This window comes from Clupea harengus, chromosome 14 (genome assembly GCF_900700415.2).
Source record: "Clupea harengus chromosome 14, Ch_v2.0.2, whole genome shotgun sequence".
NCBI lineage: Eukaryota > Metazoa > Chordata > Actinopteri > Clupeiformes > Clupeidae > Clupea > Clupea harengus.
This window is the reverse complement of record NC_045165.1, coordinates 29134460-29278638: the sequence shown is the minus strand read 5'-3', so window position 1 is coordinate 29278638 and position 144179 is coordinate 29134460. Positions and strand designations below refer to the sequence as shown.

At 40.7% G+C, this 144179-nt stretch overlaps 5 protein-coding genes, 1 long non-coding RNA gene and 3 pseudogenes across 8 annotated transcripts; 5 read left to right on the top strand and 4 right to left on the bottom strand.

Annotated features, from left to right (window-relative positions):
- The first annotated feature begins 8743 nt into the window (after positions 1-8743).
- Positions 8744-17441, top strand: LOC105900068. The gene is made up of 4 exons (XR_004165169.2): positions 8744-9305; positions 9485-9547; positions 9747-9818; positions 17039-17441. It is a non-coding gene; the product is annotated as an uncharacterized LOC105900068 (long non-coding RNA).
- Positions 17442-30565: 13124 nt separating this feature from the next.
- Positions 30566-34625, bottom strand: LOC116223617 (annotated as a pseudogene).
- A 3128-nt stretch (positions 34626-37753) lies between these two features.
- On the top strand, positions 37754-41101 carry LOC116223616 (annotated as a pseudogene).
- A 3576-nt stretch (positions 41102-44677) lies between these two features.
- On the bottom strand, positions 44678-59867 carry erg28 (ergosterol biosynthesis 28 homolog). 2 transcript variants are annotated; one of them, XM_031580649.2, is made up of 5 exons: positions 59629-59867; positions 56633-56791; positions 50947-51037; positions 50726-50844; positions 44678-45318 (listed from the first exon to the last, which is right to left on the bottom strand). In XM_031580649.2, the coding sequence occupies exons 2-5, from the start codon at positions 56763-56765 to the stop codon at positions 45233-45235; spliced, it is 429 nt and encodes a 142-aa protein (XP_031436509.1). In that variant the 5' UTR covers positions 56766-56791; positions 59629-59867; the 3' UTR covers positions 44678-45232. The 2 variants fall into 2 exon arrangements, with proteins under 2 accessions (XP_031436509.1, XP_012669732.1); XM_012814278.3 differs by having other exon boundaries at positions 59624-59863.
- Positions 54861-55791, top strand: LOC116223544 (annotated as a pseudogene).
- A 5003-nt stretch (positions 59868-64870) lies between the features above and the next one.
- Positions 64871-72021, top strand: LOC105888537 (syndecan-1). The gene is made up of 5 exons (XM_012814274.3): positions 64871-65236; positions 66655-66739; positions 66865-67535; positions 69871-69979; positions 70125-72021. Exons 1-5 carry the CDS (start codon positions 65174-65176, stop codon positions 70289-70291), a joined length of 1095 nt encoding a protein of 364 aa, XP_012669728.2. The 5' UTR covers positions 64871-65173; the 3' UTR covers positions 70292-72021.
- Positions 72022-85211: 13190 nt separating this feature from the next.
- Positions 85212-87025, top strand: LOC105888539 (rho-related GTP-binding protein RhoB). Its single transcript, XM_012814276.3, has one exon. The coding sequence runs from the start codon at positions 85422-85424 to the stop codon at positions 86010-86012; it is 591 nt and encodes a 196-aa protein (XP_012669730.1). The 5' UTR covers positions 85212-85421; the 3' UTR covers positions 86013-87025.
- A 4999-nt stretch (positions 87026-92024) lies between these two features.
- Positions 92025-106721, bottom strand: zmp:0000001267 (b(0,+)-type amino acid transporter 1). Of its 2 annotated transcripts, XM_031580729.2 has the most exons (7): positions 106641-106721; positions 103442-104142; positions 102818-102951; positions 101930-102059; positions 99967-100091; positions 94719-94806; positions 92025-92600 (listed from the first exon to the last, which is right to left on the bottom strand). In XM_031580729.2, exons 2-7 carry the CDS (start codon positions 104138-104140, stop codon positions 92370-92372), a joined length of 1407 nt encoding a protein of 468 aa, XP_031436589.1. In that variant the 5' UTR covers positions 104141-104142; positions 106641-106721; the 3' UTR covers positions 92025-92369. The 2 variants fall into 2 exon arrangements, with proteins under 2 accessions (XP_031436589.1, XP_012669727.2); XM_012814273.2 differs by lacking the exon at positions 106641-106721 and having other exon boundaries at positions 103442-104231.
- A 6495-nt stretch (positions 106722-113216) lies between these two features.
- gnmt (glycine N-methyltransferase) lies at positions 113217-123509 on the bottom strand. Its single transcript, XM_012814281.3, has 6 exons — positions 123180-123509; positions 119945-120072; positions 119530-119643; positions 117516-117658; positions 116008-116120; positions 113217-115567 (listed from the first exon to the last, which is right to left on the bottom strand). Exons 1-6 carry the CDS (start codon positions 123383-123385, stop codon positions 115396-115398), a joined length of 876 nt encoding a protein of 291 aa, XP_012669735.1. The 5' UTR covers positions 123386-123509; the 3' UTR covers positions 113217-115395.
- Between the last annotated feature and the right edge of the window lie 20670 nt (positions 123510-144179).

The following is a 144179-nucleotide window of genomic DNA, read 5'->3' as shown; positions in this document are numbered from 1 at the left end:
AGACCTAAATTTAAATTTGCATCATTTGAAGTCCTCGTACTTCATCTTATGCATCCAAACTCAAAAGCCACTCAGCCGGTCACTCTTGTGACACTATATAGACCACCAGGCCCCTACACTGAATTTTTATCTGAATTTTCCGACTTCCTATCCGCCCTAGTTGTAAACTCTGATAAAATCCTCATAGTGGGAGATTTTAATATCCACATGGATAATGAAAATAATAGCCTTACAATTGCATTCCAATCACTAATAGACTCTATCGGGTTCTCCCAACATGTAAACACACCAACTCACCACCATTAGATTAGATTAGATTAGATTCAACTTTATTGTCATTGCACAGAGTACAGGTACTGAGGCAACGAAATGCAGTTAGCATCTAACCAGAAGTGCAAAGTAGAAGAGTGCAGAGTATGTGCAAATGGTAATATAAATATAGATAAATATGGTATATACAGTATGACATAAGATATAAGTGGTATGAGCAGTAAGAACATGAGCAGCAATAAAGGTGATAAGTGCAGATGTGATATAGATATATGTAAAGTGCAGGTGAAGTACAGGTGAAGGTGGCAGTAGAGGTTATAAAGTTATAAATGAGGTAGGAGACATGATAAGATATAAGTACGATGAATATGGATGACAACAATTTAACATAAATAGATATATACAATGAACAATTTAGTGCAAATGTTCAGTGGCTGGAGGTAGGTGTGTGGCAGTCAAGCCAGGGTAGAGAGGGGAATACAGGAAGGAGTGTGAGGGGGTAGCCAGGGGGAACTATCACCGTGGTGCAGAGTTCAACAGGGTGACAGCCGCAGGGAAGAAGCTGTTCCTGAGCCTGCTGGTCCGGGAACGGAGGGCCCTGTAGCGCCTCCCTGAGGGGAGGAGGGCAAACAGTCTGTGGTTGGGATGGGAGCTGTCCTTCTCGATGCTGCGCGCCTTCCGCAGACATCTCTTGCGCTGGACAGCATCGATGGTGGGGAGTGGGGAGCCAGTGATGCGTTGGGCAGTTTTCACTACCCTCTGGAGTGTTTTGCGGTCCGCAACAGAGCAGCTGCCAAACCAGACTGAGATGCAGTTGGTGAGGATGCTCTCAATGGTGCAGCGGTAGAAGTTCACCAGAATCTGAGGAGACAGATGGGCCTTCTTCAATCTCCTCAGGAAGAAGAGACGCTGGTGAGCCTTCTTAACTATGGTTGAGGTGTTGAGGGTCCAAGAGAGGTCCTCGGAGATGTGGACACCCAGGAATTTAAAGCTGGCGACACGCTCCACCTCCGTCCCGTTGATACAGATCGGGGTGTGTGCGCCACCTTTGGTCCTCCTGAAGTCCACAATGAGCTCCTTGGTCTTCTTGGTGTTGAGTGCCAGGTTGTTATTGGCACACCACTCTGCCAGGTGCTGAACCTCCTCCCTGTAGGCCGACTCATCGTTGTTGCTGATGAGGCCAATCACCGTTGTGTCGTCTGCAAACTTTACAATGGTATTAGAACCATGTACAGCTGTGCAGTCGTGGGTGAAGAGGGAGTAGAGGAGAGGGCTCAGCACACAGCCCTGTGGGACACCAGTGTTCAGGATGAGGGTTGAGGAGGTGTTGTTGTCTAACCTGACAGACTGGGGTCTGTTGGTTAGGAAGTCCAGGATCCAGTTTCTGAGGGAGGTGTTGATGCCTAGATCACTGAGTTTAGTGATCAGTTTGGAGGGGATTATGGTGTTAAATGCAGAGCTGAAGTCTATGAACAACAGTCTCGCATATGTGTTACTGTTGTCCAGATGGGAAAGGGCGGAGTGTAGTGCCGTGGAGATGGCATCCTCCGTGCTCGTGTTCTGGCGGTAGGCGAATTGGAGGGGGTCCAGTGTGGGTGGTAGGCATGTTTTAAGATGAGCCAGGACCAGCCTCTCGAAGCACTTCATGATGGTTGAAGTGAGTGCAACTGGGCGAAAGTCATTAAGGCTCGCTGCTTTGGAGTGTTTTGGCACCGGCACGATGGAGGTGGTCTTGAAGCACGTGGGGACAGCTGCTTGGGCCAGTGACAGGTTGAATAAGTCAGTCAAGACCTCAGTCAGCTGCCCAGCACAGGCCCTGAGCACCCGTCCAGGGATGCCATCAGGGCCAGCAGCCTTTCGTGCATTAGTCCTGCTCAGTGCAGCACACACGTCAGTGGAGGAGAGTGTGAGGGGCTGGTTGTCTGTAGTGAGTGCAGCCTTGATGGCCGCCTGCTGGTTGTCCCTATCAAATCGTGCATAAAAGCTGTTAAGCTCATCAGGGAGTGATGCTTCGCCGGTTTGGGGGGAGGTGTTGGTGGGTTTATAGTCCGTTATGGCCTGGATGCCTTGCCACATGCGTCGGGGGTCAGAGTTGTTATTGAAGTGCTCTTCAATCTTGAGTTTGTAGCTGTGCTTGGCCTTTTTGATGCCCCTCTTCAGGTCGGCCCTGGATGAACTGTAGGCCTGGGTGTCACCTGATCTGAAAGCAATATCGCGTGCCTTCAGCAAAAGGCGGACCTCCCTGTTCATCCATGGCTTCTGATTAGGGAAAGTGGTGATTTGTTTGAGGGTGGTGACACTGTTGATGTTGGTGTTGATAAAGTCCAGTACAGATGAGGCATAGACGTTGATGTCCGTGTGGGAGTCCAGTGTGGCCTGGGTGGCAAACACACTCCAGTCTGTGTGTCCAAACCGGTGCTGTAGTGCAGAGTCTGCTCCCTCTGGCCACACTTTAACTGTCCTCACTGTGGGTTTCACACGTTTGATGAGTGGTGTGTATTTCGGGAGAAGAAACAAAGAGAGGTGGTCAGACTGACCTAGGTGGGGGAGGGGGACAGCTTTGTAAGCATCAGCCATGTTAGTATAGACATGGTCCAAAGTCTTGTCTCCTCTCGTGGGACAGGAGACATGCTGGTGAAATTTGGGGAGTACAGCCTTCAGGTTGGAGTGATTAAAGTCACCCGCAACAATAAAGGCTGCCTCCGGATGTAAAGTTTGTTGCTTGCTAATGGCAGCATGCAATTCCTTCATTGCCAGCTTAGCGTTAGCATCCGGGGGGATATAAGCTGCAGTCACAGCAGTTGATGTAAACTCTCTAGGCAGATAGAACGGTCATAATCACACCATTGACCTTGTATTAACACATGGCCTAGAAATTGACCGCCCTCTAGTTCTACCTCAAAATACTGCCCTTTCAGATCACCACCTAATTACATTCAACATGAAATTAGATCTCCGTCCAACAACGGAATTAACCTACTTCTACAGCCGCTGTCTATCCGACAGGACTACAGCAGAATTCATATCAAAACTACCAGTCGCTCTTGCCACAGCTCCTACCACTGGCAAAGTAAATGACGTACGCACACCCCCACCCCATATCGACCTACTAACGGATGGCGTCATACATGCGCTCCACTCAACCCTTGACGCTGTTGCGCCACTAAAAAAGAGAATAAGAAAACTGAAAAGACTGGCCCCATGGTACACTGATCAGACTCGTGCACTTAAACAAACCACACGAAAACTAGAAAAAAAATGGTACTCCACCAAACTTGAGGTATTCCACCTGGCATGGAAGGATAGTCTTCTAAGCTATAAACGAGTACTTTCTGAGGCAAAATCGACTTACTATTCTTCATTGATTGACAATAATAAAAACAACCCAAAGTTCCTATTTAACACCATTTCTAGGCTAACAAAAAACCACAATACAATCGAACATTCTGTTCCCATAAGCTTTAGTGGTAATGATTTCATGACCTTTTTCAATAACAAAATTCTAACAATAAGAGAACAAATTCATAGTCTCCTCCTTACACCTCTTCCAAAATGCCCTATGGCTATGGCAACACCCCCTAAACCTGGTGCTCTCCTTGAATCCTTCGCACCCATTGACCTCCCTGAACTAAACTCCCTGATCCTCTCATCTAAATCATCGACGTGCCTACTAGACCCTATCCCCACAAAACTTCTTAAACATGCACTATCATTATTAAGTGATACATTACTTAATGTAATGAATAATTCACTAATTTCCGGATACGTCCCGAAATCATTTAAAATAGCAGCGATCAAACCATCTCTCAAAAAACCTAACCTTGATCTTGATAATCTAGCTAACTATAGACCCATATCTAACCTCCCCTTCTTGTCAAAAATACTTGAAAAAATAGTAGCTAAGCAACTTACTTCCTTTCTACACCAAAACAAAATCGAAGAAACCCTCCAATCTGGCTTTAGAGCCCACCACAGCACTGAAACGGCCTTAGTCAAAGTCCTGAATGACCTACTAATCGCATCCGATCATGGGTGCACCTCAATACTAGTTCTCCTAGACCTTAGTGCCGCCTTCGACACTATAGATCACCATATCCTATTACAGAGACTTGAACATCATGTTGGCATCAAAGGCTGTGCCTTATCCTGGTTTAGATCTTACCTCTCTGATCGCCATCAATTCGTTCACGTCCACGAGAAGTCATCCAATCACACTAGAGTAAGCTACGGTGTTCCCCAAGGCTCTGTCCTCGGACCACTGCTCTTTTCCCTTTACATGCTACCCTTAGGTGCTGTCATAAGGAACCATGGCATTAACTTCCACTGCTATGCTGATGACACCCAACTCTACCTATCCATGAAACCTGATGAAATTGTACATTTACCCAAGATAGAAACTTGCCTGCAAGATGTAAAATCTTGGATGGCTAACAACTTCCTGCTCCTCAATTCTGATAAAACTGAGGTTATGCTTGTAGGCCCCGATCAATTGAGAATGACACTATCTAGCCATCTATCCACACTCGATGGCATCCCAACACCCAATACTAGCATCAAAAACCTTGGTGTAACTATCAACCATGACCTCCTATTTGACTCACACATAAAACAGATCTCAAAGACATCATTTACGCAATATTGCCAAAATTAGAAAAGTCCTATCCCTCCAAGATGCAGAAAAACTAATCCACGCATTTATTACTTCCCGACTAGATTACTGCAATGCTCTCCTGTCCGGATGCAGCATCAACTCAATAAAGAGCCTCCAACTTATACAGAACGCTGCTGCCCGTACACTCACCAGAACTAAAAAATATGAGCACATCTCACCTGTACTTGCCTCTCTGCATTGGCTCCCTGTCAAAAGTAGAATTGATTTCAAAGTACTCCTGCTAACATACAAAGCCCTAAATGACCTGGCTCCAAACTACCTTAAGGAACTAGTTGTCCCCTACTGCCCTCTAAGACCGCTCCGTTCCCAGAGTGCAGGCCTTCTCGTAGTTCCAAGAATATCAAAAACCACAGTAGGAGGCAGAGCCTTTAGCTACCGAGCCCCCTTTCTCTGGAACAATCTCCCTGCCTCCATTCGAGATGCAGACACCCTACCGAAATTCAAATCGAGACTAAAGACATTCCTCTTCAGTACATCCTATAGCCATAAGTAATTGCGTCAACTAAGCCTAACCTAAATACGTAGCACATACACACGTAGGGTACACACCCGCTCTGCCCCTGATCGTCTTGGGTGGGCCTAGGGGCTGAGCAGGGGGGAGAGACAACAAGGCCAATCCCGGCATGGAGGTTGCCCTGCCCATTCTGGTGGCGCGCCTCTCATCTCTCACTCCTGTGATGCTTTTCCATAGGGCCACTTGGTGGATCCCCCACCAAGTCAACGGGAAGGTAAATACAAGGTAAATTACAAGGTAAAACAGTTCACCAAACTGTTAGGAAAGGCAAATTAGCCACAGATTAGCCAACCGAAAATTGAATTTTGCCCGAAATAGCAACCGCTAGCAGACTCAAAAAACATATGCAACTAAATATTTTACCCTATTACATAAACCAAACAAATCTAAACAGATGTAATACCCCCCCAATCAACTAAACTGGACTAAAATAAAAAATAAAAAATATATACTAAATAATATTCCCTTACACCTAGCCAGGCAGCCTCTCTCCCTCTCTCTCTTGCTCTCTCCCTCTCCCTCTCCCTCTCCCTCTCCTCTCATATCACATTGCTAATGCTTATAATAATACTGATAAAATGGCCATATTGCCTACTGTAAATCTACTACCCAAAGGTATCTCCTTATCTGTTTCTGAAATAAATGTCTACTAACAAAAATGTTCTCTCTCCCTTGTAGCATGTTCCAATTGCTGATGGAAGTGGAAACATTGCTCCTCACCCCCACTACTCCTCAACTACGCATATGGACAGCCAAACTCTACCCACTCACTCTGTTCTTTTTCTTTCTCTCCTAATCCAGACTATCTTCGCTATGGGACGCTGCTGTAGTCTCTCCACCCGGTCTACCCGTAGAAACCCTCGGCCAATTGCACCCACCGCCACCGCACTGCCGTACACTTACCCTACCTCATACCCTATGCTAGCATTTATATACAATATATATTATTGCCACCATCAACCTGTTTCTCTGCTCCTACTCCCCTTACCCCTGTAACAGTAAACCTTTGAGCACAGTGTATACCCACTAAACTGGTCTTGTTTGTATCATGTATTTACCACTGGATGTCTGTATATATATTATGTACATCTACCAAATGCAGGCTATGTACAACACCTGTTGTTTCCCTTCCCCTTCTGCCACACAACCCTCCCCCTTCCCCATCTCCACCCGGCCGACCTCAAGCAGATGGGTTCCCCCTTATGTGCCGTGGTTCTGCTTAAGGTTCCTTCCTGACTAACAGGGAGTTTTTTCTTGCCCGTGTTGCCATTGTGCTTGCACTAAGGGGGTTTCAGGCTCTGGGCTCTGTAAAGCGCCTAGAGACAATTGTATTGTTATGGCGCTATATAAATAAAATTGAATTGAATTGAATTGAACCACACCTCCCTGCTCCATCACACTGACTGAGGAGCTCAGAGGTCCAAACCCTGTTCATACTTGGACATGCTAGCTGACTGCAGGAGGGCAGGTTCAGACTTCTGTCTACCACACCATCACAGTGAAAGGTTAGAGATGATACGATGAGTTTGATATTAAATTACTGTTGTTTGCATGATAAACTGAACCTGATTTTTTAAGTTGTCTTAAATCAATCAATCAATCAATTCAATTTTATATAGCGCTTCTCTATATACCCGAAGTCGCTTTACAGAGTCCAGAGTCCAGTAGTCATACACACACAGTCATACCGGTGGTGGTAAGCTACCTCAGTAGCCACAGCTGCCCTGGGGCAGACTGACAGAAGCGTGGCTGCCAACGGCCCCTCCGACCACCACCACCAACATTCATTCATATTCATACAATGCAATGCATGTCTTTATGATGGTGGGGGAAACCGGAGTACCCGGAGTAAACCCACGCAGGCACGGGGAGAACATGCAAACTCCACACAGAAAGGACCTGGAACGACCTGGAAGGACCGGGATGCGAACCCAGGGCCTTCTTGCTGTGAGGCGACAGTGCTAACCACTGAGCCACCGTGCTGCCCATAAAGTAACACTATGCAACAATTTGACACTTTTTGAGGTATGGTTTTATAGGCAACTAGTTTTGGTACCATCCTCAAATTCATTTTGATAGCATATGGTCATGTGAAGAACTGATCAACACCTGTGTCTTACTCACTAGCCATCCAGGATATGCACTATGTAGTTTTGTGTTTCCTGGCTGGAACACCTTCCAAAAATGAAGAAAAGCTTTCACAGCATGACATTGCCATCTATACTACCAAATGGCAATCTATCAGTGTCAACTGGGCTGTTGGTGGTGTTTGCAAGGTTTTTGCATGCCTTTTAGGTAGTTAGCCTGCTAGTTTTAGAACAGAACTCCTTATTGCTGCTTTAAGTAGCCGATGTTCTCTGCATAACTACTGCTCAGTTTTCATGAAGTGAATTTGTGTCTGTTTATACCAGGCTACTTATGCTCATCATCCTAAAGACACCCGGTGTTTAAAGCCCACTCTCCCTGATGACATTCATGTCCTGAATGTGAAACTATTTTAAAGGAATGCATGATCTTCTTCCATGTGAAATTGTCTTGTAGTTTTTTGACTGTCTTGCATTGAATGCCACTGCTTTGCATTTTGCATTGAGTTGTGTAGTACACCCTACAACGGTTATTCAGATTCACACTGTTTTATCAATAGGAGTGAATCTAATTATTGTGATGAGTTACATTTGTACATTGTTTACTCAAACAGGTGTTCAACCCACAACTTCCTCTACCTTTGTATTGAAATCCTCTCCCAGAATGAATACTTTCACCACTGCTTCCTCAAACTCAGGCCCATCAGGTACAGCATGAAGACCATGATCCCATCAGTCTCTAAAAATGATGCTACAATTGCTACTGCTTCAAATTATGCAATGTGCTACTCAGTTGTAAAAGTAATTATTTTTTTGAGCTGTGTTTGATCCAAAATACCTCAAGGCTACACTAACACAAGAAGAGTCATAAGCTTAGTGGACACTAACTGGCATGGTGTCTCTTGACAGAATAGGTCTCTGTGCTGACATATTTATCACAGTCTTATGACAGATGGTTTAAGTAAAATTGTTTAATACAGGTGATATCTTTTTTTATCCAGCAACAAAGTCCTCTCCTCCACCGACTGACTCAGAAACAGGTAGAGCAGGAAGACCATGATATCCTCAGTTTAAATAATGATGCTACTGTTCATCAAACCTTTGTGTTTATTGTTTACTGTGCTACACACTTCTCTGTTCACAGTATTCACCTGCACATTCATTCAACACACACTTCAATCCAAAGTGATTTACTGTAAACACTTTTGGAATTGTCTTCAGTTATTTACATGTTATGCCATGATAGCAGTAAATCAGGAATCTGAGCTCCGGACAAGTGTAGCACCTCTTGTTGAGCTGCTTGATGCAATTTCAATGTGAAAGTCCCCTTTAGGGATTGAATGTATTTTTGGTCTCAAACATTCAAAGTATGAACAGAACTAAAGCTCTTTCTCCTTCCCTCCCTCCTTCTCCCCATCACTCTCTCTCCCTCCCTCCTTCTCCAGATCACTTTCTCTCTCTCTCTCTCTCTCTCTCTCTCTGAATCTCTATCCCTCCCTGTGTTCTATCCTTTCCTTCCCTCAGTTTCCTCAGATGTTCCTCTGGTTGCTGTAGTTGTTGTCTCTGTCAGTCTGTTGGCTGCTGCATTGATGATAATTGTGATGATATGAAAGAAAAGGACAAGTGAGTGTGTAACATGCAACACTATGAACAACTAGCACCTTTATGGTGACAATAACTTTATGGTGACAATACTATAGTTCCAAATTCATCATTTAATCTTGTTCATATTTCAGATGCTGGAGGAGAGCCAAGAGACAAATCAGTAAGTAAAAATGTATTTTCACAGAAGCTGTCGTTCTACAGGGTTTTATATATTTCACATTTATATACGACACTGGTTTTACATATCACATAATTATATCAAATTATATCATATTGTAGAGAGAAGTAAACTCTATATGAAATCACATAGAAGATAATCTGACACATTGTTTTTCACAGACTCAAAGCAGGAGCAGTGCCATAGTCACGCAGTCTGTTCAGCCACCAAACTCCTCAGCTAATGTAAGATAAGGATGTATTCTCATGATATACGTCCATCTGAGGCCAAGAACTGATGTAGGATTCACATCTGGATAACTTTCAGTCGTAATCATGGTAGTAGAACAGAGGAATAGTCTGAACACAATACTGAGGTTTACTATTCTTCACTATTTCCCACCTTTACTCCAAACTAATAAAAACGAGTCTCTCTTCTATACAGATGGAGGAAGGAGCTGACCTGCACTATGCAGCCTTTCAGCACCTCAACCCAACCCAAGCTGGGCCTTCTGCAGTGAGTCACTGGTCATCATGTGATAGGTGAAAATTCACCCTAGTTACCTCAGGACTCCGGAGCTGCATATAAGTATATTTATTAGACAGACAACAATTGCAATCGGGCTCACTCCCAGCACAAGGCTGAAAGTGAAGCAATGATAAACACATCGCACAAGGTTTATATAGACAGAAGTTGAGCGTTCAGCAGGGATAATCACGTGGTGGATTTCTCACGTCCGAGGCAAGGATGGAAGTTTTGCAAGGTCGGAAGAAGCACAGTTCGACCCTTCTTATCACTTCTGGTCTAAACATGCTCTTGTACATATGCAGACTAAGTGGCACCTAATAATCTTAGTTACACACACGCAGAAAAGCCATGTTCCTGCTTTCATAAGCACATGATTCATACAAGGAATATATTAATACAAAGCACTTGATTATTATATTCTTAAGTCATTAACAGTGTTTGGAAATTATCTCCATCAGTCCCTCCTTTTATCCGTTTCAATGGATAATTCAAAATCACCATCAAAATCACAAATCATCTTTCTTAATTCGTCAATTATCAATTTCAATGGATAACCTCAAAATCATCACTCTGAGCTTCATCACATGGATTTTCGGAACAGAGATCATTACTGAGCATTATTTCATCTCATCATAAGTCAATCATCATATTTCACATCACACATTTGTATACTTTGCATTTGTAGGCCAACATAGTGGGTGTCGAGTGTGAGTGTGTGTGTGTGTGTGTGTGTGTGTGTCATTAGCTCGCCTAGGCTTCAGATAACATTCAAACAAGGCCTCTTTGCTCTGTCCTTGAAGGCCCTGTTCCCCATCAGGTATTCTGTTGGACAACTTTTTGCATCTTTTGTAGGATCAGATCTAAGTCTTTCCCATCTCGGGTGTTATCAGGGACATATGTGCAACATTGGTCAGTACCAAGCATGACACAAATGCCTCCATTCATGGCAGTGAGAATTTCAAGCACGGTTGTTTTTTGCCGCGTTAACCTGGAGTTGGCGTGTAGTTCTTCTCTGATCTTTTGTAGTCTGTCTGTGGTCAGGTTCTGGAACTTCATCTCAGCGTAGTAAAGGAAGTTAATCCAATCTGTGTGTGCTCCGATGACGCACCAGGGGCAGAGGGTAGATGCCAGGCCATTGGCTGCTGGGTTCAAGGCTTTGTAGTGGTCTGGAATGCCTCAGGGAATGCCCAGGCCATCGGACCAGATCCCGCTGTCATCCCCTGCTTCTCTCCTCCCTTGTACGGAATGCATTGGAACGTTCCTCAGGTACTGGTGAGTCTTGGACCTGGGGGAAATCTGAAAAGGTTGTACCAACATTGTTCTAGCACAAGGCCCAGACCAACCCACAGGTAGTGTAGCTCTTAATTCACCATCCCCACTTATCAGCTATGGCTATATCCTGTACTTCAAGAAGTCTGCCATTCAAACACATCTCCGCTATTCTACATTCAGTGGAAGTATTTAACTGTATTTCTCTCCCATTATCTATCACATGTGTAATGGTTTTACATTGTGTCCAGTGTCCTAGGTGTGGATCGTTCTTTTCCCCAGGTTTTAAATAGCATTCAAACAGAGCATCTTTTCTAATAATGTGTGGAGGTGGGGCAACATTGTCTGGCATGTAGGGTCAGTTAAAATGTGAACAGTCATACTGTATAGCTGCATCATTAAACGCCCTATTTCCCATCATCAGCAAACATTCTGTAGAACACATTGGCTGTTGTATGTAGTTACATTGGGCAGGAAGATATGAACATTCTTTTCTACGACACGAGGTGTCCGATAGATGGCACATCTCACACGTGCACTTGATAGCTAAGAGTAAGTTGACCATGTTTCTTCCAGGCTTCAGTTTCTCTAAATTCTTTGTCGCAGTGATCTATGTCATAAGGTACAGGGGTCGCCAGGAGTGGTTTGGTCGGCACCCTGGGCCCTGCACAGACTAAACAGACTAAACTAACTTGTGGTACTTGCGTTCTGACGGTCTGATTTACCCATTTCCATCACGGATGATCTTTAGCCAGGCCCCATCGTGGATATTCGTCCAGGGCCTGTGTTTGCTGTATCATTCATAAGTATGTTACTAGAACAACAATGTAAAATCCTACAGTCGTTGCTAAGAGTCCCTCACATCCTCTGGCCCACTTTCCGTAACCTCCTATGACCTTGCAGAGGAAGAGACCTATTACTCCACAATTTCCACTAGGTTCTAATCCCCCAGGAGAGTACTGTATCTTCTGCCAGCGGTTGAGACGAATAGAATCTAAACATCTAAACCCCTTTGTAGGCTGGTCTTCTGTCACAGTGGGCACACCCTGGAAACAGCAAAGAAAGATGATCTTTATTCCTCTGCCTCAGCCGTGTGCAGGCTTACCCGTTTGCATTGAGCCAGAAGTATCCACGTGACTCTATCAGCTATTTTGACTGCGGTAGGTGTTGACAGTAGCACTTGTTATGGTCTGTCCCACTTGGGCGAATGGCAGTGTTTTCTTTTGAGGCTGTTGATTAGGACCCAATCTCCTGGTCCAACCTTGAATTCAGCCTCACAGTGTTCCTGTGTAGGGGAGAGAAGTCTGAGAGCATTTAGTTTCGACATCATCTTTGCCATATATTCTGCAAATGTATATTCAATCTCTTTGTCTGTTTCAGCAAATAGTTTGAGAGTTTAGGCAGTGTAGATTCTTCCATACATCATTTCAAACAGTGATAACAACATGCATGCTTAATTTCACTAATTTCACTCTTGGATTCTCAAATTGCTTTCAATAGGTCGGTTCATTCTTTTCTACCAGTCCGGCTGACTGGGGGTTGTATGAACAGTGATTGTCTATGGCTAGACAATATTTCTTTCTTTCGTTGGGATTTAACCCAATAAAATCAATAATGAATGATTAAACATCTTTCTCATGAAATATAAATAAGAAGTACAAATATATGCTTACTATCCCCACTTATTGAGGCATGTTTTCACCATGGCTCAATATTGCAGCATATCTTTTAATATTGTGAGATCTAATTCTTCAATTGTGTATGTGTCAGATGGTTGTTGTAGTGCGGCCTGGTTAGTGGCCTTGTCTGCTTTGTGGTTTCCCAATGAAACCGGGTCTTTGCATGTGTGCGCAATCAGTTCAATTAGTTCCGCTGCTTGTGCAGAATAGTGTGGAAGTATTGGCTATGCGTTCAAGGTTTATTTGCGTGAACCATCAACAAACAATAGTTAAATCAGCTTCTGGAAAAGGCATATTGTGAAAGAAATATGCTATATAATTATTATCATGATGTGTTTGTAGTTTGATATTAGTCTCAGAGGTTCCTTTGTTCTGATGAGAGGAATTCTATCTGTGAGAACAGAGATGTTAAACTCAGACCTGTCATTTGATGTTTAGGGTAGGACTGAATTAGGAGACCATGTGTTTATGTGAACTCATTCTGGACTGTTGTGTTAAAGTCTGGGTTTGGGGGTCTTAGGTAAACATTCTTATCTTTGGAACCCAGGACGGGATGGTACAAGATGGGAGTGTCATGTCTTTGTTCTGTGATATTGTCTCTGCATAAAGTCTGTTTCTTTTTACCAGGGAAGGCAGTGATGGGTTGAACAGCGTTCTGAAAGCACTCCATTCCTCTTTGGAGGAGTGTAGGTTGAAGAAGCGGTCTAACACCATTCACTCCTCTCTGACAGAGTAAAAGTCAATTATTTATTATATTCTTGGTTGTGTGACTCTTAATTCTGAGGTTAATTACAGTCCTTAAAAGGGTGAAATAAATCCCTAACACATATCTTGTAGGTCAGCTCTGGCTGCCATAGTTTTTATCTGTCCTCTGCCGTAAGTAAAAGTGTAACTGGGTTAAATGTCACGCAGCGCTCAATATTGATATGAGGCTGAGTGAGCAAAAAAAAATTAAATAAATAAAAATAAGCATGTGGAACTTTCAGTGTAAGTGTCTGTTTAGTACAATAGGAGCAGAGGCCTGCACCGCCAAGGCTGCAGCCACTACTGCTTGTAAACATTCAGACATTGCTTGGGCTACTGGATCTAGCCGTGTTGCCTAGTATGCCACTGGTATCAACTTTAAGTCCCCACTTATGCATTAACACAGATGTTATATAACCTTTTTTTTTTAGTCTACAGTTTGTATGAATGGCTTTGTCATGTCATGGATGTGCTAGGACAGCAGAACTGACCAACAGTTGTTTTATCTGTTCAAATGCCTGCTTTACATTTTCAGGCCTTTTAATAATATCTCCTGCTGACCTGGGCTGAGAATATAGTAAACTCTGCAACATTTGTGTTTCTAACTCGTGGTTAGGAATCCATTATCGCAGAAGTTAGTCAATCTCAGAAAATACATAATTTATTTCTTTGTCTGTGGCTGAGGTGCTTTTTAAGATAGCTTTACTTTAGTGGACCATAGCTGCTAATGTTGTGGCCTTGTTTCTGCTAAAAATCCTAACAACGCCAGGGTATGTTGTTTACAGGTCTTCTTATCTGGAGGAACAGCACTAGATGTTCAACAACAATTGACTGTCCCTCGAACTGTAGCTAAGTTTGAGCTCATGGCTTGTGAGAATACAGTCTTTTGAGCCAGCACTCAGCCCCCACCCATCCTGTCTTAGTCCAATGTATCAGTCTAGGTTAATGTAGTTAGTGTGACAGGCTTACATTTCTCTTAAAATCTTTTTTGGGCTAAACAGTTATTATATACATAATAATATTTTGGGACATCATTGTTTAATTTATTCTAAAACCCATGTATTGTTGGAACAATTCTAATGCCCAACCCACATCACATCTCTTCCTAATAAGTTTGTAGGGCATGTTTTTGAAACATAATCTGTATTTTGAAATATCTCTCCTGTTTCAAACTCTGCTTTTAGATGTCTCTTTCTTCTTACAACCTTACTGTTCTGGGCATCTAATTCTCTGATTACTGCTCAGCAGGCACCAAAGTCACATAAAACAAAACAAAAAATCATTGGCTTTCTTGCCACCATTAACGTTAGCTTTGCTCTGTTTGGTGCAACCAATAATGTAAAAACATTTTCAAATCAGTGTTACAATTTTCTTCTTGTTGTAGACATTTTAAACCACCTCTTATTGCTATTATCATGTGCGTCTTCTGCTTTTGACGCACTTTTTCCCATTTGTAAGTTATTTTATGTATTTCTCTTAATACCTCTAATAATAACTGCTCTTGAAACCTTTTAAATTACCTTTATCTTATTCTTCACACTAGGGTTAGTTATGTTTCTATTTTCAGACTCTCATAGTTTGTTCTTGAGATCGCAATGCTGAGTCAACCCGAGCCCGACCAGAGGTCCTCCGTCTCTCTCGTTTTGTGAGGAGGTTGAGGCCAGGGGATTTCCCTGGGGTGATCAGTCCCCTACTGGTTCCGGGTCAAGGCATCTCAGTAATGCGAAATCAGTCCTTTAATTACATAAATTATGACTATAATTATCTGTGTTTTACCCATTGTAAAAAGTTTGTCTCAATCCCACAGAAAAATAACACAGGAGTATCTCTGACTCTTGCAAATTCTTTATCTCTTAAGCAGACTGGAGATAGCTCTTTTAATTCGTCTCCCTCAGGAATATATCTATTCGTAACGTACTATACCCCTCTAACTGAGCTATAACTGAGTTTCTCAATGTTTGTGTTTTGTCTCTTAAGGAGACCGGAATATACCTCAGCATCCAGGAGTATCTCTAACTCTAGCAAATTCTTTCAGGAATATATCTAAAACAGTTAGTATCAACCCCACAGCAAAACACCAGGTAAAGGGGAATGGATAGACCTTTAAAAGACTTCTCCGGAGTCGTCTAGAAATAGGTCTAGAGAGTTTGTACAGGCTTCCAGTGGCCAAGGGGATATATCTCTCATTTACCCCGAAGAGTTTGTACAGGCTTCCAGTGGCCAAGGGGATATATCTCTCATTTACCCCGAAGAGTTTGCGGAGGACCCCCTACCACGCAGGTTTATCGCTCATTTACAACCGAAGAGTTTGCGGAGGACCCCCTACCACGCAGGTTTATCTCTCATTTACAACCGAAGAGTTTGCGGAGGACCCCCTACCACGCAGGTTTATCTCTCATTTACAACCGAAGAGTTTGCGGAGGACCCCCTACCACGCAGGTTTATCTCTCATTTACAACCGAAGAGTTTGCGGAGGACCCCCTACCACGCAGGTTTATCTCTCATTTACAACCAAAGAGTTTGCGGAGGACCCCCTACCACGCAGGTTTATCTCTCATTTACAACCTTTTAACACAGCTAGCAAATTCGTTCAACACACGAGGCAAGCAGGAATATCTCTAACAACTTTGTAACCTTAAAGAATTCCTTCTCTACCCCGCGGAGAACAGGCAACACAGCCCCACTCGAAGACACGTGTACACAAAACCGAAACAAACAATAAACCAACAATATACTACCGTGCACTTACAACAAACAAACAATATACTCACAAACAGCTCGGAGTCCACACCCTACAGTCCAATTCTTTTCCTTCACTCTCGGCTCTCCCCGCTGGCAGGCCCTGGCCTCCTTCCAATTCAAGTTGGAGGTCTTTAGAAAAACAGAGTCTCATACTCCTCCGTATGGTTCAGGTCCTGATGATTAGCCCAGCGTGGAGAGCCGTTGAGGTTGTTGGAATCCCGGACGAGCCCCCAAATATGATAGGTGAAAATTCACCCTAGTTACCTCAGGACTCCGGAGCTGCATATAAGTATATTTATTAGACAGACAACAATTGCAATCGGGCTCACTCCCAGCACAAGGCTGAAAGTGAAGCAATGATAAACACATCGCACAAGGTTTATATAGACAGAAGTTGAGCGTTCAGCAGGGATAATCACGTGGTGGATTTCTCACGTCCGAGGCAAGGATGGAAGTTTTGCAAGGTCGGAAGAAGCACAGTTCGACCCTTCTTATCACTTCTGGTCTAAACATGCTCTTGTACATATGCAGACTAAGTGGCACCTAATAATCTTAGTTACACACACGCAGAAAAGCCATGTTCCTGCTTTCATAAGCACATGATTCATACAAGGAATATATTAATACAAAGCACTTGATTATTATATTCTTAAGTCATTAACAGTGTTTGGAAATTATCTCCATCATCATGTTTGGTCATCTTCTTGTTTATGCTCCTCAGTGTGGGATGATACCTTTGTTTGTTTGTTTGTTTGTTTGTTTGTTTGTTTCCAGAAGCAGTCTGAGGACACCGTGACCTACAGCACCCTCATGCAGTTATCTGGTGGTCAAGACCAGAACAGCAGCAGACCTGCTGGCAGACCAGCGGACCCCAATACTATGTATGCTACTGTTCAGAAGAATAACAAGATACAGAATTAACAGTTGTATGAATACGCATACACGTACACAAGCACGCAAACACACATACTTAAACACACACAAACAGACACACACAGACATACACACACACATGTATGCAGTCATAAAAGCACCCAGTGAGACTGTATGCTTATTCTACAGTTGCTTGTGGTTGCATGTAGTTGTATGAAAGCTCTCTCACAGCTCTTGCTCTGGTTAGCACTCCTGACCCTTTTAGACTGGGGGTGTGAAATGTGTGCCTATTTTTCTTCCACAAACACACACACACACACACACACACACACACACACACACACACACACACACACACATCAGCCACATGTACCCAAAGTGTCACTGATAAGGCTAGCTCCTTATAGATGCTCATCAATGACAGAAAACAGACAGTACATACCAGATAACTGTCAAACAGTGTAGTATTATTTAGGAGACATCATAACATATCAGAAAGGTATTGTGTCTGTTAAGTTCCTGTGAGTTTTACTTTGCTTATTTGTAGCTCCTACTGTAAGTTCTGAGTTTTTAGTTCTCTATTGTTTCATATACTTTTTGTAGATCAACCGTAACATGAACACACACATATACAGTATATATATATATATAAATGTTTGGTTTTAGAGTGTTTAAATCAAATTTGCCATGGTACATGTATTTTGCTCCGCTTTAAACAATTTTGGAATAAAGCCATTTCTTAAGGAACTATATTATTCTTTGTGTCATATTCTCATAATTCTTATAATGTCATGCAATGACTGTCTTGCTTAGTGTCAAGCACAGTTAACCTGGACTCTTATGTGTCCTTTTTTCACTTAAGAATATAGGTCCCTGTTTTCCTTAGAAAAGGTGTTGTTGTTTCAATGGTTGATTTTATATATATATATATATATATATATATATATATATTTTAACCATCAAAACAACAACAAAGGCATACAGCTGGATACCCTTATAGACATAGCAGATTACAACATAAGTGGCAGACGAATGGTGACACAATACGCTTCACAGAAGGAAAAATGTGTGTGTGTGGGGGGGGGTTACAAACACGTAAAGATTAATTTATAAAAGTGGTTAGATTATAGTGTTTTCTGATATATTTACAGCACTGTGTGTGTTTAGGTAGTCTGAAAGATTAGAATGTGGGTAGGCTTAAATTCTCAATTAACAACCACTTCCCTAAAACTGATAGGCCTATTAAATATTGTAATTCATGGGTTTCCCCTTGCTGACCTTATTTTTGTTGATAACAGTATGCTTTTCCATCAGTTAAAATGATAAGTCAGTAGGTCAAGTAGTATTTGCCCTTTTACAGTTTGTAGTCTAATTTATACATTCTCTTAACCATTTAGATTGAAGAATGGCTCATGTTAAACTCTGAATCATGATAGCTGAAAATGACTTCAGGAAACTGGATCTCTTAAGGATGCCAGAGGATGTTGAGGACCTTCATCAGACGTAGACTTTAAGGACTTTGTGAATTTGACATCTATAAATGATGTTAAAGACAGAAGCACTATCAAGTTAGTGTACTTGATGTTAAAGACAGAAGCACTATCAAGTTAGTGTACTTGCCAAGTTGTCTGAATTCTTCAACTTCAGAGTCAGGAGGATCCTCAGTGGAAGGCCCATGTTCTCCTTGCATTGCACCCACCTCATTCTCTCCTGGAGGAGCATCAGACGACACTGTAATCCTACCAAGAACTGAATCCTTAATCTGAAGCATTAAGAGCACATCCATGGCCACGAGAATTTCCTATTCCTCGTTTACCGTATGATGTTGAAGTACAACTACAGCGTGGAAATCTGGCCTTCTTTGAAACAGGCACGGTTTTAAAGGTGTCAGAGCAAAGATGTTGAAAACGTTCTCACACATAAGAAAAATGATCATACAGGAAGATTCAGTGGTTGGAGACAACAGCTACGCCCTTAAACTCCGCGAGCAAGGTTTACAACCATATACATTTACATGCTGTTGTAGTTATGCCTGAGCTGTCTTATTTGCATATATGCTCTGATTGGCTGCCTTACAGGTTAGAGCAGAGGTCTTCAACCGGGGGTCCGCGGAGGTACTGCAGGGGGTCCGCCAAATTATTTCATCTGAAGCATTTTTTCCGTCTTCCAAAAATTTAAAACGTCCAAAAGACTACATAAACATAAACAGAACGTAAAAAATGCTTTCTATTCCTTAAAAATAATATCCTACATAGGCTATCCATGAGTCTTCACGCGATAATTTGATCATAATGGTAACATATGCACTTTTAGCTACTGATAGGTGAAAATTCACCCTAGTTACCTCAGGACTCCGGAGCTGCATATGAGTACATTTATTAGACAAACAACAATTGCAATTGGGCTCACTCACAAAACAAGTATGAAAGTGAAGCCCTGATAAACACATCGCACAAGGTTTATATAGACAGAAGTTTAGCGTTCAGCGAGATAACCACGTGGTGGATTTCTGATATCCGAGGCAAGGATGGAAGTTTTGCAAGGTCGGAAGAAGCACAGTTCGAACCTTCTTATCACTTCTGATCTAAACATGCTCTTGTACATGTGCAGACTAAGTGGCACCTAATATTCTAAGTTACACACACGCAGAAACACAGTGTGCGTGTTTTGCCCTTCCGTGCTATCAAACGAAACTATGAAACCATCAAAGCTGCAACGACACTCAAAGGCAACCCATGCTCACTTGAAAGAAAATAAACATTTAATATTTCCCGTTTAAAATCTTTTGAGGGCCAGCAGACCTTGATGAGACAATCAGCCAAAGTGTGCGAGCTAGCTTTAAAAGCCTCTTATCAAGTTGCATTACGTGAGGCTCAGACCAAACAGCCATACGTAATTGCGGAAAGTTTAATATTGCCAACAACTAGTGATATGTGCAAAACAATGTTTGGGAAGGATGAGTACGTAAAAAAAACTGAAAAACATCCCAAATGCCCGCCCTATTGATGAATTGGCAGCTGATGTGAGGGCACTACTAGTCGCAAAACTCCCGAAGGCAGATTATTTTGCACTACAATTAGACAAATCCACCGATGTGTCAAACGACGCTCAGCTTTTAGCTTTTTTGTGATTTGTCGACCAAAATGTCAAACGTCAGATCTCACTAGGTATGAGATATTTCATCCATACTTAAGCTTCTCAAGCTACTAATGTATTTGTCCCTCCCTAATTGAATACAGAGTGATGGCTAACTGTAAGGGAGAACAAATTTCAATAATAAACAGAATAAATTGAAACGAGTTGTGTGTCACAGATGATTTGTAATTCTGTTCAAAAATGTGTAGGGGAGTGTGTGTGTGTGTGACTGACACTTAGTTCCAAATAAATTATATGAATATCAGGCCCAAATTTGGGGCGGTGGGGGTCCCTGCTCAGTGTCTCTCTCAGCCAAGGGGTCCTTGGGCTGAAAAAGGTTGAAGACCCCTGGGTTAGAGCACACACACACCCCTCCCCCCTCTATTTCCTTCGGCTGAAGTGAGGAGTTTCAATCAGTGTTAACGAATTTCTTAGACACAGCGCATCTGACTTTTTGATCGGAAAAGGTAGGTTGAAATGATTTGTTCGTTACATTATGTAAACATTAGGTGCTATTATGTGTAGGTCGCCATGTAGACTGCTATCATTCATGGAAGTTAGCAAACTCAGCTAAATCAAGGTAAATTAGGTTTAATTCATAGTTTCGTATTGCAGTGCACCTTATGCCTGCCCGCAGTGAAAGTACTGTCGTTATCCAAGTACTCCCCATCAAATTTAACGAAACATTTACAGATAAGTCCAACACTGCTAATGTCTCTAAGATATCTAGTTAGCTACGGTTAAAGTTGGTTAGCTAACCTGTTATGACTGTTGTCTTCATTTGCACATTTGGCAGTGAGGTAATCCAAAAGTAAGGGAAAGTTATCAAGTTTAAATATTAAAATTACTTTAATATTGTGATGCTTGGATTAGGTTACTGAATACAATGTTTGACAGGTAAATAGTAATTGTAACGGAATACATTTTTAAAGTAACCATCCCAACCCTGGTTAACCAGCTCCGGTAAGTCAAGACTTAATTTAAACTTTCGATCGCGGTAAATTGCGTTCAGAATATAATCAAAGTGCTTATTTAGCTAGCCTGCTGTCATTCATGTAATTTGGCAACTCGGCTAAATCAAGTTTGAATTTAAACTTTAGATCGCGGTTAAATCACGTAAAAAATATGATAAAAATACTTGCGTATCTAGCCTGCTGCCATTAACAAACTCAGGTAAGTGTGTTTAATTTAAACTGTCGATCATGGGAAAGAAAACACGTGGCTGCTGTCATTTTTGTAGACAACTAGGGTGACTTTTCATTCATTAACTTCGCAACAGCAAGACGTAGTTAGATGGTTGGGCACACTTCCATTCATTGCCATGACAAAAGACATGATCTGTGTGACATCTGTGTGTAAACTATCAGACTAATGTGTACTGCACTTGGCAATCATAACAACTCTACAGGGAATGCATACAGTTAATATGTATTATAGCAGTGTAATACCAGTGTCATCTCTAAGTTAAGTATTAACTCATCAGTTCCATCATTTTCACAAATTTTTAAATGCATTATGTATGGTATTTATATTCTATACTTTATAAAAATAAATTCTATACTTTTACTTGACTACTTTTTTTTTTTTTGAAAATAACTTCTGCACCTGTATTTAGGTTTGAGCCCTCTGAGCTCACCCTGCAGCCTTCAGTTGAGGCGTTCTTCCGCCAGCAGGGGCCATCGCCTGCGTGGAAGCTGAAGACGCCTGACAGGGTGCGCGAGGAGGCGAGGGCTCGGGTGAGCCAGATGGGAGGCGAACCCACAAATCCCCAGGAGGTGCTGGCCGAGAGCGAGCTCCAGTTCGGCCAGTACAGGGGTCTGACGTTCCGGTGGCTGCTGGGGAACGACGTGGGTTACGCGTGTGGGGTCATCGCGTCCCACGAGAGAGAGAGTGGGGACACCACCCAGACGCCCCTCATGGAGCATAAGGATGCCCTCACCTCCTACGCCAGGCTGTTCCCGCCGATGGTGGCAGCCATCGCCAGGCGTAAGATGTCTGAGGGCTCCAAGTCTGTGAGGGGCCTGGACAGCACTGTGGTGGGGTTTGGGGCACATGCCCATGTGTCCTTCAAGTCCCTGTACGAGGCAAAGGAGACAGAGAGTCGAACGTAAGTTTTGCCGTGACTGTGTATGTGTGTCAGCCACTGTAATGTGATCTTTGCAATTAATCTTTTGTTTTTCGCACTGTCTGTTATTTCTATAGCTATGTGCGGTGGGTCAGGAACAGTGTTGGGAGTAACTGATTACAAAGTAACCGATTACTGTAATCAGATTACTTTATCCAGTAACTCAGTAATGTAAAGGATTACCTTTGAGTTTTCGGTAATCCGATTACAGTTACTGACCGAATAAAAAAGCAGTTACTTAAGTTACTTTTTACGTGCCTATCTGCTCCCTTTCATTCGATTGATATGCTCATGCGCGGCCGTGACCCCATATTCACCTCAGTTTCCATGGTGTTACTTTGTAAACCGTTGGTGGGAACTGCGGTGAATGTGGGGTCACGCGAGTAGAAGGCTAATAAACATGATGGCAGGCGATAAGAGTGACCACGGATGTTTTGGATGTTTTCTTTTTGTATCTGTGAAAGAAAAAAATATTACAGTTAAATGTAAGCTGTGCCCTGGAGACAAGCGCCTCTCAACTGCACTTGACTCAACAAGCAACATCTACAAACATCTGTTTCGCCAACACGAACAGGTGAAACTTGTAGCGAGAGATGGCCATGTCTCGGCCTCGACTGAAGGACAGACTGCCCCAACTCCTCTGAAACAAGCTAAACATTAAGATTAGGTTGCAACTGCACCACGAAGCCAGAGCTGGCACTTAAGTTATTGTTTGTGTAACCCTGTTAAATTGTATTCATTAAAATATAAATATAAGTTAGAATAAATAAGTTAATTATATAATAAATAGCATTTAAGGTTTAAAAAGTTAATTGATTAAAATGTTAATTATTTGCTGTGCTGCTTTTACTATGTCAAGCGCTGGGCCTAAGGCTTTCCATCAGTCTCTGCCTTTTCTTTTTGGGAGAGCAGTCACACTCCTCCACCATGGGTGATGCTTGACCCAGCCACGATTGTCAGCCACGATTTAGCCTGTTTTGTAATTTGTGTGTATTTTACATTTTTGTAATTTCATATTTGAAAATTAAATGACAGTCTAGATAATTGACTCTGTTTGATATGTCACTAATCCTATAGTGTACTGGTGCATTACAAAATTGCTTGTTATATTCACGTTTCTATTAATTTGGCTTGGGTGCAATGGTTGGGACATTATGGTAAAAATAGATTGCTATGTACAGTCTGCTTTTTAACCCTTCCTGTTTATGTCATCGGGTCAAGATGTGCCTAGAGTGCTGGTATAGGATCAGATTGTCTTGTGTCTATTCAAAGATGCAAAACTGATCCTAGATCAGCACTTCTATGATTCAGGTAAGGGATGATCTTTTTTTTGTTTTTGGAAAGTAACTGAAAGTAATCAGTAATCCGATTACTTTATAGAGCAAGCAATCAGTAAAGTAATCTGATTACAATTTAGAGAACGTAATCAGTAACTTTACCTGATTACTTTTATTAAGTAACTTGCCCAACAATGGTCAGGAAGCAGAAGGTGCGAGCAGGGTGCAAGATGCATAACTTGCAGAAGTATGTGCTGGCTCGGGATGCAGGGAGGAAGGTTGAGCCAGTTCATCGTCTCCCACATCCAGGTAAATGCTATATCCACACACAGCTATCTGCAATGTTTATGTACTTGTGAAAATGTATGTATGCATGCTGTTCTGTGTGTGAGCAGGCGCTGCTGCATATTTGGACCCTGCTGGTCCATCTGATACTGACCTGCTTGCCACTGCAGTGGAGGTTGACTCTTGTTGTGAGTGCACGTTATTACGGAAACAAAATTATACAATGTATAATGACTAGTTAACACTAAGGTCCTGTCCCAATACTACCAATTCACCCTAGCACTTCAATGAAGTACCCTTCACTGGGGTGTGCCCCTTCACAACGGAGTGGGAAGTGTCAAGGGATTGAAATCTTTAACTGCAAAATGGGACACCACTCGATGCGTCACTGTAGGCTACGTTTGCCAAAAACTCAAGGCAAACAGTGTTCCTATGTTTGCAAATTTGAACACACGTCAGGTTCAGGTTTTGGCAAACATATTTACCCACGTCATAATAAAATAGCGTTTTTTACATCCTAACGTTAATGTTACTCAGCTACTCTCAGCAGCATAGACAGACGTTCATTTGTGAAATAGCTATTTTTTTCTAACAATCATATTCTACTCAACTGTAAGGAATATTATTTTGCATAATGATCAGCTAGATATCCCGATGTGTTTCACATTTTTTTTTTAATATAGTTATTTGCGAAGATATACTACATTTGTAAACTTATTTTTCTGCACTGGCAGCCATCTTTCTTCAAAATGTTTGGAGTCAGTCGGTTACCAAGGTGTTCGCAAGGCATCCTGGGAAATGTGATCTTTCCCTTCAGCCGTAGTCTGCCTCTGATCGCACTCCGTTTGAAGGGGTTGTTTGAAGGGTTGAACAACACTTCCCCTTCGGTCTAAAAGAATTGGGACACCCTACCCCTTCACGCGAACGCGCAAACGAAGGGGAAGGGCGAAGTGCTAGGGTGAAGTGGTAGTATTGGGACGGAGCCTTAACATTGTTTCTTTAAACAATGGGCTTCTAAGCTCAAATTCAAGTACATTTGTCTTGATTCTGACTTTGACTAAGCGGTTTTGTACTTGCCAGTGGTGATGAAACTAGTTCCAAGCACTAACTTGCTCAGAACCAGTAATAAAATCTCAGTAACAAGTTATAGTACCTTATTAAGATACACCAGCTCTCTTCCTGTCTCTCTCTACTGTCCTATCTCAGTAAAGGCAAAAAAGCCAAAAAAAAATAAAGCTTTAAAAAAAACAAAAAAGCTGAATTCAAGCAAATTGTCCTAGATATTGAGAACATTATTCTTACAGTATCTAGGCAAATGTACTTGTTTTTAGTGTAGCTTTACTGAATTTAAGGTAAATTGCCTAACATATAGCCTTATTTCAAGATGATGGTGCTAGCATTTGCTGAATATAAGCACATTTTCCAACATATTGAGAAAATAATTCTTATATATTTTGGGCATCTAGGCAAATGTACTTTTTTTAAGTGTAGCTGTACTGATTTCAAGATAAATTGCCTAACATATAGCCTAATTTCAAGATGATGGTGCTATCATTTGCTGAATATAAGCACATTTTTCTACATTTTGAGAAAATAATTCTTATTTTTTTTTGTATTTAGGCAAATGCACTTGTTTTTAGAGTAGCTTTACTGATTTCAAGATAAATTGCCTAGCATATAGCCTCATTTCAAGATTATGGTGCTATCATTTGCTGAATATAAGCACATTTTTCTAGCCTGACGATGTCATACTCAGAATATGAGTCTGATACCACTCCATTGGGCTGTGATTATGGGGCGTGTTTCAACTGAACCAGGAGAAAAAATGCCTCTTCGCTCAATTGGTTACCTACAACCAATCAGAACAACGTAGTATGTGACCAGGGCCAGCTGATAAATTAAACTTTTACCGGATCCCGTAGGAAGGAAGGCAAAAACATCTTTTCGATTGACAAATGCCTTGATCGCGTTTCTTACATTTACATTTACATTTAGTCATTTAGCAGACGCTTTTGTCCAAAGCGACGTACAAGGGAGAGAACAGTCAAGCTAAGAGCAATAAAAACGCATGGTGTAACAATAAATACTACTTTACATGAGAATTAGAAAAACAACAACCTAGAAAAGAGGAAAAAGAAGTGCAGGAATGTAACTGCTGAAGTGCAAGTTAAGCGCTAGTCAGGTGCCAGTTAGGAGGGGAGGTGCTCTCTGAAGAGTTGGGTCTTCAAAAGCTTCTTGAAGGTAGAGAGGGACGCCCCTGCTCTGGTAGTACTAGGCAGTTCGTTCCACCAACGTGGAACTACAAATGAAAATAGTCTGGATTGCCGTGCTTGCACGGACGGCAGTGCCAAACGACGCTCACTAGACGAGCGCAGCGTCCTGGGTGTAACATTTGCCCTTACAAGAGCATTTAGGTAGGTGGGAGCAGAACCAGTAAGCACTCTGTAGGCAAGCATAAGTGACTTGAACTTAATGCGAGCAGCTACTGGCAGCCAGTGGAGCTCGATGAGTAGCGGGGTGACGTGTGCCCTTTTCGGTTGGTTGAACACCAGACGCGCCGCCGCGTTCTGGATCATCTGTAGTGGTTTCACCACGCAAGCCGGCAGGCCCGTTAGGAGGGCGTTGCAGTAGTCAAGGCGGGAGCTCACCAAGGTTTGCACCAGCAGCTGGGTGGCATACTGGGTTAGGTACGGCCTGATTTTGCGGATGTTGTATAGCGCAAAGCGGCACGACCTGGAGACAGAGGCGATGTGGGCCGTGAAGGTCAGTTGGTCATCAATAATGACCCCGAGGTTTCTTGCTGTTTTGGATGGAGCAAGAGATAAAGAGTCAGTATTGATCTTGATGTTGTGGTGGATGACCTGTTTGGCTGGGAAGACCATCAGTTCCGTTTTGGCCAGGTTCAGCTGAAGGTGGTGATTTTTCATCCATGTGGATATATCAGCGAGACAGTCCGAAATCCGCGTCGAGACCGTGGTGTCCTCAGGAGGGAAAGACAGAAACAGTTGAGTATCATCGGCATAACAGTGGTTTCTCTGTTCCTCTGTTTCTCTGTTCCTCTTTCAAAATGAATGCACTGCCAATGTCTAAATGGACTCGAATCTATACATTTTAGCTCTCCAGCGGCAGCCATGTTTGTTGAAAACGAATTCAACCCGTGTGTTGCTGACGTAGTTGATTACGTTACTGTTGATCATCTGTCCATCATAGTATAAAGCCCGCCTTGACAATTTGATTGGTCAGACCATTTCTGTTCGCAGATAATTTCTCCCTAATGGAGCGACCCCAGACCGAACTTCCCGACTTCAAATGTTGTGGGCGGGGCTAAGTTCGGTCTGGTATCCAGGCTAGCATTTTTCTACATTTTGAGAAAATAATTCTTCATTTTTTTTGTATTTAGGCAAATGCACTTTTTTTAAGTGTAGCTGTACTGATTAAGATAAATTGCCTAACATATAGCCTCATTTCAAGATGATGGTGCTATCATTTGCTGAATATAAGCACATTTTTCTACATTTCAAGAAAATAATTTACATTTTTTTGTATTTAGGCAAATGCACTTGATTTTAGTGCAGCTGTACTGATTTCAAGGTAAATTGCCTAGCATATAGCCTCTTTTCAAGATGATGGTGCTAGCATCTGCTGAATTTAAGCACCTTTTTCTACATATTGAGAAAATAATTCTTAAATATTTTGGGTATATAGGCAAATGTACTTGTTTTAGTGTAGCTGTACTGATTTCAAGATAAATTGCCTAGCATGTAGACTTATTTCAAGATGATGGTGCTAGCATTTGCTGAATATAAGCACATTTTCCTACATAGAGAAAATTATTCTGAAATATTTTGGTATATAGGCAAATGTACTTGTTTTTGGTGTAGCTGTACTGATTTCAAGATACATTGCCTAGCATGTAGCCTCATTTTAAGATGATGGTGCTAGCATTTGCTGAATATAAGCACGTTTTCCTACATATTGAGAAAATTATTCTTAAATATTTTGACAAATGTACTTGTTTTTAGTCTGGCCACACTAGTTTTAAGATATAGTTGGGTTTTTTGAGGCTAGATATTTTTACTTGTTTTACAAACTCTTGGTAAGTAAAATCTTCCTGTTCTGTTGGCAGATAATTTAGCTTATTCTAGGTGATATGCCCTTTTTTTCTTGTTTTTGAAGGCTGATTTTTTGCAGTGCACAAAGGTACACAGAGTACCGAATAGAACCAAACACACTGTCTGGGGACAAGTTTTATGTCTTGTCATCATTGCCCATGAGAGCAAAGACCTCAGATCACATTACACAGACCAGAGGCCACACGGTTTATCTAACACCAACATGTGTTTTTGTTTCCCTTTCAATATGAGCAAGGCCTTGAGGCCACACCTAAGACTGGATGCCTCCTTGCAGACTCACGGAATGTATCAGACTATACACCTCTCCTGCACTTTCTGTTATACAGCAGAACTGTTATGTGGACAAAATAAACATTCGATGGCCTAGAATATCTATTATGTGGACAGAATGACTTTTCTCTATAAAAATGAATGAATTGTATCCGCATAGTGAGAAGTGCATTCAGCCTTTTGTCGACAAAAGGAAAATAGCAATAGCCAACTCATCGCACAATGTTCCATGGTCACAATGATAACGTGTTTGTGTTTTTTTCATGGACAAAGGACATTACAGTGTTACATGGTTTCTTAATAAATTAATGCATTTGATAGCACAGAATATGTTCTGTCTACGAAATAAGGTCTGTTCCAGGTGGTGCCCCATATTCATTCGGTTTAAAGGGACTGCTCTAGCACACTAACTACCTAAAAGGCATGCAAAAACCTTGCAAACACCACCAGCAGCCCAGTTGACACTGATAAAAGCTTACCAACACACTAACTGGTGTCTTTTGCAGTATGGCAATGTCATGCTGTGAAAGCTTTTCTTCCATTTTTGCAAGGTGTTCCAGCAGAACTACATAGCTCATATCCTGGATGGCTAGTGGGAAAGACACAGGTTTGTATATGTCCTTCACATAAGCATATGCTATGGTAACAGGAGCTATAAGGGGGAACCCCACAGCCCTGTTTAAGTAGCCAACTACGCCACCCTGGGAATTGCACCCAGAGAATATTTAAACTAAATGTTCTAATAGGCACATCAGCCCTTGAGAACAGGTTCGAAACACACACACCACACAAGAATCGTGAATTCCACAATATGTTATTTATTATAAAGATATGTAATTATGAGGTGTATGCTTATAGAGGAAGGGATGGACCTAGACGGACTGAGAGGTTAGTCAAAGTAGAAAAGGCATTTATCTAATAATCAATAAAAGGGCTTAAACAATCAGCACCCTGAGGTTCAGGGCTGACAAACACGCTAGGGAAGGGAATTAAATGGAAACAAACTATAGCAGGCAGAGACTTACCTTAGAGGGGCGGCAGGCTAACTGGGAAGTGTGCTTCAGGACTCACACCACCCTTGTGAAGGCAAACACGGCACAGCACACGAAAAGTGACCAGAGTGACACAGCAACCACACAGCAACCAATGATCACACGTGAATATGCACTGACGGGCCTCCACCACCAGGTGACTAGCCCCCCTCCAGGATAGCACAATGCCTGCTCATACAAACAAAAGGGGATGAAGAAATTATGAAAGCACCAGTCGACCCCAGCTGTAGGGCAAACACACATATACAGGGAAACTACAGGCAAGTTAAATTCCCCTCTCACAGGATACCTGAAGTACTAAAAGAACTATACACATGCAAACGATATAAACAGAACACAGGAATAAACGCGTGCTGTGCACGACTATGCCCAGGTACTGAAATAAAACACGGACCGCAAAACAACTCGTATAAACCAAAACAAAAGAACGACAAGACAAGACAAGACAAGACAGCAGCTCGTGTGGTGACTCCAGCCCTCCACCAGGCCGGGTTGTGTCTGCAGAACACAAATCATAATTAAAAACCAACGGAGGTAAAATGATGCCAAAAGGAAGTGTGATAACGTAGTTTCCATTAAATGAGGATTCAATCCAGATGATCATGTTCAGTATTTAATATAAGAACTCGCAGAGGTTGTAGATAACGTACATCACTCAGGTTAGGTATCTGCTTAATCTACTGTCAATGTCTTGACCTCCAGGGTTAACTGTACCTCCTGATGGAGTGGGGTGGTATTGCAATAGTATCTATATGAACCAGATAATCACGATACCACATTCCTCCCCCCTTAAGAGTAAACTACTCTGGTGAGCTTCAACATTAACTGTTACCTTAACTGCTCACTATATACTATAGACAGTAACATTCTGACAAACCATCCTGTATGCTTTAACTATCAAAATAATCTACATAAAATCATAACACTATTGACTATCTTAAAATAGTGTTCAGATGTAAACTTTTAACTGAGAAGAATAATTAGCCTATACATCAATGGCAATGTTTACAGGTGTTGTGCATTGTTTTGTTTTTTTACAAACATCAGAAAACAATAACTAGGAAGGTGGGTGGACTACCATCCTTCCAGTGAGTCCCAGAGCGCATTCTTGCTCTTGCTTAAGGGAGCTCACTCCTATTTCACAAAGTCTCTCAGGAACGCAGTCTCCTAGACATCAGCATTTCAGCTGGAGACAAGCCAGTTGTACTTTGGGGTGTAATCCTGTAATTGAACAGAAATCTTGCTATTTTTGTTTCCAAAGTATCTCCTTTTGTTTTCTTAATTCCTTGTTTGAACGTTTGCACGGCTCTTTCGGCTAGGCCATTTGATGCCGGGTGAAAGGGTGCAGATGTTATGTGCTGTATACCATTCTGTTTCAGAAATGATTCGAACTCTTGGCTTGTGAAGCATGTGCCATTGTCTGATACTATTGTCTGAGGCAGGCCATGTGTGCTAAAGCACTGTCTGAGTTTTTCAATGGTGACTTGGCTTGTTGCATTACTTGTTGGATACACATCAAGCCATTTTGAATGTGCATCGATAACGATAAGAAACATCCTGCCTAAGTGAGGGCCGGCATAATCAACATGCAATCTACTCCAGGGTGTCTCTGGCCACTCCCAGGGATGGAGAGGAGCTGCAGCTGGAGCCTTTCTGTTTTCCTGGCATGTGTGGCAGGACTGTACTTCTCTTTCTATGTCAGCATCCATACCTGGCCACCACATGTATGAACGTGCCAAGCCCTTCATCCTGGAGATGCCTGGGTGTGTGTAGTGTAGATGTTTTAAAAGGGTGGCCCTCCCCTTCTTTGGAACAACCACTCTCGCTCCCCAGAGCACACATCCATCTCTGACACTGAGTTCAAGCCTTCTCTGGCTGTAGGCCTTGAACATTGAAGCCACCTCTTTTGGCCAGCCATTCAAACACCACAACAGCACTTGTGATAATATTTCATCTTTCGCAGTCCACTGCTTCACTTGGGCTGTTGTGATTGGTGGGTCTTCCACCACATCCAGCATGAGGACCTGTCCTGTGTCATCCTCCTCTTCAGTGTGTGGCAGTGGTAGCCTGCTCAATGCGTCTGCGTTTGCGTGGTCTTTGCCTGGCTTGTACACCATATTGTATTCGTACGCTCTCAGAAGTATTGCCCACCGTTGCACTCTTGGTGACCCCATCTGTGGCACCGGCTTCTTTTCATGGAAAAGCGAGATCAATGGCTTGTGATCAGTGCTGATCGTGAATCTTCGTCCATAGATATACTTGTGAAATCGCTTGATTCCGAATATGATGGCTAACCCCTCCTTGTCGAGCTGTGAGTAACGCTTTTCAGCTGGTGTCAATGTGCGTGACATGAAGCCTATGGGCTTTTCACTTCCGTCTTCCATGATGTGTGACAGCACGGCGCCGACTCCGTACGGTGAGGCGTCGCATGCCAGCACAAGTTCTTTGTCTGCTGAATAGTGAGCCAGGACTTTTGCTGATTTCAGCAGCTGTTTAGACAAACAAAACGCATCTTCTTGTTCTTTCTTCCAAGTCCACTGAATGTCTTTTCTTAACAATCTGTGTAATGGTGCTAGGCGTGTGGCGAGATTAGGAAGGAACTTGTTATAGTAGTTTAAAAGGCCAAGATATGCTTTCAGCTCAGTCACTGTGGTTGGAGGTGGAGCTTCCTCGATGGCTGTTACCTTGCTTTGCACTGGGTGCAGGCCTTCAGCATCAATCTTGTGACCCAAGTACTCAACCTGGTCTTGCAAGAATGCACACTTGCTTCTGCGCAGTCGCAGTCCTGCCTCTTTCAGTCGTCTGAGTACCTCATCCAGCGTGCTCAGATGCTCTACAGTGTCTCTTCCAGTCAGTAAAATGTCGTCAAGGTAAACAGCTACTCTGGGCAGGCCTTGTAACAAACTCTCCATTGTTCTCTGAAATATGGCTGGAGCAGATGAGACTCCGAACGGGAGCCTATTGTAGGTGAAAAGGCCTCTGTGTGTGTTTATCGTTAGGTATTTCTTGGAGTCATCCTCCATCACGATCTGCTGATAGGCGTGGCTTAAATCAAGTTTGGAGAACCGTGTCCCTCTTGCCAGTGTATTGAACAGGTCTTCTACACGAGGAATAGGGTATTGCTCTAGTGAGGAGGCGCTGTTTACTGTTAGTTTGTAATCGCCACATATTCTAATGGAGCCGTCCGGCTTCAACACAGGAACAATTGGTGCCGCCCACTCAGCGTACTTGACAGGTGTTATGATGCCCTCTTTCAGGAGCCTATCTATCTCCTCTTCTACTTTCGCCCTCATGGCATACGGAACTGAGCGGGGCCTATAGAACTTTGGACGGGCCTCCGCAGACACACGGATTGTTGCCTTCATGCCTTTTAACATGCCTAGTTCTTTTTTGAAAACATCCTCATGCTTTGACAGTACTTCCTGTAGCTCATGTGCATCTGTTTTTACATGTTTGATTTCATCCCACTTGAGCTTCAAAGCCTCCAGCCAGCCTCTACCTAACAAGCTAGGTCCAGTGCCCTTCACCACCACTAGGGGCAATGTCTTCATTTGCTGAGCATAGTTCACTTTTACTTCAGAAACTCCCACTACTTTGATTTTCTCTCCAGTGTATGACTTCAGAGACATTTTACTTTCATTAATTTGGGGCGTTTATTTTCTTCCCACATCTCATTGAATTTCTTTTCATTCATAATGCTCACACTGCATCCTGTGTCTATTTCAAAGTTTACTTTCTTTTTATTCACTTCCATGTTGACTTCGAATGGTTTAATTCTCTGCATGGAAGTTTCTGTATTCAGGCATGCCAGTGTGAATGCTTCTTCGTCATCAGAGCTATCGTCATCATTTTGTCTCTCACACACGTTGTGTGACCTGTGTGGACGGGGTTGAGGGCGTGCGCGCCGCTCTGCTCTGTGTGCTTTGGTTTCACTGGGACGGGCATCATCTTTACTTTTATTCCTACAAGCCTTAGCGATGTGCCCTACTCTCCCACAAAAATGACACTTGGCATCTTTAAATTTACATTCGGCTGCACTGTGCCTTCCGTGACAACGATAACAATCTCTCTCTTTGTTTCTCCATTCTCCTCTTGTCTCTTTTCCCTCCGTTTTCATGCTGTTACATGCTACGGCCGCCTTTTGTAGGTCTTGGGCATTTTTACTTGCAGTTTCTGCAGCTACTGCTATCTTAAATGCTTTTTCAAACGTCAGGTCTATTTCGGAGAGCAGACGTCTTTGAATCCGGTCGTCATTCATACCGCACACAAGACGATCTCTTAACCTTTGCTCCAGTGTAGTGCCAAAGTTACAGTCATGAGCTAGTCGTCTGAGCTCCGCTACATATGCACTCACAGATTCCGTAGGCTGACGTGAACGCGAGTCAAACACATATCTCTGCACCATCTCGCTTGGTTTAGGATTGAAGTGCTCTTTCATTACTTGTGTTAACTGATCGAATGTTTTCGAAGATGGCTTATCTGGACTCACCAGGTTTCTCATGAGCTTGTACGTTGCTGGACCGACCACACTGATTAGGATAGCCCTCTGTTTCTCTCCATCATCGATCCCATTAGCTTCAAAAAACTGATCGAGAACCTCGCAGTACTCTTCCCAAGTCTGCTCTTTTGCATCAAAAGTTGACAGGGTGCCTATCATCATCGTAGTCATCTTTCCGTTTTGCTCGTTACCTCCAGTCCAATAGCACTTTGCACGTTCCTACCGTCTGCCACCTGCGGTCATCCCGACGCATCCGACTTTAATCAGGCACTTTTCTCCTCCATCCAGTATCCTCGTCGCCAATATGTGATAACGTAGTTTCCATTAAATGAGGATTCAATCCAGATGATCATGTTCAGTATTTAATATAAGAACTCGCAGAGGTTGTAGATAACGTACATCACTCAGGTTAGGTATCTGCTTAATCTACTGTCAATGTCTTGACCTCCAGGGTTAACTGTACCTCCTGATGGAGTGGGGTGGTATTGCAATAGTATCTATATGAACCAGATAATCACGATACCACAGGAAGATTTCAATAAAATACACACGTTACTCGGAGACACTGGCTGCCGCGGGAACATGCGTCCTCACTAAACAAACATGACACTGATATAAATATAATTATAAAAATTCAACGACCAGGTCTGCTAATCCATTCAAGAACAGAGCATACCTGGAACTAGAGTGAACAACAGTTCTCGAGGTCAGCGAAGGAGAAGAGGATCACAACACCAGGCTACAATAAAGGACGAAGTTAGTCCACAGTGTGATATAAAATATACGCAACTGGCTTAGAGGCGAAGAAAACCTACCGCGGGAGGAACAGAAAGCCACTCTTTTTTAACCATTAAAAAGTTTGACAAGTATAACTGGCAGATTTATGTGTACAACAATCCCATGAGATCGCAAGGTTCATCCAACAACATCAACTTAATGTAGTGGTCCACCTTTTACCATGTAAGCATTTCGGCCTTCTTGTGTTTCAGTACAAAGTCCCACTATGAAGATTGATGTTGATGTAGTGCAGCGACTCATCCTTCCGTGTTGTCTAGTGCTTCAGAATTGTGAGAGGCAACGTACTTTAGCCGGAAACCACCCGGAGTGACAGAGACTAGCAAGAGTGAGTGAGATCCAAATTGTGAAATCTTTTATAGGCATATGTATATATATATATATATATATATATACACACACACACACACACACACACACACACACACACACACACACACGTGTGAAGGATTCATTTGTCATCATAGAATAATCCTGGAAGGTCCTGCCTAGAAGCTGCTAAGGGCCCTAGAATTCTTCTGGAACATTCTGAACCACCATCTTTGGATGAAGAGCTCTCTGTGCAAAAGGCCGCCATGGCCACGCCGGCACCCTGCATGGAGCCCATGGTGGTTGGGTACACCTGCGGGTAAAGCCCCTGAAGGCCGCCATCTGCTGAGGTAGCTGTTGCTGCAGAGGGAGGAGAGTGGGAAGATGTGTGGCATCTGCTGGAAAACCTGCCTCGCCAGCGCCATCAGGTGGAAGTAGTAACTGGACACGTGGCCGCCGCCGCCGCCGCCGCCACCGCCACCGCCACCACCACCACCACCACCTCTGCTGCCACCACCACAGCTGCCACGGCCCATAAGCTGTTGCTGCTGTGGATGAGGAGGGCCGTGCTGCTGTTGCGGTGGGGGTAGTGGGTGTTGTTGATGCTAGTCGAGGCTGTTGCCACCACAGGTGCTGCTGTTGATGTACGAGGTGCTGTCACTCTGTGCCATGCTGTGCGTTAGGGCGGGGCTCGGGCTTGGGGCAGGTCCGGGGGTGTGGGTGGCGACCACCGCCGGCACCTGATTGGTTGAGGCATTCTGTGGACTCACCACAGCACCGGCCCCTATGCTAGGCATAATGGAGGAGGGGATGGGGAGGCTGTAAGATGGCGGCAGGCCCGAGGGGAGGCCCATGCACGGGGGCTTGGCGTGGGGGTCGGGGGAGAGGGGCATGGAGCCAATGGGGATGGACTCGGGGGTGCCGGGGTAAGCCGGCTGGAGGGGCGACGTGTACCTGGCGGGGGCGGCTGGGTTGATGCTGATGGCACCCACGGGGGTTGATGGGACACCGGGGCCCCCGAGCCGCTCTCGGATCCCGCTTAGCCATGTGTCATGGTGAAAAGAAATAAGGTGGCGGAGGTGAGCTGCAACATTCATTTCATTTTACGATGATTTCCTCAATAACATAGCGCAACTGTGGCATAAAGGAGAGTCAAACTGGAGATATGGCGATGGCGTACTCATTGAACATCGGCAGACAACATGCAACTGCCTCACACCAGTTTTTCTAATAGCAAGGGTAACCACACAACCATAAAACGGAAACAAACCCTCTTTCTCGATGTATGGACTCTTTAAAAACGTGTCCAGACTCAGAGAGATTTGTTTCGACATATTTTTCATGGAACGTTTGCATGGGTTTGTAGTATGAAGCAACAGTTTCTCATGAACACACCCTAACGTAATCGGCTGTCCACGGGGCACGTTCCAGCTGGGTGTGGCAGCGTGGGTTTGGTTGGGTTTCAGTGTCCTTTGAATTGAGAAATATCTTTCCAAAGAATTGTTTAAAAAAAAATGCTTTCCAAAGAACAGGTTTCACACAGCCTGTGTTAGAGAGCACTCTGTTCTCAGGCAACTTACCTAAGGAATCAAGAAAATAATTTTTGTCTGAATTTTAGGTATGTGTTTTTTTATTACCAAGACAAAATGAATTGATTAATTATAACTTATAACTTTCAGAGTTTAGAACCAACAAACTATATTGGTTCTTCCAATCAGTTTTGAGCTGATTAGGTGGTTAGGCCAAGACTAGTTCTGATTGCAGTTGACCTGGTAATGTTCAAAAAGGTGCTTAACTGCAGGTCTGTTCTCATAAAGGCATAAAGAATAATGCAATGTGATAATGGTGTGAAAATGTAAGGTTACACACCAAAGCTATATTAAGTAAAACTGTGGTAACCCTTGGCAAATCCAGAGGGCAGACCAGTGGCGTAACGTAGTTACGACGGGCCCAGGTGCAGGCTATTATGACAGGCTCTAGTCAGTGGCGTAAGGCAGTGGTTCCCAAACATTTTACAGTCCCGTACCCCTTCAGGCATTAAATCTCCAGCTACGTACCCCCCTGTTTTTTTTTCATGTTTGTAACCGTCGCCGCCACTCCCCCTCCCCCCGTGCACATATTCAGCCTATAACACTTGAAACTGTCATGGTAGGTCACTAACCTATCTGCAGCTATTTTTGCCAGTGTAATTATTTCGCTGAATATGGGTGTACATCTGTATTTTTGGCAATACGACTTTTCGGCTATTCAGACTATTTAGATTGACATAAATATGTGGGCCCAGGCTACGGGTCCCCAAGACCCTGGGGCCCAGGTGCGCCGCACCTGCTGCACCCCCTATAGTTACGCCCCTGGGGCAGACTCTGTACATCTAGTAGTTCTCAGGAAATGTCTGAGTTGCATTAGCCAACCTGTTCCATGAAATAGGGGATAGGCTGAGCATGCAGTGGAATATAAATTTGGGAAGTGAGGTGAGAATGACATTCACATTTCTGCGTTGGTGGTAAAAAATCACTTGATACCAGAAGCAAAATAAATTTTAACGGTAAGTTCTACTGACTTTCTTAAGTGTTAAAGAGCTTTTCAATGGGGAATTATCTATGATTGCTACAATTTAGCCTTGGTTATGTGTGGTGCTCACAACTTTTTTGGTGTATGGCCATTAGAATGACACGGTGAGATGAAATACAGTTTTGACTCCTATGACTCCTTTATCCCATTCCATATAGGTCAGACAATGGAGTCACTGGCAGCAGCAAACGCAAACTTCTCTCTTGAACTTTTCAAGAAAATCACGGAGATCACGGAGGCCAAGAACACCGGCAATGTGTTCTACTCACCACTCAGCATCTCTTCTGCGTTGGCCATGGTCTGTCTCGGAGCCAAGGGAAATACTGGAGCTTCTTGAGGTGAGTTCACAATGCACACAGTTCAGTGAAGCCATGGATAGCTTCACTCAGGGCAACTGCATTCAGTGCATGATGTACAGTGGCGGTTCTAGACCATTTTTACTAGGGGGGCCAAGGAGGGGCCAGTGTTTAACCAGAGGGGCACATCAAAATTGTAAGATTTTTTTTAACCAATAGTAGCTAGGTAGTCATATATAATAATATATAGTAATAATATAATAATAATAAAGCACCACACCTGGCAGACTACAGTGTTTGGGTGCGCCACTTTAATTTACCCGTGTATAGAACGTTGCGTCACAATAGTTCCGCTTTTGGCACTCGGATGTAAAATCATAATAAATTCATAATTTTGTATTTAGTCAGCACGGGGTGGCCACAGGGGTGGCCAGGGACATGTCTACGGGGGCACGGGCCACCCCAGGCCTCCGTGTAGAACCGCCACTGATGATGTAGATGATAAGTGAGCACAGAATATAGTAACAGAACACTTATTAATAATACTTTTACCTTTTTTGTAGGTTAATGTTACCTGGCCTATACGTATAGTCAATGACGATTACCCGTATACAGAAGCCACGTTTTAAAAAATATTTTATTAAACGGAGACAATTCGTTCGGATAGTGTGTTTTGCTTTTAACTGAGCAAAATGATGCTGGCAGACATGAATGCGTGAAGAAGCTTAAATGCTTCCTTTCCTTATCTTCTTTAGTATAGGGTACACTGGAGCATCGTTTATGAATGGAAAATAGATAGTATCGCCCCAATTCCTTGCGACAGCAACAAACAATCGATCAACAACCGATCAACGTGACCCAAGCCAATAACATCCACCTTCGCATAATTAGTAGCCTAGTATATGTGCAGTCGGATTCTCTTTGCACCGGGGTTATCTTTGCCAAAGTCCTTATGAATTGTACTTCACATCTTTCCTTGATCTCATGACGTTTTCAAGGAAAAGTGTAGGAAAAGACGATAGAAAGATCCATACGACCTTTAGTTTTATCGGCACAATATAACTGAACACTTATCAATAATCCTTTTTTCATTTTCTCTAAAGACCCTGAACCTTAACAAAGTTGAGGGTGATGTCCATGTTGGCTTCAACAAGCTCTTCGCTGAACTCAACAAAGACGGAGCCCCATATGCACTGAGTCTGGCCAATCGCCTCTATGGAGAGAAGACCTACAAGTTTGTTGAGGTAAGACCATCTGCTTCACACAGACAGCACAGTCACTGGCATGTTGCATGAAATGTAACATTGATCGACACTTTTCCATGCCAGTAAAGGAAGCAGGAATCTGGGTGTGTTAGTGCCAGAAAATGATGGCCTCTATAGTTCTGATCTGACTTTGATCAAGCCATCATTCCTTGTTTTTTTTCCTCCCATTCTTCAGAAATTCATTGATGACACTAAGACACTCTACCTTGCCGAGTTGGAGGCTGTTGACTTCATCTCAAATGCAGAGGCGGCCCGAGTAAAAATCAACAAATGGGTGGAGAAAAAGACACAAGGTAATCATCAATCAGTGCTGAAACCCAAACAGCATAACCTTACATACAAAACACCTCTTTTTGTACCTTTCTGTCACTGCCGTAAAAATGAAACAGCTGTTCTTATTAGTTTTCGTATTGATCCATCTATATTGTAGAGAAAATCAAGGACCTGTTGGCTGAAGGGGATGTGGATGATGAAACAAGACTTGTGCTGGTAAACGCCATCTACTTCAAAGGCAACTGGGAGAAGCAGTTCAACAGTGACCACACCACTGAAGTACAATTTAAGATCAACAAGGTAATGGTTGTCAAAAACAGTTGATAATGAACTCCCCTCCCATGTGCTTGTGTGTATTAAGTCATTGTGTCTGTTTGCAGAATGAAAGTAAGCCTGTGCAAATGATGCATCAGACGGCTACGTTCCCCTTGACCTACGTCCCCGATGCCGACTGCCAGATTCTGGAACTCCCCTATGTGGGCAAAGACATGAGCATGCTCGTTATGCTCCCAAACAACATGGTGGACAACACCACTGGACTGGAGAAGGTAAAACAGTGACGTGCACAGTAATGCTAGATGGGTTGGTGCAAAGTATCTAACATAGAACTGAATGAAAATTAGATGAAATATCTCTAACCTATTATCAGCCTAACCTAACCTATTAGAGGTTATAGTTTATGTACGTAAGTGTTTTTGTCAACTACAAAACTAATATTTGAATGTTCAAACTTGAAAAAGTAAGCATATAGTCCTTTTCGTCAGCTGTGCTAGCTATGTAACAGAGGGTCCAACCTGGATTATTAGAGATTCAGACATTCAGATACCCAGTCCTTGCTCTGATATATAACCTCTCTCTTTGCCACTCCCTAAGCTGGAGCAGATGCTCACGTATGACAAACTTGTGGAGTGGACCAGGCCTGACATGATGCACACCGTGGAGGTCAAGGTGGGTCTCCCCAGGTTCAAGCTGGAAGAGACCTATGATCTCAAGAAGATCCTGGTCAGCATGGGCATGGTGGATGCCTTTAGCCCCCAGTGTGACTTCTCCGGCATGTCCTGCGACGACTTGGTTCTGACCAAGGTCGCGCACAAGTCCTTTGTGGAAGTGAACGAGAAGGGCACTGTGGCAGGCGGCTCTAAAGGTGCCGTCATTGGGAATCGCTCTGCTCTGATACCAAAAATGTTCATGGCGGACCACCCCTTCCTCTTCTTCATCCGACACAACCCCACACAAAGCATCCTCTTCTATGGCCGCTACAGCTCCCCTTAAGCTGAGGCTAGAGTGGTAAAGAAGTCTACATAGAAAGATGTCTCAGGAATGTCTGAAGAGATCCTGTGTCCTAACTAGCTACCTGTAACCTAAAGTCTTACTATAAATTTGAATTTTTCTTCTCATTTGAAAATAGTCTTATACTGGGTGCTTTAAGAATGTTATTCTACCTAACTGTATGAACCTGGGAGAGGCAGTTGTAACACGAGCACTTCTTGCAGCCAAAGATATTTAAACAATCCATATGTGGTTATTGACTTGTTATACCATGTCACATGTCAAATAAATATACTGGAAATATAGTGCCATTGTCTCAGTATTTGTGCTTTAAGGGGAAAAACTAATGATGTTTTAACACATATTGCCTCATAAAGCCTCAGCACTAGAGACACTCGTTTAATAATGGTTCATTTGACCAGCAAATACGGTCCAGCAATATAACTCACACTCCAATAGAATCAGTCAGATGCAGCAAAAAGTATTGCAAGAGACTGCTTATTTAGACAAACAAATAATAAGCTGAGAATTGTCCCTGTAATTCACCAGTGCTGGTTAGGTCTAACAGTTTGCTTCTGAGGTATATATACTGTGTGTATATATATATATATATATATATACACACAGTGCCCTCCACAATTATTGGCACCTTTAGTGAATATGGGCTAAACAGGCTATGAAGAAATGTGTCTTTGCTGTTTATCCTCTTGGTCTTTCTCTCAAAATATTCAGAAAAATCTTACCTTTTCATTGAAGGAAAATTATTGAAGGAAAAGAAAAATGTTGACATTAAATAAACATTATTCTCCAAAACAGGTGTGCCACAATTATTGGCACCCCTTAATTTAATGTTTTGAGCAGCCTCCCTTTGCCAAGATAACAGCTTCTCCTATAATGCGTGATGAGGTTGGTGAACACATGGCAAGAGATCTGAGACCATTCCTACATACAGTATCTCTCCAGATCCTTCAGATTCTTAGGTCAACGCTTTTTTGTTTGACATTAAATACAACATTTTTCTCCAAAACATGGGTGCCACAATTATTGGCACCCCTAGAAAATATTATAATTAAAATGTAACTGAAGTATATTACCAGTCATGTTTTACATTTTTAAGTTCACCTGTTTGATTAGGAACTCATGGTAGTGGTCAACCATGACTTCCTGTTTCACTGGGGTATAAATATAAGGTGACACAGGCCAAATACCCTTTCATCAAGTCATTCATCAAGATGGGAAAGACAAAAGAACACAGTGTCAAAGTGCGGCAAAAGTTGTTGAGCTGCAGAAATCCTGAAAAGGATATAAGAAAATATCTTAACAGTTGAAAATACCCATTTCCACAATCAGGGCAATAGTTAACAAGTTCAAAGCGACAGGAGATGTAAGGAATCAGCCTGGAAGAGGACCTATCTGTAAATTGACCCCACGCAGGATGGTTTGACTGGCAAAAGAATCTCCAAGGGTCACAGCTGGAGAATTGCAGAGGTAAATTGAGTCCTGGGGTCAGAAAGTCTCCAGAACTACCATCAGACGCCACCTCCATCACCACAAGTTGTTTTGGAGGGTTGCTAGAAAAAAGCCTCTGCTGTCAATCAACAACAAACTAAAGCGCCTACAGTTTGTCAAATGTAAGTCAGACTTTCAATGGGACCGAGTTATATGGTCAGATGAAACCAAAATAAAGCTTTTTGGCAACAAACATCAAAGGTGGGTTTGGCGTAGACAGAAAGATAGCCATACAGAAAAGCACCTCATACCCACTGTGAAGTATGGTGGCGGAGCTTTGATGTTGTGGGGCTGTTTTTATTGCAAAGGCCCTCGACATCTTGTTAGGTTACATTGTATCATGGACTCCATAAAATACCAGCAGATATTAAATGAAAACCTAACAGCCCCCTCCAGTAAGCTTAAAATGGGCCGTGGTTGGACCTTCCAGCAGATCAATGACCTGAAGCACACCTCAAAATCACAGTCCCCCGACCTAAACCCCATAGAAAATCTGTGGGAAGAGCTGAAGCCGAGTATACAAGCGTTGACCTAAGAATCTGAAGGATCTGGAGAGATACTGTATGTAGGAATGGTCTCAGATCTCTTGCCATGTGTTCACCAACCTCATCACGCATTATAGGAGAAGCTGTTATCTTGGCAAAGGGAGGCTGCTCAAAACATTAAATTAAGGGCTGCCAATAATTGTGGCACACTTGTTTTGGAGAATAATGTTTATTTAATGTCAACATTTTTCTTTTCTTTCAATAATTTTACTTCAATGAAAAGGTAAGATTTTTTTGAATATTTTGAGTGAAAGACCAAGAGGATAAACAGCAAAGACATATTTTTTCATAGCCTGTTTTGGTCACATTCACTAAGGGTGCTGTCATGGTAAAAAGTGACCGGGTGCCAAAAAGAGCCCGGGTGATGTAATATTGGCTTTCGAACGACTCTTGAGTGACAGTTGCTATACCAACGTTAGCATTACGTCACCCGGGCTCTTTTTGGAAGTCAGACTACCTGAATAACGCGATTTACCCCAGAGCATCTCGCATTATACTTCGCTACCTGAGACCAGCTTGCCTGTATTTTACCTGCAATAAACCATGTGCTTGATGTTTGACTGTGTTAGGAAAGTTGTTGACTCACAAGTTTATTATAGTGTCAAAGTAAGTACATTTCAACCGGTTACATCGCCGCTAGCATCTCGTTAGCGATTAGCAATTCCTCCATTAGCTGGGGCACATTATTTTGCTTAGTGTATAGCTAGCAAGCTAGTATGAACTCTCCCAAGTTTTTCTAAATAGGCCTATATCAACAAATAATGGTAGATCTTAAATGATTTAAGATGTTAGCAAATGAACTGGCTGGCTTGCTAAAAAGGTAGATGAACAAGCACCGTATAGTATTTAGGATGTTAGCAAATTAACTTGCTGGCTTGCTTAAAAGGTAGATGAACAAGCACCATATATTATTTAAGATGTTATTAAATTAACTGGCTAGCTTGCTTAAAAGGTATATGAACAAGCACCGTAACGTATATTATTTAAGATGTGAGCAAATTAACTGGCTGGCCTGCTAAAAAGGTAGATGAACAAGCACCGTATATTATTTAAGATGTTAGCAAACTAACTGGCTGGCTTGCTAAAACGGTAGATAAACAAGCACCGTATATCAGTATATTTTCTCCTTTTTATAAAAACGAATTTCTACTCTAAACAATTTCAATTGAAATGCAAATGATGATGTAAACGGCTGAAATGGAACACTTTATTTACCGGGTAAAAATGTGTTTAGCCACAATATATAGCGATTCAAAAAGTAGTATTGACTGCAAATGTTGATGTACAGGATACCGGCAGGTGTAGCTAAAACGGAATACTTAATAGTTTTAGGGACAATATTAAGTGACTAACAAGTAGCTGATGGCTTTCGAACGACTCTTGAGACTGACCAAAAAGTGCCCGGGTTACGTAGTGTCCGGGTTACGTAATGCTAAGCGTTGGTATAGCAACTGTCACTCAAGAGTCGTTCGAAAGCCAATATTACATCACCCGGGCTCTTTTTGGCACCCGGTCACTTTTTGCCATGACAGCGCCAATAATTGTGGAGGGCACTGTAAAGTAGTTAAAGTGCGATCACTAGTTAAAGTAGTTAAAGTGCGATCACTAGTTAAATTGATTGCGATCACTAGTTAAACTTCGTGGGTAAATCTCAACCACATACAGAACTTGATAGTGATCTGCAAGGAAAAGTGGGTGAAAATTCCTAAATAAGTCTTTCCTGTTCAGAGGGATAGCTTTGAGAACATCATTTGAGTTAAAAAAAATACTTCTAAATTAAATATTGAAATGCAGGAGATGGTTAATAAGTAAATAAACAATATATTGCAAAAACTGGTGAGATGTTGAGCCTCTCAATGTGCATGTGCCGCCATCTTGGTCTACTGATGAGTAAAGGGGGGAGATCTCTTATCAAAATAGATGCACACAGTTGTCCAATCAATATATCTTTTATTTAAAAACAATTAGGAAAGTGCACTGGAGAACCAAAGCAATGTTTCAGGGGAGGGGGTAAAAGGTAATGATATCACAAATCATCATCATGAGGCTTTTTGCACCTCATCAGCAGCTAGAATAAGACTATTACAGGACCACTACCTTCTTAACAGGAAATAAAGGACAGCTTGATTTATTTAGGACAGGAATGAATCCCAGGAATCTGCACAGTAGACAACATATTGTAGGACACAAGGAGAAAATGTTTTAATTATAATCTCATCAGATACTTTTACTTCAGTCTTTTATCTAGTCTGCAGAGTACAAAACCAATTTGTTTACAGCAGACAACATCGATTGGAAGGTTTAACCATCAGAATAAGAACCAAATCCTGGGATTTGTGCAAGGATCATTTCTATCATTTCTAAGGCAAAAATAACTACCATCTTGTTATTGTTTTTGCGACCGCAAAGCCAAAGACCAACACTGCTTGGCCAGTCCATCAAACTTTTGTGGTTTTAATTCAGCGTTACAGCTGGAGCAGCTGTGATCTCATTTCCTCTTCTTCTGGCCAGCTGTGGTCTCCTGGGACTCGGTGATGCACTGAAAGCCTACCAACATGCCCACGATGGAAATGCCTGAAAGTGCACAGAATGGGTGGGACAATTTATGTTGTGACAATTTATGATTCATTCCATGCTAAATCAATGGACTGGGGAAATCTTCCCACCTGACCTGTTTTTCTCTCTTATGTACCCGAGCATCTGAAAGGCGTGCCTGCAAAATTATAGTGCTGTTTCCCAAAAACTTCTACAGAATCTATCATATGGCCACATGGGCCAGTTGGTATGACCTTGTAAATTAAATAACATAGGAGCAAGGCTGATGTCTTGGCCTAGCTACCTTTTCCCATTTCCCAAATGTTTTAGAATATCGGTAACTTCACCAAAATATCCATAGGCAATAATATAATTCAATTCAATTTATATAGCGCCATAACAATACAATTGTCTCTAGGCACTTTACAGAGCCCAGAGCCTGAACCCCCTTAGTGCAAGCACATTGGCAACACGGGCAAGAAAAAAACTCCCTGTTAGCCAGGAAGGAACCTTAAGCAGAACCACGGCACATAAGGGGGGACCCATCTGCTTGAGGTCGGCTGGGTGGAGATAGGAAGGGGGGATGGGGGAGGGTTGTGTGGCAGAAGGGGATGGGAAACAACAGGTGTTGTACATATCCTGCATTTGGTAGGTGTACATAATATATATACAGACATCCGGTGGTAAATACATGATACAAACAAGACCAGTTTAGTGGGTATACACTGTGCTCAAAGGTTTAATAATAATTTCCAATACAACGTCTGAGTCTATTTTCTATCTAGGTCTAGTCATACATAATACAGCACTGAGCAGGCTATTATGTATTCTGTTTTTTAAACCATGTTAAGCTAAACCGTATTAGAAGTTTTCAACAATTATTCACAAATCACAAAATTAGTTTATCAATTAGTCTACATGAAAAATGGTAACTTTACAGGTAAAACTTCTGCAAAAATTACAGGTTGTACAATGCAGCATATATACCACTCTTCAAAACTTTGGAATCACTGAGGATTGTCTTGAAAGAATCATTGTTAATGTTGCAAAAGGAATAAAGTAGAATAGACACAAGCGGCATCATCAGAGTCTAGACAGCATGCGCAATACATGGCAAATGCCAAAATTCTGAATGACATGCAGGTCATTCTCAGCAGGGGATAGATAGCAGCTGGAAATGTGGCCAAGTAAAATCACACTCATTTTGAACTTTGTAGTGCTAAACCTACATTAAATCAGGTATTTTGTAGTGCTAAACCTACATTAAATCAGGTACCTTGTAGTGCTAAACCTACAAAGTACCTGCTATAATGCCAGGTTTAGCACTACAAAATACCTGATATAATGCCTGCTACCAACATGATTCGGTGGAATACATTTTCATGAAATGTGCACTTGAATATCACTAGATATTGACCACAGAGTTGATTTAGGCAGTGTCCTTAAAACATTCATCAGCTTGTGTAAGATATTGGTAGGTTTTAAATACCAGGCCACATCAATTGATCTCTACCCTTAGCCACACCAGGGGTCTGGAGCCAGGTCTATTAGACTTGATTCTTTTCTTTTGTCTCTTTTGACAAGATGGTTGGGGCCGGGCCTATTAACATTTAGATGACCATGTTTGTGTAGAGCATTACATATCTGCCTTGATAAACCAGTATCACAAAATGAGCATTGGTATTCGGTCAGCAAGACCCTCCCTGCCTGGCATTCACACCTTTCATATCTAGATAGAGCCCATCCTGCCTCCCCCTTAAAGTCGAATTATACTTCTGCGTCGGTGTCCGTCCTCTTTACGGATTGGCGAGGAAACGGATTTGGACGTACACTAGCATGACATGTGTTTTACAGTGAGTGCAACAGGTGTAGTCACATGGGTCTTGGAGACACGCTGCATTACAATGAAGAGTGTCAAACGCTATACAATATATTCACTTGAAAAGGCATGGTAGGTATTATTTGTGGGGAAAATAGTAGCAATCTATAACAAAATAATATGCTTATCTTACATACACTATAGAAACTATTAAAAAACGATTCAATGAAATGAATACTATCTTATTTTCTTTGGTATTTTTGTCATATTCAGATTTGCAATGATGATTGCTGGGTAATATCTATGCTGTTGTCCAATGTCAAGTCTCTATTTGATCATGTGAGGAGACCATATGATATAGATCAGTGTTTCTCAAACTTTTTCAGACCAAAGATCACTTAGCCAATAAAAAAAAAACTCGCGGACCATCTAACTAAATAGTATATCCCCGGAACAACAGGCCTCCTACCCAGACCTGGCGCCAGACAATTGTTAGCGGCACATGATTTTCGTGGGTGGGCTCTCCTTTTTTACATACCCACCAGTAGGCTAGTTATAGATATGACAATGCGCTAGGCAAAGCATCTGGAACCCTGCCCCATGCGTGACTTGGTTATGTTACAAACTATAGTTTGCTCACAGCCTCATACTCCCATCACACACTCAGGCATGCCAATGCAACACAACACAATCAATAAACATAAGGATGAGCATACCGACCACGCGACCAACAGTAGGCTAGCCTTTCGTACACTTGACATGGAATGACTCCAAATCAAACTTCAAATCAAAAATCATTACCAGGAGGTAACACAATGAGCTTTACAGAAGGAGATGGGGGCAGGGTTACAATGTTTACCCCAAGTTGCGATATGTACCCGCTACTGTATTTCGTCATTACAGTGCTGTAAGAAAAATATTGTGTGTGTGTGTGTGTGTGTGTGTATGTTATCTAGTTGTTTTCTGTCAGATTTACTCAAATTTGTATTACTCATTGTTGGTTTGAAAGCTTGTATGCTCCTATAGTTCAACACAAACCTCCCCCAAGTGAACACAACTTATTTGTGATGGATGGAGGGAAGAGCCAGTACGCACAGATTCTGTGGTCACTAAGGGGGAGGAGGCAGCTCACTGAGGACGAGCTTTGGTTTATCAGAGAGCGTGACGTTGAGGACCACGAATGCATGGACATCGAAGTAGAGGACTCTTGGATTCTTGGATAGGCAGCAGCTGGGCAAGGAAGAGGAGGAAGAAGAGGATAGTGACCTCCCATCATCCTCTGCTGGGTAAGCCAATGACTGGTTGTTACAAGAGTATTGCTTGTTACAATAATAACAGTAATAATAGTAGTCATAGTGAGTTTGCATTAGGGCTGAACGATTAATTGCATTTCACGATTAAATCGCGATATGGTCAAAATGTAAAATGTGGGAAAGAATATTTTACACTAAATGTATCTAATATTGTTTTGGTCATATTTGAAATCATTCATTACGTTTTGTTGGGGGGAAAAAAAGAGGATAAAATAAAAAAATCGCAATCGCAATATTGGGGATTTTTTCTGGGACAAAATAATAGTGGTGGAAAACCCTTTTCTTCCTCTTTGTTGACTTTGCCGTTGTCAATAGTTCTCCGTTATTTCAGACTTTAGTAACCTTCCAATACAGCAGCAGGACATGCATTTAGATCGGCTAAGATGTCAGATCCATTTTAGAGAAACTCCACCTCACCAGCCAGCCGTCACAGTCTTCATCAGCTATAATAGCTTATCCATCGTTGTCATTTCATGTGACTCATGTTACTGTACCAGAGGGCTCATAAAAAAGCTGTTGGCTGTTGGTTTTGTTAAGCTGGTGGTGAGCAGAATTGTTTTAAGGCGTATCATTTGTCTGAAGGTGACGAGTTTCAAGATCAGGCCTCTCTGTGTATACTGTCCATCACCCTCAACCCACTCTCTGTGTGTGTGTGTGTGTGTATGTTTCTATCTGTCTCTATGGTTCAACCCACTCTGTGTGTGTGTGTGTGTGTGTGTGTGTATATATGTTTCTATCTCTCTATGGTTCATCCCACTCTGTGTGTGTGTGTGTGTATGTGTGTGTGTGTGTGTGTGTATATGTTTCTATGGTTCATCCCACTCTGTGTGTGTGTGTGTGTATGTTTCTATCTCTCTATGGTTCATCCCACTCTGTGTCTGTGTATGTTTCTTTGTAGTTACTCTTTTCTCCACAGGCAAGTTTTATTGTTCTATGTTTATTTGGAGAGGGTATATATTTGTAATTTATTAAAGGTTGTTGTAGTAGTTGGTAGTTGTAGTGTTGTATAATATATGAAATTGCTTGTATATTTTGTATTTGTTTTATGTATATTGTTTTAATATTTTTGAATGACCTTAAAGTGATTTAATGAAATTGTGTTCATGGTTTTCCATGTTAAGCTATTTTGTTGAACTTTATTAGAAAGTAAAACATTTTTATGATGAATAATATTGGTTATTTAATGATACAGCAATCAGTGAATTGATCATAACTTTTGAACTAAAGCTTTTTTTTTTTTTTTATTTTTTTTTTTAAATTGGTGGGAAAAAAGGATTTGGTTTTTTTGAGGTGGGTGACTTGAGAATATTATTCAGAAATGATGCGTGTTGCACTTCAATTTCTTTATTGTATTTTACACCATTTAAAAGGGCCATTTCTCCTGATTACATTGGTGGGTATATTTTAATCTCTGCTATGTACCATAACCACACAACAAGGCTTTCAACAACAAGGTGATCAAGTCTGATAAATGAAATGTTCCGCTAAGGTTGTAATAGTTTAAAAATACCCACAAGCAGCAATTAACAGGGTCAGGTCCGTGGGCAATAACGTTGTCTGGGAAATAAGGATTGTGTTACAAGATTGCGTCATCATGTGACAGAGGAAAAGGCTGTACAAAAAGCTATATAACGCACTAAAGGAAAGGTGAAAACTGGAAAAGCATAATAGGTCCCCTTTAAAGAACAAAGGAAAACATGTGTAGCGACATTTTATGGCTGATTTGTTTGAAATGAGGTAAATAGCTTCTTTATGCCATATGAGTGAGCCAAAAAAACTGAATTACTCTTGGCCATTCACACGGGCATGTTGGCACCCCTTTTGTTGAATGAGCCAAATGGGACATTAGGAGAAGTGAACAAATGTAACCAAGTCTAAACATACCCTAATCTCAAATTAGATTAAGGGGTTCTTGAGATTCAAACGTCTGTTGCAGCGCCCTGTATAGACAAAATTCACAAAATTTGGCGTGTCCATAGAATGTCATAGTGATGCAGGGTGTCACATTTCATGAAGTTTAACCCTTTACAACACAGGATATTGGCTAATGAAATGCTACATTCCACAAATGAATCGTAACCTCCTAGAGTCCATTGTGTCATTAAAAAAAAAAATCATAATTTTGGAGAAAATGGTTTTAGCGATTGCCCAAAAAAGACTTTGACCCTACCCCACTTCAAGGGATGCTAGCACCAAGGGAAACAGATGCAATGGAGTAACAAGAATCCATCACAAATAAGTTGTGTCTCCTTCAACCTGTAACAATTTAATCCTCCATCCAAAACTCTAAATGATATATCAGTGTTGTACTTACTTGCCACAATAAGAGGTGCCATCACACCAATAGTCAGGGGAGCTGTTTTGTAGATGAAAGCTTCAGAGAGGAAGTGCCCTAGAGCCAGCACAAATGTCCACAGTGTGATGTGATACAGTCTGAGGAAGAGGAAGAGGCAAAGAGGGATATTCATTAGTGGGGTTACAGTATTCCACACATAACTTGTATTACTTCGGCCACATTAGTGAAGAGAATCTTACGTTCTGTTTTGGATGTCTATGGCACAGAAAAGACGGATTATAGATGATAACAAGGTCCATATTCCAAATGTTCTAGCTTGAAGGCCATTCACTGAAAGCACAGAAGAAACACAAAGTATAGTTCCTTAAATGTTTTTAAACCTAGGGATCTTTCCCATTTAATAGGGGGGGGGGGGGGGCGGGGGTCAGGAACATGGCAGAAGAAATCATACATGCATTTGTTAAATGTACACAATACATACAAACATAACATGGTAAATAAATGATACATACAAGATAGAAGATAGACAGCATTCAAGTATGCGGTGGGGGTGAGTATGTGCAGACCGATGGTTTCTACAAGTACAAGATAGAGTTTGGCTGCCAATACGTGAATATGTACTTAACACTTGGAAGACCTGTTAGACTCTTTGAGGTAGTCTGACATGCCTTGATGTTTTTGTATATTTCACCTAACTAAATTGATGCAAAAGTGGCATATATGATTATATTCTAGAAGACCTCAGCAATAATAACAGTAAAAGGAATGTAGTAAAATATTTTTTTATTTAAATGAAATGTAAACCTTACAAAAACCTACGTTCAGAGGTGCTCAGACTAACTTAAACACAAAGTAAAGATTTCGGGCCAAAATGTTTAACTCTGAACTTTGTAAACATATAGTGGGTAAAATAAGTATTGCACATGTCACCATTTTTCTCAGTAAATATATTTCCAAAGGTGCTATTGACATGAACTTTTCACCAATACTCCAATTCACTCATCACAAATATCCTCAGCGGGGTCAAGGCGAAGCTCAAAGTGGATAGGTTTGTCCTCACCGTTTTCAGTACTTTCATCCGAGGAGTGGTTGACCTCCTCGCTCTCCAGAGCAAGCTATGAATGTACAGTGCCCTCCACAATTATTGGCACCCCTAGTGAATATGAGCAAAACAGACTATACAAAAATATGTCTTTGCTGTTTATCCTCTTGGTCTTTCACTCAAAATATTTGCAAAAATCTTACCTTTTCATTGAAGTAAAACTATTGGGGGAAAAAAAAAAAAAAAAAAAAAAACTGTTGACATTAAATAAATATTTTTCCCCAAAACATGTGTGCCACAATTATTGGCACCCCTTAATGTAATGTTTTGTGCAGCCTTCCTTTGCTAAGATAACAGCTCTGAGTCTTCTCCTATAATTTGTGATGAGGTTGGTGAACACAATGGCACGGGATCTGAGACCATTCCTACATGCAGTATCTCTCCAGATCCTTCAGATTCTGAGGTCAACGTTTGTAGACTCGGCTTCAGCTCATCCCACAGATTTTCTATGGGGTTTAGGTCGGGGGACTGTGATGGCCATGGCAAAACCTTTATTCTGCGGTCGGTGAACCATTTTTGTGTTGATTTTGAGGTGTGCTTCGTATCATTGACCTGCTGGAAGGTCCAACCACAGCCCATTTTAAGCTTACTGGAGGGGGCTGTTAGGTTTTCATTTAATATCTGCTGGTATTTTATGGAGTCCATGATACCATGTATCCTAACAAGATGTCCAGGGCCTTTGGAAGAAAAACAGCCCCACAACATCAAAGATCCGCCACCATACTCCACATTGGGTATGGGGGTCTTTTCTGTATGGCTATCTTTCTGTCTACGCCAAACCCACCTTTGATGTTTGTTGCCAAAAAGCTTTATTTTGGTCTCCTCTGACCATATAACTCGGCCCCATTGAAAGTCTGACTTACAAAACAACTTGTGGTGATGTAGGTGGCGTCTGATGGTAGTTTTGAAGACTTTCTGAACTTTCTGGAGATTCTTTTTCCAGTCGAACCATCCTCCTCACGGTGCGTGGGGTCAATGTATACACACGTCCTCTTCCAGGCTGATTCTTAACATCTCCTGTCGCTTTAAACTTCTTAATTATTTCCATGATAGTGGAAATGGGTATTTTCAACTCTTTAAAGATTTTCTTGAGTCCATTTCTTGATTTGTGCAGCTCCACAACTTTCCGTCGCACATTGTCACTGTGTTCTTGGGACTTTCCCATAGTGATGAATGACCAGTAGGGCTGAACGATTTGGGAAAATAATCTAATTGCGATTTTTTACCAAAATATTGCGATTGCGATTTTCGATTTTTTTTTATCCTCTTTTTTTCCCAACAAAACATAATGAATGATTTAAATATGACCAACACAATATTAGATACATTTAGTGTAAAATATTCTTTCCCACATTTTACATTTTTATTTAACTGCTCATTACAGAAACAAGAACAACAAATCGGTGGCTTTGCCACTGTGCATTTAAGTAATTTAAAAAAGTAATTTTAAGTATAAACACTAGGCATGCACTTTTTAAACACTGTGTGCAAAATGTACCATCTTAAAAAAAAAAAAAAAATTATAATTTTTTTTTTTACCACGTTTTTTAATCGCGAACGTTGCGGTTAAAAAATCGCGTTCTATCATATCGCGATTAAATCGCAAATGCAATTAATCGTTCAGCCCTAATGACCAGTGTTTCCCCTACCAATATATTAGGGGGGCGCCCCGCCCCCCCAACGGCACCCCCCCGCCCCCCCTGAAAGGTCAAGTTAATTTTGTTAAATTTTATTTTCTATAAAGCGCCAGATCACAACGGAAGTAATTTAAGGTTACCTTTCCTATAGAACAGGTCTATAGCTTGTTCTTTTATTAAACAAAATAAATAGCCTCATGTTATTTATCTTATTTACACGACGGCATGTAATTTCTGTCTCTACATGGTCGCGCGTTTACAATTCTCTGCTCTCTGTATCGCGCCTGGCAGAGTTCTGCCGCGATGCGCACAAACACACACAGACACGTGCGCGCGCACAGGTGAGCACGCTTCCACCAGCGGACAGAATTGGGCTTAAGAATCAGTGCACAGCTACAGACACTTTTAAGCTTTAAAAAAACAAATTGAATGCGGCAGAGATCTTTTCCTAGGTAGGTTCGACAATGAGGCCCAATGAGAATGGCTACAACAGACGTGGAAACAGAAAGTATGCCCATGTCCGCACCGAAAATTCAGAAATAGATCTGGCTTCCATTTTTTATCATTTTCCGCGAGTTGTGCGTGGCCCTTTTTACATAGAGTCTGGTAATAAATCTATGAAATGTAATGAAAATAATTTATTTAGCTGTGAATAATGAAGGAAGCAATAAATCCGATTATTTCCCAAACCCTCAAGAGCTGTTGCCATGGAGATTTAACGTTACTTTCTGTTTGAAGATAAGGTAGCAGCTAGTGTTGAAGAATGGATGACTTGAAATTGGACGACTTTAAATTAATATATGAAATTGAACATCAACACCTATACGGATGAAATAAATAAACAAGGATAGCAAAACAGACTGATAAGTATAGAATGAGAACGGCAGAAACACAGGCAGGACGTCAGATGACGAGACAGATCATAGTGACACAGGCTATTTTTTTTTTTCGTGAGATGAAGGCAGAGACATTCATAACATTTTATTCAGTCTTACTGGTCCTTTTGTAATGCCAACATGTGCACTTCGTCGTGGATAAGTAAAGCCTATTCAGAAAATCAGAAAACGAAGGTACAAAAAAGTAGTCTGAGGCCTCATGTAATTGGGTATACATCATCTTCTACAGACCCTGCTGACTAAAAGTTATTTAAGGAATTTTGATCCATCATATTTTGCCACTCCTTTTAACATGCATTGCAACTGCTGTCAAGCAGACTACTGCAGAGTTTGATTATATTCCTAGAGATGTCTGCGGATCTGCAGGTAGACACTTCTCCATTCACGCAGGGGTAGTTACAGACTTTGATAGGGTTCAAAAGCCCTGTGTTCACAAATAATTTGTAAAGCTGGAACTCAAATGTAGGCACGAGGCCCCGTCACCCAGATCAGAGCATTATTATGTCTGACATAGCATCATGGACATGCGGACAATGGAGGCGTTTTACTGGGAGGAAGACACCAGTCAGAGAACCTATACACTGTCAGAGGTATTACTATATGCTATTGTGCATCATCAGGCGTATGCCAAGTATTTGCATAATCATTCCAAGGATGAGGCCTTGGCTATGCCTGGCGAACATTTTTGTAGCTGTCCATCCCAGGCCTTGCATTTAGTGATGGCTGTGAGTTATGACAGGAGAAACTTATCGGGGCTTAAATTGCAGATGGCGCATCGACCCCTGAGTTTGCAATATATGAATCGCAACAAGAAAAAGGTCATTCCATTTGGCCTGCAAGCTGTTATGCTTTGATGTGCTCATCTTGTTACTGGAAAATAGAGCCACACCGTAGGTCAAATACCTCTACAGCATGATGCCTCTCCATGTCATTTTGGAATAGGTTTGGGACTCAGCGGTTAATGCGGGGGCAAAAAAGCTCTGCTTGGACAACTTCATGATGTTCATGCCCGATATGGGTTCAAAATGGAAACCTCTTTAGAGAGGGACTCAAAGCCCCGGTCCAAACTAAATGAAGAGGTCCAATTTAGACTTTGAACTGTAAAGACCCCTGCTCTGTTGTTTCTTATCGCAATGCAAAATATCCTCAAGTACTTACCTCCACAACAATGTCTTAAGGCCTCATTGAATAGACTGATGTTAAGTTACATCAATCCATTTACAATCATTAGTTACCAGAGATTGAAATGTTTTTAATGTAAAAAAGGTAAAAACAGTTTTGTCATTATTTTAGACATAATCTTATGATCTTCTTTGACACACAGACACAACCTCTCTTTCTTTTTTATCTCTCTACCCACACATGCACGCGCACACACAGCAAAAAAAAAAGAAGAGGTTTACCCAGAGAAAAGAAAAACTAAAACATAGGTGCCCATTTTTAGCAACTTGTGTTTGTCCCACAGCCACTGACTTTTAAAGAGGCTACTGATCAGAACGTAGTTGATACCTGAACACTTAGGCAAACATTCTCCGGTGATCAATCTATTTCAGCGGTTCTCAAACTGGGTAAAACCTTGCAAGTGGGGCATGTGGACATAGACATCTCACTCGCAAAATGCAAGGGACCTCACAAGTGCGGCAAAATATAAGGGGGATGGATTACAACAAATCACAGACACCTTTGTCTTCAGCTTAGCCAATGAAAGCTGAAAGTTATCATTTCAAACCTCAACAAACTGTAGCAGACATCCACAGGTAGGCCTACACAAGACAGTCCAGACATCTGAAACATAGGCTACCACTATTGATAGTTTCGTAATTTGATCAGTTTTCCATAGTACATCAGCCTTTTTAAAGGCTAATTCCAATCTGCTCACTTTGGTATAAAAACAAAACCATAGCCTTACAACGCTGCTTCAGCAGTTCACTTTAAACAGTCTTGTTAAAGGCTATTTTCATCTTCTCCTTTATGCCTTGAAATCTCCACTGCAGTAGCCTAGCCTACATCTTAAGAAGTTTAGAACGCCCCAAGATGATTGAGTCGAAAGCAAAATACTTAGATGCAACCACAGAGGCCTGGTTAAGAAACACAATTCTTGAGACTGGGACCAAAACTAATGAAACTGTAGCATAAAATTAGCAGATTGATATATGTTTTTACAGTTACTCACAAACCTGAGTTTTGATTTCAGTGCAAAAATCACTCTCAAAATGTTTTTTTTATGCTTAGATAAAAAAAAAGAAAAAAAGAATTCATAGCAGTCATGTCAGAAACAGTTAACACTTACCAAACTCCGGAGACCCAGTGTAAAGTTTCTCAGACAAGAAGCGGTGATCTCGAAAACTTTGAACTGTGTTGCCCATAGCAATCACGGACACCATCACCAACCAACTGCGCAGCACGTTCAGAAGCCGACCCATTTATTGGACCGTTAACGAGTACACACCTTCAGAACAGAAAGTAGGGCGATGCGTTAATCATGCGATGTTGGTCTATGTTAAAACCAATTTAAGAATGAAATAGGACTGAATAATAGTTTTAAGCCACCTCCTAAAAAACAGGCAAAAGACTGGATCTCCATGATCTCTGTTTATGCAGCTTGATGTAACAGTTTGTTAAATGCGCAAACATTGTCACCGAACAAAGCACTAAATCCTAGTGACTAAGGATTGGCGAAATGGTTCGTTTTATTATGCTATTTGTTTTCTGATTTCTTTACCAACACCTGAATTGTTTGCATAAAACAGATCTGAAATGCCTGTGTGCCCAATATGTAGCCTATTATTAAGGCTAAATAGTATTAAACTGTAAGGTAACCATCACCATTAAGCCATGAGAGAAAAATTATATTTGTTATTTAATTAGTCTTGGTAACCTATACCTGATAGGCTAGGCTAATCATGCTTGTTATCAAAACATCAAGCCTAACAGCTGACCAGCTCTCTCACAAACTCTAATGAATAATTGTAAAATCATCAAAATGCTTCTTCTCTTCCCAATGCAGCATATGGAAGTTGCTGCACAGGTAGGCTGTAGGCAATATATACACACTACACCAGTAGATGGGGTATTTCAGTCACCACTGAGAGGTTGGCCCCTATGAATCCCATTCATTATGACCCAGAGTTAGCCTATTTGGTCTCTCGTTCACCCACTGACCAACTCGTTCTTTGGCTCTGGGTGGCAGATTAGTGCTGTGTAGAGATCGATTTTTAAACTGGGAGACATTTACTGTATGTCCAAACAGATCTTGTATGTGCATCAATGCATTTCAAATTAAATCTGACTCAACACAATGCTCAGTGCTGGTAGTGCAGCAAAGGTTGTCCATTCTCTTATAGCAGGTCTTTTTTTTAATTCAGATTAAATATATTTATATCTTTTTAGCCTACCTCTTACTCTCTACCTCAAGTGCAATGTAGCTAGTGCTCTCTGTTTCATGAAAAGCCGTATGTCTGAATCATTTTGGTCTTGGGCATTTTGAACAGGTACTCGTGGAGGAAATCAGTTCTCGCCGCCTCCACTGGTTTCTTTGACGTCTCTGTGCAATAATAAGTATAGATGCCCTCGCTCAATTTAATCCATTCTCATTAGGGGTGTAACGTTTCACTGATACTGTAAATCAGAAACAGGATTTAATGTTAAAGATACGACTACACTGGTACGTAGACCCCTGGATCGATCTAAATGTACCATGAACCAATTGATGGCCCAATTCTAAAGGTACGAATCGGTTGACTGAAGCTTGGCTGCTAATCCGTCGTTTCAACAGATTGTTAAAACATTTGGGAGGTGCACATCAGGCCACTCAGGTTGCTCGTAGAGGGCTCTGCGTATCCAAAAAAAGAAATAGAAAAAAACGAATTTACAAAACTGGTGAAGCAAACCATGAGCAAAAGTTCAGGCGACAGGCACTAATACAAATTATTTGTGGTTGTTAAACACAACAATGCTACACATAATTTACACAAATTAGTATGTAGCCTTTTCACCAAGGACTGTAAAAAGGACTTCCCAGTCACTGATAATACGCAATTAACTGGTGGAAATGCAGTCCTTATGGTGTTAAAGCTCAATTAAATAATTGGCATTTGATGTTATTTGTTGTCTGTGTTTGTATTTTGTAATGTAAGCTTTACTCTGTACAAATAACTGAGTCTGTAAGACTATGGGTACACAGAACATATATTTAGCCTCTTCATTTATTTTACCCCTGCATGAATCATTTTGCAGAAACATGCACGTCAATAGCAGCAAATCTACCAACGTTGGGAAATAACGTTTCAAGCACCCTAAATAAACTGTTCGTCTCATCTACATGATGATTTAGGTTTTGTTTCCATGAGCAAAATTAAGGATCGCGGCAGCATTCACGCACTCCGCTTCAGTTGGTTTGAAACGCCCACCGATTCCTAGAGGTTACAACCATAGCATCAGAGCGCGCTGTAAACTAAACCTGGGACTGAATAAGCCTACAATGAACGAACGAGGTGGGTGTGGGGGTGAACGAGAGACTCAGATAGAGACTCGTGACTGAACGAGAGTGGCCAACGAGACTGGTGGAGTCCTATCTTGACAGTAAGAACATTATTGACTAAAGGGACTAGTTATTGTTTTAAGCTGTCCATTTCAGCGCGTCAGTCACACAGAAGGGTACAGTAGCTGCAAAGTTACCCAGCCACCTCAGATGCCTGCCAGACCAATATGACCAATTTCACTTATCTGAGCTAGAAGCCCTCCACATTGCTACTCCACAGTCGAATTAGGGAGCAATCGTAGTATAAGAAGTCTGCTGCAAACAAATAAAAAAGAATAAGCCAAGTGAACGAATGGAATGAGATGGAGGATGGGTACGAACTAATCGTTCTAGTTCATTCTCGTGCTAATTGGGCTCTACACCTCATTCTGTAAGAAGCCACTGGAAATAAACATGCAATCAACAATGCATTTACGTAGATCTTCACATAATCTGATGATGAATGTATTGATGATAATTTGATCATGACTTGTGCGTTGCCGTCGTATTAAGGCTAAAAAGCCCCAAAACACTGAAAAACTATGCACCTCAAGCAAGCGATTTTTCAGATTTATTCAAAGCGACGGGTGTTTTGAATTCAGTCGTTTTAGATTTGATAGAGAATACATGCACCAAAATCGTGGATGCGAAAATGGAGTAGTATAAATTGCAACAATAATGAGTAGCGAACATAAACATTTTACGGTTAACACAGAAAGCCGACTACGTTTCAAGTCAAGTCATGCAAACGAACAGACTCACCTTGCCTTTATATAACCGTAGTATAGCCAAGCTACTTGCTGAGTAGCCTACAACAAACAATATTGTCGCCGGTTAGTCATTTGGGTGGGTATAACTGTAGGCTACCTGGTAATAGCTAATATGATCGACAATTACTTTAACCAATTACAGTGTACATGGTGGTTGCATAGATCAGGCGATATCCCTGGATGGCCCATTTGAAAACACGTGGCTGTGGTACAACCTCTTGGCACTCCCCTATGAGGAAATGTGGCCAGCGAGCTGTCGCTATAAGAGGCAGGGTTAAACAATTAGACCAAAGTCTACATTGCGGCAACGTCGCCAATACGTGTTCATTTGGTCACCGCGAGATTAAGTTCTGACGACATTCTTGTGACGTCGGGTTTTCTAGGCTAACTTGATACGTGAACTGCAGGTGTGGAGTATAAAAGGCCTACCGTCAAATTAGACACATTCTACTTCCTGTAGCGTGAGTGAGCTGGTAAAAGTGGCGTGTGCCTTTTTTGTTGCAGACAAAATCGATGCATTCAAACTCCCTGTCTTATTGCATGGGAATTTCAATGAACAATGAAGGTGATTAAAACCTTCTTAAAATAATACTTAAATGCTTACAGTGTTGGGCACGTTAAAATGCTCATACAATATGCAAAACTGCAATAAGAAGTTGAATATGGCACATGTCGTAATAGAACACACATTTGGCATTCTGAAGTCCAGGTTCTGCCGCCTCAAATACAAGCAGATGGACAGCATTCAGAATATCAGCTCTGCAGTGTCTGCTTGTTGTCTTTTGTACAACCTTTGTTATGATCCAGGGGACCGGCACAACAGGGATGTAGAGAATGAGGCCTTGGGTGATGTGATGAAGTGTCCATCGTCTTTAGACAACATAGGCCTTAACATCCCGTTTCTAAATGAAACTACAAGAAAAATTAAAATCTTTTGACATGTAGGCCTAAATGTCATTATGCTCAATGACTGCATACACTAACACATCTTTACACAACAGCTGTAACCTGCACCACAACCACTGTGTGCTGTGTAAAAAAACATCTGACAAATTTTCTTCATTCCCATGTGTGATGGTAATTATGTAATTATGTGATGCTAATCTAATATGTAAAACATGTAATACCTGCATCATGCATGACTCCCACACTACTCTAGAGTGCCATGTGCTGCACACATCATTTCACATAGAAAACATTCCCATTCCCGACCATGCTTGCATCATGCAGGCTAAATTCTGTGTGCATGTGATAAACTATCTAGGTTTGCATGTATGATATAAGGTCATTTAAGTTTATATGATAATAAAAAAGAATGACTACAGCACTGCAAGCAACAGGTTTGTAACAGGTGGGTTTATCCATAACATTTGGGTCTTATTAATATACGGTCCTTAACATCAAAAGCAGCACTTGTAAATTAGTTGATAACAGACAACAATATCAAGATACTAACTGAAACCTGGCTAAAACTGGAAAACCCCCCATTCAGTCATTCGTGTGACGCTTTATAGACCACCTGGCCCCTTCACTTCATTTTTATCTGAGTTCTCTGACTTACTACCGGACCTGGTTATGAACTGGGATAAACTCCTCAAAGCGGGAGATTTTAATATCCACATTTACAACGGAAATTAGAGCCTTACAATCGCATTCCAATCACTAATAGACTATTGGGTTTTCCCATCTGTACGTGTTAGAGTGACCAACACAACCACGCTGGCTGACCTGCAAAGACTCCTGGTTGAGGAATGGAATGTCATCTTACAGCAACGTGTGACCAGGTTGGTGACAAGCATGAGGAGGAGGTGCCAGGCTGCTGTGGCTTCGTATGGATCTTCCACCTGCTACTGAGGCTCTTGACGACCAAACACAAATTTCCAAACGTTTTTTTCAAAGTTTATTTATTATTTTCTAGATTTATTGTCTTTTCTTATCTTGAGGATGTATGTGTTTAACACAACTGCTGGGGTGTTCAGGTGATGAAGTCAGCATATTCTGCATTGCAAACCTACATCTGTAGCTTACGTGTAAAAATCAAGAGGGCAAAAATAAATGTTATCATAAATGTGGCTTATCTACTTGGGAATATTAAAGTTTTATTGAAAGACACACTGACTTGTTAACTTCATTAGGGATAATATGCTTTATTAACATACTCCATTCGAAGGTAACATAACTATTACAAAGCAACCATGCCCAGTGTATAGTAGGGATGATTTGTCTTCAGAGTCAAAGTTGAAGTGGCCTGTCTTATCCTCTGTCCAACTGACTGCCCACTCGTATGGCCACTTTGCCTCAATTACTCTTTCCACACCATTCACAACTGACACACATATCCATCACAACTGACACACATATCCATCACAACTGACACACACATATCCATCACAAGACACATACACATATCCATCATAAGACACACACACATATCCATCACAAGGCACACACACATATCCATCACAAGACACACACACATATCCATCACAAGGCACACACACATATCCATCACAAGACACACACACATATCCATCACAAGACACACACACATATCCATCACAAGACACACACACATATCCATCACAAGACACACACACATATCCATCACAAGACACACACACATATCCATCACAAGACACACACACATATCCATCACAAGACACATACACATATGGCCTCTCATGGCAGCTTCTGAATCCTGACCTTTCCACCTTCAAGTGTCTGTCCACTCTACTAATCTGATCGGTCACAAGCACAAGCACATCCACTGTAACTGGACTTAGACCCAACATACCTGTACCTGTCCAAAGCATCGTTATCATGGTCTTTCCCCCGCTTGATGTTTGGACTAGAAACTTCAAGAGATCTTGACATGATGACACGGGGAGAATCAGCAAAGTGAAAGTTTCTATTTGATTTGATTTAAATAACGACAATAACAATTGAAATTGTCTCTAGGTGCTTTACAGAGCCCAGAGCCTGAACCCCTTAGGGCAAGCACTAAGAAGTCTGGTTTTCTGTCTTAGAAGACTTAAGACTCAGATTAAAGGGGGACTCGTCTGCTTGGGGCCGGCCAGGTAGAGAGACATAGATAGAAAGGAGGGTGGAGACTGAAAGGAAGGGAGGAGAGAAGGAGAAAATAGAATCAGAAGAGCAATGAAGAAGAAAGTTTATATTGTGGGTAAATAGGCTTGCACACAGTATGTATTATGAGCAGAGTAGAAATAGTGCATAATAGTTTGGTTTTTGCAGGTAGATCGGGTGGAAAGACTTTGACAGCATCCCATAGTCTAGAGTAGGAAGGGAAGATAAGAGACAAAGTGAGTGGACAGATCTAAGTTGACTTATATGTGTATATGTACCCATAGGTTATGGTGAAGAGGACGGGGATGAGGGATCTAAAGCACTTCAACGATAAATGTAAGAAGCACGAATCTTGCCGCAGCCATCTAACTAACAGCCTGAAGCTAAGCCTTGGAAGACTGAGTATAGCAAAGCAGCTCGACGAAGGGTACAGAATTGGCATTGGAAAACACATTGAAGAAGCAAGGAAAAACAGACACATTCTCTCAAGAATAATAGACTGTGTGAAGTTCTGTGGTGCATTTGAGTTGGCCCTGCGTGGTCATGATGAGAGCGCGAGAACTGATAACCCAGGGATATTCCGTGGCTTGGTGGACGTCGTTGCCTCACTTAACAGTGCACTGAAAGAGCATCTCGAGAGCGCGACTGTGTTTAAGGGAACAACAATTAACTTCTTGACTGTATGCTGGCTGTTGTGAGGGAAGACATGATTGACTTTAACCAGAGAGTTATTGAGAGATTTGCCAACTTGAAAGAGAGGAGGGCTACATTTCTTTACAAGTAGTGGGGCCTACTCTTGTCAAACACCCAATGTAAAATGTTATATCTCTTTCTGAATCTCTTGTGCTCTAAACCTCTCATGTGAGGGTGTGGGCACCTGTTTTATTCTGTAAACCTCTGAAACCATTCTGCTCTGAACCTCTCATGCCCAAAGTTACAGTTTGTTGATGGTTGTTATTGGATAGTGTTGAGCACTGTGTGTTCTTGAAATAAAGCTTTTTTTTTTTTTTGTATTCTACTCAACCTCTTTTCTTCTCATCGTTTTGGCTGTAACCCATTATTTGCGCGCGTGTGTGTGTGAATGTGCATGCGTTTCTCTCGACTTTTATCTTTCACCTTTGAATAATGTAACTTATAAACACATCGGCCCAGCAGAAACAAACAAACAAACAAACAACCCAAGAGGCAACACGCATTTCTGGACCGATGAACAGACGCGATTCATGCTCAATCAACTGTTGTTGTTATTGGTAGTGGTGAAGAGGTCAAGCGGAACGGGCTGTATCACCACTAGTTGTAATGAAAACAGCGCCACCTATCGTATCGGATATGACATGCTTTCGGCCAATGATTCGATTTATTCACTGCCATGTATATTGGGATAATAGCAATTGCCCCAAAAGATAGCATAGTCCGACTAAGCAAAGATTCGAATTATACCATCATGTAAACACACTGATTGTGGAGTGCTATTTTAACCGCGCCGCCCAACTGCGCCCCCCCCCCCCCCAAAAAAAATGTCACCAGCCGCCACTGAAAACTATACAAAATATCATAAAATGACTATTGAAACTACAAGTAACTAATACAGATAGAGTACTACACAAATAGTATAGGTAAAACAATGGTACTATAAGACTGCACTATAGGAACACTATAGATGGGAAGAATCATAGAAGTGTTATACAATACTACAGAAATCTTATATTATTACTATAGTTCTTCTGTCGTAAAGAGATTCGGCTTTGGATAGATTCATTGCATTATCCATAACATTTGCGTTTGCTCTTGCTTCCATCCTAATGCAGAAATATTTAGGCGTAATGTTCCAATATTTGCAGCAATTATATTTATTTGCCAGATGGATAAATAAGAATTGGACAGTGAAGTGATTGGGCAGTCCTGAAAAATGTCGGCATGCCCATATCCAAAATATATCCGGCATGCCCATATCCAAAATATATCCGGCATGCCTATATCCATGCTTCGGCTGAATTTTTTATTTATTGCCAGCGTTCAACACAACCAGCTTGGCCATTTTCACCGAGATTACACCGCCCTAGTTTAGTAGTGCCATTAATGTTAATAGACAAGGAACATGATTTAAGCCTACTACCTTCACCGCAAACTCAGGCTTTAGAAGTCAACATGAATAGTATTGGCGGATGTAACCAAATTTGGATAAAGGGTGGTCCGTTGTTTCTCACCTTTGGTGTAGCCTAGAGGGTGGAGTTCAGAGGAAAAGGGTTAATCAACGACGACGAGGAAGAGGAAAAGGAAAAGGGCTTTATCTCTGTTTAGTACGGTTGTGGTTGGTCCTTTTAGCGCGTTAAAACAGAAGCTCCCGAAACATCTTCAAAGGAAAGCAACGCGAAAGGATCACAGGGTCTATTTCAAAGTAAACACGCAACTTCGAAGACAGTAAAGTTAGGTCTGTAACAAAGATCTCGTGAGAAACATGAGGATTCACTTGACAAGGACATTTGTTTTCTACATCTGCTCGTGGTTATCTGCTCTATCGGTGAGTTTAGCAATTGATTTATTCTGGCGTTTTTGCGAATTGCCGAAGAATACCTACGTCTAAATGCCTATGTTGTTGCCTTGTTAGTGCGCCCTCTAATTTAGACCATGTGAGAATAAAGCTAATCACCCATACATGATAGCCTACTGAGAGATAGTCATCTCTATAGATTAGCATTTAGACTATAGCCTTCTACTAGAGCGAGGCAACAAATTAATATAGTCTACTTTACTTAAGCTTCATCGTTTCGACAATTGTAATGAATTGTTGCTTCTAAGTTCAAGATAAGTTCACAGTCTAGATGCCGTGCCCCTGCGTGTGTAATGTGGCTGCGTGCGTGTGGGTAAATAAAAAATGGTCGGAATCCGCCTATCTTCCCTGTCTGATAATCGATTTATCATAATCTACGACATGTCATGTAATTGAGAAATTGTGTATGAAAGCTCATATTTTTTTTACCTGACTTTACTTTCACATGCATGAATACAAGAACTATTGTATTTCAATGTTGTTTCACAGTAGTGCCAACATTTGGACTGGATCTACTTCTATCTTCTAGTTTCTGTTCAGAAACAATACAAAAAAGACATTGGTCTGACCTCAGCAGTTCTATACTTTTTTGTTCTCTGGACTTTTAAAAACAACTAAAAGAAGCAGTGAAAAGATACATTTGTTCACTGAAATAAAAATGACAATTTTCAAAAACTACATTGAACAATAGCACACACACTAAAAAGAATTAGAATTGCAGGTGAATCAGCTTTGTTTTCGTCCTCCCCTGCTCTGTGGTTGCTATACCACTGTGTCCTGGTCGGTTTGACTTCTTGAGACACTATGCTAATAAAAAGGACCAAGGATGAATCATATACATCATATTTGATGTCATGCATTCCTTCATCCTGCCTTTTTCAACCTCTTTAAATCAAGGCTTTCTTCATAATACCTGAAAAACTAAACAAAAACTAGTCAATTCCTCAATAATAAAAATTACTTTGCCAACTACTTATCCACTTGTAAAACTCAAAGTAAACTAAAATAAAAACTAAAAGACAAATTAAAATAAAAAACGAATGAATGTTTCCAAAGTATGATTACTCTGCGGTCCTGTTGTAGGCTATAGCGTTTGAACTGTTCGAACACCCTAGAGATGAGGGCGTGGGACGTGTTTACTAAGGGTGCAGATATTTTTGTCCATTGCTTTCAATGTAATTCTAGATCACCTACCCTAGTTCATGGCCCCTCTGCAGTTAAATGGCAAAAAGGCCCACCTGGTAAACAGAGATGACCTAATGTATGTAGGTACGATAGGTACCATCCTCAATCAGATGGCGCCAATTCATGTAAGGTCAATTATTTTGTCAACTTTGTCAGTCTCAAGCCCAGAAACCTCACTTGTCCTGTTTTCCTTCCCCTTTTAGTACTCTGCCAGTGTCCCAGAGGACCTGGACACATCTGGAGATGACCTGGAATTCTCTGGTTCAGGCTCTGGTTTAGGACAGGATGGTAAGCATATGCTGACCTTTCACATACCTGAGAATTTTCTTTTTTTAAATAATGACCTTGTACCTTGTGCTGACACACACTGTTGAGTTAAAGGTTTCAGTTGTTTTGAATCCTTTCGTCCACAGATGTTGCTAATAATCAAGGAGGCACTGTCACTCTCACCAATGTCACTGAAATCTCCTGGAGAAAAGATGCACCGCTCAGAACTACACAGCAGACTCCAATTGCTGCCAGCACGCCGCCTAGCTCCGTCTCATTATTTCCAATCACTAGATTTACACCTCGCATGGAAAGGTCCGATTCAGAGGCACTGCCCTCTCAAACCACTAGTGTTGACCATTATGACATTATGGAAGGAAAAAACGCAACTACCCAGTCTGCTGATGAAGTACCTCAATCTGGGGGAGGGATTACAGCTGTGTATGTCATTGAAGAATATACCACTGCCTTGGTATCAGGCACTAAGGAAACAATCACAGTTGTCACCACAACTTTGGAAGAGACCATCATAGATTCTGATGATGAGGTGGAAGATAAAACTATGCCAACACCAGTGATTGTAGAAGAAGATGGGACCACAGTCCCAGAGGATGTTTTTGATGCAATAACCAGCAAGCTCTTTGATGACAGGACCCCAATAACCCCCACCACAGACTCTGCTGGGGACACTAGTTCAGAATGGGGGGGATCACATGATGGTGTCATGAGCACTTCTCCCACCAAGGACACCGACTCAAACTTTGTGGAGGATAACATTATCCCAGAAGTCAGGAGTGGAGTTGACATGGCAAAGCCTGTAAGCACATCTTTCTTTTTTTATTGTAATTTAACACATACTGAGGAATTTCCCTGGGGAAATTGATAATTGCGTGTGCCCTAGGTGTTTGTAAGCTCTCATTTATGTTTCTTTCAGTCTTTTAGTTTTTCTGTCCCTGTGTCCCTGATTTACGAAGGTCTAAAAGAACGAGTAGTAAAATAATAATAATAAAATAGCTCAGGCTACAATATTGCAACAGCAGTTGCTTTAGTGTTTGCAGGTGATCAGCTAACGATGATGATTGATCTGCTAACGATGATGATGATGTCAATGAATTCAGGTGCAAATAACCTAGAGACAACCTTATTCAAATAATTTAGTATGTTCCGTTGGTAAATAACCTAGAGACAACCTTATTCAAATCATTTAGTACGTTCCGTTGGTAAATAACCTAGAGACAACCTTATTCAAATAATTTAGTATGTTCTGTTGGGAAAGCTAGAGACAACCTTATTCAAATCATTTAGTATGTTCCGTTGGTAAATAACCTAGAGACAACCTTATTCAAATCATTTAGTATGTTCTGTTGGGAAAGCTAGAGACAACCTTATTCAAATAATTTAGTATGTTCCGTCGGGAAAGCTAGAAACAACCTTAATCAAATAATTTAGTATGTTCTGTTGGGAAAGCTAGAAACAACCTTATTCAAATCATTTAGTATGTTCTGTTGGGAAAGCTCGATGGAAACATGGCCGAGACGGCTAAAAGAAAAAGCAAAGAATAGTGCTGGAGGGAGATCGGTTATTAAACTGGGAGACATTATGCATTTCAATGCGTTCTGACAAAACACAAAGCTCAATGCTGGCACAGTGAAAGTGAGCCACTTATAGCAGGATTTTTGGATTCTGATTAAATATCCGTACTTCTTTTTAGCCTATTTCTGATGAGTGTGCAATGTGCTCCCAGTCTCTTGAAAGGCGGTCTGTCTAAATCATTTGAGTCTCGGGGAGGGCTCAATGCTTACTTTTTTAAGGAGCACTAGTGCAACCAAGTGACAACATTTGGGAGCACAGAGAAAAAGTTCCTTAGCCCATTCTACACCTTTCCACCCACATGTGTCAAAAAAAAGCATCCTTGTTGGAGGTGACTAAACACCAAACACCAATGCTCCATTTGTAACCCTGAGTGGTCCTGTCCACCTGCCTGCTCACAGTAGATTGTACAGTGCATGGATTGTTGGGCTGTGACCGGACACGTTCCCTATGAATGCATCCCTGCATCGTAAAAATGCCACACTAGCACGTTGTGACCACCACATTGTGCCTCCCATGCGGATTTCTGGAGACAGGGAGGATGCAGTCTGTAAGGGACACAGGGGCATCCCTACAAAACTTCCAGAATATCATACTGCTAGATTTTCGAAATCCTTCCGACAGTTAAGGCTAAACTTGTACCTTTCCTTCAGTTGTGGAATTCCTCGTTCGGATCATCTTCCTGGCACATTCCTCATTGGTATTCCTATTCTTTTCCGGTCCATTTGGTGATTTTGATTTACGTTATGTTAACCATTCTATGCTATCCGCTCATTTACTCACCCACGAGTGGAACACTGCTGGTGATTTGAATAAATTGGTTTTACTTTGCATCTTAGACTACTAACTTCTCGCTTGTTAGTTTCCTTAATGCAACCGTGAATAAGCCACTTGAGGTAGCCAGTTGAGGGAGCCAGTTTTAGCGTGATGCGTTGAAATATAGGTGTATAGGTATTGGCCAATTTAGCCCTAACGTTATTAGATGTGTGCCTAAATACTTTTTTACAAACCGACATTTTACTCACATGTGAGTGAACTGGTCACACTGTTGAGCCCTGTCTGGCATCCAGAACATGTTCAATCTCTTAGAGAAAATTCGTTCGTGACATTTTCTCCAAGCAATCACTAAAGCTGTAACAATAAATGTTTCTCACTCATGCAAATGTAATACATGCCCGTGGTTTGTATTAAATACCGCTTGCGGTTATCACTTTGGAAATTAATTCCAAAGGCTTGATTTAAAAGCAGAGGAAATGCAAAATTTGTGTATATAGATTCAGCCCACCCCATGTTCACGTTTTTCACGTTCAAATGAATACATAAATATGGACATTTTTATTTAAAGACCAGTTCAAGACTACCCGGAATTTGCATCTTCAGGAAAGATCCATTGTGCCCTTTGAGTAGTTGACTCCTTAGGGGAGGTTTGCAGTCATCTTTTGGGATTCGTAAGCCTCTAGATAAACAGGGCCTCTGTGTGTGTATGAGTTACTATTTCAGTCAAAATAAATGTTCTCATTTTCAGGAAAATTAACACTTTTTTTTTTTTTTACTCCTTCAAGGATGAAGACTTTGGCTTTGACAATGAAATCAGGAGCCCCAATACGAAACATGCTCTGGAGAGATCATCTGATTACCAGAACATTCTGGAAAGGAAGGAAGTTTTGGCAGGCAAGACTACCCCTCTTACCAATAAACATGACAAAGTATATCATTGGTTATCATGGTACATGGCACATTGTACCACTGTGTAAGAAAACAATGATGAATAATGAAGTGATGGATAGTGCTAATACAAATGTTCTGTTGTGTGCAGGTGTTATTGCCGGAGGAATTGTGGGTTTAGCATTTGCAGTCATGCTGGTTGCACTCATGGTCTATCGGATGAAGAAGAAAGATGAAGGAAGCTATGCACTGGATGAGCACAAGCCCTCGAATGGAGGTTACCAGAAAGCCAAGAGGCAGGAAGAGTTCCTGGCATGAAATGTGCCTTTTAGGCCAACCTTCACAGTGTCATCTATTCCTCCTTTCTGGATCAATTCTTTTTCTTCCCTTTTTTGCTAAGTGAGGTGTTTGTCAGATGATTAATCCTTTTCTTGCTTATCCAGACTTTTATCCAGAGATGGCACCTTGATGCAGATTGGGACGATGAATGAGACGGGGGCTTTTCAGTTGTCTGTCAATCATGCTGCAGTTTGTTCACATTTGAGTCACAACTGATATTGACTTACTTTTATAAAGGAGAATACATTGACCACTCTTGGACTGCCTTTAGTGGGAGTGGTAGTTTTTCTCCTATATGCAAAAGCATTACTTGCATCATTGCAATGGAACCGAAGAGAGACTGATGATGCTATGCAATGAGCATTGGTCATCCCAGAAGTAGAAGTCATGGTTGGCTAGTTGACTTAAATGGGAGCGTTTGAGTCAGTGGGTGAAGTTAAAAATGTAAAGATTATAGCAATTTTTAACCAGTGATCTATTTTGGTACTCCAGTGTTTTTACGTTTCATCTTGTTGTAAAACTGTGTGTATAGGGATGAGGGTCACAGTGTTTTCCTCCTCAGCGACATGAAGTTTTGTTTTATTAAGTTACATATTTTTTCAGTTCTTGTCTTCAGGTTTTGGCACCTTGTGGCTGACATGATTGATTCATGTTTGTTCATATTGTAAGACTTTAAATAATGTGACCTTTAGCACTTGTGTGAAGGGCTCAGATGGCTGTCTGCATGTTTCACAGTAGCATACTATAATGCTAGCCCCAGAAGAAATGTATTCTCATCCCTGTGAGCTGATGTGAGGTGTCTTGATTACTCCTACACACTGCACTGAACAGGGACGGATTCAGATCTCGGTGAACCACACAGTGTCAGCAGAACTACTCTGTTCTCCTGGTCATCCACTCTGATATTTAACATGCAGTTGGAGTTCATCCGATTCGAGTCCATCCAATACACTTCCTCACAGTGCAGTGCTGGGTGGAAATGGGTTCAACATTCTCTTGAAATCTGACGGCTAATGTAATGTAAATCTGCAGGTCAAGTCAGATTTGACCTGATTTATCTAATCAGTACATGAGGTTTCAGTGTTGTACATTTCTTGTTCTTCTATTTTAGTCTTTTTTTTTATTTATGTGGTAATGATTTGCATCCTGTATTTGGTTGTTTGTGAGTTCACGTGGGTGTGCTTTGTACCGATTGGTTAAGAAGTGTGGGGGAGTGTATAATTTCCAGTCTTTAAATTCAAACTACGTGGGGTGCAGACAGGCATTTTAAAAGTTCCTTTTGTCCAACTCTTTCTATTGAGGTTGTGTTTGGGTCCCAAGGACCTCATTCATCCTGGCCTAATAGAGGCCAGACTGTTACAGATGGTACTTCTGGAGAAAAAGGAAACGGGGGCTCGTCCATCCCCAAGCTAGCATGTTAGCATCAGTAACACTCATCCATCTATATATGTGCCTGTCCAGACACAGCTACCTCTTTGGTTTGCTTCATATAGAAAAGAGGCCATTCATTTTTTTGTCTTATTTATTACCTGCATTTTTTACATTCAAAAAAGGAGGACCTGTTTTTTTACCAACTCTGGTTTGTTAATATGTTTGCTATTCAGTCATCATCTGTGATTCTTCCAACATTTTTCCAATAATTGACTTGTATCCCTCTCCATAATGTTTAAAATAAACGTATGCTGTTTCTATCAATTTGCAAAAACTAATTCATGCACTCACAACATGTAATTGGCATTCCTGTTGGCTACCAGCTTTTGATTTTAGTCTCTGATTTAATAATTTATTTTGAACCGGTGTAAACTACGTTGGATACACAGTGATCAGTTATAGTTGTGGTATACCAAATACTGAAAGCGATGTATTTACCCAACAGTACCTAATTTTTAGGTAATTTCCAAAATAGTGCATTCACATATCCAGTTAAAAAAGTGAAAAGGCACTGTGGCGCGAGCCAATAAGCCCCCCATTTACAGCCTACAATGCCCGCGGGGACACAGGTTCGATTCCGGCCTGCTGTCGTTTCCCGATCCTCTCCCACCTCTTCACTCCTCCTCACTTCCTGTCCAAAAATACTTCACTGTCCTATCCAAATAAAGGCCAAAAAGCCCATAAATCTAAAAGGCTACCCAATTGGCTCAACATTCAAGACAATTAGTTGGATACACAAATCACAACCCTATAAATACGTTGACAATTGGCGAGAACATGGTTAGAATACCTGCTGTCTCAAATTGACAAATGAGTCATAGACTTTGGATTCACACTCTTAACATGTCTTAACCTGTACCTGTAACCTAAGCTCACATTATGTGCTTTCAGTCACCAACAAAGTGCAAAGTGAAATTTGTTCTGAGAACTCAAGTGATCGACGAGAAACTTATAAATGTATATTTTCCCAAGAACAGATGGGTAATCATATTATGCACATAATGTAAATGCTTAAAATAGGTTCATTATTTTAAACATTTAAAGATATAATGTGATATGTGAAATCACTATTTGCACTATTTATAAAGGTCAATTTAGTGTGATAGCTATATCAATAGTCTACTAGGGCTGTCAAGCGATTGTAAAAAAATCGAATTAATTACAGGATTTGGTATTAATTACTTTAAATTAATCCCATATATAAATTCAATTCAATTCAATTTTATTTATATAGCGCCATAACAATACAATTGTCTCTAGGCGCTTTACAGAGCCCAGAGCCTGAACCCCCTTAGTGCAAGCACCATGGCAACACGGGCAATAAAAAACTCCCTGTTAAGTCAGGAAGGAACCTTAAGCAGAACCACGGCACATAAGGGGGAACCCATCTGCTTGAGATCAGCCGGGTGGAGATAGGAAGGGGGGATGGGGGGAGGGTTGTGTGGCAGAAGGGGAAGGGAAACAACAGGTGTTGTACATAGCCTGCATTTGGTAGATGTACATAATATATATATACAGACATCCGGTGGTAAATACATAATACAGACAAGACCAGTTTAGTGGGTATACACTGTGCTGGTAGGGTTACTGTTACAGGGGTAAAGGGAGTAGGAACAGAGAAACATGTCGATGGTGGCAATAATATATATTGTATATAAATGCTAGCATAGGGTATGAGGTAGAGTAAGTGTACGGCAGTGCGTGGCGGTGGGTGCAATTGGCCGAAGGTTTCTACAGGTAGACCGGGTGGAGAGACTACAGCAGCGTCCCATAGCGAAGATAGTCTAGATTAGGAGAGAAAGAAAAGAACAGTGAGTGGGTAGAGTTTGGCTGTCCATATGCGTAGATGAGGAGTAGTGGGGGTGAGGAGCAATGTTTCCACTTCCATCAGCAATTGGAACATGCTATAAGGGAGAGAGAACATTTTTGTTAGTAGACATCAATTTCAGAAACAGAAAAGGAGATACCTTTGGGTAGTAGATTTAACAGAAGGCAATATGGCCATTTTATCAGTATTATTATAGGCATTAGCAATGTGATAAGAAAGGAGAGGGAGAGAGAGAGAGAGAGGCTGCCTGGCTAGGTGTATGGCTAGGTAACATTGATGCCTTAGGTCCCGACAATCTGTTAAATAAAATAAAATGTCAACCTATGTCAGACCAGGACGTTTCCTTCAGGTCAGGCTAGAGAGTGATGCCATTACTGCACCGACCATGTAGAGGCTCTGCTGTTAGGGCAACGAAATCACACAGATGTAAGACTTTTGGATCAGACACCCGTGACCCCTCTTGGAGAACTGTCTGAGCTGTAACATAGGGGTCTTCTACCGTTCTAAAGGGTCCAGGGCCTTGTCTCAATATTGTTCACCCACAGCCATACATGACAAAAGCCATATACCTCTACCTCCAGAACAAGCATTAGAATAGGATATAAAATGTGAAGGGGTTTTTAGGTTGCAGTCATTTCTGTGAGTTTAGCTTGACAGGTTATAGCAGGTTAGGGGGCATTCCTGTCGGATGACTTGTTCAGTGTGTCACCACACCAACTGTCAGGCAGAAGCCTTTCAATACTGTTCAAGCTGCAATCAGAGTATCATTTGCAGGAGTGTTCACTTAGAACTTCATTGGTATCCCAAAGCCCAAAACAGGTCAGTAATTGTCAAAAATATTTGAATGTGGACATGTGTAGAGTCTAGGTTTTACAATATGCAAAAAAACATACCTCTCCAAACATGTGATGAGCTCATGGTCGATAAAGATGAAAAACCCATCTTATATCCAACCCCTAGAACCCCCCCCCCCACGGAATATTGTATTACTGTATTACTCTGCCCTGACATCAGATACAGAATCAGTTCCGGAAACTTAAAAGAAAAAAAAGAATACAGGTGAACTTTTTTGAGGAAAGGGGGGGAGAGATTCGAATGAAGACAGAAATTCCCTGACATCAGAAACCTTATGCTCATTCCTAGCATGTTACCACATGACTTTGAAACCACACCCATAAAAAAGCGTGAAAGTTCAACTCTTAACCATGGTGGTTGAACAACCGTGGTAAAAACACCCTTGAAATGCATAACACACGGAAACCCCAATTCTCTGTTGAGTAACCATCGCCAAAATATGACCATTTTCTTTTCACCGCCACTGTCATCTTTATCAACCATGAGCTCGCATACAGGAGACTTCTGTTTAGGACAGGTATGTTTTTTTGTGTTTAGTGAGACCTAGGCTATACACATATCCACATTCAAGATATTTTTTGGAAAGATCGCAGTTACTGTGGGAACAGTACCCATTTTACAATGTAAGCAACACATTCATATTAGGCAGTCCCTATTTACAAAATACACAAAAAACACTTCTTCAGAAATCAAACCTTCTAACCATACCCATGCCTATTTCATCATCTAAAAAGTCCTGAATACACTGCTGTGCTGTTTGAAAGACAACTTTTACACGTTCTCTGTAAATTGATTCACTGTTGAAAGTAGACAGACTAATTCCATTTCGATCCAATTTTATTTATATAGCGCCAAAACAATAAAGTTGTCTCAAGGCGCTTTATAGAACCCAGAGCCTAGACCTCCCCTGAGGTATGTATAAATGTGAGATTCAGCCACAGTGAGCCTCCTTAAATTCCCGCTGGCATCTGACATCTGATACAGTTCTGTTCTTGTACTATCTGCAAGCTCCCGCAAGACTCAACCTGTTAGCAGTTCCAAAGCTAACCACATTCTTTCAGGGCTGTTGGGAGGATTCTTTAATGTTGAGGGAGACGTTTGAGAGCGCTACAGTATGCCGTGCCTCGGTGATGGCTCAATAGCTATGTCCACGTGAAGAATGTGTAGAGTTCTAGGTACTTAATCTGCTGTCCAAATCAATCATGTCCAAGGCTTAATGACTACATTCATAATAAAACATTTAATGATAGTCTTTAATTATATGTTTAAAATGTTGTATAGCAGATGTAAAAAGTGTTCATTATTCAACTAGATTAAAAGGGTAATTATTGTGGTGTCGAACAAAATAAATATATGATGATGTTAGCTAAACTAATATAAAAAAATGATCAAATACAATGAAATAATGAATAATAAGCATCCTATAGTAACGGTGTTAATTATCGGACGGCGTGTGTTATTGGCAAACGTTCGCGTTGTCATGTGAATCCATTATTAAATTGAAGTTATAGATTGTTAATTCATTATTGAATGCAGATGTTTGACACTGTCCGATACCCGACATAGCTACGCTGGTATATATGTAAGGGATAATGTATTGTCCGGAGGTCATTATCCAAAAATCAATCCCGACGGGGCGAACAGCACCCCGACGCGCAGCGGAGGGGTGTTGTTTCGTACTGAAGAGATTTATTTTTGGATAATGACCGACGGACAATACATTATCCCGCTTATTATACTGTTACTTGCCAAAAACGATAGAAGATATTCCGCCAAAATACCTCTCTTTAATGATTTAGTTGCCGTTTCGTGATTTACGCTAAGAAATAAATAGTTCTTCAAGCAAATAGAACTTTTAAGTTTCAGGTGTTGCGTAGCAACCCATTACTTGCTGACTTCAAATTACAATGAGTCTGTTACGTTAAATGACCGGACTACTTGCGGAATGATATGAAAGATGTGAATTAGAAGCACAAAACCCGTTGGCAATGACAGCGGTCAATATCTTTTCGCAGCGGTGAATATCAGGAAATATTCACCGGCGAACGTTGGGATGGCCCATTCAAATCAACGGAACTTTTTGGAACATTCTGAAGAGCCGTATAATAATATATATACATATCTTGAATTCATGTTTTGATGTTACAATTGTAACCAATCACCGCAACATTCCCGCAAATTTGACCAATCATCGTCGTCTCACACAACTCCCTCCCTTCCGCCTTACTTCCGTATTATGTTTGAGAGCTGCAGCACACATGTGTGAGTCCAATGTCTCACATTAACCCACCAAAATAACAGCAAAAGATCGCAAAAAGCAGTACCTGGCATTCTTCACGAAAGCAGAGGGAAACTATGTTGCACCACATGCAATATTGTGGTCAAACATAAGAGGAAATTGTCGATTGATAAGCACTTTGCCACCGCAGAACATACAATGAGAATGCCACAAATTTTGCTGTGAGGTTCTGTGCACTTTAAATTTTGAACTGTGATTTTTTTCCATCATATGTGAAGGCTGAGACATTCATAACATTTTATTCAGTCTTACTGATGGTTCTTTTGTAATACCAACAGGTGCACTTCGGTGTGGATAGAATAAAGCCTATTTTGCTCCGACTGCTACATCCAATCAAATGTTCTGATTTTTCAACAGTGACACTAGTATTTGTCCGTATCTTCATTTGCACCCATTGTAGCAGCAGACTCAGTGACGTTGACTTTGAGGATTTCAAAGTAATATAGGGATCATTGACATTTTTGTATTTTGTAACACTTAAGTCACACTTTAGACCTTGAACTTAGTAAACAGATGATAAAATGTTTTACTTGATCTGGATATGTAGCTTATTACATACATCAAAAGAAGACTGTCAACTCATTATGAACACGGTTTTATTAATCATGAAGCCTAGTGTGTGCTGTATACTCGTGTTCCAGATTACATAATAATTACGTAAAGGCTGTATAATCGATCTTTTGCTGGGCGAGGGTCTGCCACTGTTGAGCAATCACACTTTGCATTTTCTTGCGGAAATGCTCTTATTTATTCTTATTCCACCCATTTTTTTTGCATCACTTCTCCTCCTAGTGCTGTAGGTGGTCTCACCATAGACTACATTACCCAGAGTCCCCTTATCACTTCTCCTCCTAGTGCTTTTGAAAGGTTCAACCCCGCTGCAACTCTGCCACCCGCTGATCCCGTGTAGTGCTCTTGTATGAATGGTTGTGATGGTAAAAGGTGTCCGGGCACCAGAAGGGGTCCGGGCGACGTCATAATGGCTTTCGAACGACTCTTGAGTGACAGTTGCTATACCAACGCTAGCATTACGTAACCCGGACCCCTTTTGGCTAGCAGTGAGTCTCAAGAGTCGTTCGAAAGCCATCAGCTGCTTTTTAATCGCTTAATATTGTGCCTAAACGGACACTACGTAACCCAGACGCCTTTTGGCTATCAGTCAGTGAGTCTCAAGAGTCGTTCAAAAGACATCAGCTAATTTGTTGTCGCTTAAGATTGTTGCACAACAGGGGAATTGCTAATCGCTAACGAGATGCTAGTGGCTAAACCTATGTGCTTACTTGCAGGAGACTGGCAGCCAATATTAAGCGACTAAAAAGCAGCTGATGGCTTTCGAACAACTCTTGAGACTGATCTGACTACTATCTGACTGAAAAAGTGTCCGGGTTACATAGTGTCCTTTTATGCACAATGTTAAGAGACTAAGCTGTAGTTTTAGCTACACCTGCCTTGCAGGTATCCTGTAGCAAATTTCAACAGGTTTCGCCGCTAGCATCTCGTTAGCGATTAGCAATTACTCTGTTGTGCTCTACAGTTAAAGGTGCTGCAAACAATTCCCTGTTTTGTGAAAATGTGGGTGCCGTCATATATGTCTAATAATCACAACACATTAAGGACTTTCTTAGAGCAACACAACAAAGGAATTGCTAATCGCTAACAAGATGCTAGCGCGAACCAGAAATTTGATTACTTTGATACTATAACAAACTAGCCAGTCAACAACTTTCCTAACACAGTCAAACATCAAGCACATGGTTGTTTTGATTGGTTTATAGCAGGTCAAATACAGGCACGCTGGTCTCAGGTAGAGAAGTATAATGGGAGATGCTCTGGGGTAAATTGCGTTATTGAGGTATTTAATGCAGCGCAAGTCTGTCACTTCCAAAAAAGTGTCCGGATGACGTAATGCTAGCGTTGGTATAGCAACTGTCACTCAAGAGTCGTTCGAAAGCCAATATTACATCACCCGGACCCCTTTTGGCACCCGGACACCTTTTGCCACTGATTCTGTGTAGTGCTCTCTGCACCCTTTTGTTTTTCTTAGTGTCGATTCTCATCCCTTCTTTTTCCCATTGAAATGCATAGTTGAACATTGTGACATCACTCACTCTTCCAGTTATAGACCAGAGGCAGTTAGACCAAAAGATTTTAGAGCACTTCGCTTTAAAACAAGCCATTAATAACCGTCTATATTCCACCCAGAGCCAGCGTTACGTTTACAAATCTGTCTGGGTGAGATAAAAGATTTTGAAAACCAGCCATTAATAAAAATCTACATTTCACCCAATGTCAGCGTTGGCCATTGTATCTGGCGGTTTATCAGATATTTTCCCAAGCTGTTTACAGCAAACCAAGCCATTTATATGTATTTCACCCGATGTCAGCAATAGATGTGGCTGTTTATCAGAGATTTTGCTTTAAAACAAGCCATTAATATTTCCAGATTTTATATTTCATCCAATGCCACCATTGTTGTGACCATTTTGAGCCTAAGACTGTCAGTGAGCTTATTTGAGGAAGAAAATACTATATTTCAGCTAACTGTCAGAATTTATAGTCTGGTTGCTAGCTAGCTAGCAAGCTAAGGGACATTTTTAAATGCAGTGTCATGACTAAAAACACCACTAGCTGTGTTGTGCACGTTCACACCTCTCATGAACTAGTTCAAAGTTCAGTTCATACAAGTAAACATGAATCGTTCACGTTCATAGTTCACCATTTCAATTCTGAACTAGTTCATAGTCAGTTCATTTTCATTTTTTTTTTTTAATTATTGCTAATTTTTCAGGAGGACATAATTTGCACAGAAAGGTGAGATTTTTACTGTCGGAAACTTTATCAGACAGTGTGTAAAAATCCAACAAGGGCATGTACACTAAATGAAAGACCGCTCAAAAGTTAGCATAGGTAAACCCTGTAACACTCCTATTTGTACATTGTACACCTAGGGTACACCGTGAGAAGTGGAGTCACATGACCAACGCAATTACCAAATATGGTCATTTACCGAAACATGGTCTGTCTGGGCAATTTAACAAATAATTACTATGGCCTTTTTAACAGGTACTGAGCAACGACATGGTACAAGCATTCAATTTAGACAGCGTCTTTCCTCACTAGAAGGAAAACATTCCGTAATGTTTTAGCTAGACCTCAGTGGCACTGGACCTCAGATAATATGAACGTGTTCACCGTTCAAATTCATTATTTGTCATGAAGTTGCGTTCAGTTCATCGTTCTCATAAAAATGAACGTGTTCAATGAACGCGTTCTTTTGAACGCGTTCATGCACAACACTGACCACTAGACACTATTATCTGCATGTCTTACATAAGGCAATGTGATCATTGCAAAATCTGGTACACAGAAGTTAGAAAATAGAACTAGACATGGATCATATTCCCTACAACCGTTTTTATTGCCCAGTAACTTTCAGTAAATGACTGAAATGAACAGATTGCTTGACGGTATGTATGAGCACAGCCTGAAGGGGAATAAACCCTCTCTCCTCCTTGCAAACAGCGGAATTAATCATACATTTGCAGCTCTTGCTCTTCGTCAATCCTCTCTGTAATTAATTCATAAGTCCACTTATTAATTAATAACTTTATTAATAAATATGTGTGCCTTACTGTGTACTACATTACCAACCAAATTCACCTGCAATATCTCGATGTTGAGAACAAATTCATATCTTTGACTTTCTTTTCATGTATGAGCAGCCTTTTCTCTATTTCTACGGGTGCACCACCACTCACTGTCACGAGTCAGCTTCCTCTAACTAATGTTATGGTGCAGTCTATTCCTTGTCTTAGTACTACAGCAGGACACATGAGAAAACTAGAAGACTAGAACAGGACAATAGCCATCTAATAGGTCCTCTTGTCGTTGACATTCTTTGCACTTAGGCCTAAAGCATGGAGGATTTGGTAACACGGTCCTTTTGACAGTTTAGTCCCTTTGAAGATCACATTTTTGCCTGGATCAGGAAAATGGTGTCGCTTATTGCACACAATAAATGAAGACTGTCAACAAATTTTGAATACGGTTTCATAGCTACTGTGTGCTGTATGGTCATATTTATAGACCTAATGATCTGTGTTGGGGCTGAATAATCTGTCATTTGCGGGGCAAGGGCCTGCTACTGTTGAGCAATCACACTTCACATTTTCTTGCAGAAAGGCATCTGTAGTTTTTGTTGTTGTTTGGTCTGTTTGTCAGGCTGGCCGATGTGTAATAGTTTTTACCTATGGATAGCCTTTGCATCATTGGCTAGTCTTAAGCGCTTTACCCTGGCATGGGCATTCTGTAATTTGTTTGTCTTTGTATTGGTTTGATCTGCTGTGCCTAAAACTAAACTAAAATCATATCGGGCTTACTGTGTACCGACAGAGTGGTGCTTGGTATTGGGTGCTTAATTACTATTATTATTTTTTTATATGATTCCTCAGGTCCTGTATAAGGACTCCGAGGCCCTGCCTCTCAAAGATGCATTTAGTGCTATCTAGCGGCAAGGTTGCAGATTGCAACCAACTGAATATCCCTCTTTCACCCCTCCCTTTCCAAGCGGGTAGGATAACCCATAAAAGCCATAAATTGCCATAAAAGCACAAAAGGCCCTCTCTAGAGACAGTGTGATAGAGATAATTTTGAAACACTGTTAATGACTTAAGGATATATTAATCAAGTGCCTTGTATTAATAATTAGTGTTTTACGGTCTGGGTTACTGTATAAACATGGCAGTGCAACATGGTAGACTCCGTGGAAGAGAACCCACTCTCTATGTACTGTACATATGAAGGGCTCATTCTAAGCTAACGAAAACACAATTTGTAATTACAGATGAAACATAACTGTGAATACTATATTCAATTTCTGTAAATAGATCCTCCTAAATCCTATACACTGTACTTTTTATAGCTGCTGTGCTATTTTTGTAATATCAGCCTCTTGTCTGAGTCATTTCAGACATCGTGCTGAAGGGAGCTTAACCTTTAGAACTAATATGGTCTTTTGCCCCATAATGCGAAACGGCTTAATCAAATTTACTTACAAATTTACAAATTTAATATTGGCATCATACTACACATTAGCTAACTTCCTGGTCATAACACTATTTGACAGGGCTCTCAAGTGTCACGCATTGAGCGTGACAGTCACTCATTTCGGTCTTTAATCACGCACTCCCGCCACACATCTTATTTCTCACGCTGAAAAAAAATCTAGGCTATTTAATGTGCCGCAGCGCACAAACATGACCTGGCCACGCTGCCCTCACCATGGAGGAATCAAGCACGTCTCCCCGAATCCCCTGGAGTTCTGCCGTGAGGTGCCAATTATCAGCCAATCAAAAAAAAAAAATAGCCAATCAGAAAAAAAAAGTGTCTTTTGTATCTGTTGTATCTGGGTAAGATTTAATCCAGCAACCAATGAAAATAAAGCATCCTGGAATTGCGCGCGACTGATCTTCCGAAAGTTTCGTTAACCTGAGGAAACCACTGGAGCTCCGAGCATCAGTCTTCTACAAAGAGCAAGTCGTCTCCTGTTTTAATGTTACAACAAATTCACAATGGTTTGACACAAGCAATGACAACTTGACTGCAGTTAGAGAATATTTCCCAGATAATTAGCATCAGTTTTTAATGAGTGTTTGTAGCCAACACAGTTTGCCTTTTCACTATAGCTTTGACTCCGAACTTCGTTAATAGGCTATAATAAATTCGAGTAGGCCTATTAAAAATATATATAGCCTATAATTCGAACGAATATGAGGCAGCCCTTAATATTCAATGATGTTATGGGCATTATTTTTTGTAAATGTGTTTGCTTGAACATTCTATTCAGATTCCGAGGCTTCTTCACGTGAAGTTGTGAATCGCGAGCTCATTAGGCATACTAGCATGTTATAAATATCCTGGCCATGGATGCATTAATCATTGCATCTGTCTTTCAAAGATGTCAGGTAAAAAACAAATAAGCATCCTGTCCTTCGCCCAAAGAGGAAAGCCCCCTAAAAAGGCCAGATTAGGCCCAGAGAACGTAAACACATTAGAGGAGGAGATGGTGGAAGAGGAAGAGACAGTACAGGTGGAAGAAGAAGAGACAGTACAGGTGGAAGAGGAAGAGACAGTACAGGTGGAGGAGGAAGAGACAGTACAGGTGGAGGAGGAGGAGGAGATGGTGCAGGTGGAAGAGGAGGAGACAGTGGAAGACATAGTGGAAGAAACAGTGGAGGAGATGGCTAGAACAAAAGGGAGAATAGTCCCAGGAGCAGCCACCTACAAGACCTCTTTTAATAGTGAATGGACCTCTAAATGGCCATTTATTACTGTAGGAAGCACCAGCTCATATTACTGGTGCTCTATCTGCCGCCAAGGGAACTCCTGTGCCCATCCAGGTGTGCGGGATGTGACAAGGCACATAGGCAGTAAGGGGCATCAGGCCAAACAGCAGGCACTGAAGTCAACCAGCGCAGTCAAAAACTTTGACTTGCCAGTGACTGCAGAGATGAGTGTGCAAGAGGTCAAGGTACATTTAAATGCATAAGGTTGACTACAATGTTCATGAATACAATTTTTCCTAATTAATACATCCAATTCTATGACTATGGCATATATAATGGGAACCAACACCGAAAAAGATTCCAAGAGTCCAAAAAAGCAACAAACACCTACAATAAACAACACAAGTCATAATTCTCTCTCTCTCTCCCAATCTGAATAAATACTTAGTAATTGGTTGAATTGTCAGTGCCATGTGTCAAATCTTTTCTGCAAGTCTGATCAATTATTAACAACAACAAAACACTAATAATAATATGGGGGGAGGGGGGGGCAGGGCTGGTCTGTGGGCATACGGCAGGGGAGGGGCGGGCGGAATGGGGGCTTGGCTGGGAGGGGGGGGGGGGGATATGTCACTCTTGCCTCACTTCAAAACTTGAGAGCCCTGATTTGAGCTAGCTCTTTCTTTAATGTTCGTAAACGTTGGCTAGAACGGGGTCTGATGGAGGTGAAGCTAGCAACTCTTTTCCCCATTCCCCTGTGATGTCACCATCCTTGGCCCAGAGCAGAGCCACCTTTCACAAAGTCAAATGAAACTCGATTTAGTCTAATTAGCATAGCAGCCTTAAGCTCCCTACACAATATCATGTCATAGACATTTAGTCTAATTAGCATAGCAGCCTTAAGCTCCCTACACAATATCATGTCATAGACATTTAGTCTAATTAGCATAGCAGCCTTAAGCTCCCTACACAATATCATGTCATAGACATTTTCTGCAAATTGGTCACATAGTGCAAAATCTCTTGATTGAAAATTGATCTCTTCCTAAATGGCCATGAGTGTGTGTGAACATTTCCGTATCAATTCACTCTGCTTTTGCCCTCAGTCAAAAGAACAGCGTCTGCAGTTTAGTTAGTGACTGTGGCCACCAACTGATTTCCTTCAGAACTACCAAGATGGGCTCTGGATCATTTCGGTGAGCCACAGGATGATATCGAATCTTTTGTTTCACTTCACCTTCCAGCCGGTTATAAATATAATAAGCCTTATCGGCCCTGGTGTAAGGACAATAACTTCTCCTCTCTTAGGGTAGAAATATCACACACTCTTAAGTTTGTGGATGGAGCCTCACTTACCCATTTGCCTGGCTTGCTGGTCAACTTCTATATCCTGCTGGGGATTGTCTCTGCTATGACCGCAGCTGTTATATCAAGATCCTGCTCATTTCAACTCACTGATTTTTTCCTGTCCTGTCTGCAGAGCTTGAAGCTTAGCCTGGGTGATGATGTTGTCATCATCATTTGCCAAAATAGAAGAAAAAAAAACAGCAAAACAGAACATACATCAATAAAAGGATGCTTAAATATTCTATGCCAAACCCCAATGTTCCAAATGCCAATTCGGGAACAGTCTTTGGCCAGGTATATATTTTTAAGCCATTAAAAGTGTTTTCTTATAATTGACTTATAATTAGTTAGTTTAAAAATAAGAGTGTGTGTGTGTGTGTGTGTGTGTGTTAGTATAATATAAAAAAAATATGGGTTAACTACTGACGAGAGGAAGAAGAAAAAGAAGAGCACACACATATGCCTATCACTGGTTGTATGTGAGCTGTAGCCAAGTGCTAACTTGTTTGCTTTCCGTTCATTTCGTGATTCATCGTGCCCACCTTCATGAAAAACAAAAGGGGATTTTCAACTGTAAGCTATTCCGTGTATCCACTGATAACAGGGACAGTGAGGATGCAGTGAGATGTTAGTCCGTTATTCAGACTGCAAGACGAAGGAATAACTCCAGTTGGACGCCTGTCTTTTCGACTGCCGCGAGGTTTGAGGCTGCAGCAGCTAATATGAATAGTTAGTTTGTGCTCTGTGACTGTCCTCTTGGCCAGTACCCATTCATTATACACGGAATGGCATGGTAGAGCCAATCATATCCTATGTTGTAGATGATGTGACCTCATCGTGTCTTTTCCTATTGGATGCTATATTAAGAACGCAACAGGGCTCTTTAAAAAGAAAATAGAGTGACAATTTGCTGAGGTACCCATTGGGGTAGGCTACTACTAGAAAAAAGACTGATGAGAGCTTCGTGTAGTCTGATACGCTTATTGTGCTCATTGACTACTGCGAAATTGTCATTAGTAACCTGGACAGTCCGAAATTCTTTGCTAGGTGGGCGTAAAAGCTGAGATGGCTGCTATTCGGAAAAAGCTTGTGGTGGTCGGGGACGGTGCTTGTGGAAAGACTTGTCTGCTCATCGTGTTCAGTAAAGATGAATTTCCTGAGGTATATGTGCCAACAGTGTTCGAGAACTACGTCGCGGATATTGAGGTTGACATCAAGCAAGTAGAATTAGCTTTGTGGGACACAGCCGGCCAGGAGGACTACGACCGCCTTCGCCCTCTGTCCTACCCAGACACCGACGTAATCCTTATGTGCTTCTCAGTGGACAGCCCAGATTCATTGGAGAATATTCCAGAAAAATGGGTGCCGGAGGTGAAGCACTTCTGTCCTAATGTCCCAATAATTTTAGTGGCCAACAAGAAGGACTTGCGAAATGACGAGAACGTCAGGAATGAGCTAGCGCGGATGAAACAAGAGCCGGTGAAGACAGAAGATGGGAGGGCCATGGCTGTGCGCATCGGAGCGTATGATTACTTGGAGTGTTCGGCTAAAACGAAGGAGGGGGTACGGGAGGTGTTCGAAACAGCAACTCGCGCTGCTTTGCAGAAAAGGTCAAGACCTTCTAGTGGCTGTGTGGAATGCTGCAAATTGATATGAATTTAGCAATCAAAACTTGCTAGACAAAAGGAAGGTAAAGAGCCAGACAAAGAAAGCTTTTCGTGGTGAGAGTCAGTCTGTTGTCTTTCATTTGGGATGGAGGACTCGCTGTTTAAACTGCACTCCATGTCCCAGTTGCTGAAATTGGTGATCATTATGAGAGAGAGTATGGAGTGATGTGACACAGAGTTTAAACCAAGTGTACCAATGGGATTGGTGCATGAGAGGAGTCAACAACAGTTACTAATCTTGTGAGTTATCACCATTCTACAACCATACTCAGAAAGAAGGATATTCACCGGGATGCAGTAGGATTCTTTGCCAGCAGGAGCATCCAAGGATCGGACACACAGAACAGAACAGGACACTGTTATCAGAGTTTATGAGAGTGGAAGGCGAAGGCCTCTCTTGGTCAAATTAATCATTTGTGCATGTTCTCAGATTAACTACTCACAGTGTCAGCCTGTTCAGTATTTGTGACATGAGAAATTGTCAGCATGTCATAACATTTCCGTTCCGTTTCCGTTTTGTTTTGACATAGTTTGTCTCCATACTTCAACATATTTCCTAAACATTCATAAATGTCATGATATCAGATGTTACTGCTTCAATGCCTTTGTGTGTTTCAACCACCCACGTCGCCGTTTAATGGATAGGTGGACATCATTCATTACTGAAGGGGACCGAATTGAAGTTTAATTGTTTTGATTGCACTGAGTAGACATTGGATTATTCTTAACCACGGGGAAATGTTCCTAATGCTATGAGCCCTATTGTTTTAAATGGTATTAGCCTATACTGTCTTAAGGTAACGTACTGAGGAACGCAACATAAACTCTGTCACGTTTTTTTTTTATTTTTGTTTGTTTGTTTTTTTAACGGCTCTGAAAACCTGTGTTATTAGGATGTTACTCTGTTATTTTGCATTGCACATAGTGGGCATCCTAAAAGTTTACAAAGTCCACTGAATTGTATTGACAGTTCATTATGCAAAATAAAATGGACTAAATGAATTGTATTGTTTCATGAAATTATGAAGTTAAGATACAGTTATTGGTTATATTGTATTCTGATCACCACATTAAATCTTAGTTGAACAGAATTAATAGGTATGAATGCAAATTAGGTATTTTCTTGGGTAGGGTCATCAGGCAATGAATCTGGTACCTGACAATCACATTTATGTGAGTTATTTAGACCATTGCCTATTGTATTTTTGAACATAATAGATATACCATGTATAACATAACTTCATATATTCAGCAGTCACTAATCATAGAGAGACCTACATGGTGTGGTGAGAGACCACATCTTTAAGTATATTAAACTGCCAATGCTATTTAACAAGTCATTGAAAAGCGTGTTTAAAAGTAAATGGTATGCTATTATACAATTTAGTTTTATTTGTTTGTCGTACCAGGCATCTGTGAAAATGACATCAATGAATTAGGCAAAGATTCCTTCATTCCCCAAAGTGTACATCAGTAAGAAAAACTTTCCAGTATGCAAACTTTTAAATCTCAGGAGGACACCTGTAAAATACATGAAACAGGCTTCCACTGAATGCATCATGCAATTGAATGATTCATGAATGCATAGGCTATACCCTGTGTTGCATTATAGCTTACTATGACACAAGCCTGGGGCATACACACACTTCTCTTTTTAGAGAAAGATGCTTACCAGGTTTATGGTCCTTAGGAATGGTTCTTATTTTGATTTCTGTACGTTGTAAAAAATGGGAAAGGTTTTATTTAGAGTGACTGAGAGAAGTTTGCACAACACAATATATTATTTTGGCCTGCTTCTGAGGTAATGAGCTTTCTACGGTTGTATTAAATGCATATTGTAACATAAGATAAAATGGTCAAAAGTAACATCAAAGAGCTCTCAACATTAACAACTTGACACTACAATTGGGAAAATCTGGACAGGAAAGGATAAATAAAAGTTAGAATGTAGAATAAAAGTTGTATTGATGTAGCTGTACAAATGGACTTTCAAGACAGTCAAAAATCAACGGAAAAACACCAGGTTGGAAGGCTGAAGTATGTCTGAACTTAATGGGACGAATGCATAAAAGAGTTAAATATTGCAGAAAATACAATGAATCATGAATCTATTAAATTACCTCCAATATCACCAAGCAGTATATAAGCTATTGGCACAATAATGGTATGGCACACAAGGAGTTAAATGGATGGTTTATGAATGAACAGTTCATTACTATAATAAGCGTTAAGCTTAAATGTTACAAGTATCAACCAAACTGAATGTAAGATGAAAACCAGATGTATAAGTACAAGAGTAAATAATAGCAATTGAATAAACTGGTTGGATGCCAATTCAACAAAATACACTTGAATGGCCAAATAAACCTGATGAACTAATGCATCAAATGTAGACAAATGAAACCCAACCAGAATGAGGGAATAATATAAAGAGATGAGATGGGGAGAGATAGAGGGGGAATGAAGGAGAGAGAGAGAGAGACAGAGAGCATGAGTGAAGAGAAGTGGAAAAGCTAGAGTAAGAGAGTCAAAGTGTAACAGTTAGGGGGTCATTCTCTTCAGACGGTTGGTTAAATACCATAACCTCCATTTCCACAAACAAGTCCAATGGTGTTGTCCTATGTGTTAAGGTCAAAGGCTGGAGCAAGCAACCAGGTGTTAAAGGAATGCAGGATATGGCTTGGTCAAACCATGGCCAGGCTATGCTGGTATACCTGATATCACTCAATGCATGGGGGTTGGTGTGAGGAGATCAGAGGTCCTCTGGGGAGATGAGCAGATTTGGACTTCAGATCTTGATGAGTATAGCTTCCATAATTATTGCAGATAGACAGGGAACAGATAGGCAAGGCAATGGTCTGATTTGAAGGAGTGAGTAGAGGTATGTATCATATGCCATATATCTAATTGCATAAACAGCAAGTTCCTCATATTAGAGAGCTCACAGCTTTGTGTGCAGGTAAACATCTTGATTCCTGAATGGAGCTAGCACTACCTATCTCCACAAGACTGACATCCCATATACTTTAATGAGGATGCTGTGGTTGCTGTGCCTAGTTGTGTAGTGGCTGTGGTAGACCACAGTGCAGGCAGATGCATGCAAGTGGATAGCAAACTGGGATCTGGTCATTAAGCTTCCATCTCCAGTAATGACACTTACGTACCCACGTATGTGGCAGGCCAAAGAAGAGAGAAGACAGAACCTAGTGTTCGCTAGTTTGCCTTTCTGCTATCACCCTTTGTCCTCTGTTATCACCCCCCCAACCCCCCCCCCATAGGTGAACCCCTCCACCCCACTGTCTCCCCTTCCTGCCATCACCTATAGGGTGTGCCCCCCCCCCTGGCAACAGCACCAATAATATGTTGGTGATCTGACCCAATTGGGCAGGCATCAACCATTAAACAGCAAATCAATTAAGTTGAACACAAAGGGTTGTGCCACAGTGGTCAAAATAAAGATCAGTCACAAATCTATATTTAGTCTTATTAATATATTAATAAAAGTCATAAAATATATTAAACTGTCAATTTGGAACCCTGATTAATAATTAAATTAATAACTACATCCAAAGTTACCTCATTAATAGCGAGTGAAGGTTGAAGGTCTTATGAGTTCTGATTAGAAGAAGTTGGCAGCATTCATTCTTGTGCAACATTAAATAGCCCAGCATATACAATCTAGCATTTATTCACAAAATGATCAGAAATTAAACACACAATATGTAATCTCACTAAATGTATCTAACAAATGAACTACAGGTGAGTGTGTGTGTGATAGAGAGGGAGTGTGTGTGTGTCTGGTGTGTGCCAGAAAGAATTGAGTTCCTTGGTTCGGTCTGCGTTGTTCTGCGTGCATGTGTGTGCACGGTTGTGAACATACATGTGAGATGAACAAAGAATGAGCATGTGTGGAGCGTGAAGTTGAAGTGTTCCCTTCTCGTGTGTGGCTATCTTAAGTCCAATGTATGTGGAGGCGGAGAGAAGCGTGCGCTCTCTTCAGAGTGCGGGGAGAGAAGTTGACCATTCACCAAGTTCCTGATTAAACCACACAATGGACGAATTCCAGGTGTACCAACATAAGCATATTTGGCTTGATAGCTGTTTATGGGATGGCTATAGCAGAGATGCCATGTGCTGACATCCCTAGAGAGCTTGCATCTGAAGCAGCTAACTTAAGAGGAAATCCACACTGAAATCAGTGCTTGGTGGGCGAGTTGGAGATCTGACAGATCAGAACAGATGGAAGATTGGAATGGCCAATCACTTTTATTTGCTCCTTGATAGACTGCTGTTTGTGTTGTTGGGCAGCTCCTATCCTAAATGAATGGGTTGAATGGCTGGGGCACCTTAATCTCTGATGAAGAGCGGACTGAATGGTGAAGACTGGGCTAGGCATTTGTCTGGAGATTAGAAGCTGAAATTTAAAATGAAAATCGAGTGATCTTTCTTTCCTAAATTGATTCGTTTTTCTCCGTTTGATGAAAAAACGAATTGTGCCATGATCTAACATTTGTAGGTCTGAGATGCAGGGATGTGCAGTGCACTCTAACAAACCATGACACCACGCAACTACTGCCAATATGATACCTGGAGACATAATTGTCCAAAATGGTGCTTACACTGTTATCACAAAATTAGAAAGGGCTCTTTCCCTCTCCAACGGATGGAGGACTCTTCTGGCCAGCGGCTCCAATCAGGTGGAGATGGCTGAGAGGGACTGGCAGAAGACAGGATTTTCCTCACTGTTTGTTCTTAATGACCACCGTGTAGCTTTTAGCTGTGGAAACACACTGGGACTTTCCAACAATGAATGAAACACATCCTAGGGGAGCAGGGGCATCAGTCCCCTTTGGCATACCTGGAGGATGTAGTAGTGTTTTCCACTACTTATAAAAAAACAAATGGATTGTCTTGACCTTGTCCTGTCCGGGTTTGAGCTGTTTAACCTCAATCAATCTTTCTAAATCTCAACTGTCAGTTTTAGATCACATTATCCGACAAGATTTGTGCTGTGTCGCAGTGATGGCAGCCACAAAATGCTGTGGAATTTAAATCTTGCAATTTGCATCTTGCCTGTAGCCCCCCAAGATTACCAAACCGGATTAGGTTGAGAACATTGGAATACACTTTAAGAATCCACAGAGGGGGGGCACTGTGGCGCAAGCAGTAGCCTCGACCATATACGGGCTTGAACGCCCACGGGGACACGGGTTTGAATCCGCCCCTTTTGTCCTTTCCCGATCCCACTCCCCACCTCTTCTGTCCATCTCATTTCCTGTCCAAACCTTCACTGCCCTATCGATTAAAGGCAAAAAGCCCCAAAACAAATCTTTAAAAACTAAATTAAAAAAGATAATCCACAGAGAACGAAAATAAATGTGGCCGTTTCATTAGTATGGGTATAGTGTCATGCTAAGGGACACTTCGACACAAGGTCAGGAGGAGTTGGGATTGAACTAGAAACCTTCCGATTGCTGAACTCCTCTTCCTCTTGAACCACTGTCACCCCACAACCACTGTCACCTCAGACTTACTAGAACAATATGGTATATAGAGAGAAGAAGAGGTAGGAAGAGAGGTTCCCCGGCATGGAGTATGTGAAGTATATTGCGACAGGTGCCGGATCTTGATACATTATTCCTAACTATCGGATGCACTTCAGAGGAATGTTTTAGTTGTAATTTAAAGATGGAAAGGGTGTCCGCTTCTCCGATGGAGATAGGAATATTAATTCACAAGACGATAGCAAAAGGCTTTGCATCCTGTTGTGCTTTTTGATACTTTTGGAATTACAAGAAAACCTGCACTGTGGGAACAAAGGGGTCTTGGTGGGCAGTAGGGGACAATTAAGGTCAATTGAGGTCATTTGGAGCTAAAACATTTAGGGCTTTGTATGTTAGCAGGAGTACTCTGAAATCAATTCTACTTTTGACAGGGAGCCAGTGCAGAGAGGCAAGTACAGGTGAGATTTTTAGTTGTAGTAAGTGTACAAGCAGCAGTGTACTGTGTAAGTTAGAGGCTCTTTATTGAGTTACTGCTACATCCGGGAGACAGGAGGGCATTGCAGTAGTTAGTCCTTTCTGATAGTTGTTATTAGCTTTGGAAGTCATGTTGTGTTTTTGTGTAGAGTCCGCTGACATAACCTCTGTTGATGTCAGCTTTCTCTAAATCACAAGTGTTTAATAGGTGATAGCTTAAAACAATTCCAGCTAGCTTCTTAGCCATTCTGATGATCATCTGAAAATTTTGCACAAAAATCCTTCAAGTGTCTCTCATGTTCCAGAACCTGCTGCCCTGTCATTACAAGATAGTCCACTCATTGTTTGCAGGCCTTTGGTTTTCTTCATTACAAGTTTTTTTCAGCTGGGGCGACCTCAAGAAAAAGTTGGAGGAAAACGGTCATCCTGTTCAGCAGTCCAGGGAAAAGCTGGAAATGGATGAAGGGCACATAGACAATGATACCGCTTAAGATGAAAAGTGTGACGTACAAATACTCAATCTGGGGATCGTCGATGATGGGTGCAATGACTAGGAAGACGGCGGCCATAATGACTAGGATGGGAATCAGGATGGGAACCTAAAGGGAGAAGCAAGTCAAAGTTAGTCGTATAGCATGTTTATGCACAGGTTACTCATAGGGTTCACGTAAAGAATAAAGAAAGCACATATTAAGATCGTTTACGCTTAAGCACATACATATGTGTTATGTTTTGCACACAATAATTATCATAATAATAATAATAATCATCATCATAATAATAATACTCATAATAATAATACTCATAATAATCATAAGAATATATATAGCAGGGCCCAAGCAGTATGTGCCAAACAATCCGAGTGCTAAAACGTCAAAGAATTTGACAGCTTCAACAGTAGAAAGTGGACATTGCACTTTAGGAAATGTGAGAAAATGGGGTCAAGTATAAGTTTACCAAATTTCATATTTTGAATGATGTCTTTTGAGATATTGCCATATATTAATTGTAGTGCCCCCTATTCACTCAATTTGCCCTGCATCCAAATGTTGTGCTAGTTATGGAGGGTGTCCAGTTAAGTTTGGTTGCATTTGAACATTACATGACAAATTATTGGCCAAAGAGTCATTATAGGCCACACCTTCAAATTTGATTGGCAGGGCATATGATTACATATCTTTTTCATGGTATACTATATCACTCCCTTCCCCTTCTGCCACCCCCCCTTTCCTATCTCCTACCAGCCGACCTCAAGCAGATGGGTCCCCCCTTATGTGCCACGGTTCTTCCTGATTAACAGGCTTGCTCTAAGGGGGTCTAGGCACTGGGCTCTGTAAAGCGCCTTGAGACAATTTTATTGTTTTGGCGCTATGTAAAATAAATTGAATTGAATTGAATTAAATTATATCGCTTGGTGGAACGGTCAAGAGATTTTCTTTTGCTCCGTCATGAGCGTGTTTATAGCCTGGGCTTTCACCTGACACTTCAGCAAATAAATATATGTAGATTTGGCCAAGAACAGATTGTTAATCATATTATGTATATAATGTAAATGCTTAAAATAGGTCCATTATATTAAAAAGAAAATACTGTAAAATTAAAACCTTTATGCACTATTCTTGCGGTTCAGAAATGTTCTGCAAAACAATGTCATTACAATAGTCGGTAAATTCAATTCAATTCAATTCAATTCAATTCAATGTTATATATATAGCGCCAAAACAATAAAATTAACAATAAAATAAATGTCATATCATTAAAAAGATCTTATCTGATAATTCAGAAATATGTAAGTATAATGTGCCAATAAATTAGAATTGCAGGAGCAAATCTGTATTATGGTTTTAAAAGGTTAAACCCCTTTAAGGACTTAAGCGCGTGGGAAGAGGTTGTCTAATTAGTCTATTATTGTATTGTAATTACACTAAGGCAGAAATGCTGTAAGTAAAGGCATTGCGTTTTATGCTTCAGGTTTCTTTCCCAACCTGAGCACTATCTCTGGGGATCCCCGAGAGGTGTTTAGTTCTGCTGGGGTTCTGGACGCATCAGGCATTAAATAGCCTACAGTTTGTTCCCAGAAGAATTCTAAATAAAAAAGCCATTATGTAAAGGATCAAACCCGAGACAAACCTAACATACTGTTGCAGTAAACACACAGTACGTATCCTATTGAAGAAAGGAGTGAAACTAAGAAGAGTAACCTGCATTTGCTGAGCGATTCCTTTCAAAACGAAATGCAATCTGCACCGTCTCAGCTTTAACCACTTAGTGCCTTTAACCACACCTTTACATATTTACATATTTATATACGTGTACATACTATACAATATACTATATATACATAGTATACTGTACATATTTACATATTTATATATACATAGTGCCTTTGACCACACCTTTACATATTGACATTTTTATACATACATGCGTCTCTTTTTTTGTGCATCAGTGCACATGCATCAGTGGCAGCCATTTTGGCTCTCAAACTAGGGCACTTCATATTTGTGGACTGGCTTATACATTTAGCCAATTCAGAGATTGAGAGAAATGTTGTACAGACCCCCAACATTTTGCTGAAAGACTGAAACTATTTAATTTATATAAATGTATATAACAGATCTGCTCAGCACCGTGTATAGTTGCACATGAAATTAAATTGTGTCAGCCCCAAAAATGAGAAAATGTTTGGAAATGTGTCCAAAACTTTTGTCACCTACTTTATAAGCCCGTGGGAGATCAGCCCTCTTGGTCTTCAGATACAGGAGACCACACAGGGTTATCGCATAAAAGAACCATGCTGTAAAACTAAACAAAAGTTGAGCTATTAAGAATTGCATTTAATACCTAGGTCAAACATCAAGAACCAAGCCAAGCTGACATGCAAGGAGAAATGCCAGTAAACACCACGTGCTCTCGCTGAATAAAGTAGTTTCCTGAGGAGGCATCCAATTCAGTGTAAAAGACTCAGCAGTTCCAGTTTCAGTGATTTTAAATTATGTTTCAGTGTCACATCATCTGTCCTTTTCCATGAGACTAACATTTTACAATCAGTGTTGTGCACGTTCACACCTCTCATGAACTAGTTCAAAGTTCAGTTCATACAAGTAAACATGAATCGTTCACGTTCATAGTTCACCATTTAAATTCTTAACTAATTCATAGTTCAGTTCATTTTAATTTTTTTTAATTAGTATGTAGTACCATTTAAATAATGAATTATACAGGGAACTAATAATAATAACTTGCTCTTCAGCAATGATATGCTACTGGCTTAATCTCAGATCAACAAGGGCATGTACACAAAATGAAAGACCGCTCAAAAGTTAGCATAGGTAAACCCTGTAACACTCCTATTTGTACATTGTACGCCTAGGGTACACCGTGAGAAGTGGAGTCACATGACCAACGCAATTACCAAATATGGTAATTTACCGAAACATGGTCTGTCTGGGCAATTTAACAAATAATTACTATGGCCTTTTTAACAGGTACTGAGCAACGACATGGTACAAGCATTCAATTTAGACAGCGTCTTTCCTCACTAGAAGGAAAACATTCCGTAATGTTTTAGCTAGACCTCAGTGGCGCTGGACCTCAGATAATATGAACGTGTTCACCGTTCAAATTCATTATTTGTCATGAAGTTGCGTTCAGTTCATCGTTCTCATAAAAATGAACGCGTTCATGCACAACACTGTTTACAATAATACATGAGAGGCACTGGTTTCTTGCCAAAATGCTGTAAAATGCTGACGTAAATATTTAAGATATATTACATGTTTCTTGTTTGTTATTGCTTTTGTAATAGCATCGATGAAGATTCATACAAAATGGTGGAACCTCTCACTTATGTATGGCTACTAAGCAGAATCTAGGGGTTTAGGGTCCATTTTGACCCACTCACTTAATGATTTGAGTCCATGATTCTGGTAAAAGGTTGTTGGTATTTCAGTTTAACGGCCAATGGAATTACACCCCTCCCTTCTGAAGCAACATGTTGAGGTTTGGAATTGTTTATGCTTCAATCTGAGTCACTATGTGTGTGTTTCCCATTGACAGTACCAGGACTGTATTTGAACACACATATGAACACACTGAACAGCTAGAGGCCTGTGAGGATCAATTAGCTGAGTTTGACAAAAAAAGTGTATTGGATTATAATGGCGGACCCCTTTAATCCACTCAGTCATTGGTTCCATGGACATTATTCATTATTCATATATATATTTTCATTATAGCATTTTCCAAATTTGAACCTAAATACAAACAAGGAGAGAAGGGTAAAACTGATGCAATTCACACGTACTGTAGCCTCAGGGCTCTAATACTGTAACGTCAGGGCCCTAATTCACACATACTGTAACCTCAGGGCTCAGGGCCCTAATTCACACATACTGTAACCTCAGGGCTCTAATTCACACGTACTGTAACCTTAGGGCCCTAATTCACACATACTGTATAACATCAGGGCCCTAATCCTAATTCACACATACTGTAACCTAAGGGCCCTAATTCACACGTACTGTATAACCTCAGGGCCCTAATTCACACGTACTGTAACCTCAGTAGTGTAACCTCAGGGCCCTAATTCACACGTACTGTAACCTCAGTAGTGTAACCTAAGGGCCCTAATTCACACGTACTGTATAACCTCAGGGCCCTAATTCACACGTACTGTAACCTCAGTAGTGTAACCTAAGGGCCCTAATTCACACGTACTGTAACCTCAGTAGTGTAACCTAAGGGCCCTAATTCACACGTACTGTAACCTCAGTAGTGTAACCTAAGGGCCCTAATTCACACGTACTGTAACCTCAGTACTGTAACCTAAGGGCCCTAATTCACACGTACTGTATAACCTCAGGGCCCTAATTTCAATAACATTCATGTGTCTGTTTTCTGTTTGTTATGTAACTCATTAGGATTATCTTGGATAATGTTCTCTTGGCTAATGTTGCACTGGAACTCAAATAAACTTCTAACTTCATAAAAAGGCTGAACAGTGGACATTTTTCTGTTTTTGAGGCCTTGATAGCCTTCACATGTGCCGCAATTATTGGCACCTATAGAAATTCTTATAAACTATAAGTTTAACTGAAGCATTTCTTTTTCATTTATATTTTACTTTTTTAAGTTGATCCAAGTGTTTTGGAACTTCCAAGCAGCAATCCATGGCTTTCTGTTTCAGTAATAGAAATGCGTGTTGACCTTCATTAGTCAGGGATTGGCTATAAAAATAGCTACTCACCTGAAAATGCCACCTACCATAAGGCCAATAATTAAAAAGGGGTGCCAAAAATTGTGGAGGGTACTGTATGTGAATGTGCCAGTAATCTGCTAGCCTACATATCTTAATAACCAGAAGTCCTTTTAAAGGTCACTGTCAACGATGATCAGTGATTAAATGGAAAAAACCTGACAGATATATAATCGTTGCAATTTAATGGCAGTTTTTGGATAATTCACACTGGAAATCACAATTAAGAAACCTCAAAATGACTGCAATTTTTTTTACAGCAATATTTGACTTTGATATTTGAATATTTGGACGTTTTTGGCCTCAAATAACTTAAAAGTATCTTAATGTCATTGGCTCAGATGTTCTGCAACAAAAGACTGGTCCTGGCAGAGCATTGCAAGACATTAGAAAATATTGCTGCACACATTAATGGACCGAAGCTTCTGGGGTTCTTATTTAACTATGCTAAGGTAACTCTCCTTATTTAACTATGCTAAGGTAACTCTCCTTATTTAACTATGCTAAGGGAGCTCTTCTTATTTACCTATGCTAAGGTAACTCTTTTTATTTAACTATGCTAAGGTAACTCTCCCTATTTAACTATGCTAAGGTAAATACTGTTTTCCATTCTATGCCACTAATTGCACAAGGTAGTGTTGTGGGTATAGAGAACATAATTGCCCCTTAATAGTGCTTAAGAAATCAGCTGGTCCCTTTAGATTTTTCTGACTGAACTTGAACTCATTCATTGGCTAGAAAAGACAAGAGGTTTATGTTATTGCTAGTACCACATTTCTATGATAAAGAATATAAAGTGACCTGAATCTTTAAATCAAAATTCAAGGCAAAACGGATCTCTTTGTTTCATAACTTGAGAGCATTTCCAAAATAGAAGGCAATTTAAACTTCTGATTTGAGGGACCATACCTGTGTTAGTGAAAATTTGGGAATTTTATTATTTGAGAAGTTTGTAGTGCAATGTGCAGATCTAATCTTACAATTGCATGTTTTTGACAAGTTCTCACATCTCTCTATCTGCGAGTGCATATGCTTCAAGTGCACATCCTCTATTTCACAAATATTCTGATGTACAAGTACTCAACTTATGAAATAAATGTACCACACCCCCAGTCCTTCTCTTACCCTAAACCAGGTTTGCAGCCAATAGAAACCATCAACCTAGTTCAGATTTGGACTCCTAATGGTACCGGTACATGCCAGCGAAGCGAAATGTCATCGCTGTTGGTCCAGAAAAGGCGGAGGCATGTATGAAGGCCACCTGTGTCCTCCACAATTACATCAGGATGTCCAGCAGGACCATATCCCAGCATTCAGTCCTACACGGGAAGAGGATTCAGCTGCACTGCCGGACGCTCCCAGAACCCGTAGCAACAATGCTGCCCGAGAAGCCATCCACTGCAGGGAGAAATTCTCCACATATTTGAACACAGAGGGTGCTGTGCCTTGGCAACGCCATGTGATGTAGTCAGTGGCTTCATAAATCAACGGCTCTTTTAAGAGCCACCCATATTGAGCATTTAAAAGCAGATATCTGCAAGCAATGTGTTGTTTTCACCCTCCTTCTTACTGTTTGAAAGTACTTTAAGCCAACAATGTCTAGTAATAATAGCAATAATAATAATAATGTGATAATATGATAATATTCTAAAGTTAGCATGTATCGCTCTGCACAGATCCATACTGCTGGAGTATGACAACGCTGACACATACAGTAGTAGGCTTAAGAACCCAAGAGGCAGATATTATGTCTAAAACACTTTGAAACGTAATGACAACGTATTGACAACGTGGCAAAACCTGCCTACAAATTTGTATTGGTTATGGTACAGTTCCTCCTCCCTCTCAGGCTCAACCACCATCCTGAGAACATTGAATTTCAGTTCTGCCCTTTTAGATGGTGGCACACTTTTGGTGGTGGCTATTTGGCTGTCTTTCAGGGAATGCCACCAGAAATGCCACCGATCTCTGACACAGCCATCCACGTCTTGTTTTTTTAAAACATCTCTGTAGACGTGCAAAGATGTATCTTACAGCACAGGATGACCGGAAACTGCAATGATTAGTTTCTCCTCCATTTTTTTTAGATCGGAAAATTACAACAAGGTCAAATATGGCGTGATATGACGACGAATTTTTAAAGCAATCTGATTGGCGAAATTCCCTCCTTATTTGCATATTCTTAAACTTTTCCTAAAGTTTTTCGTTCGCTTCGCCCAATCCTGCCTCCAACAGAAATGAATGAAATAGAGAACTTCGCTTCGCTGGCATGTATCAGGTCTGTGAGCGTCCCTTTCTCACCCACGTCCCTTCCCCTGGGTACTTGTTTCATGCCATAATAACTTGTGTTCTGTGAGGTAGATTACAGGGCAGCTGGTCTTTAGAAATAGCCACAAACATGCAGAGCTTTGTGTTTGCCCCCTGCAGCTCTGTAGAAATCATCTTGTCTTGATCAAAAAATGTATCACATAAAATACATGTACAGTATGTTTGCATTAATCTATACATGCATTTATTTTCTCCTCATATGATGGCAACAGTTCTGGCATTAGCATAAAATATCTAGTATATAAAGGGCATGTTCTAAATATAAAGCAAGTGTGTTTTTAGCAGACTTAAGCTTTTTATCTCTGGTTTTCCTAAAGGTGACCGTACATGATTTTTTTTTCTAACTTCCATAGTAAACAAGTGTACTAGCTGTAAGATACCTGAAGAAGTTGACAATGCTCTGGAAGTCCCCAGGAATCAGCACAATGAGAGCGATGGCAGTGGTGAAGATGAGAGCTGGAGAAGGTGTGAGACGATCCACATGTGCCATGGCCAGGATGTCTGGCTAGAAGAAAAGAAGTCTGTTACAAAATCGTTTTAAATATAGTGGAGCAATTGCTCTGTCATTAGCTTAGCTGTGGTTGAGAGTTTAAAGTGGGTTTAAACTTGCATGTTGCGGAAGAAGTCACGTCATAGAGGTCACTTGTTGTGTGTAGAAACTTAAACTTGGTGTTATGATGGTTTATGGAGAGATAAGATCTATTTGTTTCCATAATTAGACTAATATTACATCCACTACAGATGGCTAGTATGCATTTATTTTCCCATGTGGTCTGGTCACTCTAAGTGAAACAATTATATTCTCTACTTACAAAGAAATCTTACATTTGTTGGGTTGATACGATGTTGATTGTATTAATATATAGGCCCTAAAATAATAGTCTGGCATGGCATGCCGACTGACTGTAGGATGCACTAAAGAGGAATGTCTTTAATCTCGATTTGGATATGGCAAATGTGTCTGTATCTTGGTTGGAAGCAGGAACATTATTCCACAGGAGGGGGGCTTGTTGTTGAAGGCTCTGCTGTGCTTTTTGAGATTTTTGGAATTACAAGGATACCTGCACTCGGGGACGAAGTGGTGTTGGTGGGCAATAGGGGAAACTAATTCCTTAAGGTAATTTGGAGCTAAGCCGTTTAGGGTTATTCTTTTGACAGGGAGCCAATACAGAGAGACAAGTACAGATGAGATATGTTCATATTCTTTAGTTCTAGTGAGTGTGCGAGCAGCAGCGTTCTGTATAAGCTGGAGGCTCTTTAAGGAGTACCTGTGTGTGTGTGTGTGTGTGTGTGTGTGTGTGTGTGTGTGTGTGTGTGTGTGTGTGTGTGTGCGAGCAGCAGCGTTCTGTATAAGCTGGAGGCTCTTTAAGGACTTGTTGCTACATCCGGACAGGAGAGCATTGCATCTAGGTGGCACATAATAAAAGTGTGGATTCGTTTTTCTGCATCTTGGAGGGATAAGACCTTTTTGATTTTGATAATATTGTGTAGATGAAAAACATGACGTCTTTGAGATCTGTTTTATGTGTGAGTCAAGTGAAGATCTGTTTTATGTGTGAGTCAAGTCAAGTCTTAGTTGATAAGTACACCAAGATTTTTGATACTAGTGTTGGATGTTAATGAGATGCCATTGAGTGTTGATAGATAGTGTCATCCCCAGTTGTTTTGAATGATTGTGGAACATATCCTGAAATTAGTGAATTGTTCATTTCTTTAAGTAGTGTCTCACTTAATAAGGTTAGTGCATGTTTAAGTAGTTTTGTGGGGATAGGGTCTAGTAGGCTCATTGATTTAGATGAAAAGATCAGGGAATAGAGTTCAGGGAGGTCAATGGGTGCTTGCCCAGTAAAGTCTAAAAATAAACATACATTCCAACCACTGTGCTAGATACAGTATGTATGAATAAGAGTTTGTTTTAATGTAAACACTAAACGGACAGCTAGAGGACTATGACATGTCCAAAGTGCCAGCTACACAAGTGTGTGCCAACGACAAAAGACAATTGCTCTCATTTAAATAAAAAAGATTGTCTTAACTAGCAGCAAGCGTCAACGAGCAATGCATCGCAATGCAACGTTTTTGACCCAAGTGTTGACGGACATTCAGACTTGAGGCGCTGCATCACTTGCAGATGTATTGTCAAAAGATTCAGGATGTTCCATTGGAACGTTGATCAAACCTTTAACTGCGCCTTTAACTGGCATTCTTGAATCATGGTATGGGTGTTAAAACTTCCGGTTTAAGTACTACAGTTCTGAAGCTCGGCATAGCTAGCTAAATGATAACTGGCAGTGCAATTGCCCCAGTTTGGGAGACGTTTGGTTTGATTTCAGTTCTTCTCACCATATGCCCTTCTCTGGCAGCCACGAAGCACACCCGCCCCCCACTGAAGAATGTTCCGTTCAGAGATCCAAAGGCAGAGAGTGCTGCTGCCACAGACATCAACCATCCCCAGCCTCCCAGGACTTTATTCCTGGAATCACACAAAGGGCTTTTAATGTAGGAATCAGAATGTCTCAAGTCCTGCAGTCACATTGTAGCGTGAGCAAACTATTCACTAGTCGTTCATTTAGATCTTTAGACTGAATTGTGTGCTTTTGTGCAAGTTTATACGTTTCATTCTTGAATTTGACTGTGATCTTCAGGGATAACTGCCACTCTAATGACTACTTGACAATCATATGCTCTACTGTCTTTAACTCTTCATCAGGGGAGTGTTGACCATTCTAATAAAAGAATGTGTTCATCAACAATGTCAGATTCTAATAAAAGAATGTGTTCATCAACAATGTCAGATTCTAATAAAAGAATGTGTTCATCAACAATGTCAGATTCTAATAAAAGAATGTGTTCATCAACAATGTGAGATTCTAATAAAAGAATGTGTTCATCAACAATGTCAGATTCTAATAAAAGAATGTGTTCATCAACAATGTCAGATTCTAATAAAAGAATGTGTTCATCAACAATGTCAGATTCTAATAAAAGAATGTGTTCATCAACAATGTCAGATTCTAAAATTCCACGTTGTATTTCATGATATTCTACAACATTCTAAACACACACGTGTGACATCACCTGCTGAAGGGTTAATGTGTTCAACTATTTCTTTTGCAGTTGTACTTTACCATAATATGGTAGATTACCATACAGTATGAGATTTATTAATCCATTACATCAATTACACATTTTTTTTCAACATCAAAACAATGAAAATGGACATTTGTTCACCCCCATGTCACTGCAACGGCAGTTGATGAAATCATCTCCCGTGGTGTCAGGTATGCCAAGTAACTCACATTAACCAGCAAATACAGTATTGTTACCATGGGAATGGCAATCATCACAGCTCTCGGTAGATTAACCTAAAAAGAATCATAAAAAATATCAAATGCCATCAAAGCTCTTGATAAAAAATGTACTTTCCAAACTGTTACTGACCTCTTCAACACTCATCTTTCATGTTCATTTTTTTGTTATATGAGCCTACAAAGAATATTTGTATTATTATTATGATCTGTAGTAGTAGTAGTTGTAGTAGTAGTAGTAGTAGTAGTATCTAATCATACATGTGTGAATTAGACATACATTTTTGTTATTGTTAATGGTCTACTTTTTTTTTAAATATACCTTGTTTAGAAGTAGCTGCCAAATACCTTAACCTTATGATTGTTATATAGACTTACAAAGAGATAGTTATATCTTCTGAAGGAGACAGCTCCACACATGTATTTTAGGTATGTATATCAGCTAAATCTGAATCATAGTAGAAGCATTAAAAACAGGCATGAACAGAGGCACTCAAAGTTAACGTCAGCACTAGCTTTTCCACTGCAAACTTAGACTTAACTATACCTGTGGTTGTTTCAGCTCTTCTGTCACGTAATTCAAATTGTTCCAGCCATCATAGGACCATAGGCACTGAAAAAAAGCCAAACCAATGGAACTGATATCCAGATTTGTCCCTTTGAATGAGTTCTCAAGGTTGAGTGTATTCCCTTTGACAAGTAGCACAATACCTCCAATCACAATAACGGCTAGGCTTAGCACCTTAGCTGCCATAAAGAAGACCATGACCTTCATGGCAGAGCGCACATCCAGGCAGTTCACCACAGCCAACAGCAGTATGCCTGCAGCAGCCACACACTTCACTACTTGGTCAGGTGGAGGACAGTCCTGGTAGAAGGGGGCCACCGCATTCAGTGCAAAGCTCAGTGATACTCCTGCCAAGCTAGCAGGACGCACTACCACCACAGAGGTAAAGATGAAAAGAAAAGCAATGGGTTGACCTGCTGTACGCAGGATATAGATGTATTCTCCGCCTGACTCCCGTATGATAGTGCCCAGTTCTGCATAGCTGAGTGATGCCAGCATAGCAAGTAGTCCACTGCATGCCCAGATGACAAGGCTGGCACCGGGACTCCCGATGTTTAGAAGCACCAACTGGGGAGACATAAATATTCCTGAGCCAATCATGGTACCAGCAATGAGTGAGATACCTCCCAACAGTCCCACTTCGCAGCGTAGCTTCAGCTTGTCTGCTTTCTCATCCATATCTGAGGCAGAAAAAGAAGCAGTTTATCCTTTCTGTTGGTTACAACATGGAAAAAGAAAGAATAAGAGGCGACAGTGCTGCATGTGTCAGAATGGGACAAAGTCACAAGTGCTGTAATGACATGGGTTAATAATTACAGGCTTCAACTTCCTGTTGCTGACTTATGAGCCGCTGAGTTTGTGGTGCTTTTCTGAGAAAGAGTGTAAGTGATCTGTACCTACCTCAGTGAACATCACTTTCACCCATTTAATTAGACATTGTAGGTATTATGGGTTATTGGAGATTTTCATAAGCACATTAAACATAAAGTATTCCAGTTTCAGGCATATTTTGAAGCGCTGCTTTGCTGTTTTGGATCAATTGGGAGCGTCTTTGCATGATTGATGATTGACAGAGGGTCTGACAAATGACATTGTTTCATCACTCTTAGTACATTCTGTGGGACCCTGTAAGTACCTCAATTCTGTAAACTATTCCTCGCATTCAACAATGACATTACAACCATGAAGAGGTTCTTGCTTTCAGCAAACATTAATGTGGTCGTAAGGATCCTTGCATTCTCACGTTAGCTGGAGTCTACTACATTTTTCATAAGCAGTTGGAGCTCCAACTGGACAGTCTTGAGGCTGTGTGCTAATACTGGCCAGTACCAATAGGGGGAGCTCCAGAGACTGCCTCCGACACCTTGCACTAACTGCTGGGGGCCCTGGCACACAGAACAACTAAGATGGTCTGTTGAACATTTTCACTTACACTTAAAAACATAGACAGACTACTATATACATTGCAAAGTTGAAAAAGGAATGGATTGGAAATAAAATATTGACCCTATTATTAATATTGACCCTATTTTATTTCAGAAAGTTTGAATTTGTAGCCTTTTGCTTCCTCCCTCCTGTAGTTACTAACAAGTTTAGTAGTGGTGTCAGACAACGTTAGCGGTTAGCCTGTCAGCTAGCTCAAACGTTTTTGTTAGTCCTGCCCCTCTAGAGGATTTCTGGCCTTGTGTTAAATCACAGCCACTAAGTTTTCTATTATGCTTATGTTAACTAATTTTTATTTTATTGTATTATTATAGTTAGTTTCTAATATGTTGGCACTCTGAGATTCTTCTGAATGAAGAGTGCGTTACAAATGAAATGAATGATTATTATTATTATTACTTATCACAAACTACACACAGATATTATTTGCTCCAGTGGGTATGGCTACTTGGCAGTGCCTCTGACACCTTACACTGAACACGGATAAGGACCGGTCACAACCAGCATTAACTTATGACTAATATTGATCATTTCAGCAGGGGGATCTCTTGAAACTTGTCAGTAACCATTCGAGTCTGATGTTTTCAGTGATAATCTCTTGCATGGCATGAAGTTCTCCCACCCAAAAGAGTGTTTCATTATAGGACATTATAGGTCATTATGTCACATATTTTTTGCAAATGAAATCTATATGATGAAGTATTTTGGTTTAGAACAAAACCATTTAGGTCAATAAATAGGACTCCTTTATAAAATGTAATATGCCATAACTAATATGAGTAGTCACCCATCATGTCAAAATTCTGTCCAAATAAACTAAGGACAGTTCTTCGCTTGAATAATCCAATCTGTATGGGTTCCTTACTTGTCAGTTTGTAGTGCCTGAAATGTAATCTCAGGAGTCAAAGTTATGGTAAATGTACAAGAGGAAAGATTTCCTGATATAGATTATTTGTTCTTCCTTTTTCATTAACAAAGAAGTAATGGTTTCTTTTTTCAATACTTTGTGTTGCACATTACAGGTGTTGATTTGATTGTTATAATAAATTCATTGTGATTGTTAGTAAAAGAGTGCACAAGGTATAAATGCATCATTTTAGATTAAAGTTATAATATTCTACCCATTCTCATCAACAATGACTTTATTCCAACAAAATCCCTTTTTGTAAACACCGTATTTCTTATGACTTTGAAGACAATTGCTATACCGTGGACAACAAAAAGGTAAAACAAAAGTGAAAAAACTGGTAAATGACTAAAAAGGACTGTAAAGGGCGAGGTTCGGGTATAGTGCTGTCGCCCTGGTGTGTCTGTAAGAACACCTCCCGAGTCAGAATGCAGTTTATGGGTTTACTTCGATATTGCAGGCAGCACAGTAATGCATAGGATTCAAACAGGCATATCCACCAAAAGACATAGACACTTTGTATGTTTGTGGCCTAGCAGAAATGAAATAAATTACAAATTATACATTGGTTGGCACAAATAACATAAAGGCTTAATCCTTACGTTGTAAATAATAATAATAAAAGGAAATGGACAAATATGAAACATGTCTAACATGCTAATTAACATCATTAACAGTTCGCCTCAACTGCATTTGGAGTAGCCAGAAATACAACTAGTATCATCTCCACATACTAACAAACACTAACAAACCAGCTGCTAACACCAACGACGTTATTACAGTACGGAATTCGTTTGTACGTTCATCCAACAAAGAACACAAACTTACAGTTCGTCAGTGACGCACAAACTTGCAGGAAAGTAACTGGAAATGCAGTCCGATATGAACTAACGAGCGAACTAGTTACCGTGCTGACTTATCAGGTGATTTTCCGCTATCTGAACTATTCAGGAGATGTCCCGCGAAACAGATCTCTGCGCAAGCGCGCAGGGAAATCTGCTACGGTCACTGGCCTTTCTAACAAAAAGTGTCCTAAAAAGAATAGCCTTTCAATTTAATTTGGTTGCTACCCCATCATCCACAACTCCAAGGGGCAGTGATGATGAACTGCTTCATGCAAGGCTGGCCAAAGCAGGTTGCCTTGTCAGAGGAGCTACAGAACACTGTAGACCAAAACCACCAGACACAGAAACAGTTTCTTCCCCCTCGCCGTCACACTAATGTACAGTTAACCCACTGTGGCACTGTGCAATAACCCTGGAACACTATATAACCACTGTACAAATGACACCTACAAATTATATTTATTGATTTTATTCTAAAATACAAAATGTACAATACATTTTTCCCACTACTGAGTATCTATACAGGCTGTATACTGTACATTATTACGTCATTTTCTTTTTACCATTTAATATGTATCTTTTGCACTTCCTGCACTCTTCACTTCTTTGCACTATTTGTTGTGTTTACAGTTCACAGAAACGGTTTCACCTGTATATAGTCATTCATCCTCCCTGTGTATATTTCTTAAGACTGTTGTGCTGTTGTGTTGTATTGTGTTGTGTTGTGTTGTGTTCTGTATTTTGTGCAAGTACACTGAGAGCCTCTTAACCCGGAGTCAAATTCCTTGTATGTGTAAACTTACTTGGCCAATAAACATGATTCTGATTCTGGTTCTGAGAGTGCTCATAACTACTGCATACATAATGAAAACCTGCAAACAATACAACACAAGTGTTCCTGATTAGACCCCATTGTTGAATCAGGCTGTGTCCATGATCACATGAATAGGGCTGTCTATTGGCAAGAATCTGGCCATATTATTTATTATTATTATTTATGGATAGGCTTTTCAGCCCACCCAATGACTCAGAGACCCAGCGCAGATATTTAGGGTCAGCTGCTCAGTGTTTTACTTATATTATTTATTTTTATTTATATATTTTATTCCTATTACCTTGTAACCCACTCTTACCTGTAACTCTCCTTGCTGCTTTTACACCGGAATTTCCCTACAGGGATTATCTTATATGATATGTATCATGATACAGGGGTTACGATTCAATACATTGCGATACTGTAAGCAAGGCGACATATTGTGACTTTTAAAATCTAATTATAGGAAAACTCTTAGTGTAAAGGACACATCAGATGCATAAAATCTGGAAAGTTTCAAAAAGTTCGAAGACGTTTACTACGGTGGAGTGGAATAGTCAAATGGCTGAAGGTTTAACATTCTAGCTTTTTAGTAGTGGAGGCTTTAAACACAGCACAAAATGAACCACTGTCTGCCACACATCTTTGCATGTAAACTATTAATTAGAAATCTATAGTGTTTTTGAGAATTGATACAGTTTCACCAAACATAACACATCTTACACCCTTACACATGACACATGCAATAAGTGAGTCTGCTTTCCCCTATGCAATTAGTTAGCTTCCTCAATAAATGTGTATTGATGGTGGTTTCCCCTCTGTCCAACCCTATTCCCCACACCCCAATCAGATCACTAATATCCTGGAAGAGGAAGACCCAAAAAGTTAAGTCACTGAATGGAGGCTGAATGTTTACAAAGCATCAAGTAGAATTTGTATGCCAAATGTCAAAAATCTGCAAGCCCAGTGGACATCTTTTTGAAGGCATACCTTACATATTGTCTTGACTGATGCAGTATAACAGCATGTTGTTTCCAATACCGTTGCTGCAAAAACCCTCAAAAACTTTTATAGATGCACCATCGAGAGCGTCCTCTCAGGCTGCATCACTGCCTGGTATGGTAGCTGTATGGTTGTTATATGTTATTTTTTTATCTTGTATGCCGTCTACTGCGTAGATGTTGCCTGCCAAGTCACAAGAATTTGGCTGCGCTGAAGCCGTTTGGTGCATGTGGCAATGAACACTTTGACTTTGACTTGACTTGACTTGACTAACATCCCCACAGGTTTGGAATTACATTGTGCCTTTGTTGTAATTTCATAAATATGTTGACTTTGTTCCATTGTTATTATTACAAATTCACTTGAACATCCATAATGCTAAATGAAACATTTGCAATGAAAGTTCAACAACAGCAATCTATTAGTTTGGGTGACTGTGAATAATGCATTGCTTTATTTGTATCTAAAGTGTTTCTACCATCTACCATTCTACCACTCTACAAATGCTTGCACTCCCAAGTAGATGACAGTTTTAGGTAGGATTTTTTTTTTTGGTACAGCATTCTGTGAAATGAAAATGTTCAGTTTGCATGTTAGATGTCTTTCTTGTATTCAGTTTTTTTTTTTTTACAAATTACAGGCTTGTCCAGTTTGCCATGAGAAAGTTCCACGTTCAGTGCTCGTCATTCACGTTAAGATACATAAAGCGACAGGTAAGAGTGTATAGTGTGCGGTGAGTGGAACATGCATGTGTTTACCTGTGCACATGCACACCAGTCAATAAGCTAGTGCAGTGGAGTGTGGCTAGAAAAGCAAAAAGGTGTTTTTAAATATTTATCCAGCTTAGTGTGGACATGGCCTCAGTCCTGCCTACAAGTTTTCTGTCCTCTTCAGTCTTTCATATTTTGTGTTGTTTGGATATGTACACAGTAGTCGTTAATGTATGAATAGGAATTCCTGAGCCCGCTCCTTTCTTTGACAATGCAGCTACAGTACACTAAGGAAAAGTAGCTATGCTAAGCTAAATTAGCTTTGAGAAGAGAACAGAGCGCACTGCTGTTGGACGCTTGCCTGATTGGCAGTTGCCACTGGGGTAGCGCCATTTGATCAGTGATTAGTTGTTTTGATGCAGACTGAAGGGATTTGAACACGTGAGACTTGAGCCCCTGAAGCAGCCCACAAGAGCACATGTTTGGATCAGTGGATTGAGTTTTGGTCATACCCTCTGTGTATGATGGTGATGTGGCAAAAAACTGAAGGGAAGAAAGTTACATATTTGAGCTGTTCCAGTCCATTTGAGTGTTGGCTTAATAAGACACTTATTATTGGACACAAACTTAAGACTGCATTTGAGCCTTACAGAGTTGTGCTTTGCACACCTCACTCCCACTGTAAAAAACTATTGTTTGGCTGGTGCTCTTGTCTTTAAAGCATCACATCCCACCAAATCAAATGCCTAATGTTTACTACAGCTTGTCGAGTGACACAGGAAGACTTAATGCAGCTGATCTATTTTCAAGTCCAGAGGGAATGTGTGGTACTTCAGGTCTGTCTTCAGGACCGAGCACGTCAGGCCTGTCATCAGGGCCTGGTACATCATCAGGGTTCAGTCAGTCAGGTCTGTCTCAGGGCAAGATGAATGGAGTACGGAACCTACTCGTATGGTGATAATCCTTCCTCAAACACTGATGGACCCTTGAGCTGTGAGTTTTTAATCATTTGTCTTATTAGGTTAGATTTTGCCATTCTCATGAAAGCTGCAGTCAGCAATACTATTTCGTTATTATTTTGGTTTTGGTTCAGTAAGTCTGATCACATGTAAACTATATTTGACTGAAATGTTCTTTGTTGTATGTACGAGCACCTGCCTGCTTTCAGCTTTTATGTTGGTTTATTTCATTTTGGTAGAAATGCTGAGTTCTACTACTGTAATTCCGAAAAGCCTTTCTCAGCTCAGGTCTTATTACGGCATATGCAATACGTTTGTCTGTCAAAAGTACAGCTGCCAATGTTAATTCTTCATACATTGGAGGGCTGTGGTGGACTCCCAGATGGGATGCTACCTGTTCACTAAGAACTACACCGCAATGAAAAAGCATTTTCACCATAGATGTGAAGATGTACATGAACAAAATGCTTCTTTGATCTCCTTTCACAAGGCAGATGGAATACAGTGGGTTTCCCCACTGTGGTTGCGGCTAAAAGGTGTAGCCTTGTATGTCATAGTAGTGTGAAGCTCCAGCTGGACATCACCAGTAGGGTTTGTTTGTTTGGGAATCAAGGTTGAAAGGGTTTATTTATAAATGAGGTGAATGTGTTGTTACGTGCTGTCATCCGTGTTACACAAAGTGACGAATGGTTTCCATTTTGATGATGGTAAGTGACAATGCTAGAATTGTTTATCTGTGGCCCGTCGTCAATGAAGGAAATGATTTTCTCAGTGTTGAACGCTCAAGGCAAAAACTAGGTAATGCCGCGGCTCTGAGTGACAGAGACAACCTGAAATCCATGATAATAAGGTGACTGTCATGGTCCATTTCATGATTGGATGAAGGGTGGCACATGTCCGCTCTCACATTGCTCTTTTGCTGTGGTATGAATCATATGGTCAATATCCTCCATTAGTCTTTTTAGTTACTCACCGCATATCAGTATACTTGAAGTAGGAAACCTTGGGGCATGACATTCCCTGTTCTTTCTGGTTTTCAGTGTACATGAAATGAACCAAAAGAATGAAGGAATTGAGCTTGTCACTGTAATGTTTTTCTCTTTGATGGTGAAAGATCCCCTTCCATCATCAGTGTCTGTCTCAAGTTCAGTTTTAGTCTTCGTGTTTTTGGATCAGGCGACATGAAAGCATTGATATTTAAGGTCAATTATATTTTTGCTCTAAGGGGGTTTCAGGCCCTGGGCTCTGTAAAGCACCTTGAGACAATTTTATTGTTCTGGCGCTATATAAATAAAATGTAATAAAATGTAATTGAATTGAAATCAAGCAGGGGTTAACTCTGTGTTGGTATTGAATCCCCTCAGGCTGTGACGCTCCCCATAACTCCAGATGCTCACTTAAGATATTGAGCTTGGTGAGGGAGAGCATGTGCCCACAGCTTGTGCATGAGCAGTGATTGGCACTCCGTCAGACAGTCCTTCTGGCTCTGATTGATTGTTTTGATTCGGGTGCAGTGGATTTTTGCAAATGTCGTTGCGAGCACTAGGTGGAGCCAGAGAGCCGGATTCCATCACAGATGAACTGTCTCATGTACTACTACTTCAGTTGCTTTCATCTCCCAAGGCATCACCTTCTGGAATGATGCCATCATTTGAAACCTCAGTTAGGGAGAGAAACCCAACGCTCAAATGCCATACCTTGCAGAACTATGCCAGCAGTGTTGGCAGCAATCAAGTCCCTTTCTCAAGACATCCCATTTCTGTACAATGATGTACAGCAAACTGTGATGATTAAGAGTGAATTTGATAAGACTGCTGGGTTTTCTAATGTGATTGGTGTGTCCAGGAGCTCCAGTCACTGCTGCATTAAATCAATATTCTAAAACATTTTGGTGTGGTTTATGTACTAAGTGACAAAGGTTATCACAAGATCCCTGCTAACCCTACTGGCAGAGCAGAAGAGAACACCTCTAACATGGAAAGTGTCCACACATATGTTTGGGAAGTAGGCTATTCAATACGGGAAACAAGACCATGCGCAACATTTATTCATTTTATTTACGTTATGCACAGCGTTTATTCATTATTTTGATGTTATGCACAGCGTTTAATGATTTGATGTATGTTATGCACGTTTCAGGTTTTGGTGGTGGGCCAGTATGGCTAAAGGTTGCCTGGTTCCAGGTCAGTTTGATTTAGACGAAGGCTGAACACCACTAGTGCCTGGCTCTGTGGGACTGGTTCCAGGTCAGTTTGATTTAGACGAAGGCTGAACACCACTAGTGCCTGGCTCTGACATCATGAAGGAATAAAACTCTGCAACTGTGTAAAAATACTTGACTATGAAAACTACTACAACTAAATCTAGCAGTGAAAATATAATTTTATCAACTGAAATAAAAATTAAAAACACAAACACGAAATAAAAAACTACAAGGAATAATAACCAAACTAAAACGCAATAGAGTTGCAGGTCAAATCTGTTTCTTTTTTTATTTCCGCCTCGATTTGCATTGTGGTTGGTTTACCACTTTGATCTATTCAGAGAAACTGGCCTAATAAAAAGGACATAGAATGAATGAATTAAATCATATTTGATGTCATACATTCTTTCATCCTACCTTTTTCAGCTTCTATACATCAAGGCTTTCCTAATAATATCTTGAAAACTAAAACCCTAAATAAAAACTAAACAATTCCTCAAAACAAAAACAAAAGTAAATCCCTCAAAATAAACCTACTTTGGTCCTCGTGAAACTACCTAAAATTGAAATCCAAATCCAAACTGAAAGTGCTCTGCTCCATAGTCTGCGTCAGAGCAAGGCTGGGGTCTCCTCCAGTCAGCTGGGGTCTAGGGGGTCTCTGATGCCACTTTTCAGGCTGCCAAATAGAATTGGTTCAACTGGACTTGCAACGTGATTTCCAGGCAATTCAATCCAGCGAGCCTCTTATTCATAATAAGTGTCAAGCAAAAGGCCCACGAGGGGCTAACACAGCTTTACTTCAGTAGTAGACAACAGGTTATGTGCGCTTTGTTGTTTACACACAAAATACCCTGAATGAAAGACTTCAAACTTTGAAATAAAACTGTCAATTTTAATAATGGCTGCATTGCAGAGACGACAAACACTCAAACGGCTTACACCATTCTGTATTCAAATGACATGATTCATCAAAGTCAGCATTATGTTGTCTTCTATAAGGCTCTGAAACAAGACATTTGAAATTCATAGAAGCATACAAGATTCTACTAAAAAACACTAACAAGAAAACGACATATAACTACTACTCTCAAAGCTGCAATTTCTTCCCAATTAGCTCTGTTTTAAGTTTTCAAACAAATACAATTAAATTCAGACACATTGTGTGTGTGTGTGTGCGCTCGATCCACCGAGGGTTCCATCAGGCTCATAACTCCTTATAGCCCTCTGTTGAAATAGGTTTTACATTTCTGACCTGTCTTTTGTTGTTAGCATGCTTCAACTTTTGTATGTATTGGCTTAGCATGTCCATAAAAAGCTAAACTATAAAAGTAATGGGAAATGTGATGTGAATTGTGCCCAAAACCACAACTGGTCTCACAGTAAGACAGTAAGAGGTATAGTACCTGAATTGTTAGTGTAATGGATGCTTTTGCTTAATCTTCAGATCTTTTGTACCGTTATACAGTGGAATGGAAAACCATTTCTGAAAACAGATCAACTCTGGAGTACGGCAAATACTTCATTTTATACAATATACACAATTTGGTGAAATAATGATTTGACCTAACACAGACTGAAAAGTGTAACTAAGTAGTATATTGCACCTATACAACCACAAATGATGTCAAAATGACATACTGGATCCGACTGTTGGTTCAACATAGACTCAGAGATCGAGCTGGGCAGCAACCTAATTACATTCAATGAATATGAAACTTTGGCAATTTGTTTTAGCCATCAATCTAAAAAAACAAAATGCCAAGAGAGAGGTACCAGGTCAGCTAGTTCATTACAGCGACCCTTCATTATGAAATGTTCCAAACTTGAGTGTAATTATACTCAGATGCCATTTTAGCAACTCATTCTGCATCCCTAAAATACACAAAAAGACTTAATCAAGCCTCAAGTCCTACAATATTACTATAATAATAATAATAATAATAATGACAGAGGGACACTTTTAATAATGCAGGGTCAAATTTGAAAGAAGACTCTGAAACACACACTCGCTCCGGAGTAGTTCCCATTAAAGACAGTAGGACACAGTAAAAGAACACACACTTTAAAACACACACTCGCTCCGGAGTAGTTCACATTAAAGACAGTAGGACACAGTAAAAGCAAAGGCACAACAGAGAATTATTGTGAACTGTGTGGAAGAAGCTGAACGTTCAACATGAAGCGAGGCACTTAAATCTACAAACAAGACAACGAGCCTTATAAAATCACAGGGCACACTGGTAAACTCAAAAGCCATGATTAAGACTGTTTTGGTTTTGTTTGTTTTGGAGTTTTAGGAAGAGCCATAATTGAAAAAAATCATCTTTGATTCACAACTACAGTACTGCACAACAGTTTTAGGCATTTAAATTGTTTCACAAGATTATTTTCTTGTTATTATTTTCTATCCTTATTAGCATGTGTTAATAGAAAATATCATATTTGATCATTTTCAAACACTCTTTTTGAAAATAGTGAAGTATTCCAGTGAGACATTTATATGCCATTAAAGAAAGAAAGTAACAGTAACAGACCCCATTGCGTTTTGAAAGCCTAAGGCTATCAGCTCAGCACTGACAGACACCAGTGTAACTTGGGAATCCATGAAGAGACAGAAAGAATCAAGACCGTATAAATCCACTGAAGAGCTGTGGAAGGTTCTCCCAAATGCTTGAAACAACCTACTTGCCAAGTACCTTAATTAAAAAAAATTAAAAAAACCTACAAGTGTAACTATAGGCAATTTGATGCTGTTTTGAAGACAAAAGAAGGTTGCACTATATATTGATTTGATTTTGTTTGTTTTACTACACATTGTATGTTGTAATTTGATAAGTAAACAATATTCATGTCGTTGTGTCACTATCGCATGTAATTCAGGTAGTTTTGAAAGCACCCTCACATTACACTATTTTGTTCTCAAATGCCTAAAACCTTTGCATGGTACTGTAGAACGCAAGTGGGGAGGAGATGTGGGTCTAGAAGACTGCATGATGGAAGGAGACTGGAAGGCTCAATGGCTCACTTCCCCACAGATTTTTTGATTGGTTCTAGGTTGTCCTCTTGAGCACATGAACAAAATAGCATGGTGTTTGGGCCTGGTTAGGTGTGTAGGCTTTGAAGTCACCGTAGACAGTATGCTCACACTTTCCAGCAAAGGCACCCTTGAGTAGTTCCTTGAAGCTTTCCACACGGTGAGGGTAGTAGGACAGACGGAACTTACTAGAAACGGAAAAAAAATAGACAAACAAATAATAATTTAAAAAAGAAACCCACAACCGCTGCTCCCAAAATAAACAAACAATGTCAGGATAATTCAATTTCACAAACATGTTAGGTGGCAGGGGAACAGGTCCTCCAGCTGCACTTTGCAACTGTGTCATAATCACGACTTTGTTTGAAACCAATAAATAGCATACATTGGGCAGCATAATTATGTATTACAAACTTGAATGTGAAAAAAGAACCCTCCCCCATCCATCAGAAAAAAGAAAAAAATGCAAAGCACAGCTTTAAATCCTACCAAATGATTACAATGTCTATTATCAAACTGGATTGACTTGGTAGACATTATAATGACCGTATCCTATTTAGAATTGATGGCTATGCATCATCACTATGCATTCTAATAAATCCAAAGCCTTTGGTTGGTATGGCAGTACCTTGTCTCCTCATCCTCTCCGTCCCGGAGCGACAGAGTGTAATCCAGGGTGATCATGTGGGGTTTGTTGTCCACCCACAGCACAGAGGTGGCGATGTCCTGCTTCAGGTCACTCTGAAAGACATCACTCCGTTGAAATCAAAGAAAATCGCTTCACTCACAGCTGAACTCCATTATTTTGGAATTGAATGCTGGGAAATATTCTTTAAATATTGTCTTGTTTCATCCTGAAGGGATTTATATTTTCTAAAATGATCGCCGGACTATACATTATCCCGCTTATTATACGGTTACTTGCCAAAACAATAGAAGACATTCCTTCAAAATACCCCTTTTTTAATGATTTCCGCTAAGAAAATAGTTCTTCACGCAAATAGAACTTTCAAATTTCAGGTGTTGCACCCTTGCAGGTGTTGTCATATGATGGATGTCCACTGCGTGTCGGGGTCCTGTTCATCCCGTCGGGATTTATTTTCCTATACTGACTGGCGGACTATACATTATCCCTTACATAATGACTGCGGAAAATGATTAAAGACTGCTGCCATTGGCAACGGGTTTTGTAGTTCTTATTCATAGCATTCCGCAAGTAAGATTCTGCAGTCTGGTCACTTATCATAACAGAAATTCTTTGTAATTTGAAGTCAATACGCTGCTACGCAACACCTGCAACTTTAAAAAGTAGGACTATTTTTCTCAGTGAAACTTTCCCATTAAACCGACAATAAAGTCATTAAAAATAAATAATTTGAGAAATGTCTTCTATCGTTTTGGCAACTGGCATTCTACTTGTAAGTGTCTAATAAGGTATCCAGGGAGAGACGGAGACAGAGTAACACACCATTACTCTGTCTCATGTCTAATTTGGGTTCTTGATCATGGACAATATGTGGAGTGTGTTTGGGCTGGAGGAGGTTCATGGTTTTAGTGGAGCAGTTGTTCTTTTGTACTTTACTGAAATTGAGGGATTAAGCACAAATGTACTTAAAGCAGCAATAAGGAGTTCTGTTCCAGAACTAGCAAGCTAACTACCTAAAAGGCATGCGGAAAACCTTGCCAACACCACCAACAGCCCAGTTGACACTGACACTACTTGTTGACACTAACTGGTATCTTTTGTCAGTATAGCTGGCAATGTCATGCTGTGAAAGCTTTTCTTCCATTTTTGCAAGGTGTTCCAGCCAGGAAACACAGAACTACACTGTGCATATCCTGGATGGCTGGTGGGAAAGACACAGGTGTTTATCTGTCCTGCATATGACCATATGCTATCAAAATTAATATGAGGATGGTACCAAAACTAGTTGCCTATAAAACCATACCATAAAGCCAAATTGTTGCATAGTATTACTTTAAATAATGTTTTGTGATACTTCTACTTCTAGTGGAGTAATACTTGATAAAGATATTCTGCCACCTCTTACTTGTGAACCAACTAAGTCTTAGAAGCTGATTAAATATGGATTATGGTAAGTGTATCTGGAGAACATGCCAATAGTAATTCCATACCTGATAGTATATATTCTTTCCCTGAGGTGCCTTGCCAGTCTCTAGAATGTAGTCATAGTTCCGGTGGTCAATGATCAAGATGCCCCCCGGCTTCACCATACTGGCGATGTTGTGAAGGGCCAGCTTTTGATCGCTCTGATCCCCTACAAGTAAACAAGTTACAGCCTCACATGCAAATACAATACACATTCAATTTGAGTCACCACAATATGTGCATACATTCATGCAGCACCTGCACTAATAGTTTTAGTTCATCTCATAGTAAATAGGGACAAAGAAAACATTGACGCTATTCATCATTTCCACATAACAAAGAAATAATTAACATCGAGGTAGTTTGGGAAAACAGCAACTTGGGGAGTAAATGTCACCATGGACTAGTTACTTTAGCTACTAGTGGGAATGTTGTGTCATTTAGCTACTAGTGGGAATGTTGTGTCATTTAGCTACTAGTGGGAATGTTGTGTGTTCATTTAGCTACTAGTGGGAATGTTGTGTCATTTAGCTACTAGTGGGAATGTTGTGTCATTTAGCTACTAGTGGGAATGTTGTGTCATTTAGCTACTAGTGGGAATGTTGTGTGTTCATTTAGCTACTAGTGGGAATGTTGTGTCATTTAGCTACTAGTGGGAATGTTGTGTCATTTAGCTACTAGTGGGAATGTTGTGTCATTTAGCTACTAGTGGGAATGTTGTGTCATTTAGCTACTAGTGGGAATGTTGTGTGTTCATTTAGCTACTAGTGGGAATGTGGAATGTTGTGTCATTTAGCTACTAGTGGGAATGTTGTGTGTCATTTAGCTACTAGTGGGAATGTTGTGTCATTTAGCTACTAGTGGGAATGTTGTGTCATTTAGCTACTAGTGGGAATGATGTGTGTCATTTAGCTACTAGTGGGAATGTTGTGTCATTTAGCTACTAGTGGGAATGTTGTGTGTCATTTAGCTACTAGTGGGAATGTTGTGTGTCATTTAGCTACTAGTGGGAATGTTGTGTGTCATTTAGCTACCAGTGGGAATGTTGTGTGTCATTTAGCTACCAGTGGGAATGTTGTGTGTCATTTAGCTACTAGTGGGAATGTTGTGTGTTCATTTAGCTACTAGTGGGAATGTTGTGTCATTTAGCTACTAGTGGGAATGTTGTGTCATTTAGCTACTAGTGGGAATGTTGTGTCATTTAGCTACTAGTGGGAATGTTGTGTCATTTAGCTACTAGTGGGAATGTTGTGTGTTCATTTAGCTACTAGTGGGAATGTTGTGTGTCATTTAGCTACCAGTGGGAATGTTGTGTGTCATTTAGCTACCAGTGGGAATGTTGTGTGTCATTTAGCTACTAGTGGGAATGTTGTGTCATTTAGCTACTAGTGGGAATGTTGTGTCATTTAGCTACTAGTGGGAATGTTGTGTCATTTAGCTACTAGTGGGAATGTTGTGTCATTTAGCTACTAGTGGGAATGTTGTGTGTTCATTTAGCTACTAGTGGGAATGTTGTGTCATTTAGCTACTAGTGGGAATGTTGTGTCATTTAGCTACTAGTGGGAATGTTGTGTGTCATTTAGCTACTAGTGGGAATGTTGTGTCATTTAGCTACTAGTGGGAATGTTGTGTCATTTAGCTACTAGTGGGAATGATGTGTGTCATTTAGCTACTAGTGGGAATGTTGTGTCATTTAGCTACTAGTGGGAATGTTGTGTGTCATTTAGCTACTAGTGGGAATGTTGTGTGTCATTTAGCTACTAGTGGGAATGTTGTGTGTCATTTAGCTACCAGTGGGAATGTTGTGTGTCATTTAGCTACCAGTGGGAATGTTGTGTGTCATTTAGCTACCAGTGGGAATGTTGTGTCATTTAGCTACCAACAAAAACATACATTCAAAATGTATTAAAAAACACCAACATATTTTAGCTTGAAATCCCCTTTTGAGTACCCATCTGCATCCATCAAAAACCTGTGCATGTAAACTATGTATGGACGTTTGGACTTCTATCTCTGAATCCTCCACCCTCTCATAGTTACCTTTAAAATCTGGCAAATGAGCAAAAGAGTTGCCCAAGCAGATGACGGCATCGAACCCATCGCCTGGCTTCTGCACATCCTCCTTCAAAGTGAGCCAGTTGGCCTCCTCAATCACTGTGACAAGATCAATAACATGACATTTAGTCATTTAGCAGACGCTTTTATCCAAAGCGACTTACATATGTGCGACTTACAATGTATACACATTTTACATTTACACTGATGGCACACTGCACATCAGGAGCAATTAGGGGTTCAGTGTTTTGCTCAAGGACGCTTCGACAGGGAATCGAACTAGCAACCTTCTGATTACTAAACGACTTCTCTACCTACTGTACCACTGAAAGTGTTTCACACCAAACCCAGAGCTAATACTGCCACTTCCATTGTTTATATGTGTGTAGAAATGCCTTACCCCACTGGTCAAAAGCTTTCTCCTTTCTTCTCTCCCACCTCTCTTTCAGGGCATATTTCAGCATTTTGTCACTGGCGTCCACACTCACCACCTTATATTCCTCCTCCACCAGCATGATGGAGTCCACTCTGTAGACAGAACAAGCAGAAAGACAAGCTAATACTTCACTAGAAAAATTGTCAAAGAAATAAACTGCTGGGAAAAGACCTTGGTAGTTCCAGGGAACATTTGCATGGAAAAAAATGGGAGTGTCATGTGAGATTGTACAAACCTTACTGTTATACAAGTTGCAATCTCTAATGTCCTGAAGCATACTCAATAACAACAGTAAGCTTGAAAAGCAGTTAACTCGTTCAAGTGGATTCTTTCTTAACTGAGGATGGGTGGGACGGTCATCTGTGCTGATTCAACATTTTCTGAAGCAGGCATACACTGAACAGCTGCACCATATAGCTGTCCAACAGCAGCCCGTGAGGTTATTATTAGCAAAGGGTAAGCATGTCTGCTTCATAACACGCCCACTCATTTTCAAACCTGTAGTTTGTCACTAAGTTAATGTTGGAAGTCATTCATCCAATCCTTGTTGATATTTTAAAGCAAGGGGCTCCCTGTTGATTTCAGGGTTCACTATGTGCACCCTTGTCTAAATGTAAGGGGTAAGATGGCAGTGGTACAGGGTTGGTGGGAAGGCCTGGGCTGGGACAACGGAAAAACTCCATTATTTTGGGACGGAATGCTGAAAAATATTCTTTATTTTCACAGCCCAATATTGACCGGTAAGGCTTGGAGCTTGGTGCTAGCCGTTATCTGGCTAGTAAATCTGCTAGCCAACACTACACAACCATCAATTGCCCACACGAATTATATTACCATTATCAACAAACCAAGGTATTATCGACCTCTCCGTCTGCAAAACCTACTCTACTTTCTTTAGAGTAGAGTGGACACGCAAAAGTGGGTCGCGGGATGTCTGTGTTCCTTCAGAACTTTAATAACTTTTGGAGAAAATAGATGAACAGTAACTATTATTTAGAATGGGGAATGGCTGAGTCTTTATGGTTCTCATGCCTCAAGAGTCACACAGGTCCCAGCTCTTTCTGTAAGGGCATCTCTTAGACCCTTCAATGCCGGAGGGATTACAGATGGCAAAGAACTCCAGGAGGGAGATTACTGCAACAATTATACAAACACGTGTGCTTTACTAATGTAACGGGTCTTGCCTGATGGACCTATGGACTTAAGGGTCACAACTTTGCATGTAGTAAAAAAAACAAAAACAAAATAAAACCCACTGTTCCACAATGCAGTTGAGATCATCTTTTTTTTTTACCATAACAAGTCATGATGACCTACAGTTAAGGAACAGGCTAGTTTTGCAGATGACTAGCAATAAAACACAAACCACACACCTCCGGTTCATTAATCCACACATGAACACAGGTGATCCAGTTTAACCGTCATCATATAGCCAAGGCTATTTCACTGTTCTCTATTTCCACATTAACTCTTCTTATTGTTGCTTCCAGCGGTTAATCCACAAATGAATACCGGTGATACAGTTAACGGTCATGTATATTTAACTGTGCTCCAATTCAGCACATTACTTTCCAGCAGTGTAGATGGTATTTTCCTCAGCAGCGACCAACTGTCGTTTAGAACACTGCAGTGAGTCAAACATGCACCAAGCACGAGCATAAAAGGTTTTTGCCACAATGACCAATCCGTCAAGTATACCTGCTGCTTTGGCCTACTAGCTGTCTACAGGGTGAGCTAGATGAATCTATGTGCTAGAATTCATAATTCTGTTAGCGTTTAGCCAACTACTGTAGTCATATTGCTAGGTGATGTATTTTCTTTTAATTTGCAGTTAGCATGTGACTGATTTGCTGTTATATGCAGTTTTGCGGGTGGTAATGAAATCAACATGTTTGTATAACGAGCAAATTTGATGAAGAATATAAAGTGAAGTTGTAAAGGTGACACAAAATGTCTCCAGATAACTTGAACAATGTTATGTCAGACTTAGGCTAATGTGCTATGAATGTAGGATAAAAGTAGGCCCTATGTTTATGTTTATATTTGTATGTTTATTTTATAGTTTCAACTGTACATTTTGAGTCACAACTTCTTGTTTTGAAATTGTGGGTCCCAAGGCCAGACCAGACCGGTTGGGAAACACTGATTTAGAGCCACACATGATGGCTGCGTTTACATGTCCAGAGGTCGGTCGGAATGTTTACGTCTCTGAAATCAATGCGACCAAAGAATGCCGAACAAATAGGCCCATAGCCTGCTCTGCCCGACCCGACTAGCACCCAGCTTTTGAAGTGATTTTTTTTGTCTGGTTAACGTTACACTAGGCTGGAACAAGCAAGCTCGTTGAGGGAAAACTCAATCGCGCCGACTGCACTAAGTCTGCTGAGCCCCTATGTATTCTATTCCTTCCCTATATTTTAATCCATCTTTCAAACAAATGATGGTGAGCCGAAAGCTCACAGCTAATGCCAGGCCACCAAGCAAAGCCCATCATTATTATACATCAAGTGAAAGAACGGAACGTTTACCAAGCGGGTGCATATGCGTCACTTACCATCATGTACGGTCACTTTTAGGGAATCTGAGTGTTCCCGTTTTCACGAACTGCTGTGAAGCGAAGATGAATGTTGCCGGTAGCCTTGCGTGGCCGTTAAATCCAGGTATCCATCATTTTACTATATTCGTTATAACGTTAACTAAAACGTTAACGACATAATGTTACAACAGCGTTCAGTTAATAGAGTTAATGCCATATAGCCGTAACAAAAAACATTATCGCTAGCTACTTAAAGATAATGAGGACGTCACAAGTTTCCGTTCACGTTAAGTTAGTTTTCGCTAACCTGCTTCAGGAGACAGTAAATGCACAGCAATTAGTAAATAATGGCGTTAACGTTAGCTAACAGGCTAAAATTAGCTGGGTTTGAATCGTGGACAACTATCACAAAAATAATGCTGTAGTTGGGTCACAGAAGGAACGTTACAACATATTCATATGTTAAAACGTTAATTAGTGATAAAGGTTTAGATTCCTGTGGTTTGCCATTCGTTTGATGAATAAAACGACTTGCAGTCGTTCAACACGACAGGTAAAACCTAGCAAAGCGTTACTTAAAACCTAGCTCTACGTAAGGTAGGATAGGTTGTATCTTTAACATATGGTTCGGGTTACAAACGTGTCAATGAATTGATGCCATACCCCGTGCCACAAGCAACATCCAGGACCTTTTGACAGCCATGCTTTTTCAGCAAAGACAGGACCCAACTTCTGTACTCTTCCGTTCTCCTTCTCGTATCCCCAATATAGAGCTGCCACACTTTCGCAGCTTTTCCATCGGCGTACTGGTCTGGAAGACCGACTGCAGCCACCCCGAGTGAACGCGTACGATAAACACTGTCGACCATTCTGTTATCACGTGGAAAACAGATGCTAGACTGAGAATTGTGTCTAAATTTTCTACTTCAATTCTGTAGCTGAAGCACTCTCTCCTCACGTTCCAACCCCGTGTTACAATATATACCTTTGCAATGCCAAAGATGGTTATCAGGCTTTCCGGACAAAAACTTTACACCAATCAAAGGTTAGATCGAACTCACGCCTATGGCTTCATTGGTCATCAAGTAAGCTGACGTTTATCGCCTTGGCCGCTAGGAACCTCGACATACAGTTGGTCCACCCTCCACCTGTTTTTCAATACAACGTGGAAAAGCATTTCAACTGAGCATTGTGAAAGGTGGCCAATAAATAGTCTAGCTTTGTGTCTACATGTTTCTTCCTCTTCAATGCTATTAACACTTAATAAGCCATTTTTTTTAAGGAATAAATACTGAGTGGGCATCCACACTCATCAAAACTTCTGGCAAATAGACTTTGCAAAGTCTAGAGGGTTGCCATTTTGACAACATTAGTTTAAACAACACATTTATAAATAATATTTTAGTAAGACTGTTATTCTCAGACAGCGTTTATTTCTACTGTTGAGTGCACTTTTGAACTTTTCCTATGCACACTCCACATATGGGTCAAATTTGTCTTGCGGCTTTCTCTCCGTCCTGTCTTGGCTCAAGGCTGACACCACCTCTTCCTCTGATTGGTGGATGGCTGTGAGGAAGGACCCGCCACTCTAATAGAGAGGTGAGGGAGTGCAGGTTGAATCGGGCGGAACCAGTGCCATCCAGGCCAAAGCAGAACCACTTACAAGGCCACAAGGTTTAATGGATAAGTTGTCCTCAGCTCCTGTTCTGATTTTGTGTTTCAGTGACTCATTACAATCAAAGTATAGGGCAAAGGGCTTCTTCTGTTTGCATTTGCAACTTTTATTTAACTGTCATTTCATCATAGTTCATTATAAAATCAACAACTATTGGTTATGGACCATCACATGATGCAATCCCTCCCGTTGTTGAAGCTCTTCAATCATTGTTGGTTGATAGGCAGAATTATGTTGACAAGTGAGTGGGCCTGAATTTCATTGACGGGCAACGAGCAAAGTCTGTCATGCATGAACTAAAGCTATTGTGTGGGAGTACTGGGCTGAGCCACCCATGTTTGTGCTTAGGATCTTTTATTATTATTATTATTATTATTATTATTACTATTATTATACACATATGTTTTTATCATATGAAGAATCCTGCATGTTTATTGGATTTACTTTGATCATCTTACTGCATTACTGACATTTTTTCACAGTATTCTACGGGCTTACAGTTTGCATGACTGCTACAAGGAAATTAGGGTTTAGCCAACTATGGCTTTAACCTGTTTTCACTAACTTTTGCACTGAATATAAGTTATATTAAGATCTAGGACATATAGTCACTATTTGTGTGTGTGTTTAGTTAACGTAATTAAAAGTCATAGAAGCCACCAGTGAAAGCTTGATCGTTTCTCTGTGACTTGCACAGTCATGTACGAACAAAGGCAAGTAGTTGTGTTATTATGTTTCAAGGCTGCCACGTATGATCAAATCAAAAGCCCTTCAAATGGCCCCTCCCACATGCCTATAAATACACCACACCTAAAGTACACACCTTGTGTGACTGTTTTCAGAGATCAAGAACTGCGTACACGAAATGATTCAGCAGCTTATGTTCTGTGTTGCTTTCATTTCTGTAACATGTAGGATTATGTTTTGTCTTACAAAGGTTGTCTTACGCTGAGGTTTGGACCTCTGTGTTCTTTTCAGATAAAAATAAATAAATTGGAGCTGAATGAAAAATAAATGATTGAGAACATGTATACTTCAGTTTAGACAGGTAGAGTTGTTAGTCCATGTCCATTATGTGTGTGAGTTGTGAGAGTATTGGTACAGTCCCTCAGACCCACTTGATGGAACCGAATATTGGTGTTTTCCTGACGTATCAGACATGAACTGAGTGCTGGCATTATTTTGTATCAACTTACTCTATAACCCATACCCCTGGGTATGCAAGAGCAATAGATGAGACCTGACTCATTATAATTCAAATGGCTTATGTGAGAATTCAGGTTCTCCTGTAGTATTTATTATTTTGGTTATGTAAGCGATCATCTCTGATGTCACAACAACTAATAATATAGTCTAAACTAAGAATTATATTTGTGTAAAATATTGTGATATTACTCTACCTTGTCAGTCGCTTCTACCATTGTCTTTAACGGTTTCATATCCTTTGTCAACAAATACACGTGTACCTCTGTCCATTAGGGGGTCTCGAAGCATGATTTGTATTTACTACAGTGGTGTAAAAGTGAGCTACCCTCCGCAACTTTAGGGGGAGCTCAGCAACAAAAATCACCAATTCTCGGATAATGGGGCTGTAAGTGTAGCCTACTTCACAAAAAGCTCATTACGATATTTAGCCAGCAGTGACAGCGATCTCTAGTGTCCAATCACATTTTCGATTGTCGTATGTCGAAGCATTATTGCTGTAACTTTCTACAGCCATTTTCTTAGCCACCCCATCACAGTAACTTGACTCATTTCCATGAACAGCTGTTATTGGACACGGTCCTACTCTCTTTTCGTAATGTTACACACACATACACTAACCCTGCTTGCTATGCCAGGCCTATCTTATCGAACGAAGCCATGGTCTGTTAGCGTGAGAAAATGCATCCGTTTTTCAAAAGAAATAAGTAGATTTCAAATTTCCATTTCCACTTCTATTTCAAAGGCAGCCAAATGTAAACAAAGCAAGTACAACCCGGACTATATTAAATATGGATTTACTGCGTCTGAGTTCGTTGAGGTCCATGATGTCATACTGTAGTCCAGGTCTAAAGAGGTATTTCAGTTATTTATGTATCTTATGTTCCCCCTTAGTGGGTCGTGGATGACGCATACAAACAATTAGGTAGTCGTTTTAGGCAAAATGTTAAGAAAACCTGCTCTGCATGACACAGATGGTAACGTGCATAAAGACGCTAAACAACACAGGGGGTTAACACTCAGGCATTTTTCAACATAGCCGACGGACAAGAACGATAACAATAACGCACGCAATGCATCATTTACATTTAGTCATTAAGCACAAGGGAGAGAACAGTCAAGCTACGAGCAATAGAGACCTAGTGTAACAATAAATACTACTTCACATAAGAAATAGAAAAAAAAGAAGTGCAGGAATGTAACTGCTGTAAATGCAAGTTATATAGCCTACTAGTCGAAGTGCAAGTTAGGAGGGGAGGTGCTCTCTGAAGACTTGGGTATTCAAGAGCTTCTTAAAGGTGAACTACATTCTAAATTCGAACCATTCTTGCTACATTCTGGGAAGTAACTATGCACAAGTTCCGTTCTGCTAGCAACGATAACCCACAATAACCCCAGGAAGTAAAACGAAACGAGGAAGTAAAATGAGTTTGTTGTATCAAATGAAAGGTTTTTACAACAAACAACCCTGTTAATCGACTGGGTAATATAAAAACCTTTTATATGCAACGAGTTTTATTGTTCCATTTGTCCTAATGATCGGGAAAATAGTTAAAAGCGTGTTTGAAAGTTATAGTAGCCTATTTGTCATTATAAAGTCCTAATCTGTCTACTCGCTAGATCAGACTTTATAATGGTATTTTGTTAACTGTGCATTATATTAACTTGCTTTAAAACAAGGTAAGATATAGTGAGTTAATTTTAAGCTTACAGGATACTTTGATAATGACTAAGATGTAGCTGAAAATTGACAATTAATATGACTTTCATAGTAACATCAAAATGGGTTAAAAACGATTCACTGATGTTACAAAAGTATGATTTTCTTGTTTAAATATAGGGAACACTGACTAAACAGGCATCATTGTAAATATTGTAGTAAGAAACAGTAAAACACACAACAATCTGCTGATAAAAGGATTATGTCTTCAATAAAGTTGGTTGAACATGTTCAGAACACTGTAAAGAAAGGGTAAAATATGTTTAGCAGTCATTATTCTGGTCATTCACTGTGAAAAAACACTTGACACACAGATCACACAGGCGAAAATGCATTATCTTCAATGGCAGGGTATTGCCATGTGACATGTATCACTCTTTGCTGATGAAACTAAAGATTGTGTCTCAATGAAAGGGGGGTGGAATATGTTTAGGACATTCCAAACATTAAATAAAATGTGTGAAGTAGTTGAGATTTACGTCCCTGAATGCTCCACAATACTTTAAACATAGGTGATCAGACAGGCGAAAATGCATTATCTTCAATGGTAGGGCCATGTGACATGTATCACTCTTTGCTGAAAAAACTAAAGATTGTGTCTCAATGAAAGGGGGGTGGAATATGTTCAGGACACTCCAAACATTAAATAAAATGTGTGAAGTAGTTGAGATTTACGTCCCTGAAGGCTCCACAATACTTTAAACATAGGTGATCAGACAGGCGAAAATGCATTAACTTCAATGGCAGGGCCATGTGACATGTATCGCTCTTTGCTGAAAAAACTAAAGATTGTGTCTCAATGAAAGGGGGGTGGAATATGTTCAGGACACTCCAAACATTAAATAAAATCTGTAAAGTAGTTGAGATTTACGTCCCTGAAGGCTCCACAATACTTTAAACATAGGCCTACACACAGGCAAAAATGCATTAACTTCAATGGCAGGGCCATGTGACATGTATCATTCTTTGCTGAAAAAACTAAAGATTGTGTCTCAATGAAAGGGGGGTGGAATATGTTCAGGACACTCCAAACATTAAATAAAATGTGTGAAGTAGTTGAGATTTACGTCCCTGAAGGCTCCACAATACTTTAAACATAGGCCTACACACAGGCAAAAATGCATTAACTTCAATGGCAGGGCCATGTGACATGTATCATTCTTTGCTGAAAAAACTAAAGATTGTGTCTCAATGAAAGGGGGGTGGAATATGTTCAGGACACTCCAAACATTAAATAAAATGTGTGAAGTAGTTGAGATTTACGTCCCTGAAGGCTCCACAATACTTTAAACATAGGCCTACACACAGGCGAAAATGCATTAACTTCAATGGCAGGGCCATGTGATACGTATGACACTTTGCTGATTAAACTAAAGATTGTGTCTCAATGAAAGGGGGGTGGAATATGTTCAGGACACTCCAAACATTAAATAAAATGTGTGAAGTAGTTGAGATTTACGTCCCTGAATGCTCCACAATACTTTAAACATAGGTGATCAGACAGGCGATAATGCATTAACTTCAATGGCAGGGCCATGTGATACGTATGACACTTTGCTGATTAAACTAAAGATTGTGTCTCAATGAAAGGGGGGTGGAATATGTTCAGGACACTCCAAACATTAAATAAAATGTGTGAAGTAGTTGAGATTTACGTCCCTGAAGGCTCCACAATACTTTAAACATAGGTGATCAGACAGGCGAAAATGCATTAACTTCAATGGCAGGGCCATGTGACATGTATCGCTCTTTGCTGAAAAAACTAAAGATTGTGTCTCAATGAAAGGGGGGTGGAATATGTTCAGGACACTCCAAACATTAAATAAAATCTGTAAAGTAGTTGAGATTTACGTCCCTGAAGGCTCCACAATACTTTAAACATAGGCCTACACACAGGCAAAAATGCATTAACTTCAATGGCAGGGCCATGTGACATGTATCATTCTTTGCTGAAAAAACTAAAGATTGTGTCTCAATGAAAGGGGGGTGGAATATGTTCAGGACACTCCAAACATTAAATAAAATGTGTGAAGTAGTTGAGATTTACGTCCCTGAAGGCTCCACAATACTTTAAACATAGGCCTACACACAGGCGAAAATGCATTAACTTCAATGGCAGGGCCATGTGATACGTATGACACTTTGCTGATTAAACTAAAGATTGTGTCTCAATGAAAGGGGGGTGGAATATGTTCAGGACACTCCAAACATTAAATAAAATGTGTGAAGTAGTTGAGATTTACGTCCCTGAATGCTCCACAATACTTTAAACATAGGTGATCAGACAGGCGATAATGCATTAACTTCAATGGCAGGGCCATGTGATACGTATGACACTTTGCTGATTAAACTAAAGATTGTGTCTCAATGAAAGGGGGGTGGAATATGTTCAGGACACTCCAAACATTAAATAAAATGTGTGAAGTAGTTGAGATTTACGTCCCTGAATGCTCCACAATACTTTAAACATAGGTGATCAGACAGGCGATAATGCATTAACTTCAATGGCAGGGCCATGTGATACGTATGACACTTTGCTGATTAAACTAAAGATTGTGTCTCAATGAAAGGGGGGTGGAATATGTTCAGGACACTCCAAACATTAAATAAAATGTGTGAAGTAGTTGAGATTTACGTCCCTGAATGCTCCACAATACTTTAAACATAGGTGATCAGACAGGCGAAAATGCATTATGTTCAATGGCAGGGCCATGTGACACGTACGTTTAAAGTATTGTGGAGCACTCAGGGACGTAAATCTCAACTACTTCACACATTTTATTTAATGTTTGGAGTGTCCTGAACATATTCCACCCCCCTTTCATTGAGACACAATCTTTAGTTTTTTCAGCAAAGTGTCATACGTATCACATGGCCCTGCCATTGAAGGTAATGCATTTTCGCCTGTGTGTAGGCCTATGTTTAAAGTATTGTGGAGCATTCAGGGACGCAAATCTGAACTACTTCACACATTTTATTTAATGTTTGGAGTGTCCTGAACATATTCCACCCCCCTTTCATTGAGACACAATCTTTAGTTTTTTCAGCAAAGAGCGATACATGTCACATGGCCCTGCCATTGAAAATAATGCATTTTCGCCTGTCTGATCACCTATGTTTAAAGTATTGTGGAGCATTCAGGGACGCAAATCTGAACTACTTCACACATTTTATTTAATGTTTGGAGTGTCCTGAACATATTCCACCCCCCTTTCATTGAGACACAATCTTTAGTTTTTTCAGCAAAGAGCGATACATGTCACATGGCCCTGCCATTGAAAATAATGCATTTTCGCCTGTCTGATCACCTATGTTTAAAGTATTGTGGAGCCTTCAGGGACGCAAATCTGAACTACTTCACACATTTTATTTAATGTTTGGAGTGTCCTGAACATATTCCACCCCCCTTTCATTGAGACACAATCTTTAGTTTTTTCAGCAAAGAGCGATACATGTCACATGGCCCTGCCATTGAAAATAATGCATTTTCGCCTGTCTGATCACCTATGTTGAAAGTATTGTGGAGCATTCAGGGACGCAAATCTGAACTACTTCACACATTTTATTTAATGTTTGGAGTGTCCTGAACATATTCCACCCCCCTTTCATTGAGACACAATCTTTAGTTTTTTCAGCAAAGAGCGATACATGTCACATGGCCCTGCCATTGAAAATAATGCATTTTCGCCTGTCTGATCACCTATGTTTAAAGTATTGTGGAGCCTTCAGGGACGCAAATCTGAACTACTTCACACATTTTATTTAATGTTTGGAGTGTCCTGAACATATTCCACCCCCTTTCATTGAGACACAATCTTTAGTTTTTTCAGCAAAGAGCGATACATGTCACATGGCCCTGCCATTGAAAATAATGCATTTTCGCCTGTCTGATCACCTATGTTGAAAGTATTGTGGAGCATTCAGGGACGCAAATCTGAACTACTTCACACATTTTATTTAATGTTTGGAGTGTCCTGAACATATTCCACCCCCCTTTCATTGAGACACAATCTTTAGTTTTTTCAGCAAAGAGTGATACGTGTCACATGGCAATACCCTGGCATTGGAGATAATCCCTTTTCACCTGTGTGATCTGTGTGTCAAGTGTTTTTTCACAGTGAATGACCAGAATAATGACTGCTAAACATATTTTACCCTTTCTTTACAGTTCTGAACAAGTTCAACCAACTTTAATAAAGGCATAATCCTTTTATCAGCATAATGGGGTGTGTTTTACTTTTTCTTAATACAATATTGTCTGTTTAGTCATTGTTCATTATATTAAAACAAGAAAACCATACTTTTGTAACATCAGTGAATCGTTTTTAACCCATTTTGATGTTACTATGAAATTAATATCTCTGATAGTTTAAGAAAACACGGGGCTAATAAGGGACTTTTATTTTGAAAAATCGTAACCGGAAGTCGCTCGAGCTCATTTGCCTATAGTTGCTCACTGAACGCTGCTCTATGCACACGGAAGCTTTCACTACCCTTGCCCACTACATAGCCCAGCGTGTTGTCCCCAACATCCCAAGCGTTCAACTCAAACTCCCGCATATGTTGGGGAAGCTGCCGCTGAAGTTGAGTGCACCCCTGAGGGGCTTTGGTGATGGGATAGGTTTAGGAGGCAAGGGGTGCAAGTTGCAAACCGGTCTCGGTGGAGTTCCAATGCCCGTTTCCACCGGCGTCAAGCTATTCTTTCTTCCTTGGTCCCCGCTGTTCTTATGCCTACGGTGCCCATTGACTTCCATTCACTGTATTTATTTAACTGCTCTTACTCACGCCGTTGGAACAATTTATGCACCGTTTCACTTTTATAATACACTACCATACATGAAAGACGTATTACTCAAAGGATGGACTAGAACAATTGCGAGAAATCCTCATCTAAAACTCTGACCAACTTTGCGCTCGGGACTGAAAACCTATAGGCAACCTGATCACCTAGCGGGAAGTCCTCTCCCTGCAGCAGGTGTTGTAAACCCGCTTCTGTCGACGTCCGGTGTCAGCAAGGGGATGCCTGGCCACCTCTCACATCGTTCACGCAGGTTGTAATCCATCCAGGTCATCTCCTGCTCTCGAGGACCCAATCCTCAACGCTAAATCCACAAGGCCAAATTATTTGTATAGCACATAGGGAATTCAGTGTGCTTTACAAAAATAAGACCAAAAGGAACATCCAAAAGAAATATAAAGACGAGTGAAAGATACAAATATAATTAAAAGAAAGTAAAAAACATAATTAACGGAGCATACACTCCAACCCTAGCTGGGTTGAGGCTGTTGGGGTCATTTCGTTGGGTTATTTTTACTCATTCTGGGTTGTTTTCTGTAACCCAGCCGCTGGGTGCGTGGTTGAAGACAGTGCCCCCAGCTCCCCTCCACCAGATGTCACATCACATACCAGCAGCTGTCACTTTAAATCAGTTGTTTCATTCTTTGAGCTGTAATAAGTTTCAAGTTTCTTTACTCTTCTAGCGTGTCATCCTGATGTAAAGCCTTTTTTCAAAGTGTCATGTAAGTCCAAATCAATGACTGTATATAGAGTTGAGCCTGGTCCAAATGGCCAATGGTCCAAATCAATCACTGAGCTCCCCAAAGATGGAAATGGTATTCTCGCTGTATAGTATGTTAGCGGGGGAATAAATACACACAAGTCCAACAAAATTAAGAGTAAGGGTTCTTTATCTGATAGATATAGAAACAAAAGATTTGCATAGAAAAGTACAAAAATAAAATGACATCAAATAGAAATCTTATATGATAACCTAACATGTACAACTCTGTAGCCCAACTAGCCGTATAAGAAAATAAATGAAAGTAAGTTTCAGCAATACAAAACGGTAGTGGTGATACTGAGAGTAGACAAATACAAAAACATCATTAGTATACCACTAACATCAAATACATAAAGCTAAAATATACATAAAACCAAAATATACACCAGTATGTCCGAATGAAATGATACCATCACTTACATGTTCCTAACACGCACGCATCTCTATCCTCGTGTGCTCCCAGGATACCAGTATGGCTATATGTCTGCTAGGTGAAACATGAAAATTCACTTTAATACAGACTGTATGCAACTTAATTTCCTACAAAATACATCTACTTCTACACTAACTACATCAACTCATACACTTCATTCTATAGCCAAAACGGAATTGTATTTCACAAATGTAAACTTAAATTTAGCTACATCCCAAATGACCGAGCGACTGGGCTAATCCACATGCTGCCAGAATCCACAAACATTCTTAATTGCATGGTTATTAAAGTATTTTAAGACAAATGTCCCACTTACCAGCAATAATAACCAAGTACCACCAAATCTCCCTCACGCCAGCCACCTTCTCTGATGCACTGCGTTCTCGCTCCCGTCTTAATACCCAGAATTCACCACATACCAACCCAGGAACTACAACATGATGCAATGTAGTTTTCTGGCATTTAAAGGAGACATGTCCCATTACAACTGAGAAGAAATGAACAACCTCAAACTATGACCCGGTTACAAGTATAAGAGCTTTGCTGCTTGTCATTCCTGGCTAACGTAAATAGTGACTGATACCCGTCCATTTAGTTTGATTTACTGGTCTAACATTGCACCAAAAACAGATGGAACAGTGGATTTCCCCCTCATGATGGAAAGTAGCCTAACAGTTGCGTTTTAAAACTAGGCCTGTGGTCAAATTAAAATAAATGTATGTAAATAAAAATGTCTGCCTAACTTGTTTTGTTTGTCTGTGTAGGTTACCTGTCCTATTGGCCTATCAATATTAGGCAATATTAGCATATAAATTGAGCTGTTAGGAGACGGTGTGACTTTCAATTTAGACGTTTTGTGTTTTAATATGAATTAGGTTGACCTAGCATTGGGCTGATCCTAACAGAGTGTGGGAGTGGCCAACATCATTTCGTATACGGAGGATTAGCATTTTTGGATGTTCCGATTTTTAAAACGAAATCCCTATCAGAGAATTAATGGGTTTTTAGAAAATTGACACGATAACCCCTAAATTAAATAAGTGCTTGACAGACCCCGCATTCGATTCTAAATGGTAAATCATTTAGGCAGCGCTTTTCTACTCATAGAGCACTCAAAGCGCTTTACAGATGAATGCCTCTGACATCTACCCATTCACACAACGATGGCAGAGGCTACTATCTATCAACCTGCATGTCGGGAGCGGTTGGGGGTTCAGTGTCTTGCTCAAGGACACTTTGACACCTGGTGAGGAGGAGTCGGGATCGAACAAACAACCCTCCGATTGCTGAATGACTCCTCTACCTCCTGAATCACTATCGCCCCAGAAATGTGTGCAAAAAACATGTATGTCATCTCTGTATAGACCAATTATATCTCTCAAATATGTCTGTTGCTATCCCTTGGCTACCACCGAAAAATTAACAGACTACAAGGCAAGTCATTCAGTTTATGCGTCACCAATTTCACAAGGAGCAGAAGCTAACCATAGCTAGTTTTACCGATTAGAGCAGGGGCCTCAATCTCCCGGCCCGCAGGCCAGATCCGGCCCGCCAAACCATTTCATCTGGCCCACCGGCTCCTCAGAATTTTGCAAAAAGTTCCATTGATTTGAATGGGCCACCCCAACGTTTACCGCTGACATTGGCAACGGGTTTTGTGCTTCTAATTCACACCTTTGATATCATTCCGCAAGTAGACCAGTCATTTTACGTAATGGGAACTTAATTGAAGTCAGAAAATAATGGGTTGCTACGCAACACCTCAAAACTTCTATTTGCGTGAACAATTTTTTCTTAGCGGAAGTCACAAAATGGCACCAAAATCATTCAAAATAGGTATTTTGGAGTAATGTCTTCTATCGTTTTGACAAGTAACCGAATAATAAGCGGGATAATGTAACGAACATTACATTAATGGTCATTATCGGAAAATAAATCTAGGTGTGTGTCAAAGGCAAAAGTTTCAGTACGTATTCTGTGACGAGAGCACTTACATAAATAATAATGTTCAGCTTGCAATTTTTTTCTGCGGTGTTAACAACCAGTTTGAAGTGACAGGGCAATAACTTTGTGTAAAAACAATGCAAGGCTGTACCACAGCTAAGGATGTATTTGAACAACTGTGTGACGCAATTGAGCATGCTGGTCTGTCATGGAAGTCGCTCCGAGGAATAACAACAGACGGTGTACCATCAATGATCAGAATATCAGTAAACTATTAATTTTAGATCATGGAAATATGCTGTACAGAAAAAAAACAGACAAAGGACATTTTACATTATACAATTTATTTTAAAACATTCATTTTATAAAATAAAATAATTCAGATTTTTGCTGTAACTTTATTCAGTTTTTCTGCTTTGTTTTGTTTGTTTGCAGCCTTGTTACCAACTATATAAAAGTGGTGCAGTACAGCATTTGCTTTGAAATGTGCATGTATGAAGGAAAAATATAGATGTAGTTGTCGATGAAGACATTATCCCACTATTACTGCTGTATATGTAAGTCATGGGCTATCAATGAGACGAAGTAATCCAAAAATGCAATTATAACAAACACCTTTATCCAAAGAACATCTTGCATTGCCCAGGAATTGAAACTCAGGTGAGCTACTACATAGTAATAAACTATAGTAAAAACGTATTATTATTAACCTGTTCAGATTGTGTTTCCTTCCCTTCTCTGAAGAGTATTTTTACAAATATTTCTTGAAGGTTTTGACAATGAAATCAATAAAAATGTAATTTTTACCAAATTTCAAAGTTCAATTTATGCAATTCATCAAAATCTAAGTGCAATATTTCTTTGTAAAATGCAAAATACTGATCATATTGATTCCAGAGTTGATGATTGATGAAATTGAACATACATTAAACCAATCAGTATCATAACATTTTAGTTGATAACTCGATATACTTTATTTTTTACAAAACATCCAGTGTTTCGGTAGTGACAGCACTGTTTCGGTAGTGACAGCACTGTTTCGGTAGTGGCCACAGTATTTTGTTAGCAAGGTTGTATCATATTTCCTCAACCTTATTGTTTAATCTTAACTCATATCATGCTTTAGGTTGGGAATATTAAAAACACAAATGTTTTGTGCTTTTGCTGTCTTTTCCTCCATGATTTTCTGCCTTTTTTTTGCTCCCTGTTGGATAAATCACTGATACATTTCAACTTTCCTTCTTCCTTTCGTTTCTTATTTCTTTCTCTTTCCTTCCTAAAATATTCTTGGTGTTTCACTGGGTCATCCCTCACTCTTTGTCGGTATTCTCTCAGCCTCTCTGCTCCACTTTTTCCTTTTGGCATTTTGGTGTCTTATGATTCTTTCTCTCCTGAACAATTTCAGATAGAAATCAGCATTATCTACATCTTTACCATTTAGTCCACATAACACACTTATTTCAAAATGATGGGATTGAACTACTTACCATTCCATTTTGTCACTACCGAAACGATCATGTCACTACCGAAACGATCATGTCACTACCGAAACTTTACCATATGTTTTGGTAGTAACTGTTTCGGTAGTGACTGTTTCGGTAGTGACAATTCTAGCTAAATTTGAGCATAAATAAATAATTCTAGCAAGCACATGGCTAGCAAACACATCTTTGAAGAGGTGTACACACAAACAAACATAATACTTTGCATAAAACCCCAAAAAGTTTACTTAATTGAAGAAAAAAAGGTGTTCGGTAGTGACAATTCTTAAGGTTACACACTGATTTTCAGACTTTGGAACACATTTATATCAAAAGTATGGGATCTAGCTACTTACCATTCAGCCATGAGGGACAGGGATGCAGTATCACTGCCTGGTTATAAATGCAGGGGTGTGGCTAAAAAACAGGCTCAGCCAATGGACTAAAACTCCTGTGTTTCGGTAGTGACATGAAAACTATGGACATGATTTTTTGAGTATAGTTTATTTTTTTTTTATTAAACCCACAATAAATCTAAATCTTCCAAGTTCTGTTTAAACTTAATCATAAAGATCTTTGAAATTAGATAATTGAAAAAAATCAAAAAAATGTAAAAAGTGTTATTTACAGACATTGAAATTTAGATGCCAGGGTTGTGGACAGCTACTTCCCAATAGAAAGTACCCTATAAATGATGATTTTGTATATATTTAGCTTATCCCTATCTCATTTAATGTCTTGGGTTTAAATAGACCAGAACATATTCTTAGTAAATATCTATGTATGAATACTTAATTGTTTTGTAAATAGTTTTTCTTGTAGTGGGACCACACTTTGCAGCAATTCGGTAGAATGGCCCATATATATATATATATATTTTCGTATGTCTCAAAATACATATCATACTGTTAGATAACTAAGCTTGTGTCCGCGAGCCATTCTAATGCTTCACTGTTCAGGGTAGACAGTGCCTGAAGGCCAGGGCACTGGTACTTGGTGCAGTCGATAATGTGATCAGTAGTTTGCTCTGGGGCCCCTCAGGGGCAGTCTGGAGCATCACATAGGTTCATCCTGTGCATATTGGCTCGGAAGCGTCCATGTCCTGTTCGGCATCTGTTGAGTCGTACCCAGGAGTTTCTTTTGAGGGTGTGTCCTGCAGGCCTTGTGGACGGTGTTTCGATGTAGCCATGTAGTTTGGTGTTGGCTGAGCCCCACTGTTTGGTCCATTGTGTGATGGTCCAGGACCCAGGTGGCTGACCATTTGCCTCATGCAGCAGACCCCGAAGTCTTGCAGAGATTGGTGCCCTCAACGGTAGGCGTGGTGGTGGGTCGTTTGAGTTGATGTCATGATGGAGTAGGTGGCTGGCTCTGCGTTGAGCTCTCTGTGCAAGGTTTAGGCAGGCTGCTCCGCGGCGGATTGCTGGTGGTGGGATTCCACTGAGGATGTGTAGGTATGAGGTCAGTGTAGATCTTATACATCCTGAAATCATCCGCGTGCTGTTGTTGAGAGCTATGTCAAGCTTGGTGGTATGAGTGGATTTGCACCAAATAGGTGCACAGTACTCTGCTGTTGAGTAGGCCAGTGCTAGAGTAGCAGTTCGGAGTACAGGGAAACTTGCTCCCCACGAGGTTCCGCAGAGACGTGAATGAGGCAGTTTCTTGCTTCCACCTTGGCTCTGACTTGCTGGAGGTGTTGTTTATAGGTGAGGCTTCTATCCAGAGTAACACCCAAGTATTTTGGAGACTTTTCAAATAGAATAATATTTCCTGCACATTTGACTTCTAGTTGGATGTTGGCTAGTCGGTTGGCAAGATGGAAGTTGCTGCTGACGGTTTTGGTCTCATTCATTTTCAGTCACCAGTTAATAAAGTATTTGTTCAGATTAGTAAGATCATTTGTTAAGGTGTCACTTAGTGAGCTAAAAGAAGTTCCGGTAGTTAGGAGTGCGATGTCGTCTGCATAGGTGTATTTTTTGCTGCTTGTTGTCGGTAAATCAGAGGTATAGATGTTATAGTAAACCAGTGAAGTCAAAACTAAAACATTTCAAAAAAAGTTTCAGCAACTGCAATTGGTTTTCTTGGTAATTCCGCTGGCCTCTCAAAAGCAGAGGACACATGTTCAGCAAATGAGTCAACACTTATACCTTCTCTACCAGAGCAAGACAAGACTAGACTACATGGGACAAGACAAGGATAAATACACACAGGTGACCAGCACCATTTACAAACAGAGGAGTGTACACTCAACAATCAATAAACACACATATGACATGACTCTGATGCAATAGTATCAGGTTGTTCAATGTGCAATAAGTACATTCTAGAGAGAAGCATTGGATAATTCCTTTCTGAGGCAAAATGAAGATAAAATGCAGAAGCCGTTTGATCAAGGCGACTTCCGCCATACCCATTGCCATAACCAGAATGAACCTGGCCTATTACCTGGCCCGGAACCAAATAAACATTCCCCTGTTTCCCGACGGCACCGCTTACCGTCGGACCGATGCACGTAGACATGGGAAACAACAATCCACAAGTTGCCGGTAACCTTAAATGCTACAAACATAATCTTGTACTAAGTTGGTGCACCAATTTATGTACAAAATAAATGTTTCCATTGCATACCAACAGAGTCTTGTCTTCTTTTATCGGTCAGTGTTTGAACGTATGTAGCTATTTAACGTCAGTGTGTTTGCAATAGGGGCGAATTTGTGCCGGCAGAGCACTGATCTTGTGCGGTCGCACCCAGACCGTCACAATGCAAAAAAGTCCAGTTACCTCGCATGGTGCCATTTTAATCCACATTTGATATGGTTTTCATATGTGTACATAACATAGGTATGGGCTATATTATTTATTTTATCATAATGTTTAAAAAGTGCATAGTGCTGCTAATTTTTTGGTTTTCAATCAAAACTTTTTTTTTTAAGATTAGATTAGATTCAACTTTATTGTCATTGCACAGAGTACAAGTACTGAGGCAAGCAAATGCAGTTAGCATCTAACCAGAAGTGCAAAGTAGAAGAGTGCAGATTATGTGCAAATGGTAATATAAATATAGATAAATAGGGTATATACAGTATGACATAAGATATAAGTGGTATGAGCAGTAAGAACATGAGCAGCAATAATGGTGATTAGTGCAGATGTGATATAGATATATGTAAAGTGCAGGTGAAGTACAGGTGAAGGTGGCAGTAGAAGTTATAAAGTTATAAATGAGGTAGGAGACATGATAAGATATAAGTACGATGAATATGGATATGACAACAATTTTACATAAATAGATATATACAATGAACAATTTAGTGCAAATGTTCAGTGGCTCGAGGTAGGTGTGTGGCAGTCAGGCCAGGGTAGAGAGGGGTAATGCAGTCACTGTAGGAAGGAGTGTGAGGGGGTAGCCAGGGGGAGCTATCACCGTGGTGCAGAGATTTTAGTTTGTGTATCAGTGCTTTTTGAACATTTTCAGCACATTTTAACAATATCGTGATCATTTTGTTCACCATAATAGTGGTATTAAATCTTTATACCATTTAATCTCTGTCTAATCACAGCAATAGGTTTGGACTTGTACTGCTATTTTGCATTCATAGGCACCACTAGAGTGCAGTATTAACCCTGTAAGACCCCTGGTTGTAATATTACAACGTCACTTTTATCTCTCCAAAAAACACATTTGCAAAAACGTTTTTTGGGGAAAGACCACATTTACATAGTCAATGGGTCCTATTGTCTTGCCTTGCAATGCCATTGGATTGTAAATGTGTATATAGGTGTGGCCATAAGGCCATGAACTCACTCTACCTGCAAACTTTCTTGGAAGCACATCTCCTTGGGCCTCATTTATAAAATGTTGCGTAGAAACAGTCTTCCATTTGATCTAAGTCATTTTCTGAAATGATCGTAAGTGTGATTCACAGAAAACAAACGTACGCACAAAAAAACACGTGTATGCCAATCCTTCAGTTATAAATCAAAAATGATCGTGGAATGGTGCGCAACTGAATCTCCGCCCTCAAAACGCCCCTACTTAATCTAATTAGCATATTCTCAATGCATTCTCAATGCTGGTGGTGGGATTCCACTGAGGATGGGTAGGTATGAGGTTGGTGTAGATCTTATACATCCTGAAACCATCGCCAGCATGCCTATGCTGCGCTCCACTACTAGTGGGCTTCCTCATCTGTTTCAGTGAGCGCAATCGGGGTGAGAAGCCATGGCTTCAGAGGATAACCTCGGTCACCTGTCTACCTGCGTAGAAATGATTAGGTTAGGCTACCTTATGTATGCTCGAAAAAGCAAGAACCAAATTGGGCTACGATTTGTTTTTATTTTAAAGTGTTTAGCTAGAATCCAGCCATTCCTGCCTGCTCCATCCTCCAGTCGGTTCCCAACACTGCAATTACGCACGATGAAGGAGTCGTGTGTCGACCCTGGCCAGCGTGCAACAGTGTTCAGGATGACCATATTGGCATCACAAATGAGCTGCACATTTATTGAGTGGATGTTTTTCCTGTTAATATAAATGTACTCGTTCAAATGTGGAGCCCGTATGGCAACATGAGTGCAGTCTATCGCACCTATCACGTCTGGGAACCCTGTTTTTTTTAAGGAAACCCTCTTTTACATTTCGCTGTTCCTGGACACTGTACGGAAATGTAATATATTGCGGACATAGACGGATTAGACCGCGAAAAACATCGGGGAAAATTCTGCTCATATAATATCATATAATTCTGTGATATACCCGACTGGTCTCCAATTTCTCCAGGAACCCAAGAACAGACAAAACCTGAACCTGAACATGTATGGCCTGGTTGCACCCTGTGCGTCTCTGTAGACGAAGGCCCATTTGGGCACAAAGCTCAAACAGAGGCGTTCTTGGCAAGCAGTACCGGCTTATCAGCCATTCGTCTTCCTGTGCCAAAAAGCCCGCTCTCTCCTTATTGCCCGGTTGGCAATGTCTTCTAATAACGCCAATGCAGCCATATCTCCTACTAAAAACAAATAACTATCAGGCGTTTTATAGGTTATAGATTGAGCGAAATGTTTTACACGTGTGGAATTAAAATAAATACCTATTAGACGTGAATTTCATTCATGTGTGAATTATTCTAATTGTTTAATTGATTTTATTGAGCGAAACATTGATTTGGCCTTTCACCATTAGCCCTAATGGTGACAGTGGTGGTGACCATGATGATGATGCGTGTCGGCGCTCTGAGAGTTCCGAATTCCTGCAGTACTCCAGTCTTTCCACAAGGAAATGTACTTACGCGAACTAGAACCAGACCCAGACGTAGAGATACGTCTTTTTCCACGTCTAAGACGTTTTTTTTATAAATCTGTACTTTGATCGCACGAACACCCTAAGATCAAATCTGTGCGTAAGTACGTTTTATAAATGAGGCCCCTTGTTTCATTCAACTGGATATATCAACATTGAAGTACAGTGCCCTCCACAATTATTGGCATCCTTAGTGAATGTGACCAAAACAGGCTATGAAAAAAGATGTCTTTGCTGTTCATCCTCTTGGTCTTTCACTCAAAATATTCACAAAAATCTTACCTTTTCATTGAAGTAAAATTATTGAAAGAAAAATTTTTTTTGACATTAAATAAATATTATTCTCCAAAACAGGTGTGCCACAATTATTGGCACCCCTTAATTTAATGTTTTGAGCAGCCTCCCTTTGCCAAGATAACAGCTGAGTCTTCTCCTATAATGCGTGATGAGGTTGGTGAACACATGGCATGGGATCTGAGACCATTCCTACATACAGTATCTCTCCAGATCCTTCAGATTTGATATGCAATTGTTTTAAAACCTGTGATACATTTCAATAACATATGCATAAGAGGAAGAGTGCAGGGAGTTATGTTTAACATTTCTACTTATTAACTAGATCAATGTGCTATGTTATTTATATTTGACATTGAGCATAATGTTACGGCCAGCAAGAGCAGATACTTCATGACACGAGTAGTAAAAGGCATTGATCCAAGAGTGGAGTGGAATTGCAAATGACTTCCGAAAGATGGACTAGCCTAATGAACGAATGAATGTTGATAAATGTTTACAGGATTCAGGTCCGTAGTCAAAATGTTATTTAGTTACAAGCTTATAAATCTAGTAGACCTACATTGTGTAGGTTTCATTATGTAGGCTATAACATTATAGTTTGAACAATAACAATAAAACACTCTTTGGCTCTCTTCGAAGGCGGTCGCATTTTCTCTCCCTCTCCTCCCCCTGACCTTCCCTGCTTGGCTTCTATCGTCTTGTCTTGTCTTGTCCTATACTTGAGAGACTCTCTCCGCACCGCTCTTCGAACTAAAAACCATGGATTTGATCAACTGGTCTCTCAACGAAATTGACACCATCTTCTCGATGAGAAGCTTGGGTTCGGGGGAACCTGACTGTCCTGCCGGGACGTTCGCAGCTGGCTACTCGATGGACGCGTGGGAGAAGTGGCGAGTCGTGTGCCTGGCGGCCCTTTCCGTGGAGGACATTGAAGACATCTACCTATTCGGAACCTTGATTACAGGCTTTCTGCTGATTGGATTAGGCGGAACCCTGGTTTATCGGAAAATGTATGAAACGGTGACAGCTGTCAAAAGCCCACTAAGGCTGCCCGACATGATTGAAGCGCTGGGCAGAGCTGTTGGCACTCAGACTGTGGCTATACACTGCGATATGGATAACATCCTGGCGGCTATTAACCGCGATATGGATAACAACACGGAGAAGTTCACGGCTTTGCAAAGGAAATTGGAGCAATTCGGAGACCGGACGGAATAGGAGTAGACGAGCAAATTGGCGCCTACTCCCAAGACCAAACAACCCCAATCTTATCTGCTTTCGGCCCCCTCAACCAGCACTGCCTTGGCCAAGGCTGTTGCTGGAACAACAACTCCCCTGAAGATCGCTGCAGTGAGACTCTCTTGCATTCCCTTCCCCCTTTCCACAGACACCTGTGGATTGTTGTCTCAGTCCAGGACCTTTTCAAGGATGTCTCCATGGCAACGACAATCTTGCGGACTGAGAATCTGTCTGATTAGGCCTAGGGGAAGGCGACAATCCAGGCCTACTCATACTCGAACTTTCTACATGCATACATACACACATACACATTACTGATATGCATTCACCACCCCATGACCCCCATCCCACGCCTTCGCCTGCTTCGTACCCCCAGGGTGACAGGCGGGTCTGTGACCATAGCCGAATATGGCTGTTGGACCAGATTGCTGCTTGTTTGCGCTGGCTTACCTCCATCCCCCCTCCCCCCTCCCCGTTGCAAGTCTTGAGTTCTGTCATGTTGTAAAATGTATGTGCTTATGTGCTGAGGTGTTTTTTTCCTGCTCCCACACTGTACTCCTCTAGGAGCATAGTCTGGGGGTCGCCTTTTTTTTCTCCTCCCTTTCCTCATGTTATGCTGCAATTCTTCCCTCAACCTTGTCTTCCCGTCCTGTCTACCCCCTTGTCCGATGGCGCTTGTGTAGCGGCCGTGGAGATCTCGTGCAGGAGATAGTTTGGTGATACTATAGCCTGTATGGAGAATACCAAAACAAATTCCTAGTATCTGTATACATGGCGAAATAAAGTTGAATTGAATTGAATTGATAACAAGTTCCTACAG

Bases quoted from the DNA above. Each gene is read 5' to 3' on its own strand.
- erg28 (XM_031580649.2), bottom strand. From the start codon at position 56,765: ATGGGTCGGCTTCTGAACGTGCTGCGCAGTTGGTTGGTGATGGTGTCC. The intron at 51,038-56,632 runs GTAAGTGTTAAC...CTGTGCTTTCAG, and splicing joins CACTGGGTCTCCGGAGTTTG to TGAATGGCCTTCAAGCTAGA. The intron at 45,319-50,725 runs GTAAGTACAACA...GTGCACTTTCAG, and splicing joins GGCACCTCTTATTGTGGCAA to GCATTTCCATCGTGGGCATG.
- LOC105888537 (XM_012814274.3), top strand. From the start codon at position 65,174: ATGAGGATTCACTTGACAAGGACATTTGTTTTCTACATCTGCTCGTGG. The intron at 65,237-66,654 runs GTGAGTTTAGCA...TTCCCCTTTTAG, and splicing joins CGTGGTTATCTGCTCTATCG to TACTCTGCCAGTGTCCCAGA. The intron at 69,980-70,124 runs GCAAGACTACCC...TGTTGTGTGCAG, and splicing joins AAGGAAGGAAGTTTTGGCAG to GTGTTATTGCCGGAGGAATT.
- LOC105888539 (XM_012814276.3), top strand. From the start codon at position 85,422: ATGGCTGCTATTCGGAAAAAGCTTGTGGTGGTCGGGGACGGTGCTTGT.
- zmp:0000001267 (XM_031580729.2), bottom strand. From the start codon at position 104,140: ATGGATGAGAAAGCAGACAAGCTGAAGCTACGCTGCGAAGTGGGACTG. The intron at 102,952-103,441 runs GTATAGTTAAGT...GATTCTTTTTAG, and splicing joins AAGAGCTGAAACAACCACAG to GTTAATCTACCGAGAGCTGT. The intron at 100,092-101,929 runs GTGAGAAGAACT...CTTTTCTTCTAG, and splicing joins CTGCCAGAGAAGGGCATATG to CCAGACATCCTGGCCATGGC.
- gnmt (XM_012814281.3), bottom strand. From the start codon at position 123,385: ATGGTCGACAGTGTTTATCGTACGCGTTCACTCGGGGTGGCTGCAGTC. The intron at 120,073-123,179 runs GTATGGCATCAA...TTCTGTCTACAG, and splicing joins GATGTTGCTTGTGGCACGGG to AGTGGACTCCATCATGCTGG. The intron at 117,659-119,529 runs GTAACTATGAGA...GTTTACTTGTAG, and splicing joins TCATTTGCCAGATTTTAAAG to GGGATCAGAGCGATCAAAAG.